The 114,609-nt window shown below is 47.1% G+C and overlaps 26 protein-coding genes across 45 annotated transcripts; 12 read left to right on the top strand and 14 right to left on the bottom strand.

The window, feature by feature from the left end:
- Positions 1 to 1,201: 1,201 nt before the first annotated feature.
- Positions 1,202 to 3,955, bottom strand: LOC117582063 (serine/threonine-protein kinase RIO3). 2 transcript variants are annotated; one of them, XM_034269618.1, is made up of 4 exons: positions 3,916 to 3,955; positions 3,259 to 3,425; positions 2,451 to 3,201; positions 1,202 to 2,391 (listed from the first exon to the last, which is right to left on the bottom strand). In XM_034269618.1, exons 3-4 carry the CDS (start codon positions 3,198 to 3,200, stop codon positions 1,279 to 1,281), a joined length of 1,863 nt encoding a protein of 620 aa, XP_034125509.1. In that variant the 5' UTR covers position 3,201; positions 3,259 to 3,425; positions 3,916 to 3,955; the 3' UTR covers positions 1,202 to 1,278. The 2 variants fall into 2 exon arrangements, with proteins under 2 accessions (XP_034125509.1, XP_034125510.1); XM_034269619.1 differs by lacking the exon at positions 3,916 to 3,955 and having other exon boundaries at positions 3,259 to 3,497.
- Positions 3,956 to 4,081: 126 nt separating this feature from the next.
- On the top strand, positions 4,082 to 9,554 carry LOC117581922 (chorion transcription factor Cf2). Of its 4 annotated transcripts, none has more exons than XM_034269392.1 (4): positions 4,084 to 4,274; positions 4,713 to 6,037; positions 6,619 to 6,713; positions 7,678 to 9,554. In XM_034269392.1, exons 2-4 carry the CDS (start codon positions 4,890 to 4,892, stop codon positions 7,851 to 7,853), a joined length of 1,419 nt encoding a protein of 472 aa, XP_034125283.1. In that variant the 5' UTR covers positions 4,084 to 4,274; positions 4,713 to 4,889; the 3' UTR covers positions 7,854 to 9,554. The 4 variants fall into 4 exon arrangements, with proteins under 4 accessions (XP_034125285.1, XP_034125283.1, XP_034125282.1 ...); XM_034269391.1 differs by having other exon boundaries at positions 6,619 to 6,797; XM_034269393.1 differs by having other exon boundaries at positions 4,085 to 4,274; positions 4,917 to 6,037; positions 6,619 to 6,797.
- Positions 9,555 to 11,510: 1,956 nt separating this feature from the next.
- On the bottom strand, positions 11,511 to 33,644 carry LOC117582443 (probable G-protein coupled receptor 179). Of its 5 annotated transcripts, none has more exons than XM_034270153.1 (13): positions 21,822 to 22,815; positions 16,488 to 16,727; positions 16,372 to 16,430; positions 15,922 to 16,041; positions 15,772 to 15,852; positions 15,356 to 15,704; positions 15,231 to 15,299; positions 14,770 to 15,171; positions 14,499 to 14,693; positions 13,085 to 13,266; positions 12,915 to 13,026; positions 12,494 to 12,514; positions 11,511 to 12,186 (listed from the first exon to the last, which is right to left on the bottom strand). In XM_034270153.1, exons 1-13 carry the CDS (start codon positions 22,707 to 22,709, stop codon positions 11,989 to 11,991), a joined length of 2,916 nt encoding a protein of 971 aa, XP_034126044.1. In that variant the 5' UTR covers positions 22,710 to 22,815; the 3' UTR covers positions 11,511 to 11,988. The 5 variants fall into 5 exon arrangements, with proteins under 5 accessions (XP_034126044.1, XP_034126046.1, XP_034126045.1 ...); XM_034270155.1 differs by having other exon boundaries at positions 13,085 to 13,212; positions 21,822 to 22,814; XM_034270154.1 differs by lacking the exon at positions 12,494 to 12,514.
- LOC117582462 lies at positions 30,329 to 30,984 on the bottom strand. Its single transcript, XM_034270188.1, has 2 exons — positions 30,923 to 30,984; positions 30,329 to 30,863 (listed from the first exon to the last, which is right to left on the bottom strand). Exon 2 carries the CDS (start codon positions 30,859 to 30,861, stop codon positions 30,400 to 30,402), a length of 462 nt encoding a protein of 153 aa, XP_034126079.1. The 5' UTR covers positions 30,862 to 30,863; positions 30,923 to 30,984; the 3' UTR covers positions 30,329 to 30,399.
- Positions 33,645 to 36,079: 2,435 nt separating the features above from the next.
- On the bottom strand, positions 36,080 to 38,172 carry LOC117582448 (vacuolar fusion protein MON1 homolog A). The gene is made up of 3 exons (XM_034270171.1): positions 37,417 to 38,172; positions 37,207 to 37,358; positions 36,080 to 37,137 (listed from the first exon to the last, which is right to left on the bottom strand). The coding sequence occupies exons 1-3, from the start codon at positions 38,043 to 38,045 to the stop codon at positions 36,296 to 36,298; spliced, it is 1,623 nt and encodes a 540-aa protein (XP_034126062.1). The 5' UTR covers positions 38,046 to 38,172; the 3' UTR covers positions 36,080 to 36,295.
- Positions 38,173 to 38,304: 132 nt separating this feature from the next.
- On the top strand, positions 38,305 to 39,356 carry LOC117582459 (28S ribosomal protein S2, mitochondrial). Its single transcript, XM_034270185.1, has 2 exons — positions 38,305 to 38,415; positions 38,473 to 39,356. The coding sequence occupies exons 1-2, from the start codon at positions 38,391 to 38,393 to the stop codon at positions 39,276 to 39,278; spliced, it is 831 nt and encodes a 276-aa protein (XP_034126076.1). The 5' UTR covers positions 38,305 to 38,390; the 3' UTR covers positions 39,279 to 39,356.
- On the bottom strand, positions 39,275 to 41,143 carry LOC117582450 (transcription activator BRG1). Of its 2 annotated transcripts, XM_034270174.1 has the most exons (2): positions 40,652 to 41,143; positions 39,275 to 40,615 (listed from the first exon to the last, which is right to left on the bottom strand). In XM_034270174.1, exons 1-2 carry the CDS (start codon positions 41,051 to 41,053, stop codon positions 39,518 to 39,520), a joined length of 1,500 nt encoding a protein of 499 aa, XP_034126065.1. In that variant the 5' UTR covers positions 41,054 to 41,143; the 3' UTR covers positions 39,275 to 39,517. The 2 variants fall into 2 exon arrangements, with proteins under 2 accessions (XP_034126065.1, XP_034126064.1); XM_034270173.1 differs by having other exon boundaries at positions 39,275 to 41,143.
- Positions 41,144 to 41,378: 235 nt separating this feature from the next.
- Positions 41,379 to 43,108, top strand: LOC117582449 (probable ATP-dependent RNA helicase DDX28). Its single transcript, XM_034270172.1, has 2 exons — positions 41,379 to 42,297; positions 42,356 to 43,108. The coding sequence occupies exons 1-2, from the start codon at positions 41,452 to 41,454 to the stop codon at positions 43,091 to 43,093; spliced, it is 1,584 nt and encodes a 527-aa protein (XP_034126063.1). The 5' UTR covers positions 41,379 to 41,451; the 3' UTR covers positions 43,094 to 43,108.
- Positions 43,109 to 43,477: 369 nt separating this feature from the next.
- On the bottom strand, positions 43,478 to 46,108 carry LOC117582445. The gene is made up of 6 exons (XM_034270160.1): positions 45,670 to 46,108; positions 45,460 to 45,606; positions 45,112 to 45,406; positions 44,384 to 45,052; positions 44,093 to 44,329; positions 43,478 to 44,036 (listed from the first exon to the last, which is right to left on the bottom strand). Exons 1-6 carry the CDS (start codon positions 46,003 to 46,005, stop codon positions 43,603 to 43,605), a joined length of 2,118 nt encoding a protein of 705 aa, XP_034126051.1. The 5' UTR covers positions 46,006 to 46,108; the 3' UTR covers positions 43,478 to 43,602.
- Positions 46,109 to 46,160: 52 nt separating this feature from the next.
- LOC117582458 (peroxisome assembly protein 12) lies at positions 46,161 to 47,201 on the top strand. The gene has a single exon (XM_034270184.1). It carries the CDS (start codon positions 46,228 to 46,230, stop codon positions 47,119 to 47,121), a length of 894 nt encoding a protein of 297 aa, XP_034126075.1. The 5' UTR covers positions 46,161 to 46,227; the 3' UTR covers positions 47,122 to 47,201.
- On the bottom strand, positions 47,124 to 48,158 carry LOC117582460 (post-GPI attachment to proteins factor 2). Its single transcript, XM_034270186.1, has 2 exons — positions 47,363 to 48,158; positions 47,124 to 47,311 (listed from the first exon to the last, which is right to left on the bottom strand). The coding sequence occupies exons 1-2, from the start codon at positions 47,997 to 47,999 to the stop codon at positions 47,175 to 47,177; spliced, it is 774 nt and encodes a 257-aa protein (XP_034126077.1). The 5' UTR covers positions 48,000 to 48,158; the 3' UTR covers positions 47,124 to 47,174.
- A 152-nt stretch (positions 48,159 to 48,310) lies between these two features.
- Positions 48,311 to 49,435, bottom strand: LOC117582461 (post-GPI attachment to proteins factor 2). Its single transcript, XM_034270187.1, has 2 exons — positions 48,657 to 49,435; positions 48,311 to 48,600 (listed from the first exon to the last, which is right to left on the bottom strand). Exons 1-2 carry the CDS (start codon positions 49,285 to 49,287, stop codon positions 48,464 to 48,466), a joined length of 768 nt encoding a protein of 255 aa, XP_034126078.1. The 5' UTR covers positions 49,288 to 49,435; the 3' UTR covers positions 48,311 to 48,463.
- A 230-nt stretch (positions 49,436 to 49,665) lies between these two features.
- On the top strand, positions 49,666 to 50,702 carry LOC117582454 (cleavage and polyadenylation specificity factor subunit 4). The gene has a single exon (XM_034270179.1). It carries the CDS (start codon positions 49,774 to 49,776, stop codon positions 50,617 to 50,619), a length of 846 nt encoding a protein of 281 aa, XP_034126070.1. The 5' UTR covers positions 49,666 to 49,773; the 3' UTR covers positions 50,620 to 50,702.
- Positions 50,703 to 51,282: 580 nt separating this feature from the next.
- On the top strand, positions 51,283 to 53,882 carry LOC117582456 (integral membrane protein 2B). The gene is made up of 3 exons (XM_034270181.1): positions 51,283 to 51,466; positions 52,242 to 52,974; positions 53,029 to 53,882. The coding sequence occupies exons 1-3, from the start codon at positions 51,359 to 51,361 to the stop codon at positions 53,172 to 53,174; spliced, it is 987 nt and encodes a 328-aa protein (XP_034126072.1). The 5' UTR covers positions 51,283 to 51,358; the 3' UTR covers positions 53,175 to 53,882.
- Positions 53,883 to 55,356, bottom strand: LOC117582451 (RCC1-like G exchanging factor-like protein). Its single transcript, XM_034270176.1, has one exon. The coding sequence runs from the start codon at positions 55,292 to 55,294 to the stop codon at positions 53,918 to 53,920; it is 1,377 nt and encodes a 458-aa protein (XP_034126067.1). The 5' UTR covers positions 55,295 to 55,356; the 3' UTR covers positions 53,883 to 53,917.
- An 82-nt stretch (positions 55,357 to 55,438) lies between these two features.
- LOC117582447 (cytoplasmic protein NCK1) lies at positions 55,439 to 62,314 on the top strand. Of its 5 annotated transcripts, none has more exons than XM_034270169.1 (7): positions 55,439 to 55,965; positions 58,836 to 59,198; positions 59,358 to 59,577; positions 59,649 to 59,853; positions 60,266 to 60,611; positions 60,670 to 61,128; positions 61,187 to 62,314. In XM_034270169.1, the coding sequence occupies exons 2-7, from the start codon at positions 59,127 to 59,129 to the stop codon at positions 61,394 to 61,396; spliced, it is 1,512 nt and encodes a 503-aa protein (XP_034126060.1). In that variant the 5' UTR covers positions 55,439 to 55,965; positions 58,836 to 59,126; the 3' UTR covers positions 61,397 to 62,314. The 5 variants fall into 5 exon arrangements, with proteins under 5 accessions (XP_034126060.1, XP_034126059.1, XP_034126056.1 ...); XM_034270168.1 differs by having other exon boundaries at positions 58,836 to 59,344; positions 59,381 to 59,577; XM_034270165.1 differs by having other exon boundaries at positions 58,836 to 59,577; positions 61,187 to 61,396.
- Positions 62,315 to 63,696: 1,382 nt separating this feature from the next.
- On the bottom strand, positions 63,697 to 78,450 carry LOC117582446 (arf-GAP domain and FG repeat-containing protein 1). Of its 3 annotated transcripts, XM_034270163.1 has the most exons (7): positions 77,883 to 78,184; positions 66,932 to 67,770; positions 65,511 to 66,035; positions 65,113 to 65,331; positions 64,969 to 65,048; positions 64,744 to 64,938; positions 63,697 to 64,677 (listed from the first exon to the last, which is right to left on the bottom strand). In XM_034270163.1, exons 1-7 carry the CDS (start codon positions 78,047 to 78,049, stop codon positions 64,639 to 64,641), a joined length of 2,064 nt encoding a protein of 687 aa, XP_034126054.1. In that variant the 5' UTR covers positions 78,050 to 78,184; the 3' UTR covers positions 63,697 to 64,638. The 3 variants fall into 3 exon arrangements, with proteins under 3 accessions (XP_034126054.1, XP_034126053.1, XP_034126055.1); XM_034270162.1 differs by having other exon boundaries at positions 64,744 to 65,048; XM_034270164.1 differs by lacking the exon at positions 65,511 to 66,035 and having other exon boundaries at positions 64,744 to 65,048; positions 77,883 to 78,450.
- On the top strand, positions 73,990 to 101,332 carry LOC117582457. Its single transcript, XM_034270182.1, has 5 exons — positions 73,990 to 73,999; positions 86,026 to 86,956; positions 87,014 to 87,607; positions 87,667 to 87,934; positions 101,317 to 101,332. The coding sequence occupies exons 2-4, from the start codon at positions 86,868 to 86,870 to the stop codon at positions 87,932 to 87,934; spliced, it is 951 nt and encodes a 316-aa protein (XP_034126073.1). The 5' UTR covers positions 73,990 to 73,999; positions 86,026 to 86,867; the 3' UTR covers positions 101,317 to 101,332.
- Positions 79,493 to 80,832, bottom strand: LOC117582453 (WW domain-binding protein 4). The gene is made up of 4 exons (XM_034270178.1): positions 80,755 to 80,832; positions 80,624 to 80,696; positions 79,838 to 80,568; positions 79,493 to 79,778 (listed from the first exon to the last, which is right to left on the bottom strand). Coding segments are annotated over exons 1-4 (1,026 nt in total). The 5' UTR covers positions 80,757 to 80,832; the 3' UTR covers positions 79,493 to 79,558.
- Positions 80,925 to 82,513, top strand: LOC117582455 (probable serine hydrolase). The gene is made up of 3 exons (XM_034270180.1): positions 80,925 to 81,105; positions 81,297 to 81,374; positions 81,522 to 82,513. Exons 1-3 carry the CDS (start codon positions 81,030 to 81,032, stop codon positions 82,358 to 82,360), a joined length of 993 nt encoding a protein of 330 aa, XP_034126071.1. The 5' UTR covers positions 80,925 to 81,029; the 3' UTR covers positions 82,361 to 82,513.
- LOC117582463 lies at positions 82,747 to 83,418 on the top strand. The gene is made up of 3 exons (XM_034270189.1): positions 82,747 to 82,891; positions 82,948 to 83,071; positions 83,125 to 83,418. The coding sequence occupies exons 1-3, from the start codon at positions 82,818 to 82,820 to the stop codon at positions 83,362 to 83,364; spliced, it is 438 nt and encodes a 145-aa protein (XP_034126080.1). The 5' UTR covers positions 82,747 to 82,817; the 3' UTR covers positions 83,365 to 83,418.
- LOC117582444 (epidermal growth factor receptor kinase substrate 8-like protein 1) lies at positions 88,238 to 93,925 on the bottom strand. Of its 2 annotated transcripts, none has more exons than XM_034270158.1 (6): positions 93,625 to 93,925; positions 90,830 to 91,219; positions 90,627 to 90,770; positions 88,929 to 90,566; positions 88,679 to 88,870; positions 88,238 to 88,606 (listed from the first exon to the last, which is right to left on the bottom strand). In XM_034270158.1, exons 2-6 carry the CDS (start codon positions 91,172 to 91,174, stop codon positions 88,514 to 88,516), a joined length of 2,412 nt encoding a protein of 803 aa, XP_034126049.1. In that variant the 5' UTR covers positions 91,175 to 91,219; positions 93,625 to 93,925; the 3' UTR covers positions 88,238 to 88,513. The 2 variants fall into 2 exon arrangements, with proteins under 2 accessions (XP_034126049.1, XP_034126050.1); XM_034270159.1 differs by lacking the exon at positions 93,625 to 93,925 and adding an exon at positions 92,446 to 92,470.
- On the bottom strand, positions 94,100 to 95,284 carry LOC117582452 (KRR1 small subunit processome component homolog). Its single transcript, XM_034270177.1, has one exon. The coding sequence runs from the start codon at positions 95,209 to 95,211 to the stop codon at positions 94,183 to 94,185; it is 1,029 nt and encodes a 342-aa protein (XP_034126068.1). The 5' UTR covers positions 95,212 to 95,284; the 3' UTR covers positions 94,100 to 94,182.
- On the top strand, positions 95,896 to 102,253 carry LOC117582442 (serine/threonine-protein phosphatase 1 regulatory subunit 10). 4 transcript variants are annotated; one of them, XM_034270150.1, is made up of 7 exons: positions 96,545 to 96,767; positions 96,828 to 97,053; positions 97,133 to 97,230; positions 97,298 to 97,572; positions 97,669 to 98,003; positions 98,034 to 98,985; positions 100,126 to 101,801. In XM_034270150.1, exons 2-7 carry the CDS (start codon positions 97,051 to 97,053, stop codon positions 101,799 to 101,801), a joined length of 3,339 nt encoding a protein of 1,112 aa, XP_034126041.1. In that variant the 5' UTR covers positions 96,545 to 96,767; positions 96,828 to 97,050. The 4 variants fall into 4 exon arrangements, with proteins under 4 accessions (XP_034126040.1, XP_034126041.1, XP_034126039.1 ...); XM_034270149.1 differs by lacking the exon at positions 96,545 to 96,767 and adding an exon at positions 95,896 to 95,984 and having other exon boundaries at positions 97,669 to 98,985; XM_034270148.1 differs by having other exon boundaries at positions 96,546 to 96,767; positions 97,669 to 98,985; positions 100,126 to 102,253.
- A 127-nt stretch (positions 102,254 to 102,380) lies between these two features.
- LOC117582440 (peptidyl-prolyl cis-trans isomerase, rhodopsin-specific isozyme) lies at positions 102,381 to 103,234 on the top strand. Its single transcript, XM_034270147.1, has 2 exons — positions 102,381 to 102,927; positions 102,991 to 103,234. The coding sequence occupies exons 1-2, from the start codon at positions 102,421 to 102,423 to the stop codon at positions 103,192 to 103,194; spliced, it is 711 nt and encodes a 236-aa protein (XP_034126038.1). The 5' UTR covers positions 102,381 to 102,420; the 3' UTR covers positions 103,195 to 103,234.
- On the bottom strand, positions 103,186 to 109,890 carry LOC117582439. Its single transcript, XM_034270146.1, has 14 exons — positions 109,713 to 109,890; positions 109,528 to 109,652; positions 109,259 to 109,469; positions 109,073 to 109,205; positions 108,878 to 109,014; positions 108,190 to 108,819; positions 107,927 to 108,128; positions 107,501 to 107,877; positions 106,894 to 107,447; positions 106,535 to 106,834; positions 104,797 to 106,473; positions 103,795 to 104,738; positions 103,358 to 103,736; positions 103,186 to 103,301 (listed from the first exon to the last, which is right to left on the bottom strand). The coding sequence occupies exons 1-14, from the start codon at positions 109,867 to 109,869 to the stop codon at positions 103,248 to 103,250; spliced, it is 5,880 nt and encodes a 1,959-aa protein (XP_034126037.1). The 5' UTR covers positions 109,870 to 109,890; the 3' UTR covers positions 103,186 to 103,247.
- Between the last annotated feature and the right edge of the window lie 4,719 nt (positions 109,891 to 114,609).

Below are 114,609 nucleotides of genomic sequence, written 5' to 3'. Positions count from 1 at the left end.
TATACAATGTATATGTATAGCTATGCTGCTGACGAGTGTTTTTCTCGCTTTGCGGCTGTTGCCAACGTCAAAAGTGCGCAGCGTTCAATAAAAATCAAAAATAAATAATATTTGCTACATTCAAGCACCGCAAGTAAACAATTTGAAGTCATCCATAAATACCAATGCAGTGCTGATACAGCAGAGAGTTCAATTTTGATTGACAGAACTGTGTACACAAATCCGTTGAACTGAAATTGAATGGAAGTTGTACCGGCAATGGCATGATCTGGTCGATACTTTGAAGCCAATTGGTGCAGTAATACAAAAAGTTTATTATTTTTGAGTAAATTATAATATTTTCGGCAATTGAGCTCTGTCGAAAAATCCTATGTGCCAGAGTAAGCTTAAAACGAGAGAGTGTAGAAAATATAAAAATGAAATAATCACTTTGGTAGTGTGTTTTATGTATAGTATTCTCATTGATAAGCAAGGGTACAGCGAAGCAGACTTTAATTGGCCAGCCTCAATGAGCTACAACAAATCGACACACACTCCACCATACGTAGGTAAATATATGCACATAAAACTGCTCTTAACTGGATGCTGACGTCACACTTGGACTATTTTTCTAAAGTCCAACTTACGAACGCATCCATCACGTTCGTTATTTGTTGCTGATGCTATAACTGATTGATGAGCCACTTCCTGGAGCTCTCCTATAGCTGGGGATCCGGCAGCGGCTCTGCAGCGCGCATGGAAATTTTACTCCGCTTCGTAATCAATTGATCAAAGATTTGTCCAAGCTGGGAATCTACCAATTAAATGGGGAAAAAACTGGGCACACACAAAATGAGTTCAATTGCCGGGTTAGCTTCTGTGGGCGTGGCACGTGTAGTCATTGTGGATGACATTTGCATTAATCTTAATTGATTAATAACAATTCAAGATCAAAGCCATTAAAAATGCTGAATGCATGGAAGTTAAATGTAAATTTCAAAAATTATAATGTTAAATATGGAACAAAGGCAAGAACTAAACATTGCAAAAAGACTATTTTTGACAGCCTTCTTAAGCATAATTTAAAACAGCAAATGCAATTTACAATAGTTTGTTTTGAGTTTGTGTTATAGTCAAGCCACTCGACTACAATAATCATTATATTTTATATGGTTTTGGAATTCAATTCAAATTTCAATTACCGCTTTCCAATTAACAAATATCGTTTAAATATCATCTAGAAAACACAAACTAGAGTTGTTTATTTGTCAAGGAAACACTGGCTGTTTTGTTGTAGTTTTAATGTTTGGCAGTCTTATTGTCCTTATCCTTGTTTTCCTCTTCATCGGCATCGCTATCGTGCTCATCATCCTGTTCGTTAGTATCTTGCTGCTGCTGCTGCTGCTGCTGCTTTGCTTTGCTTGCCTCGCGATCCCGCTGTGACTTCTCCCAGGCCAGCTCGAAGGGATACTCGAGAGGCTTCAGTTCGTCTGGACACTCCTGCTGATTGGGTGCAGTGGCCTCGTTGATGGACGCGCCACGTGTGTGAATCCGCTCCAGCATGGCAGCATTGTGAGTCTCCGCATTGAGATTAGTTATATATTCGAACAGCTGCTCCTTGCTGTAGATGTTAGGCAGTCCGCGTCTCTCGAAGAAGTTGACAATGTTGCCGCAGTCCCGCATGAGGAACTCCAGGGCACTGGGATGCTTGGGCTCCACACTCTGGGCCACGTCGATGAACCAGCACTTGCCCTCGAACCAGAGAATGTTGTACTCGCTGAGATCGGCATGGACCAACTTGGCCTCGTTGTACAGCTTGTGCATGGCCGCAACAATCTCCTCGTAGGCGCAGCTGAGCTCGGCAGCACTCAGGCGGGCGTCCTTCAGCTTGGGAGCCGCATTGTGATTGTCGCCGATAAAGCGCATGACCAGAACATGTTTCTTCAGGACGACCACATCGGGCACATTGAGGCCAATGTTCTGCATTCTCATCAGATTGTGCATCTCCTTCTCCGCCCACATGTTGATGATGACGCGATGATTTTGCTTGCTGAAACGATCCTTGAAGCGATAGTCGTCCTTGATGTAGCGATCCCGCTGCTTGAACTCATTCAGTGTCGTCTTGAAGATCTTGATGGCACACTCCTTGGGTAGGAGGTTAGGCGCCATCAGCACACCGCTTTGATGGCCATGCTCATTGCTGCCGGTGTAGCTGGAATCGGAGTTGGCGTGCAGTATCACCGCCTCCTTGCCCGTGGAGATGATGCCATTGATCTGTTCGAGTACTTGATTGTTGATCAGCTTGTACAGCAGCAGACGAGTGCTGGCATCCAAGCCCATTTCGGCAGTGGCCACTTTCTCGTGACGATCGGAACGTCCTCGTCGGGAGTAGGCCTTCAACTGGTTGAACACCTGCAAATGGAATTATGTTAGCAAGTGCAGCTTTAACATCTTATCCGTTGCTACCACACCTTGTTGGACAGCTTCATGTCGAAGCCAGCTCCATCACCAGTGGGAAACTCTGGGGGAAACGACATCACGCGCTGGGCATTACGAACGGCGCACAGCTGCGGATCGTGCTTGGTGATCATTTCGCCCTCCTTGCTCATTTTGAAGCCACACCTCGGTATGGACTCCAGCCTCTTTTCGTTGGTCTCGAAACGATCCCAGTCGTGCCTTAGACGCTCCACCTCGTCCTCCTCGTAGTCATCCTCCTCGGTGTCGTGCAGGAACTCTGCCTCGCCGCTTCGTCGAAACTTCTCCAGCGTTACAGTCACTTTGGACTGCTTGTTCTGCTTCTGTTCGATGCGACGCAGCTCCTCGTTGTACTCGTGATCGAATTGGGACTGCAGCATTTGGGCAATGACTGCATCAGAGTCGCCGCCACTGCCGCTGGCCTCTTCCTCAAGCAGGGCCAGCACCTCTGGTGGCAAGTCGGCATCTGCGCACTCTTTCAGCAGAGCCGAGTAATCCTCCCACTCTTCCGTCTCGCTGTTGGTCTTTGCTGATATCGCAGCCACGTCGGAGTAGCTGGCAGTGTCCGTCGGAGAGGCTGCTGCCCCCTCCCAGATGGATGATACTTCTGGCTCAGTGTTCTTTTGGGTCTGCTGATGTCGCTTTACTTCTTTGTTGTGCAGGCGATGGGCATACTGCTCCGACATGATATCAGCTAGACTCGTGGTCAGCACTGGCTCCTGGGTCTTGATCCATGGCGACGACATACTAGCAAATAAATCAATACAGAAATTTGTTGGTGATAGTTTGCATTGCTCAACAAACCTTTTGGCACTTTCGACTTGGTGGATCGGCTCCTGGTCGGTGGTAATTTTGGAATTTTTGACGATTCTTTGAGCTAGTCCGCTGGCTTCCAGCAGCACTATAGGCAGTCGAATCGTTCCCTAATTGAAGACTGTTGATATTTATACCGCAGTAAAGGTGAAATTCACCTGGCGAAGGATTGCAACTTTTGTGCAAAAGCTTTTTTATTGTATTTCGCAATTAAGTTTGTTTTTATTTCACAATAAATTTTTGTTTGGTATTTAATCGCTACAGCGAATTGGATGGTCGCACCAGGTGACCGCAGAATTATCGATGAGAAAACATACCGAAATATACCATCTCATTTTAAAAATATACCGCAAATATAATGATATCTTAAATCATTTTCCTCGACTTTGATGTTCTATTTGATATTGCTAGCTTGCAAAGACTTTTCACACTGAAATAATAATTTATTTCGATTGAACAATGAATTTGGTTCATTATAAAAACTCATTTTTATTGGATTGTATAACATATGACTAATAGTTTAAAAATTTGTATTTGAATTTTTCTGTAATGTTCGGGAAACCTTTCCTGCGCTTAAACAGTCAGAGTGTGACCGCAGAATTATATACCGCATGACCCTCAAAAAAGTTCCGCCATTTATTGTTGTACAAATGTTGTGAAATTGTCAGCAAGTGCTTATTGGGGATGGAAAACCCCATAGAACAAAATATTTATGCGTGCTTTTTCAATTTAGATTCTCAGATTGAGCTATCGATGGCCATCCACTCTGCGTTTTGCAGCACTGAATTCAGTGCAAAACGGAATGTGCAAAAGTATCGATGCCTGGCGATACTTTTTGTTGTACTTGTACATTTTTCGCCAAAAATAATAATAAAAGTGAAAAATTTTTTTGTTAATATATTTTTGTTGTACAAAGGAGAAATGTTATTAAATTAGTCGGGCACCTTTTTCGCCAGCAGTAACGGCCGCATAGAAACCCCGAGTGCAATAAATACGTGCTAACGCTGGTAAGAAAGATGAAACAAAAACGAGACCGAAAAAAAATCAAAATAGAATTCCGAATTTAGAATATGACAGACCAAAAAAAATTTTCAATTCGAACGCATTGCCTCTGCCGCCGCCGCTGCCGCTGCCGTCCGTGTGGGGGGACTTGGGGGTCAAACTTGAGAGGGAAAAGAAACGAGATCGGGGCGACAGAAGTAGAAGCAGAAACAGAAACATAAGCAGTGAACCAGTGGCAGGGCAGAATCGGCGGGCGGCAACTGATTTCCGATTTCGTCTTGGGGGTTTTGCGAGCAATGGTTTCTTGTGAAGATCTGTGCTAATTTGTGCTTAATTATTACTGCTAATCCTCTCCAGCCAGCACCCACACTCCCGAAGCACGCGCACACGAACGTTGAAAAGAATACTGGTGTAATTATTATTTCTCTTCTTTTCGTGGACAGAGGGCGCCTCTCCATCATCATACACTAACCGCCAAACCGCCAATCCGCAATCGCTACTGCTATTCCACCTTACGCCACTAAAAAACGCCACATTCGCCATAAAACATACCAAATAAGGAGCAACGCTTACGCTTGGGGCTTTGGCTTTGGGAACAGTCTTTCGTGTGATAGAGTGAAATGATAAAGTCTACCACAAACATACAGGAACAGCGTCTGCCACGTCCCGAGGACCAGCCACAGCAGGTGCATCCGCCGCAGCCGCCGCCCCCACCGCCGCCGACGCATCGAGTGGCCGCCGTGATAGCCAACATGGACACACTGAAGACCGCCTTTCTGCCAAATCTCAGCATGGACCCCAACGTGCACGTCAGTCCGCACTACTGTCCCATGTGCCACCAGCAGTTCGAGCGGGCCCAGCACGTTACAGAGCACATGCAGCTGTGTCACGGCATAACGCTGAACGCTCAGGGAGCGATCACATCGCTGGAGGCCGCCCAACAACAGCACCAGCATCAACAGCAACAACAGCAGCAGCAGCAGCAGCAGCAACTGAAGCCCAGCTATTCGTGCATTAACTGTGATGAGAAATTCGGGAGCGCCGTGGATCTGGACGAGCACCAGCGAATGACGCACCAGGCGACCGCCTTCCTGGCGCGTTGCCTCGTATGCAGCATTTACGGCGTGCATTCGGCCACGCCGAATCCCAACGAATACAAGTGCACGCAGTGCGGGTCCGTCTGCACGACGTCCATGCTGGCGGCGGGGCAGCAGGCGTTCATGGAGCAGCAGGAGGCGCCCGTGACACCCGACGAGCTGCCGGCCATAGCGCCGCGTGATATGAGACTGACGCCAGAAGAGCAACATCACCAGCAGCAGCAGCAGCTGCAGCAGGAGCACCATCAACAGCAGCAGGAACTGCTAGAGCAACAGCAGCGGGAACTGCAGGAGCATCAGCAGCAACAGCACCACCAGGATGATCTTTCTGGCGACCAGGTGGCCCTCAAAGTGCCGCCGCTCACCGTCAAGCTGAACAAGAATTCAAATGGTGGCTCCGTCGCCCATCCCCAGGTCATCATCAAGGAAGAGCCCCTCAGTCTGAGCGACAGTGGCGATGTGGTTAACGCTGTCCCCGTCTATGCCATTCAAGCGAATCCCGGCGTGCAGGCCCCGGCCTCTGGGGCCGCTACCAGTGTGCTGGTTAGCGCGAGGATCGTGACCGCGGATCAGGCGCACAAGATCCGGCACAAATGTCCGGACTGTCCTAAAACATTCAAGACGCTGGGAACCCTGGCCATGCACCGCAAGATCCACACAGGCGAAGCAGAGTAAATTCCATTTCTATGCGTTCTATGTGAAAAGTGTATTCCCGCCGAACAGCGTGACCAGCTCTAAAGTGTGTAGCCATGTGGTCACACTTTTCTGCGGGACAACCGTTATTCGTTTAGGGAGCAGTCCTGGCTGCAGCACCCAAATGGAACCATTCGATTTGAATCGCTGTGTGATTCGGTTCCGTTTGGGTCTGTCTGGCCTGGAGACTCTCCCCAGCTAACCGTTATATTTTTACCATATTGTACATATATGATTTTTTTGTTTCCTTCGGACCAGCTGGGCGCATGGGCGCGCGCCCCTTAAGCGCCTTGGGGCGTGGGCCATGCGCTCGTGTGTGATGTTTGTTTTGCAATTTATTTTTACATCGACTGTTACTAATAATATAATTCTGATTTTTCTTTCTTTTCTCCCGCGCCATCTCTCTATTTATTTCTCTATCTCTCTCTCTCTCTCTTTCCATTTTTCTGTGCGTTACGTTTCTTCGCGCTATTTTGACAAAAAAAAAAACCAAAACTGTATATCTATGCCAATTCTTAACTCTCCATTCTCCGCTCTCCACGTCCCGCAACTTCGACAGCGCCACGCCCAAAGAACGCCCCTACACGTGCTCCTACTGCGGCAAGTCCTTCACTCAATCGAATACACTAAAACAGCACACTCGCATACATACAGGTGAGAAACCATTTAGATGTGGCTATTGTGGCAGGGCGTTCACTGTTAAGGATTACCTGAACAAACATTTAACGACTCACACGGGTGAGAAGCAATATTTTTCAAATCAAATCAGTCAGTCAATCAGCTATCAACTCAACCAATCAATCGACTCGTCAATCAATCAACCAATCAATCAATCGATCAATCAATCAGTCAATCAATCAAAAATTGAATCACTTCAATAAGCAATACTCAACAAAAAGAGAAACCTCTGTATGCAAGTCCATTCTCATTTGCCATTAATCTCTTACTCTTACTCTTACTCTTACTCTCTCTTAATCTCAGTCTCTGGCTCTCTCTCTTTCTCTCACCGCTGCGCAGGCTGTCAAAGCTCGCTCTGCGCTGGCGCAGCCAGAAGAACATGGCAAAGAGAGAAAAGCACGCAGCACAAAGAACAGTTACGATGATCAGTGCCATATGTTTTTGCCATACTCTTCGTTGAGCAGCCAAAGAAAAAAGAAAAAGAAAAAACTTCACGTTTCGGCAAGCCGAACTTTACATATTCTCACAGAAGAAGCATTAGCAATATTTTTGGTTGCTTTTTCTGCTAGGGTATGCAATTGCAATTGTGATAATCCAAATCCGTATCGCCCGCCGCCTCATCTCATTACGTAATAATATGTCTCGTATGCATTCTAACACCACCAAACCACAGCCAAATATATACACACACATCTTTATATATTATACATATAAAATATATATATATATATATACAATATAATTTATATATAGTTTGATTAAAACGTGCAAAACCCTTTTGATATGCATATTTATACTGTACCCACACACACACACACACACATCAATCAGTCAATCAAACAAAGTTTTTGGTACTGCACGCACCATGACACTTTTTGGCGTTGGAAACGACATGTGCTAACCAAGTGTCCCAATCTTCCTTTCGCCTTCGTTGTTGCAGGTGAGAAACCGTTTCATTGCGGCTACTGTGAGAAGTCCTTCAGCGTGAAGGACTATCTCACCAAGCACATACGGACGCACACCGGCGAGAAGCCGTACACCTGTCCGTATTGCGATAAGCGCTTCACGCAGCGGAGCGCCCTTACGGTGCACACGACCAAGCTGCATCCGCTCTAGGGCAGGCCTGGCGGGGGCCGTCTACCCGCTGTTGCTGCCGACCCCGAGAAGCGGTCGACGACGTAAAGGAGCACCACACCACTCCTTGTGGAGGGTGTGGCGATCAGTGGCAGTGGCAATATACAAGAAGCAGTAGCGATAAGCAGGAGCAACAAACTAGAATGAAAGACCTTTTCAAAGACGACACACACACACACAAACACAAGAAGTTAACTGAAGCGGAGCAACGCAACCAACGACTGGCAAATCTCCTCAGAAGGGATGCTAGATACTAAATTAGATTTTCGTTTTCAAACAAATCAAAGTTGTACTAAACACTAGTGTACTTTTATAGAATCTTTAAGTTAATGCAATCGATTTTTGATTCAATTTGGTTATGTAGATGTTTGCAATTTTATTTTTTTATATACTATATATGAATATCGTATATTATTTTTGTTATTCTATGAGATTTTATATGGTGACTCCTTAGCGCACACTCACGCACCCACGCGGCGCTATATATATATATATACACAAACACACACACACACACATTTATTATATATGTGTATATATAAAGAGAGACAACTATTTTTTATTCATATACTTTGTGGCAATATTAATTTTATCTCAAACTTGTTTGTAAAACGTTTTAAAAAAACAAAGAAGGGAGCACTCAAGTCTACGCGAAAACTTAAATTATTTCTTAAATTATACATTTATGTATTCGAACTCAAACAACACTAAATTATTTATTTTTCATAAAACAAAAACACTATTCGAAATTTTTACTCAAACCATGAACAAGAAAACAAAAAACAAGAACTCAAGAAACCAAATCATTTCTTCACTATTTGCATACGAGCAGGATCTCGTTTGTTTTGGCTTTAAAAACTTTATTTACTTTTAATCTGTTTAGCTTGTTTTACTCAAGAAATGTTAACCATTGTTTATTTTTTTAATTATTTAAGTTAAACGTGTCGCTTTTGTTTTGTTACACTAAACAGTGAGATTGTATAAAACTAAACCTTAAACTTAAAACTAAAAAAAACTATAACTAAATAGAGAACAAAACAAACAACTAAGCAATTAATTTTACAAAATTTTGCATTTTTTAACGCAAGTCAAAAAGTATTTAAGGGCAAATTAAAAATGGAAAAATCTACGCTAAACGCAACACAGCTTTATGCGCCAAACTAGAACATTAAATAAATTTAACATAATCTAAACTAACAATTTATACAATTGATAATTTTGATAAACAGGCTTCAAGTTGTTTTTGTAACATATATACATATGGATGTACTTTATCCAAAAGCGAATCCAAATTCATAATTTTTACCACTACTTAAAAGCGATTTTTAAACAAAACAAAAAACGATTACTTGAACGAGTTGTTCGTACTAAAACAAACTAAAACTGTAGCAAAACCAAAACCATGTACATTTTTATAACATAGTGTTATATAATTATATAAAAAAAATATATATATACTATATGTAATATTAATGCATAATACACTCAAACAAATTGTCTACCTAAAATGGCACATAGCACAGCAACAAACGATGCGCAGCGCATGTAAAACCAAAATAAATTCTAAGTACTAAAAAACTGTAATTTTTTAAGTTTTAAATAAACCGAGATGAGTTGACGATCAAAAGCAACAAACAAAGAAACAAACAGAAACGAAGACGAACAGCTTATCTAACCGCAAAACTAAGCAAATTAATTAACTAAGTTCTAAGTGAATATGAGAATGTATGAGTGTGAATGATAATGGCATAACGAAGTAATCATGTTGATAACGATACGTACTAAATACCAATTAACTATTAGATATTAGCCACGAAAACCGATAACGAAGCCAGACAACACGCACACGAAAGTGAACAAGTGAGTAAATGGAAGGTAAACTGTAATTAAAATGAAGTTTATTATATACATATATAACTAGATATTATTATGATGTATGTATGTACTTGCAATCTAAATTTACGTGAGCGAAACCTAGTAAATATTCGAGCAATATTTCAATTATACATAAATATATATACAAGATGAACTATATATACAAAATAAAGTCCAACAATGTAGAAAGATTATATACGAAAAGAAAACGCTCCCACAAGTTTGATTCACTGAGGCTGGAGGAAGATGTGTTATAAAAGTCATTTATAATATTTTTACTAAAGTATACGAACTATTGCCATTTCTATAATTTTTTTTTTTAATTTTAGGAACACGAGTCATCAGCTTGCTGGAGCACATCCGATATTTATTGCCCACTATAATCTGCAATCAATCCCCAAATAACTCCAAACACAACACTTACAAGATCATTTAGTTTAGTTTATTTAGTTTTTGTTGCTTGTTTTTTTTCTGTTTTAATTACAATGAACGAATATTATGAACACTATCACACTTTTAAAATGTTTTCGGTTTTTCATAATTTTTTCTGTTTTTCTTTTCGATCCTCTTTTGGGTTGTAGTTTCATTTGCGCTGAGCAACTAATTTAGTATGCCTCTCCTTGCATTTTGGTTTTTATTGTAATGCTGATTACATTCATATATGTATATATATTTATATATAATATAAGTTGTTATATATTTATGTATGTATATGTCATATATATTTTTTACACACACACTTTTGATCAAACGCAATCAAAAAGTTGGCTCAAAGTTTTTTCATCAATTTATTTCATGTTTTGGGTTCTCTATAATTTGTTTTAAATGCTCAATTTGTTGCATGCATGTTGTATGTTTACCTAATTTAACCATTTGCCATGTTTTACTCGCTATCTGTATATATTTGTTATATGTATATGTGTATATATACCATATCCCATATAAATGCCCAACGTAACTGTACTATATGTTTTCTATGGACTTGTTTTCCTCCCAAAACATTCTAACGAGCGCATCCAAAAATGTATTGCGTGCATTTGAAATGTATTCACTTTGTGGTTTATTTTTTTCCAAATCTCTCCTACTGCCTTCGAAACAACGGATATTAAACATTCTCTGGGATTCGATCTAAAACTTGGGGAAATCAACTGCAAATAGGAATAATACTTGAGACAGAATTTGTTCGGCTAGTTACGTTACAAAAAAATGTACTTAAGCATCTATTAAGCATTACCCACACATCCTTTCGGATCTTTTCGATTTCTTTCTGTAACTGCCAGACAAAGTCAACAAGTGCCTCGGCTCTCTTGAGTATGGCACGTACTGCACTTAGTATTTACACAAAAGTTTACACCATTTGGTTTTGGATGGGAAAATGTAGGAATTACACGTATACAATATATAATACAAATATATATTATTAGGTAATTAGTAAGATGTAAAGTGTACGATAGTAGTGAGGGAATTTCATAACTAGATTTTAATGCCTATAAGCTCAAATTTACAACTGATTATTCACTGTTCTTTAAAAATGATTTTCGCTGTGCCCCCTCTGCCAAATACAAGTATTCTCAATAATTTATGGAGAGATCTTCGGCTGGGTTAGGATATTCTACGAGTATTCGAGTGTTCGTTCGGTTGGATTCGAAATAATTGGCAAAAGAATCGAGTATTAGTAACTGTTGAGGAACTTAGATGTTAAACTCAAAAGTGTGTAGTAGGAATAGGTATATCAATAGTTTCTTGTCGTTTACTCCTTTTTGTTTTGGTTTTACAAGCAGTTTTATCGTTTACCTACACAGGTGGGCTCTGTTTAATCGCTCTCTTTCGTACAACTTTGCTCGAAATCAATCGAAATCAAATTGAGAGAAATGAACAACGTAAAATCATCTAAAAGTTTATCAAAATTGTACAAAACTCGTCTGTTCTTTCTTCTCTCTTTCCATTTCTCCTCTCTATCCTTTTTTTTTATTAAATAAAGTAATGTTTTTTTATTGTTTGTGTTTTGTGTTTGCCTTTGTTCAGTTTGCTCTTTGTTGGTTTTGTTGTTTTTCTTTCATTGCGAAATTAAAGTAATCCTTTTATTGTTTGTGTTTTTTTGCGCTATATATTTCCTATGCTGCACCCTAATACTCCCATACATATACATACACATAGATATCTACACATACAAACATGTACTATCGTATCCTTTAATACTTATATACAAACCCTTCTTGTCGCTGGAATATCGTTTACTTCCTTACTTCGAGTGAGAGACAATAGAGTGCGAGACCATCGAATGGGAGAGCATTGAATGCGACACGCCCGATATTTCCGCATAGGTATCCGTCGGTCCCTCGGCACTGCATACAGAGTCCTCGGGTGTACGGGAGGGTTCCGCCTCGGTGATCTCAATGTCCTGATGATGCTTGTTGCTGCGGTGTTTGGCACTTAGAGCCTGCGGAGTAACGATCTCTTAGTACGTGACTTAAACTCATTGCAACTAAGTAATTCTAATTCGTTTTCGTGTGCATTCTGGTTAGACATATGAAGTGCTATCTATGGACGGACACATGCACACGCACAGAGAGTGGGGTACGGGAAGGGTAGGACTGGGGGGTCTAGTTGAATAGACAAACGTGCGGCAGAGATTTCTCATAATTTATTTGAGGTTAGTTTTAGGCACAGTCACAACACGCATATTTTGTTAGATTAGCTTGGTTAGATTAGGTTTACTTTAGAGAGAGAGATGCTGACATTCTTACCTTATCTTTGCTGCCCTTTTTCTACATTGAACATTTTTTGGTATTGGTTTTTAGTTGGTGGTTGTGGTGGTGGGATTCGAATATACGAGTATTGTACATAGTCATGACAAGAACAATGATATATATATGTAGTTATATATGTATTAACACAAGTCACATACAATGGGGAATCAGTTGAGAAGTATAGAGACAGAGACAGAGACTGATAGCGAGAGAGAGAGAGTTAGAGGAAGAGAAAGATCTAGGGATAGCTTGGAATAGGCAGCATTAAAGAATATTCAGAAACAATTGGTAGACACAATCTGAGTTCCCTATACCCCGTTCCTTCATTTTGGGTGATGTCATGTACAGTGAGCGCGATGACTACGACTACACTGTGGTGGACTGGTGACAGTTGGCTTGACCCCTGACTCGGACTCACCTGCAATGAGAAGCGACGATGACCCGCCTTGCGTCCACCTCGTCGTTTGCTAATGTGCGGATTGTCCTGTCTCAAGGTCTTGTTCTTCAATATCTCAAGTTGTGTGTACAGTCTGAAAAGGCATAAGTACAGACACATATAACGGAAAAACGGCGATCGATGGGCACTACCTTTTGAGTTCAGCGCGGATATCCTCGGGACTCATTTCGGATATGGTCAGCTCACCGATGTCGGGGTCACCCAGGCAAAGGCCCGCATAGCCACCGCCCAAACGTTGGCCGGCATCGTGTGAAGCACCCTTGAAAGCATCCACAGGTAAACGTATTGATAGATCATACGCTAGCGAACGAACCTGCAAGCTATGAAGATGCAACAAACACCGCAAACCACACTCAGGAAGTAAAACGTAAACCGAACTCAAACCGAGAGCAAGTACACAAGTATATAGAAAGAAGGAGCAAAAATATATAGAGACTCGAAACTGAAGATCAAAACTGTGCATTGGATATGTAGGTGAATGAGTTCTGAGTGAATGAGTGAATGAGTGATTGAGTGTTGTGTTTGAGATGGAGTAGAGTGGGGATTTTCTGCGATCATTGGCTATGGGTTTGTCTGATGTTGTGCTGGAAATGAGATAAACAAAGTTCAAAGGAAATCAAAAACGGTATATAAAACTTAACAGAGTTGGACTTTAGCTATAGAAGACTACACAGAGAGAGAGAGAGAGAGTTTCAGGTTGAGAGACACAGACAGCAAGAGAGAGAGAGAGAGAGAGGCGTGAGGCGAGTGGAAGTAAGTAAATTCTGGGAATGCTAGTAGTATTTTGTAGGTATATGCGTCGTATTGGGGATTTTGAAAGGAAACCGATTTTTGTCATAGATTTTCTAATTGATTTTTCTTGTTAATGTTCGTATTGTTTTTTTTAGCGTACAAAAGACATGCAGAATTCAACAGGACATGCAAAGAAAGTGTGCTGAAAAAAAAAGAATAGCGTGCAAAATCAACTTCAAGTGCAAAGTTCGAAAATGTTAACTAAAGACAAACAAACATACAGTTCAAACATTCGGGGGACAAATAACGACACACTTGCAGCAACTTCATAGCTTGACTAATAATTCATCAAAATGTTAGCTTAATACTAAAATTATGTTAATTTTGTTGTACTCCAAATCAAAAGAAAGACAATAATCAAAACCAAATGAAATAATTAGTTGTTTTTAGCAAAAGCAACAAAGCTTTTGTTACGTTTTAGTTGAACAAAAATCGTTTCCTCAGCAAATTTTCAATAGTACGAGACCAAATACAACTCTATCGATGGCAACGATAAATGGCAACGACGATGACAGCGATGACGAACAACCCTGACGGCGACGGACAAAAGCACAAAGCGCACAAATATGGGGTAGGGGCAGAGAGAGAGTGACTAAAGTGCCGCTAAGTAGAGTCTGTACTCGTATAGCCACAAAACTGCCTACGCTCCTTGTTTAAAACGAAAAATGAAACTCAAACGAAATTAAAAGTAAGACATAAAATTAAAACAAAAGAGCAGCAATCAACTGAAGAGTGTCGAAAACGTTGGGTTACCTGTTTGTGTTGATACCACAGTTTTGGCACAAATATCAGACCCAGGGCAAAGCTGTTTGTCAGCTGGGAGCGGACGAAGAGGGCCAACAGTATGGCGCTGGGACTCATTTCCGGTAGGTAGACAAAGCGCAGAAAGTAAAAGCTGGACGAGACGAGGAACTCCAGCGTGAGGGCGGTGACCAGAAATTGTCGTTCCTGCGATGGGCGAGAGGAAATTACTTGTAAATGCATTTGACCCACTTCGAATCCACTTAGAGTCTTCGCTTCTCACCCGGAACTGAGTGTTGGCATTGCGACTGGCTATGGAGAGGTGCAGGCCGAAGCACAGTATGAGTATCTCGCTGGTCTGCGTCACCAGCTCCCACTTAAGCGGATGGCAGGTGTTGGTGCTCGCCTCGCGCAGACTCTCCAACTGGGCGCTCTCCAGCAGGTCCAGCGATGAGGCCGTGAAGGCGGACATGTAGCACACCACAGCGAACACCATGGCGCCCAGATACTTGAGCAGATCCACGTCGCGCAGCACCCAGCGGTGTGCCTTGCGTGTCCTAAAATCCACCAGGTGTCGATACAGCTTCAGGATGATGGCGCCGTAGCAGGTGATGAATCCCAGCTCCCGCAGCCAGGGCTCCAGCAGGCAGCGCTCGGTGGAGGCGGGAAAGAAATGGACGGCAACCTGTAGGAGAATGAGTTTAGTAGGGAAATACAGGACAATCAGGGTAAAAGTTCACTCACAGATGCATAAAGTAAAACAATTCCCAGCAGTATCGTCTCCAGCACAGTCCACATGCCCGAGGCAATGGCCTGGAAAGTCAAAAACATGAGAAAAGTACGCACAAAGAGTACGCCAGGAAACGCACCTTGCTCTTGCGCTGTCTGAAGACAATCACACCCAGGACGACACAACACAGGATACAGGCGCCCAGGACAATGGCCACCAGTAGACGCAAACAGGCATCCATATTGAGGGCCTCCTCCTCCTGAAAGTTGAGGCACACACCATGCTGGTCGCAGTTTGTGCAACCCCCTGGACACGGAATGCACGAGTAGTTGTCGTAGCCCTCGGACAACTCCACAACATCGCCTCGGAAGCCCTGCAGCGTAGAGTTTGGCAGATAAAAGGACTCCCGGCAGAGGCACGTGTACACATCCCGCGTGGCCGCCGGCTTGTTCTCCGTGAGCAGGCAGAAAGTTGTATTTCGATCGCAACTGCAAAAGACATAACTCATCCATCATACATCCATATGTTCGAAAGGAAACTGTGCTTATAGCTCACCCATGACGACGCCCAAACACCTCCTCCAGGCCATCGTTGCACACATCCTCATCGGCGGCAATAAAGGCAGCTGCCACAATTCTGAAATTTGTAACAAATTGATGATTTCACTCTCCTCATTTGGGGGGTATGCAGTTGCTTGCGACTCACTTGATTCTATGCTCTGTGAATGATATGCGAAATGGCCACAGCCAACGACGCTTCAACAGGTTGCAGTCGCGAAATGGGGCACCCCACTCCTGGGTACCATCGCTGCTGTTCCAGGCCGCGCTACATGAGGAAAGGGAAAATGAATAAATAAATAATTAAATAACTAGTTAAATAACAATAGTTACACAATAAGTGAATTGGTCCATTTTAAGTACAACTTTTTCATAATTTTACATCGATTTAAGTGAACCATTAAAAATGAACATAGAACCAGGAAAAAAAGAGTAAGGCTTGGATTCTGTTATATTTTGACCTTTATATGTTTTCAACCATGCAACAAATATCTTCTTATTAAAAGAATCCAACTCTTCAGTCTGGGTAACTTTTCAAAGGTGATAGCATAACTTTTGACACAGCTTGAATCCATTTAGAAAAATCATAAGAACTTACCCCAATTCCCTCCAGTATGAGCCCAAAAACGCCTTATTATGCACCTGATCTGGTGGTATCTGCAACACACATCATTAATATCGCCGCCCATTTATGGCTGATTAGCGTATGCATACCGTGACATTATCCCTGAATTTTACGACTACTGTGTGTATGCTCGGCGCGGCAATGGCAAAAGCCAGGAGATTCTCATCCTCGTTGAGGGCGTAGCTGGCAATACTGTTGGCCCGACGGCTCACCTCCGCACGTGTTGACTCGTCGATGGCAATCGGTGTGTTGGCATTTGGGAATTTATTCGATAGAAATTCAATAAACTGTCGTGCGGCATCCTCGGCAATGTCGGTAAAGTCGTAAAACTGCAAGACAACAAAATGGAGAAGCTATTAATTGCTTTGGAAATGCTTAAGCAAAACGGAATTTTTATGGAAAATTATATGTAAAAATTATAAAATGTTTCCCAATATATCTTCTGCTGTAAAACATGTACAATTAAAAGTTTAGCTTTAAATTATTTATAATTTTACATTGCTGTTGCTGTCAAATCGATTGATTTTTATGGGTGTTAGCTTTTGTATTGAAATTTGTATTATTTAATTTTAAGTAAGTGCCATCCTAGCTTCAGAAAAGGTTACCTGTTAATGGTACGAATACGAACAAGAATTACTTGTACGCTGAGGAAGGGAGGTAGGGAGGGTCGTGATTTGCCTGGCCAGACCATTTGCCATGGCTTAGGACCCTGACCCCCTTTCGACATTAATTATTCACATGGCGCCCAGAACACGTTCCACACAGACCAACACCTTCCGCATGGAATGCACAAAAAGTTTTCTTTCAGCTGGTAAATAATACGATTTAGGGCCTAAGATGGGGCTAGGACTGGGACGGCACAAATGTTTTTAATCCATGTTTGTTCAGCTCTTAACTGACCAAATGTTTGTACATAATTTACACGCTACAACCGACTCTCGAGATCTACGCACGGAGAAGCAGTGCGAAAAGCAATGGCAGGCAAGGGCATGGCCTACTGGGCTTTGATGACATCATTATGGCTTTTGGAAACAAAAGTAACCACAGCAAAGACATGCACATAAGGGATAGGATGGGAGGGGATGGCTCCCGCTGCCTGTGGGTGAGTCATGTAGCCACAGACATGGCCACCTTTTGGCTTTTAAAACCGACACTCCCCATTAGCAGTGCCCAAATGCGTATACGCTTCAAAAGCCCCAAATAAATTAACAACAAGAAGCGAATAAAGAGATACAAATATGTACATCTCTTTGGGTACTTGTGTAGGAATGTAAATAAGTACATATGTACATTCTGACCATATCAAGGTAAAATATATAAGTAGATATCAGGAAGAACCTCCGAATTTGTGTGTGTACTGTATAAGCAAAATCGTAAACCTTAAGATACCTTAACCAATATGGGATGCGGATCTCTCCTGATGGGATAGCGGCAACAAATCTCACATACATATTTATGTACTTATAGGAAGTATACTACCACCATTTGGGCAGAAGCCATGTACATGGCACATGCATGTGAAGTTCCACTACTTTCCCACTGTTAATACTGAAACCATGAGCAACAAGGCTTTGCTGCGAATGCATATACCCTGGCGATAGAGTCAGAGATATAGGGTACAGCATAAATATGTATGGAAAACACTTGTAAATAGCGGTAACCACAAAGCACAGAGCCGAGAGTGTGTGCAATAAAACATGCATACATATGCAAACAAGAACCCCACAAGGATATGGGTGTGTGTGTGTTGTGTGTGCAACTATGCCAAGAGCTTAGACACATCGCAAACATAAGCAGACGGGTATAGAGAGACAGAGAGAGAGAGAGGCTGGCTGCCAAATGAAATCAGTAAGGCGCGTTTTACTGGCTTTTTAATGTCCATGCGAGAGCTCTCTCCGCATCCACATCTGCATCTTCCGTTGGCTCCCTCTCCCACCACTCTCCCGCTCCAGCCACACTCCCCTACGCACACTCATCTTGCACACGTTTTGGCATGTACAAAATTCTTACTTATGACCATAAAAATATTTACATGGCACATGGTGGCACAGTAACTGTAACTGTAACTGTAGCTGTCGCTGTATACACGGCCTCTGTGCTTTTTCCATTCTCTTCTTCTTTGCTCTGTGCTTTTGATGCTGATGTTGTTGTTGCTTTTGTCATTTGCATGTTTTTCCTCTTATTTTCTATGCTTTGTGCTTAATGAATAAAATATGTCCGACACTGTGTTTTTTGTCTCTCTTCTTATGCGGGGTACTCATTGGAACACAAAGGAATATTGTGTTCCTGCAGTTGTACGCAACAGGCAGAACAGCAATGAATCAGACTAAAGTAATAGTTAAATTATCATCTGTTTGACCAACGCAAAAAGGGTAATTAAATGTCAAATTATATATTTATTTTCATTCTTCACTGGCTGCTCTAATTTTTAAGCAAAGGGTATGTACTGGTCGCAATACTAAACCATCTATGTATAGTTTTTACTCGTTGTTTCTCTTTTCACTTTCCTTTGGTACAACTGCTGTTGACAGTCTGTGCGAATATCACACTGAAGTGCGATTAGCTGTCGGTAGCCAAGGCCACTTGCATTCATTTCATTATTCAAAGTGACGCGGCGAATGACACAAGCTGACTGCTACGGAAGTTTACAGACTGTCGCTTTGGGCTTGATTAACATACACATCAGATTAACATAAATTATTCTATTAAGTGGATATTCATTACTGTTACTTGTTGATTTATAAATATTTATGGACAATGGAAAGTCCTTGAATGGTTAGACGAATTTGCAAAATCTATGAAACAAAACGTAAAAAGATGTTTGTTTTTCCACCAACAAAAGCTTTTAATACTAGATGTCATTCAAAATAATTAAACATCACTCACACAAGGAAATCATCCTCTGACGTACACTTAATTTATCGCCAAAATCTACTGCGTAATCATAAAGAAATCTCAATTAAACCTGCAGCTACATACTATAAATATTAAATTTGAAAGCAATCTTATTTCGCTTGCACTTTTAAAATCAGTTTTATATAAATTTGGCCTTCCGCCTGGGACATAGAAAACAGATTTTTTGTTCAGACAACAGTAAAATGCGTGTCCAGAACATCCGATACAGTAAAGAATATATAAAAATAATTATTAATAACTTTTCTGCTTCAAAGTTGCCACTGGAAACAGCACGCTCAGAAAGACAAAGAGAAGGCTCAACACACACACAACAAAAGAGACCACAAGCCGAGGCAAGTCTGGCAGCTGGCAGCATGGCCAGCAACAGCAAAGTACTGGCTAAACGTGGCAGCATCTCTTTACATGAAATCCATATAGAAAAATCCCAAATAATCATAAACTGCACACCGAAATTCAGTCACTGCCTCGTTTGAAAAGTGCTTGAAAGCAACAGAAACTGGATGGAAAAAGCAAGAACAGTAACAGCGATAGCCACCATAATGCTTGACAGGCATTCGACATGGCGTTCGCCATTGACCGCAAGGCACAGAAAAAAGATGGGGAGTGTGAGAGAGCTGGATGAGAGGCAAACAAAAGCCAGGATGATGCCCGAGCTGGCAACTGTTAGTACGACACGGCACGGCACATCACCGCTCCTGCTGCTGCTCTTGTTTCATGTGCGTCACATGTATTACTTTGTCCCCGCCTAGCCAGTGGCCACACTTGAGATTCAAATCGTTCGCATCAGATAGCAGCTATGAGGATGCTCCATGGCAATTTACACATTTCGCCAGCCATTTGCTCGTTGTTTGTCTTTTAATTATGGCCGTCCGACAGTGGCGTCTCCGATTGCGTCAGCGGGAACTTATTAGGGAATCGATCCGTGCTTGTCATGTATCGAACCTTGTTTACCCGCCTGTGGCACGCTTGAATATTTATAGGATTCGCGTAGTTGGCTAAAAATAGCGAAGTAAGCGAAGTAAATTACCGACTGACGGACTTGCGGCTCTGACTGACTACTTGATGAGATGTCAGCTCAGCTGTTAGAGCTTTAAAGTCGACCCATTGTCGTCCTTGGCTGCAATTGTAATGCAAATTCAATTAAAATAATGTTCTAGATGGGTGCCTGGAATTCTGGCCCCGTCACATCATTAGCATCTTCTAATTAACTTGTTCAAGAATCACCAGAAAGAGGCACACGACAAGGAGGTGGCACAGACTGTAGCACATATGACGTGCTGTCAGGACATGCCGCAACTCTTTCCAAAATCCCGCGGTTTTTGTGTAAGCTCTGCAACCACTCGTCTTCCACTTCTCACCTCCCTATTCAAGCTCCCGAACCAAACTTTCCACAGAAATCTATTTGCGTCAGACATGGGCGTATGCGTAATATTTTTTACGACACTCAACAAGGTAGGCGGGGACGTACACACTCAGCGGAAAGTGGGATTGGGTGCGGGTGGAAATGGGGAGGAGGATTTGAATTTCGAGGGTGCTGATTTGCGTAAAGATTTGAGTCAGCATGAAAAGGAGACTGAGACTGAGGGGCCACAGAGATTGGAGGGAACAGGTTACAGCCAGCACACTATCTATGTGGGTTTGCCTTCTCAGCAATTTTATTGATTATTGCCGCACTTCCCCCCAAGCGAAAATACTTTCTCAACTGTCGCGATGGCAATTCGGAAAATTGTCGCTAATTGTCTTTGCCTTGGTGCAAGCTGCACTCGTTCCCACAATGTCCGTCGAAAGTTATGAAAGGAAAAGCGCTGGCCAAGTCAAGGTCAATCGTTTCTTACTTTTGCTTAAGCTGGCTCTAAGTTATTCAGTTGCAAAAATGCAGCGTTTTTAGTTTAGAAATGCACTTAACGGACCTTGAAGCTGTTTTTTGTCTTTCTCTTTGGCATGAGTCGGGATAATAAATTGGAAAGAAAGTAGTTTAGACTATTTTCGCACCTTTTTACCTATTTTACCTATTTTCGATTTCATCAGCTCTTTATTCTTTCACCCTTTCCAAAGATTCTAGTAAAGGCTTTGACTGCATTTTTAGAGAGCTCATCCGTCCATGCAAGACTAATGTGACTTTACGCACTCTGTCATCGCGTATTTTTGTTGCCATTACCTTGTGAAAGTGAAGAGCACCTTCGAAAAGCAGACAAAAACAACGGTAAACGGCGCCGTTATGGTGAGTGCAGTGACAAAAGCGGACGGCGGACGAAAGTAGAAACTGAGACTGAAGCATTGGCTGACTCAGACGCGGTGGGTGAGCACATTTACAGTTAGACGCTATCGAAGTGCATTTATTCAAGGTGAGGCATTTCCGCACTCCTTCTCCCAGCCCCAGCAAACAACTGTGACTAACCTTTCCATAAACCTAAAACCTAAAAGTCCACATATCTACACAGACAGCTTTTTAGAGGTTTTAATATTTCATCATTTGAAAATTCCCTTTTTTTTGTGCAAACACTTACCGGCTCATCTGGCACCATTTCCAATACTTTTGGATCGCATTTCTCTTCTGGCTTTTTGCTGCTGCTGCTGGCTGCCTCCGCTGCGGCCCTTGCTGTTGTTATTGCTGCTCCTTCCGCTGCAGTTGCAGTTACAGTTGTGCTGGCAGTTGATGGCGTTGTTGGGATGGGGCTACGCTTACGCAAACGTTCTGCCCGGCTTAGGGCAGAGACAACGCTGACTGTGGGCGTTAGCTCATCAAAATCCACAGCAGAGGCATCGTGTAAATGGTACTCCTCCAGGGACTGCGACGGTCCCCCCGCATAGGTGAAGGATGCAGCGACAGCGACAGCACCGCGGGCGGCACTCTGCTGCTGAAGGTGTGCGCGTTTATAGTAGGCCAAAAGAGCATCACGCCTGCTCTCGTAAGGGGAGGCAGTGGCTGAGTGGTGGGCGAGGCCAACTATTAAGAGCACCAGCAACAAATAGAGCGTGTTTAATTGTGTGCAGCAATTATTGTTGTTGTTTATGGTGTGGCTGCTGACGTTGCTGCTGGCTTTGCTGCTTTTGATGATGCTGCTGCTGACGACGACGCAGCTTCTGTTGGCGTCGCTGCAGCCGTTTGATGATGTCGCTTTTGTTTTAGGTTTTGTTCGTTGGTTTTCGTGTTGCTTTTTCAGGTGGTCTCGATCTCTTTGGTTGTTGTTGTAGTTGTTGCTACAGTAGCTGCTGATTTTGCTTTTATGTGTTTGCTTCCCTTGAGTTTTCGTTTGATTTTGGTGGCATATCTTTTGATAATTGTTATCTTTGTTGCTCTGCTGCTGCTGTGGCTGCTGTTGCATTGAACTCTCAGCTGTTTCATTTTTTGACTTTTTAGACTTTTTCGCCTTTTTCTCTATGCACATTTCCATATCACTGATGTTGCTTTTGAGTTAGCCTTTGCTTTTTTTGCTTTTCGCGTTGTTTCCTGTGCTGAGGGTGAGGCTCGTCGTGTGCGTGGCAGCTTCTGCAGGTGTACAACGTAATTGTGGCACAGTAGCTCGCTCATCTGCATAATTGAGGAAAAAAGTTTCGTTTAGTACATACAAATATTCGTGGTATAAATAAATGATAAAACTGTCGTCAAATATTTGCAGTTGCATATTCATGATCAATTAACTGTAACTGCATTCGGTAAACGAATTTATGTTGATTGCCTTTGCATCAAGTCCGTTTCTCCCAACGAGCGTGAGCCTGCTAAATTCGTTTACCGAATGCAGTTACAGTTAATTGATCATGAATATGCAACTGCAAATATTTGACGACAGTTTTAGAAAGAAATAGAATCCAGCCAGAAATAAATCCAAAATTGAACATGAAATTCTATTCCCATCCACCCCAGAGAACAGCCAATTGGACAATTTTCATTGCAGCGCCAATTGGAATTTAATTGGGAACCTTTACAAATATACGTAGTTGTTGCTGCTCTTGCAGTTGCCTGATTGAAGCGAAAACGGTGGATAGAATAAGGGTAAAGTCGACCATACAAATACTCTTTAATATTCAGCTAAAATTGAAGTTATGTTAAGCGGAGTACTTGTCCATATCCTCTGTTATTATCTGCCAAATAATTTCATGTTTCCTCGCTACGCTTTATTTCCTGATATTTTAATCAACTTTTATGTTCGTGTCGTGTTGTGGTGGCTTTTGATGTAATTAAACCACTTTAAATGATTTATTCCGCACAATTGTTGTTGGAGATTTTCCCTCTTCTTCCAACCTTTACCATTTCCATTTGCATTTGCACAGCAAAAGGGAAAAACCAAGAGCGGTCGCTTAGTTCGTTACGTGGCCCCTGGGGACAGGGCGTGGCACTTGCAGCGCTCAAGTGTCGCCTGGCGGTGTGCTACAATTTTTTGTCTGTCTCTGATTCCAGTTTATGAATGAAGGAGGAGGCAAGGCATAACTAGCTGAAAGGCTAGACAACCAACCGAATAACCCGTCAATGCGTTGACAGGCCACAAATTGGCCAAAACATTTCGACGATTGCAACGTGCTGGAAGGCAAACAGGTGTAAAAACAATTTCCGCTAATTGAAATTAATTTTCATTGCAACTGCAAGCAAGAGGGCGGGGGGGCACTGTTTTTTGTAGTTTTATTTTTTTCTGAATCGCTGGACTTGGCCAGGCACAGTCGTAGACAGTTGGCACATGCGCCATAAACAAGTTCTGATTACGTGATTTGGCCAGATGCCAGGAGCAGTCGGAGGAGAGGATTGGAGGGGTACCTGGTAAACTATACTCTCGCAGTGCCAAGAATTTGTTCGGGATATCTTCTGGTACTCGTAGTGAAATCAGGGTAGACGTGGGGTATGTACAGGATGGGAATTGTTCTCCCTGCAGGCGTTTACATACTTTCTTAGTGTGATATTACGAGCAACATTATTATTATTGGACGGTTCTGTTATCAATTAAATCAGTTTACTACTAGTATTATCTCCAAGTAGAGGATGTCCCATAGTCGTTGCTCTTCACGGTTGGTATTCTGTGTGTTTGTGGCTGACTGTTTTCTGCCTGGCTGAGCTCACCTGGCCTCACCTTGACACTCGCTCAACTGCAGCTAATGCGGCAAGGATGCGAGCATGTACGAGTACATATCTGTATCGCAGAGTCTGTATCTAGCAAGAGGGTCTACCCACTCGTATATGCAGTTTTTCAATTAACCAGATTTCGGTCTGCATTCTGTGTCATGTTCTGCTGTCTGGTCGTGTGTCTGTTTGCTGCCTGTCACCTGTTCGGCCCGTTCCACTTGCTGTTTGCAACATAATTGCACAGTTTGTTTGCTGCCAAATCCCAAATCGTTTGCACTTTCCCCAGCTTTGCATTTCAATTCACAGTTTTGATTTGTTGAGGTCTATCGCTGTGACATCTCAAACATGCAAATTTCCATGCGCAAAGTCAGAGAGAAAGATATTTTAATAGATGAATATTTATGCATTTCGGGCAATTATTTTGTGCTTGTGTTTGCAGAGCAAAATGCAACAATCGAGACAAATTGGCTGAGAAATGTCTTGCCATGGAAATAAAAATAAAACACTTGAAAACTGATTTCATTTGCAGAATTTGCTTGAAAAATTCTGACAAATATAAATTAAAATTGTGGCATTATTTCATCATACAAATTAAATAGTTGAATATGCAAGTATTCCAGCAGAACACACACACACACACACACACATATACTGTATATACATGCATGTTTGTAGTGGTATTAGTTGTGTCTCATCAATTTGAGTGAAGATGAAGCTCGAGGCGTGTCCGGACATGAAATGTCTTGTGGCCGGCTCAACATTTGCCCTTAGCGCAAAATAATGAGCTAAAAATAGACAAAAAGCCAGACCGAACAGAGGAAGCATGAAGAATGAAGAGAGAATAGAGAATGAAGAGAGGGCGGCAGAAAACAAGCAAGACAAGACCCGTGGCTTGCAGAGAGCTTTTCATTAGACAAATGTTATTTCGCACACACGCACCACGGAGAGACAATGCGGGGGCGTTAAACAATCAAACAATGCAACAAAGCAAAACACACACACACACACACATTGAGAGAAATGTTTAACAATTAAACAATGGGAGAGCAACAAGCAAAAGCAATTGCAAGAGAAGCAGAAACCGAAACACAAGAGAGAGGGCGAGAGAGAGAGAGAGAGAGAAAAGAGAGCTCGAGTGAGTGCCGCTGACAACGTCGAGGACAAATTGTTCGCCGGTTCGCCATTCGCATTCCTTTGTCCTATTTTGCTTAAATAAGCTCAAGCAGCTGTGCCCCCTGGCAACCCCCCGCCATCGCTGGCTCCTTGGCCTTCCTTTTCCACCGAAAAGCCAACAAATCAGACAACATCGTTTGAAATCGCTTTCCCCCTGAGCCTTTGTCAGGCATTTTCCAGCTAAAAGCTTCGAGTGCCAGTCCCAAAACACTTTTCCAATTAGGCTTTTTCCTAGATACTCGCACACCAAAAATGAAAAAGGAAGACACCAACAGCAGCAGCAGCCCCCTGTTATGGCGCGCTGTTTTTTTTTCGGCAGTGGATGAGGCAGGGTAGGGTGTAAAACCCTTACAAGGACATGCACATTGTTGTACAACAATCATTTTAATCACTTTTCAGGGTCTGGCGCCCCACTTTGCGAGTATTTGGCCCACTTTTTTCCGGGGAGAAGGGCCACTGTTTACATGCGCAATTTACTCAAGTGCTGTCGCCCCTCATACACTTCCCATCTCCCCGGAAAATGTTTATGTCCACATAATCGCGCTTTTCAGTAAGTTTTGCTTGTACAATTTTTTAGATTTTATTCGATTAAAACCAGGAATAAAATGTAACTATATTCCCAAAGTTTCCCATCCATTTGGATGATTTTCCATACTCATCCTCCGTTACCAAATCTAATAATAAATGTAGCCCGAAGTTAGTCACAGAAATAGCCATATGGCGGCCCACACATACATATTTCATGCAAAACTCATATATTACGATTATTCATCATTCATCCGCCCGCCTATGTAAAATATATTTCTTTATGGACAAGCAGCTCTTTGGGTTGTAATCTACTTGGCCTACTTGGGTCTAAGTGAGCTTTTAGATAAAGTCGCTGGCGGGGCGGCTTGGCACGCAAAAGCAGCAGAAGGGATATGCTCTGGGTTCTGGGCTAAGGTTCACTTCAAAATGTCGATGGCTGGGGGTTGTAGGGTGTGTGGGCGCGTGGGCGATTGGGTGCGCCTAATGTTATGCTACGGTATAATTTGTTGCTTGAAGTGAAAAATTGTCAAGCACACTCAACGTTTATATACAGCAACAGCAACAAAATTGAACTTTTCGAGGTCATAGCTTTTTATTGGCTTTGTTGTGGGGCTTCAGCACACGCCACTGAGCCACTGAGACGAAACCATAGCTGGGTTATACAGTGAGAGCTCTCGCGATGGACAGTTCCTGTTCGGACAAACTTTATAGCCCCATTTATCTATGAACTTTCACTGCCATAGTTGTCACAGATCAGCGTGTTTGCTGCTCTTCAGAGAAGTAACGTGAAGGTCCCTTGGGAAGGTTCCTTAAAGCTTTAATTTCTCAGCTTAGCTTCCAACTAAATTCCCATCAAAAGACGTAAACTGGGAACATGGCTTTTCGCTCACTTCCTCATAGCACACACAAGCTCTACTTTATCGAGCTTTTCCCATATATTCTAGGAAGCATTCCAATCCCACATTTACTCAAATTCTCTTGGCTGCTTTCACTGTACGTCATGTGGCATGATGTAAGTATCTAGTGAGCCCGAAAATGTATACGAATATTTTCATGTTTATTTCGCTTGGAGGAGCGTGAAGAAAATGTCTCTCCGATTGCTTTCTCGATTGCTATTTACAAACAAAATTTGTCCATTTGTCCATTTTCCATTTGCCAGTTTCACAGTTTCGCTCTTCACACATAAGTTCGAAATTTCACTTGATTTTATTTTCATTCATTCTACTCGTACGACTATTTGTGCAGCCTCCTGTTCCTGCTCTTGTCCCAGATCCTACTCCTGCTGGGCGTAACTGTGCGCTCGTACAACATGCATCCAATATGCATTTATTGTCTATGTGTGTGTGCAAGCAAAGTGCAGCCATGCGGCAACACAACATGGAAAACGAGTGGCCAGGGAGCAGCGATTGGCAAGGATGTCATTTGAGGCTCAGCCGCAGGAGGGGGACTGTACGGGGGTTGTCTGCACTGTGACCCGACTTTAAGGCCAACACTTAATTGCATAAGAAATTTCAGTGCATAAATATCTTGCAGAATATCCACTCTGCCTCCGTCCCTCCGCCCACCACTTCTGCCTTTATCTCTGGAAAGTGCTTGCACATGAAACCCCATTATTAGGGGGCAGAATGAAAGGATTGATTGCACAGCATCGAGAGGACAAGGCAGGAGATTGTTGTCATCAATGTGGCTTCTGAGGCGAGAGATTCAGTTTACTTAAACTGCCATACAAATATGCTTAAGTTATTTATTGCAAGAGATTAGATTAGTGATTAGAGAATCTCTTTATTTACTTAATAACAATATTCGATTGGGAATAATTAGATCTGTTTTTGGCAGAATAGCTGAATAATTTGTGTCCTTTGTGGTTGGTTGCCCTGCAGTTATTAGTCTTGATTATGATTATTTGTTATTTGGAATTTAAAGTAATTTCACTCTTCTATTCCTTGTGGACTTGGGCCTTCAAATTGCTTTCTTCTTGTGGCTTTGCCGATTGAAGACCCACAAGGAATGTCGCACCATTCCCCTCAATAATTTTCCAGTCAGTTTTCCACATTCAATTCGAACCATATCCAGCCTCATCTTAACGTCTCATTTTAACGTACAATCTCGATTCTGCTGTATCCATTTTACAGCTGGCAACTACTTTAATTCTGTTAATGCTCAGCCATCTCATTATATTCATTACCAAAGCAAACGCATAAATTACGATCCACACTAATTAGAACCACCCTCAGTTCTACTTTGGCACAACTTTTGGTCCGCCTTACTCCCCTGCCTCTGTCCTCATCTATTGTTTTAAGAAACAAACTTACAGACCATCAAGGGGGGAGGGTAAGCAACAGGCTCTGTCAGGCTCTGACCTAACAGTTTTTCCAGGACGAAGGCACTAAAGCTGGAGCCCCTAGCCGTATATCTTAACACAAAGCAACAGCCACATGGCACAGCATAAAAGCGCCATAAAAAGCTGCCCAAAGACAAGCGAAACAACTCCGAATCGGGGGCAATGATGGGGCGAATGGGTGTAACATTAAACCGAACAATTGCTAAAAATCAAATGTGACAACTTTTACCAAAATTAAAATCAGCAAAAGAGAAGCCAAAACAGCCAGAGGCCAAGCTGGAAGCAAGAAGAGAACTGGCATAAAAACGAAATAGGAAAATCGAATGGCAGACACACAGAGGCAGGAAGGAGACAGCTCAATGGGCATGGTGCGAGGGAGTCGAGGAGTGGGAGAGCAGTGGGTGTGATATAGGGGAGAGCCGTATCTACACCAAGTCCGAATCATTGATGCCAAACGGAAATGTGCGCACTTTTAAGAAGTGCACTAAAAATGGCGACGAGCACTTCCGCTGATGGTTGGTCGGGCCATGAATGGGATGCTGGACTCTAGACTTGCCAGAATGTTGACTAGTTTCTGCGATACAGTGGCATGAAAACATAAATTTAAGTGCGCTCAGTAGCTGCAGAGAAGTAAAGAGTTATGAGAAGTAAAAATATAACGAATTTTGTAACAAATAAAAAGGGAGAAGCTGTTTCCTTCCACTTTACAAATAACAAACTGAAGGCTAGAAAACTTTTGCCACAATTGTTGCCACAGTCACGAACCACTGTGAATTAGCTGATTCGTGCAGATTGAGAACTAGACGGGCGACTGTCCGGACTGCCTCTCACAGAGCTTCTTTCAAAGCGGAAAACAGACGAGGAGAAAACAAATGTTCGCATGAAAGTTGAATGATAGCTGAGGGGAGAGTTGCAGGCTCTGGACAGACTGGGAAGTCAGGAACGCGGCACGAACACAACTCGACAGCAGTTAAGGAGCGAATGGGAATCGCAATTGCAGGCCAACTACGGATGGGTGTAGGGGATGTGGCCCATGTTGTCGGGTATGTAAACAAGCGCCGTTCCACAAGTAATTCCAAATTGCATGTAAAGTGCTTTAAATGCTTGGCATTAGCAGGAGAGAAATCGGAACGGACTGCGTGCTGAGGATGTGAACTCGGATGGGTGGATGTGGCGGATGTGGCGGATGTGGTTGTCTCTTCATTAGCGCCACATGGCATATGATTAATATCATTACAAGTCCGTAATGACCTTTGCTTTGCTGTCGACATCATCATCCACATCATCATCAGTGGGATATTCCTTCCTTCCTGCCAGCCAGCCAGGACGATGGCTAATTGCTAATGGCAGAGCAGAGCAGAGCAGAGCAGAACAGAGCAGAACAGAGCAGAGTTTCAATTGCATAACAGCCACTGTCGCTGCTTCTGGTTCTGGAACTGAACTCAACTCAACTGATGCTGTTCACTTGAGCTGAAACGGGCAACGTTTTGGCCTGGAAACAGGCAATAAAATTTGGTCAAAACGCAAAGGCATAGTAGATAAGCGTCAAACTGTTCACACATTTTCATCCATTTTCATCCCCCATGCCTGGAAACGCGCTCAAGCGTGAATATTAAACGTTTGCTTAGAACCGGGAGCTGGGAGGCCAAAAGCAAAGCCTAGTCCAGCCACCCCGCCCAGGCGACAGCACAACTTTGTGTTGGCAAAACTTTTGCCCAAAGGCCAAACTTTCCAATCGAAATGGGAGAGCAGATATGCAAAGACAGAGCACAGTACGGACCGTGTGTAGAGAAACTTCCATGGGGAATGTGTTGGTTTGGTTTAGATAAGCAGCCTGCTGAGATATTTTGCTAGCCACCAATTTGTGTACATACTTTAAATTGTGTATTAAATGTTTGCTCTCTACTTTGCACGAAATATTTATCAATGTATACGCATTGGTATATTTTATTCATTTTTGAAATCTAAGAGCCCCAACTGGTCTTGAACTTCATCGATTCAAGTACTTCATCAGATGTGTCCTGATGTAAAAGAGGGACCTGGACAGCATTACCAAAATGATCAGAGATAATGGCAGTGTAATGCTGCCAATCCAATACTCTTCGTAGCGATTGTAGGTTTCTTCCGACTGAAGCCGATAGCCGCACAGTATTATGCGCATCATGAGCATGATGACGGTCTCCAATGGCTGCCAAAACACACTCATGCTGAGGTACAGCACAAAGATCGATATAATGAGCTCGTAGATGAATATATACAGCCAGCATGCCGTATAGAGAATTGGCGGGGGCAACTCCACTTTGTTGCCAATCAGATCCAGCACGCCTATGAAGACCAGCATCGAGGGCATCATGGGTTTGACAGCATTCAGTTCATGAAATGGATCTTGCCCTACCCATTGATAGAAAAGATACATCAGGGCAGCAATGGCGACAGAATACCACGATGCCATAGCTATGCAGTGGCTAAGTAAATACAGGAGCAATTTTTGGACAATTTTCATTCACACTTACGTAATGGTAAAACTGAATTTACCCTTGAAATTTGTTGATGATTAATTATTTTCTATTATGTATCTTAATTGTTATTTGTATGTATAATTTATTGTCAAAAGGTTACTATGATATGCTTCATTTCTTTCTAGATTTTCTCTTGATTTCCATGTCATAGAAGTTTCCCAAAAATTTGCTGAAAATTCCTCAAGATTGTTTATTCCTTGTCGAATTTTCTGTTTCCTTTTTTTTCTCAAATCACCAGCGACAATTTTGTGCGGTGCACACAGACACAGACACACGCACACCTACACCCATACATTTTCCCAAATTCAGGGGAAGAAGCGCTTCTCTCTTTTCTCTCATTTGGTTTGATTTAAAAAGGTAAACGGACTACCTTGAATGGCAAATGTTTGGCTGGGGTATACACTCTGGTCACTCTGGTTTTGATCTTTGCAGCGTAATAATTTCCCCTACGCAGTCCGTTGCTAATCACAGAGCGCGTCCTTGAAAGCCCAGCCCCTGCCGCCCAGTAAAACCGAAAAAATTGAATTCCATTCAATGCAGTTGGCAGCTCTTTAAATCATAAATCGGTTGGATGGAGGGGGTGGCCAGTGGAATGCAGGGCAATGCGGTACATTAATATGCAAAGCACGCGGCACGTCATTAGTGGAGGGGGCTGGGGCGTGAGGAAGTGAGTCAGCATAATGAATTATGCCACGCCTAACGAGTATACAGCAGCCAGCATGGCGCTGTCCTGACTGCAGGTCCTTGTACCGCTCTCCATCTCACTCTCTCTCTCTCTCTCTCTCTCTTTACCGTTTTGTGGGCGCGCCAGAGAAATCCAATAAAAATTCAATAAATTCCCCACAATTCCCGTTATGCTAGGCAATGCTGTGTGCTCGCGTGAGTGCGAGTGGGTGAGGGAGTTAAGGCATTGCACGTGGGGCTAAGCGAAGAATAGGCCTGGCCACACTACACAAGCGAAGTTCCGTTGCTGCTGCTCCACGTCCGAGGAGAGGGCACATAAATACAGTGGAGCTTCTTTAATATGTAGCCCAGTTCCATTGGGATTTTATACGCCTGACTGGCAATTTTCTGTTCTGTTTTAGTTTCCAAACTCAAACAAAATATATTTACATATTGAAATTGTTCTGTATAACCCATACTAAAACTACTATATAAATGGAGCTTTCACGTATGAGAAGTATGTCTGTAATTTACTTTTCAATTTTCTTAGCATTGTGGGGTCTGCGTGGAGGTCTGCGTGGGCGGAGCCTATAAATAGACAATGGCAAATGCCAAAAGAGACAACCGGAAGTCGTAGGAGACGATGATATATGTATGTGTAGAAAATTATCCTAGAAAGTGTGGGACGGTCTTAGACCAAAGTTGAAAATATGAACAAAAGTAGATGGTGCTAAAGCTTTGCCGCCTTCGCTGGATATATTTTTAAAGCAAGAACAAACACTGAAAACTGGCCTTAAATTCAGTCCTTTAACATGATATTCTGTTCAGCGAGTGGTTTGAAGTAATTCGAGTTCCTCGGCGAGTGCGATTAAAGTTAACGAGAAGAGCCTGAGGGAATTTAATTTATTTCCCCATAGGCAGACATCATCAGAAACTGCTCGACAGATACAACAAATTTGCCTCTTCTAAGAAAAGCTAAAGAAAATGCTTTGGAGATTATTTTACACAATCATAGATCCCCAATCCCTTATAGCCCAGATGGATATTCACCCCCTCTCGTGCACCCCACAGAGCAGGAATATTAAATTTCATAAAAATGGCTTGTGCAGCTTCCCTGTCACAGGCTCGCCAGCTGCTGGGCGTAATTAATTTACGAGAAAATAGGGTTAATATAGCGAAGGGCATAGCACTCAGACGCGTACTTGTGCTCGTACACTTGAAGAGATGATGGCCCGAGATGAACGGGTCTCCGTTTCATATCAGAGTCGAGCTGCCGTGCTCGCTCATGTCAACACAGTCATCAACTGGCTGTCGCTTAAATTGCTGTCACTGCTGCGGACGCGGTCTGGCTGGGCTCGACCTTTTTCCTTCCTTTTTCGAGATGCCTTCAGGCAAATGATGCCTATTTGATCAGGGCCAAAGGATAAACAAAACGAGCGAGCGAGCAAGCAACGCAGCAAAAAAGAAATATGCACCCGACTTGGATGCGACGAATATGGAATACACTTTTCCCAGCACCCATCCCATCAGACTTATCCTCATTGGTAAGGGCATACCAAAATAGCAGGAATAAAATGGATAAAAAATTAAAACGAATGCAAAAAGGAAAACGAAAAGCATGAAAGGAAAGGCAAATGGTTTGCGCTGTTCTGTTCTGCTCTGGGGGAAGTCAGTAAGACAACAACGACATACTAACCTAAAGTAATATGGCCCGGGTCAGCAGTTGGCAGTTACGCCTTTTCCATGGTTAACCAATTCAGTTTCTTGATGTTGTAGATGGGTATTTCCGTCTGGTTTGTTGTTGCTGTTGCTGTTGCTGTTGCTGGTGTCGCTTTCTATGTAAATTTTTATGAGCGCGCGCATCAAATAATATTAATACCAGAAATTCTTGTTGATTTTTGTTGATTTTTCTGCTTTTCTTGTTCGTTGAATTGGATTGGTTTGGATTGGATTGTTGCAGTTGATTTAGCGCTGGTTTAAGCCGGGCTATGGCAGAGCGTTCGGTTTCGTGAGATAGTTTTTTGCTGACAAATTAAATTATGCGCCACATTCTTCAGTTGCTATTTTTGTTTCATATTTCTATTGATTTGTATATTAAATTTAATTTGGTTTTGCGTTAGTGGGTGGGACATTTCATCAGAAAAAGAGAGCCTAATCAAATTGGAGCACAACATGGAAAGCACACGATCAACCATTTATCAGTATTAAATCGAACTGTTTTTAAGCATTTATGTCAAAACAATGTACATAAATTTACATATTGATTATAATCCATAAATCCTATGGCTTAACCAGTAACTCCGATACTGCTCACAAAAATAAACAATTTTTTTTTTATGATCCACGTTCGGGCGGTTAAATCAAGCAATCAATATATGTATTTACGTATCTTTATTGCTGGCCAGCAGCAGCTACCCCAAGTATGCAATCAAAAGTTTTTGGGATTGCAATTTCTATGAATTTTCTGCGGAAACTTTTTCTTGCAGATTTTTTATTTGTTCTATTTTGGACCAATTTTGAGCGGAGTTTTTTGTTCGAGAAAATTAAAAGAAAAATTTGATACTCCTCAAGTCTAGAAATAAAAACTTCTTTGATTGCAGTCAAAAAAGTTTTCGTACGAAATTTCATAAATGAAAATATTAAAGTTTCCTCCATGCACTTCTGCACAAAGTGGAAATATTTTAGCTGAATTATATTTCTTAAGCGGAAATTCGTAGACCGTCAGAATCGGATTTCTCTGAACAAATGTAATACATAAATTTTGTTAAATAATTTAACTAAAAATCCTTAAGATGTACATTTGTGTGTAATTTCTGGATTATGGTACAAAAATAAAAATATTTCAGCACTTGGACAAAGTTTATTAAAGCAAACCAGAAGCTGAGGCAAAAGGAAGAGCCATAAAAACGCAGGCATCGAAACTTTTCTCGGATTAAATAAAATCCTACGGCTCCTTTGCATGCACCGTCGGCTGCTTCCCTTTTAGTCTCCCTCTGACAGCTCCTTCAATTCTTTGCTGCTGCCCTAGCCGCTGCCGGCGACTCGTATTTCTGCTTGTACTTATGCACACATACATACATAAATACACACACTCATGAGAAAAGCCAGGCGTCGCCTGGCCAAAACAAGCGCGTGTTAGCTGCTGCTGCTGCTGCTGCGGCTACTGCTGCTCCTGCTGCTTCTTCTGCTGCTTCTTCTGCTGCTTTCAAAATAACTCTAGGATACACAAAAAGACATCCTGTGGCCTCGAATGTGTGTGTGTTGGTGTGTCTGCGTGTGTGTGTATGCGCGAAGCACACAAAGGTGAAACTTTAGCCAGCAAGAGCTTCTTGTTGTTGTTGTCGCCGTCGCTACCACGGCTGGTCTGCTGTCGCTACTTTGACGCTGCTAGGAATGTTGATAACTCTGGTAGTACAAAGCGTTTGCCTGACAAATTAACGATGGATGGCTGGGCAAACGAATGGAAACGAACGGTAACGAACGTAGGCAAAATGCACGAGAAATGCGTATAAAAATATATTTTGGTCATAAATTAAATGATTTGCACACTGTAGCCGGGTTGAGTCGGGTTTAACGGGAACGGGCAGCCAGCACGCGCGCAAAACTAACGAAGCGGGTCATGGCAGCGTTGAGCGGCGCCAGCAGAGGCAGCAGCATAAAACAGCAGCAGCTTACGTACATACACTCACAAAAACATAGGCAGCATGTTTTTGCGTGTGTGTGCGCGTCGCAATGGACGTGTATTAATGCCGCCGCACTAAGCGCGCAAAAACCGACAGATACACGAGCATTTAACACCCAAAAAATGCGTGGCGCATGCTGAAAAGAGAGCAGCAAAGCGCTGCCCTCCTCCATAAAAAGGAACTGTTGAAACGGCACTTGGATATTACACGCTGCATTTGATTTTTCTTCAATTGAATTACACTTTTATTCGATTATTGCGGTGTGCATTTCACATACTCCTTTGGATTTAAGCAAAAATTATTTCAATTTTATTGTTAGGCACTGGTTCAACTGGAATCTCCTGCTGCTGCCACACAAAAGCGGAGTGTGCGTAAGCTCACGTTTAACTCAACTGAGAAGGACTTTTTCTATGCTCAGCGAACAGGATGTGGACCTGGCATAACTGGGGGTACAACTTACGGTCATCCCCTTCGGTGGCCAGGCTCTCTCTCACTCTCTCTCTCTCTTAACTGTACGCAAGCGCAGCGAGCGCCGCCCTCTCTTAAGAGGACTTATTTTGAGACACATAGCGAGTCCTTACCCAATGTAGAGGCCTTGATATTAGCTTTTGCCACTGGACTCGCGTTCACGCTTTCCAACAGTTCTATAACTGTTTTTCCAACAACGGAATTTAAAACATCAAAACAGTTAAATAAAGGGGGAGCTGTGTGTGAGACGCGTCGTACGCGTCACAACTTTGCCATTGTAACTTTCGAAGTTAATCAAGAAAAATTAAAGAAAAAATCATTAAACTATTCTTTAGGATTTACTTAGATTACAAATGTACATGCGTATTATTGGTATAAATGATTAAGTTAAATAAACGCCGCAAAAACTGCAACGCAACAACATCGTCCGGCGTGGCACGTTAACAATTTAGAGGCAGCCGAAGTTTGTTTAAATATAAAAATAGTTGTATCTGTATCTCACATGTCACTCTAATTTATAGCTATACAAATGCTCGCCACATGCTCGGCAAGCTCAGAATGTGGCATGGCTTCGTATAAAGTACACGTCGTACTCTTTCTCAATCCATTTGATCAGCTTGTCCACGTACTTGATCACCGTGGCCTTGTCAACCACAGGCTCAAAGACGGCGTACAGCTCGTACGTGCCCGTTGCCCAGGCCAGCACTACTTCGCGCTCTTTAATCTCGTAGATGAGCTTTAGCGGCTGAGAGCTGTTGTGGATGCGATGCAGCAGACCGCAGTAAATCGCCTCGAGGCGCTCCAGCTCCTGCAGCGACTTGTATGGATGCCTGAGCATGGGACACAGCAGCTGGGCCGTCGACTTTGGCTTGTACAAGAAGTGTCGCAGCTCGGGTATGCCCAAGACCTGCTGGTATAGTTTTGCATTGAACGGCTGTTGCAGCTCCTCGTTGATAGCCTCCAGGCAATGGCTTCGACGCAGCTTCTCGGTGATCTTCGCCTTGGCCTCGGCCAGCGTGAAGAAGGCATCCCGATCCACAGAGAGCAGCAGCAGGCACGCCTGACAGTCGTCCGCCAGATACGAGACATGAGCATGCAGATACCCGTTCATGTCGAACTTTGGCAGGCAGATGGGTGACCAGTTCTCGGAGCTCTTGAAGGACTCGGAGCACTCGACCAGATTGAAAATCAAGCGGAGATCAGCCGGATGTATGGAGTACTTCTTCATGCGCACCAAAGCAATCAGTTTGTTGTTGGCTATCAGCACGGCAAATACCAGATTTTTTATCTTCGAGCAGTTGCTCTGTATGGCGCTGGTGATCTGCGAGCGAACTGTCGTCGACAGGGGGAAGACGCGTATGGAGTTGGTCAAAAATGTAAAAATGTTGTTGGACACTGCAAAGGAAAGAGGGAGAAATATTAAATCATTGGTTCATGGATCATGGTTCATGGATCAAGCCTCACCTCGAGCACTGCTGCTGTCGTTGGCCAGCAGATTGAAGAACAGCCGTTCGCTACCGGAGAGCAGGCGACGGAGATCAAAGTTCTTGCGCTTCTCGAATATCTTTGTCATGTGTGAGTAGGTCAGTATGGATAGTATCTGATTGTAGACATCCCTAGAATATAAATTATCAGTTGTGGAATTCTCCTAAATTCCCGTGGTGAATGACTTACCCCAGTTGCAGGTGCAGCTGATGCACACTCATGTTGGTGCGCGTTGCGGCCACCAGGATAAGGGAACTACGCTGCATGAATGCAAACTTGATGCCGCCTGCATGTATGGACGTGATGGCATCCTGCCCGAGCTGCACGAAGCTGACCAGAGCCTGAATGACACCAAAGAGGGTGACCAGCTTGTCCTCGTTGCCGTGCAGCGAGAAGATTGGCTTGCCCGCCTCGCTGAGTATAAAAATGTGCTTCTTTTGTCCTCGCCACACGCTGTCGTGTTGATAGTCGTGCTGGTCGTCGTCCAAGGCAGCGCTGTTGCTGCTGCTATCCTCCGTCTTGGCGCTGGTGGAAGTGCTCAGGGCTAGGGATTCCACGGAGGCGGCCAGTCCCTTGGACTTGCCTGGCTCCGGACTAATGGCGCTGGTAGAGCTACTGCTTGGCTCCAGCCCGTCGCGTAGCTCAGAGATAATACTATGTTTCTGTTGCTCAGCCTCTTGATCGTGATCGTGATCCGCCTCCTCGTAAAAGTTGCTGTCTATGTCGCTGGGATCCGGCTCGCCCTCTGCATCCAGGTACTCGCAGGTGCTGTTCGTGTCCGATAAGGCCAGGCTAGGAGACGTTTGCTGTATTTCCATGTTGCTAATAAAGTCCTAGTAGTCGTCCAGGTCCAATCATTGCTATTATTTGGCAAAGAAAAGTTTACAACTCAATCGGCTGACTGATGCGCTTTCCAGCACTGACCCAGAAACAGCTGATCCATGTTGCAGTCCACAATTTTGTTTTTTTTGTATAATACCACTGCATAAATTTGCCTTTATTTCAAATTATCCCACTATTAAATAACTTCCTGTTATTTCTATTTATCTGCGTAATAATGCTGGTTCTCTAAGGACGCTACACAACACTGCACAACATCTGTTCTGTGGGACTCGCTAAAAGGCAAGAAGAAGATTGGTTATGAAAACACGAGCCGCGTCAAAATGTTGAGAAAAACACTTAATAATTGTAAGTAATTAATGAAAACTATGGTGAAAACTATTTTTAAATGATTCTGGTACGTAGTGCCACGCTTTAGCCAGCTATGCGGCCTGCCCCAAAGGCTTCAGAGCACACAAGCAGAGGCTGCACCGTCAGTTACCACCACAGTATCGACAGAGGCCGAACCCGAAGACATAGCCGTGATAGAGCAGCGGATTCTGAAGCATCCGGACTACTTCCAGGTGCACAATCTGTTCACCGTGCGAGACCTGTTCAATGCACGCGTGCACTATGGCCACAAAGAAGGCTCCCTGGACGAGCGCATGCGTCCGTATCTGTATGGCAGTCGCCTGGGGCACTTGATCTTCGACCTGGACAAGACGGCCGTGCATTTGCGGGATGCCCTTAACTTTGTGGCCCACATAGCCTTTCGGGATGGCATCATATTGTTCTTCAATCGCAACGCCCTCAATGCCCATTTGGTGGAGCAGAAGGCCATGGAGGCCGGCGAGTTCTCACACACGCGCTTCTGGCGTGGCGGCATCTTCACCAATGCCAATGTGCAGTTCGATGCAGTTACTCGACTGCCCGATCTCTGCATTTTCCTGAACACCCAAAACAATGTGATGTCCCAGCACACGGCGGTAAGGGATTCTGCCAAGATGGCCATACCCACAGTCGGCATTGTGGACACCAATTGCAATCCCAATTTGATCACCTATCCGGTGCCCGGCAACGATGATTCCCCTGCAGCCGTTGAGCTCTACTGCAATCTCTTCAAGGAGGCCATCCTGAGGGGCAAACGCAAGCGTCGCGACTTGCTGGGCCTTCCAACCTTGGACGAGAGCCAGCCAAGGCGAAGCCGCAATACCAAAACCAATAGCAATTAGTTTTAGGATGAGAATTTGTTACATTTATCTGAATACAAATACCGCTGCTGTCGTGTGCAGTGAACCATGTGTAATCCATCCACCCACCTTGTGTCTTGTGTTCTGCCTTTTGTGGGTTGATCTCGCGACGTATCCACTGTACCTGTGCTCGTATCGAAGTCGCAGCCACAGCTCGGTGTATGTGTGCCAATTGTTAACTAGGTGAAGCCCCCGCTCCAGCTCACTGGCTGGTCTCGGCTCTAGGGTGGCAGCAGCATGTCGACCTTCACGAAGCTGTTGCTGTAGTTGCTGTAATACGAGGAGTTCGGTCTGCTCGTCGTGCTCGTGTTCGTGCTGTTGGATACCATTCCAAAGGTGTTGCTGCTGTAATTGTTTTCCCGCTGCTGATGCTGTGAGTTATATGCCTGCAGCTGTGGCTGGGGCTGTGTTGGCACCTGCGTCTGGGCTTCCGTCGGAAAGCCCCCCTTTATGGCCCTGCCAGTGCCTACGAAAGGCGTCGCGGGCTCACTATCCAGCTGCCCGGTCTGGAATCCATTGTTGACCTGACTTTGCCTCTGCTTTAACTTGTCCCTATAACTGGGATTGACCTGGCGACGCACATAGACCTGCGTCTTGTCCGAATCATCGCTCTTCTGATTGTCCTGCTGCACCCAGCGCTCGGCATGCTTGATGGTCAGCATTGCCTTGTGGGCGCCAATGTACTCCTCCGCCTTCTGCAGTCGCTCCAGCTGCTGTTCGTCGAGTTCTTCGCGCGGCAGCTTGCCCAGCCGCTGTACAGTTCTCTTCCAATTGTGGAATTCGCGATTCTTGAACGGCTTCATCGCCTGTCGATACTCCTTCCACTGCCGCTGGCGATCCTCCTTGGTGCCGGGCGGCGAATCTTCGAGTGGCAGCGGCGCCTCCGGTTTTTGTATCCACTGCCCGTTGATTTGTATGAAGGCACCGCCTCGCTTCTTCTTCGTTGGCTGTCCACAGTTCGCCGTGGACGCGTCCTTGGTGGCATTGGCGTTGCTGCTGGCGTCACCATCGCTTGGCGGATCGGATGGCGGTGGCGGCGGCGGAGGAGGCATCAGGTACATATCCTTGGCCACGTTTTTACTGCCGTTGTTTAGCTTGTACTTCTTGTTGGGCGTCTGGTTGGTGCGATTCTGACGTTGGCCTCTGTCCTTGGGCAGAAGATTCCACAGACTCGGACACTTGGGCATTGGTGGCTGTATGGGAGGCGGTCTCTGATTGGGCGACATCATGTCATCCCAAAATGGAGGCGGTTGCAGTGGGCCTTGATTGTTGCCGCCATTATTATGACCATTATTGCGGCACGCTCCAGGTCCAGGTCCCGGACCAGGGCCACAGCCAGGACCTGGTCCTCCCATGCCCATGCCCATGTTGCCCATATTGCAGTTGGGCATATTGGGTGGGGGACCCGCATTGAAATTACCTCCAAAGCCCAGACCCATTGACATCAGCTGCAAGGGCAGCGGTGGCGGGCGGCTGAGCGGTGGAATATTATTTCTGTCCTGGTTGTTCCATTGATTGTTACCATTACCGTCGCACCCGCCGCTGTTGTAGCTTCTGTGGTCGAGTTGGGACCATTGTTTACGTCGCTGTCCTCCTCCCGCATTCGTATCTGGCTTCAGGGCTTCCATGCATTTTTTCCAGTCCATGAAGGACATTGTCAACGATTTTTGTGCCACCTCATCACCAGCAGCATTGTTCTCGTTGTTTTTCGACCTCTTCTGCCCAGGGTCCCCATCCGTAGCGTCTTTTTCAGACATTTTCGGAGTGAGAATTTATGCTTTTCCCGAAATTTTCAAATAATAATTATTTTTCTCTGAATTTTCGACTAGGGATGGAACAAAATATCCATTAAAATGGCAATATAGAGTTATCACTTATCGATGTAGTCAATGATGTATCGTGCAAAACAGTAGTAAATATAAGTATTGGTACACTAGTTTGTTGCTGTTTTATGAGTCCTTCCTGCAATCAGTTTCCTATGGAATTGGCTAATTTGTATTAACGAAAAAGTATCTTATTTCATAACAAAACATTATAATGACTTTATTTGGTATTTTATAACTTTCACTTTACGGTCACACACACAACAGCTGCTCCACCACCCATCCAGGCACCGGTTTAAATGAAAACAATTGAATAATATACGGAGCGCACCATGCTGAATCTTTCTCTGGTGCTGCGAGTGCAAACCTCCAGGCCTCTGGCGACGGTTGCCACAGCCGCAGCAGTGAAAACAAAGCCAAAGGTGGCGAAACAACGGGACAAACCAAAGCCACTTATCACATGTGGTCGAACGCAGTACAATCTGACGCAACACGAGCGTGCGGACGCCAAATTCGGGACACTTGCTCTGGCGTCCAAGGGATGGCTGCACAACAAGTCGAAGGGCGACCACTTCATACTGAATGCCAGCGTCAGTGGGAACCAGCTGCAACAAGAGATGAAGAGCGTGACCGACTTTCTGGACAGTGGCCAAGTCGGGAAGCTCCATCCGAAGCTACTGGAAAACCTGCAGAATGAACTCGGCATCAATATGCTAACGGGCATTCAGGTGAAGGGCTTGCCCATTGTCCACGGCGACTCCCACACACTGATTGCAGCCGAAACGGGCTGCGGCAAGACCCTGACATACATGCTGCCCATCCTGGACAGACTGCTGCAGCGGGAGATCACGGAACGGAGCTTCAACACACCGCGAGCCTTGATACTGACGCCGGGCCGCGAGCTGGCCACACAGATTGCCCAGGTGGCCGAGAAACTCAGCCAGGGTACGGATCTCAAGGTGAAGACTCTGCTGGGCGGCAGCACAAAGCAGCTGATGATGAACCCAGAGTTCCAAGAGGTCGACGTATTGGTGGCGACACTGGGCGCGCTCAGCAAGCTGGTGACGACGGGCATCTACCGCATGGAGCAGGTGCGACATGTGGTGCTGGACGAGGCGGACACACTGCTGGATGACAGCTTCACCGACAAACTGACGTACTTCCTTAGGAGATTCCCCGTATGTCGCCGCTAATCCTTAACGAGGATGTAGATTCAATTTCTCTTTTCCACTGCAGTTCCACATGGTACAAAAGCAGGATGTCCGCACTGTGGGCACTCAGCTTGTCCTGGCCTCGGCCACAATGCCCACAAACACACGCGAGATTCTGGAGCGCGTCATCGATGTGGACACCATTCAGGAGGTGGTGAGTCCGCATCTGCACCACCTGATGCCGCATGTCACGCAAAAGTTCCTGCGCATGTCCAAGGCAGATCGGCCGGGCAATCTGCTGACCCTGGTCAAGCAGGATCTGGCCAAGCGGCGTCCGATCATTGTGTTTAGCAACAAATCCGCCACCAGCGACTTTGTGGCCATCTTCCTGAACAACAGTGGCGTCAACTGCCTCAACCTAAACGGCGACATGCTCATGAAGATTCGCCTGGGCCGCTTCGATCAGTTCCAAAGCGGACACTGTGACGTGCTCTCCACCACAGACGTGGGCAGTCGTGGGCTGGACACAACGAGGGCGCGTCATGTGGTCAACTTTGACTTCCCCCTGCACATTTCCGACTACATTCATCGCTGTGGACGCATCGGTCGAGTGGGTAACACGGACAAGTCGCTGGTGTCCAACTTCATCTCCTCCCGCCGCGAGATCGATGTTGTTCAGAGAATAGAGCATGCAGCACGCACCGGTGGATTGCTGCCGGATGTCAATGCAAACATTGCGAATATTATCAAGAAACGATTCATGGCCGAAATTAAGGCAGCGGGCATGGAAGTGCCACCGCAGGCCCAAGAAGAGGCTTTCTAGTTTTAGTTTTATCTCTTGTGTTGAGAATAAAATGTGTTTTTAAACGCCAAATACTACTTCTGATGGTGCCTACTTGCCTTTCGAATACAACCAATCTGCGGGAACTGCACTCCGTCATACAATCGGCTAAAAAGCTTTTTCCATTGCATTTTTCTTAAATATTCGCCCTTGCAAATCATCTCCGTCGGTATAGAATTGCACCCAGCGTTCGTAGTCATATAAAATTGGAACACTAAATAATTTGTCTTTTATTACGTTCTTCTTCTTCTGTGTGCTTTTATCGATAAAACAGCTATCGATATGAGCCAAGAGCAATCGATCGGGCAGGAGTTTAACGGGTCGTGTTTTTCACGATCCTTTTCTCAAAATCTGATCCATGATCCATTAACTTGATAATAAATACATATTTATTTTGTGATTTCTTGTAGACCTAATTTAAAAAGGGTGTTCCAAGTAGATCCCCAAAAACAAAGAACACTGAGATACAGCTAGAATCTGAGTCTTCTGATTCAAATCCTAATGTAATGGTACCCACTGGTTGGCACCTCTCGTCGCACATTTGTCAGCGGCTTGAAGAGCTTGCGTCTGGCTATGAGTATGTCCGAGTTGCTGCCACTGCCGCTGCCTCCGTTGATGGTGGATGGTGAATCCATTGCCTGTGGCACTGCCATAGCCTTGGCCTTGAGCAGCATGGGGCGGCAGCCCGCAAACTTGAAGCGAATGCTGCCGGAGCAGTTGTGCCGTAGATTCGGCAGCTGCAGTTCGGGGAATGCCTCCCTCAATGTGGGCTTGGGCTTGAGGGCCCGGCTGGGATCGTCGCCGTGGCACATGGCCGCTGCCAAGGTGCTCCACTCCAGCCGACGTACGCCAGGTGTCGCCTCAATCCGGTAGACTGGTGTCTTGGCCCGCACATAGCGACGTGTCACCATTTCCTCATACGCACCTGCAAATTGATGAGTTTAAGCATGGAATGGGGGAAGGGATAAGTAATTCACTTACGTGCATAGTGAACCATAAATGGCTGCAGCTTGGATGCCCCGCAGCCATGCTCCAGCCACTCGTACAAGTATATATCGTCTCTGCCCTCTAGGAAGACGGCAGCCGGCGTCAAGTCCTGCCACAGGCTGTCCGGTATCTCATCCGCATTCAGCTTGTAAACGTAGGGAATAAACTCTCCAAAAGCGTACGCCCCCAGGGCAATCAGTCCGCGCACCGCTCGGCTGATGTATTGGAAATCTAAACGAAATCCAAAAATTAGCATTTAAAGTTGGATACGCAAGGACAACGCACCCCGCTCGCTGCACACGTCGCGCCCCTCGAAGAATCTTCCCAGGCGTCTTTTGATCAGAAAGAGGCACTCGGCGTGCAGGTAGCCACTCTGGGAGGCCAGCTGGCCAATCGTTTCGCAAAGTTCGTCCACGAAACCGTTGCCCACGGGACTGGCAAAGTAGGTGGACAGATGCTGCGGCTCCGCCTCCATCTCATTAGTCTCGTCGTCCTCCGATTTGATCTTATAGATAGTCTGCTGCTGCGGCGGATCGCTGGCAAACGCAGCCTGTTCTTGCTGCTGCTCCTGAGGCTCCTGCTTGCACACATCCATCGCTGGGTCTGGGAACTGTTCTGGCTTTATTTTGAGCGGCTCGTCAAGCTCCATTTGGACTGTGTTGTCTCTGGCCACGGGTGGCGCCTTTATGGTTTCGTAGGGAGCCATCAGCTGGCTGACGAGAACCTCGGCCAGGTGAAAGTATTCCTGGCGACAGGCGTTTTGGTTTGCCTGCGAATTGTAGTTACAGGCGCGAAGCAGCCGCCAGCAGCGGCGGCTCAGTTGATCCTGCTGCTTGAACGCCAGCAGCTGGAGCATCTTGCTGACTATGACACGATAAATGGAGCCCATGAGAGGCGTCTGAAAGGCAAAGGCAAGCGCCGCAGACTGGGTCTTCTTGTCGGCAAAGAGAGCAGCTGTGGAGAGTTCAGAGTTTATAAATACTTGAACGACATGCGGCTGCATCAGAACCAACCTGTGACCAGACTCTGGACAGACAACTTCAGCTGTTCCGTGTGCTTGTCCTCCACGGGGCACAAGCTGTGAAAATCCGCGTCGTCTGGCAGGCTGAGGCTGATCTCCTTCTGGAACTCGTCCCGCAGCTCGAAAATCTTATCCGAATGATAGTAGTAGCTGCCGTCGTAGTCAATGCGATCCCAGTCACTGTCCATGGCACCTAACATGGGCGGCACGTCGGCATCTTTGAGCACCTCATTGACCAGATCGTAGGTCACCACACCGCCCGAATGGCGCGAATATATCTTCACGTTCTGCAACAGGAACAACAATATTTAACAAGCAACAGTACGGTTTGGGTACATACATTGATTAGCTCCCACACTTTATAGGATGCATCCTCGGCGAGCCGTGCGCACACATCCTGAGACAACTCCACGTCCGTTTGGTCGTGCTGCTCCCAGAAGATTTTTACGCTGCGCGGGTCGAAGCCTGCATAACTTTTGTGATGACTCTGGTAAAGGTAAATATAAGCGTTAGCTGGGTAAAGACTTGCTAGAGCAACACAATTACATACCATACGACTGGTGTTGCCTGAGGCCTCAGCCGCAGAGACTCCTGCCACTCCGTGCCCGCCTCCGGCCACCGCAAAGGAGGCATCGAACATGTTATAGTTGGCATGGCTAGAAGTCGGTGTTGTGGGCGTCGCTACCATATGTACATGGGTGGGCGTGGCCGGTAGACTGCCCACTCCCACACCCACACCTGATCCCAGGGCAGAAGTTGACGTTTTGCTTCCTCCCACCTCCAACTTTGTGGACTTGGAGCGCGACTTTGTGGACTTCTTGCTGACCTTGTTGTGCGATGATTTGTTCTGCTCAGGGTCTGTGTTCGCAGCCCCAGGGGTTTTCATTGTCTCGTTGGAATCAGCTTTCCGTATAAGTTCAGATAATAATCATTTATTTCGGCGGAAAATAAACATAACAATTCGCTGGAGTTGCAGTCAGTGTTGTAAAGGAGCGCGTCACAAAGACTATCGACTTGCAACACTGCTTAGTCACTGTTGATTTGATTTTATTTATTACTCCACTTTTATGTTGCACTAAAAACCACACCTGGTAGACATCCGCTAATCATGGCAGAAGCCGCTAATGTGCGCCAGAATCTGCAGAATGTGCCTTCCTTCTTTGAAATATCAGCAGCGGAGACACTGGACAACCTGATATACCCGGCACTTAGTAAAATCTTTGATTACTTTGGCCTGCGCCTGGACTTTAAACTCTGGGGCAACCTTCGAGTGCGCGAGGAGCTGTCGCCGGTGCTGACCTGGATTCTACAGTACCTGTATCTACGGAATCGCGCCTCCTCCTTCGGCGAGAGCTTCTACGGACTGCAGCGGACAGCCACTGGCACGGGAAAGCTCCTCACCCGACCGCAGCAGTTCACCTCCGCCACTTTGCTGACCTTCCTGCCGTACATAGAGCGTAAGCTGCGGACCCGCGACGCCCAACACGAAGACACCTACGCCTGGGAACCGTACTTAATCAATTTGTTTCATGCCTATAACGCCTCCAAGGCGGTTCACACATTCGCGTATCTCATCAAGCAGGCGTCCAGTCACTCGCCGCTGTTCCGTGCCATGCGCCTCACCCTGCGTTACCCGAGTGAGCCGCCCCAGGAGGACAAGTGGACTTATATATTCCTGAAAATGCTGGAGGTGCTGGCCTTCTTCCTGCAGTTCATCCAGTGGTGGTACTCCAACGATCAGCGCCGCAAGGTTGGCGGCTCACTGCAGAATCCCGAGGCCATGCCAGAGCTAGATCTGCCAGAGGAGGTGAAACAGACGCTGCCACAGAAGGGCAAGTGCCCCGTCTGCTTGCTGCCACTGCAAACGCCAACAGCGTGTTCCGTTTCCGGTTATGTTTTCTGCTGGAAGTGCATCATCAGCCACATGAAGGAGCACGGCACTTGCCCGGTGACGAGCTATCCCATCAGCCTGGACGACCTCGTGCGCATTTACGAAACGTAGCCTAACGTAGTCTAAGTGTTTATTTTGTTGTACAATATTCAATAAGATCTGAATCAGAATTCGCTGAGGAAGAAGCCCAATCGCTGGTCGTGGCAGATGTGAACATTGTAGAAGTCAAAGTAGCAGGTGGCCAGGTAGAGGAAGGTGCTGCAAATGTTGACAAACTCACAGAGGCCAAACACAGAATAGGCTGCAAAGATTCCAATTAGATTTAAAAGATGAAGCCATCGGCCACACTCACCAAAGGGAAAGCAGAAGTGCTCGTGAAGAAAGTAGCAGAACCACATGATGGGCACAGCGGTGAAGTAGGTGACGACCAGCTTACACTTCAGCCTGTAGGCCAGCTGCTGCTGGGACTCCTTGCCCTCACAGATATAGTACTTGTGAAGCACAAAGCATCCGGCCATTAGGATGGCGCAAGAGACAAACAGTGAGATGGCCACCGCTCTATGAAGCGTCGATTCGCCTGCAATGTTGGGATACATGCCCCACAGGAAAAAGCTGCATGAGGTCTGCACAATTAACAAAGCCAACAGGCAGCCAAAGAGGCGCACCTTGCGCGGTAGACTTCGTCGATAGTAGCGAGAGTAGAACCAGCTGGTGAGCAGACTAAAAGGCAAGTTCGTGCAGCAGGTTATCTGCCAGCCGGAGTGCTGCGATCTGGCCACTGCCGACAGAGATGGAAACACGTTCAGCCTGGTGCACGCGGTGTACGTGGTGCCCTCATAGTTTGTGAGGATTGCCATAAAGAGGTAGAAGATGACTGCAATCGGTACAGAAGCGTGGCCAGCAGCGAGCAAAGGAGCCACACGTATGCGGATACGGCTCTTGGGCTGCACATCCTGCACGGAAATGGGCAGCTCTGGAATCGAGTGCATGCCGTTGAAGTAAATAAAACCAAATACCAATAGGAGAAGTGCCAAAACCAACTTCAAAGCAAACTTTGTTAAATAGTTCAACACAAATCGAAGAGAAATTCATAACGTAAACAAGCACACAAATAGACATAGACAAAGGGACATAGAATTGAGCTAAACAAAAACCTCAGAGGATAAGCTTAAATATACAATTATAGAACCAACCGATGTGGACATGCGTTTGCTTATGTGTCTATTAGAACAGTCCGAGGCATCGCCTTAAAGCCATCTAAATTCAATAAGAAGTTAATATAAATAATAATGCAATGCAATGATCCAGCTTATGCTTAGAGTAATCGGATGTCCGAAATTAAATTCCTTAGGTAAAATTAAGTAAACTTTGAGCTTAAGCTAATACCGCGTATGTACAGAATACTCGAGAGTGGCTGTTAGGACGTGAATGTTAATGCTATTGCTATCGGTATTTAGAACTGGGTTAGGTAGAGGCCGTGCTTGGCGTCGCAGACAACGTTGAGCGCATAGAAGTCCCAGTAGGAGGTCATGTGGAATCCCATGTTTGTGAGTACAACAATGTACTCAAAGAGCGCGAAGAAGGTGTAGACTGGAAAGGACACAGGTTTACTTTACATTGAAATTCCTTAGGGGACCCGCACTCACCACCCGCTTCGCAGCGTGCATTGTGCCGGACAAAGCAGTAGCCGGCGAGCCCAAAGGCCAGCACATTGACCAGGAAGAGATTGCGCTTGTAGCGCAGGGACTTCTCCTCGTGCGGCAGCAGCACCACCTTGCGCGCATTCCTGTTGAGGAGGTACGAGATCAGCATGTAGCACTCGCTGCACGCAATGAACACCACAAACGCGTTGCGGTGCGTTTCATAGCTGTCTGCGGATGTCCAGAAGGACAGGCAGAACAGGGCAAGATCCTCCACTACGTTGAGGAAGCAGGCCAGAATGCCGAGCAGCCGTCGGCTCCGCCTGATATTCTCCTTGTAGTACTCCAGATACATTTTGGCCACCGCCAGCCGGAGGGGCAGGTGCAGGAAGATGGCCAACCTCCATATCGTCTTCTGTGGCTCATAGTTTCCTATGGCAGCCGACACCGACGGCAGGTAGTTGACCACGTCACAGTGCGTGTAGGTGGAGCGCACAAAGTCGAAGAGCAACGACCATACCACGCAGAAGAAGAATCCACCAAGGGGCAGGCTCAGGGCAGCGAGAGCCAATTTAGCAAAGGGCAGTCGGAAGAAAACGTTTTTGGGGTCGTTCAGGCGCTCGTACGTGGGCAACATGGCGGGGAGGCGGTGGTCGGTTGATGGCGGGGCGCGGCTCACATACTTTTTCGCACCCAATCAGCTCTACTGTACTATTATTAAGCAAATGCCTTCGTTGTAAACATTGCAAGAATGGTAAACAAATTGATCGATAAGACTAGATAGCTATCGACTGATACTAGAGATGAGGCACAGATTTGCGATATGGATGAGAGAGATGGTGTGATGTAATGAAGTGCTAAATTAATTTAATTTTTTGATAGTATGGATCTTATGTAACGACGACTAAATAGCTCAGCTGATTCATTGCAGTGGATAAAAAACACAGCATACAACAACATGAAAATCGAGGTACATATCGCTTCGTGGCAGGAGAGCTCTATCGATTCATCGTGCCGGCCATGCACATCTCTAGCTGACACTAAACAAAACAACACGCGCAAAAAAACGAAGAAAATACTGCAACTTTTTTGTTTATGCAGTAAGTGTCGCATCAGCATCGTCATGGACATCCTTTTGGCCAACGTGAACAGCCTGCAGTTCAAGGCGGAGCGGGATCTCATCGAACAGGTGGGCGCAATTCCGCTGCCGTTCTATGGCATGGACAAGTCCATTGCGGCCGTCTGCAATTTCATCACAAGAAGCGGCCAGGAGTGCGACAAGGGGAGCGCGTGCCCGTTCCGTCACATACGTGGCGACCGCACCATAGTGTGCAAACACTGGCTGCGCGGCCTTTGCAAGAAGGGGGACCAGTGCGAGTTCCTGCACGAGTACGACATGACCAAGATGCCCGAATGCTACTTCTACTCCCGCTTCAATGCCTGCCACAACAAGGAGTGCCCGTTCCTTCACATCGACCCGCAGAGCAAGGTGAAAGACTGCCCCTGGTACAAGCGTGGTTTCTGTCGCCACGGACCCCACTGTCGCCATCAGCATCTGCGGCGCGTGCTCTGCATGAACTACTTGGCCGGCTTCTGCCCGGAAGGACCCAACTGCAAGCACATGCATCCGCGTTTCGAGCTTCCGCCCCTGGCGGACCTCAGCAAGGACCAGCTACACAAGAAGCTTCCTACATGCCACTACTGCGGCGAGCTCGGCCACAAGGCCAATTCCTGCAAGCAATACGCGGGCAGCCTCGAGAACCGCAACAATATCAATGCCATGGACCACAGTGGCGGCGGCGATGGCAACGACGACGGCCCGCTCAGTCATCCGCCTCCGCCTTTCCTGAAAATACCAACGCCGCTGGAGGAGATCACCTGCTACAAGTGCGGGCACAAGGGCCACTACGCCAACAAGTGTCCCAAGGGCCACCTAGCGTTTCTCTCAAATCAACATAGTCATAAATAGTGCCTAGCGCCGTGGTTATTTGTATATGTAAGTTGTAAGGGCTCTGTATAGAATAAATCTTCCGACATGCAGCCAGAAGAAAATTTAATTTTCGTTCCATTTGGGTTTAAATTCAGCTGATATTCGATTTGTAGGATTTTCTTTCAGTCGAATATTTTCTCGTGTGACCATGTCTACCACCATCACTATTGATACAAATACGTATTTACATGGATATCATATGAAAAGGATAAGAACATGTCAGTCTAAGATAAAGTCATCAAGCCAATCTTGTGGAGAACTGTTTGATAAATCGGATAAAATTCTAGGTATAGCGCGAAGACTCCTAACTAGTTAGTAATATTAAAAAGAACAACAAAATCGAGGAATATGATTTAAGACTACGGTATATTTTAAAAAATGAGTAGGTTAATCATATCGCTGGAAACTAGGCCTGGGAAAACATCGATAGTGGCCACCATCGATAGTGGAATATGTGAAAATTCCTGTAAAACCATATTACTGCGCTCTCGACTGGAGTGAAAAAACAAATCATATTGTTTAAACATTTTCAATGCAACACCATGCATGCCCTCATCAACAATCATCGATAGCAACACTCTTCAACAAATATCGACAGCAACATCGAACATACACTTGCCAGAAAATATCGACAGCCCCAATTGCGCACTAAAAATTTTCCGAATAAACAAACAGATCCGAGCACAGTTCGTTCGTGAAAAAACACAAAACGGTGACAATGACTATTCTGGCGAAATTGAGGGGCGAACCCAAGGACCAGGAGAAGGTGCCACTTCCCATGAACCTTAACGATGAGACTCTGATGCACCATGGCTCGCTAATCGCTGTAAGTTTATCCAATTAAAATGGCCATTTTTGCGCAACGTTTTCATGTCCTTGCGAGGCCCCGAGTCTCCACTGTCCTTCGGCCCCATAAAGCTACAAGTTTCGTTACGCCTCGTGCAATTTAAGTCTCCCATATGTACACACACATTTGTACGACGAGCGTGGAAGCTCTCTTGCTTTACAGGGGTAGGGTAGGGGTGGCCCAAATTCCCGTGTTCGTCTCTGGTGCCCGCCCAGCCTGTGCTCGGCAGCCTGACGTGCATAGCTATTGATTTTTCCATGCTGGAATTGCCGCTGGCCTTGCACTCTTTTTCTTAGCCAGCAAACGCCAAAGCACCACCCCAACTCCCATGGCTGCCATTCACTTTTTTTCCTGGGGAAACCCAAGGGAGCACCCACTACCGCCCACTCCCACTTCCTTGGGGTCACTTCTTCCTGTTGATTGCCAGGCACGCAGATGTTGGACATGAAAATGCCACTAGGAAAAACCCATGCAAAGTTCTTTGTGTTGCTTTTTTATTTGCAATTGCCCTTTGACCAGCGACCAGAAAGCTGCACAGCACAGCACAGCCCGTCGTAAACACAGTGCCCCCGATAACTGCTTGCGCACTACTTTTCTTGCATTGGGAAAGCTTTATCTGACCCAACAGCTGGGCCAATGAACACGAGTACTTATCTGAGTCACCAGCCCCCGTGGTAGTTTCTTTTTGCGGGTTATCACTGCGCTCAGTGGAGCATTTACGTTGATATTTCCTGCTAATCCTGTTAACCCACAGCCCAAAGGTGCCTACAATGACTCAGAGGCCGATGCCGAGTCGATGGTCTTCAATAGGCCGCAGCACCATTGCCTTAAGTCCTTCTTGCTCTTCCTGATCGCCATGGTGGTCATGATGATGGGAGTGCTGGGCGGCTGGACCCTCTACAGGCTGTACGCCCCACCCCATGCCAATATGCGCTATCACGCTCTTTGCGAGATTCCATATCCCGAGGACTCGATCGAGATGCCGCGCTTCTATCCACGCAGCGACGATGGCTTCGCCCAGATCAACTGGCGGGCACTGTTGCCACAGTTCAGTGGCGCAAGCTCCACCGATGGCACTGGCCTGGACAGACGTTTCGGCGACGAGGATAACTTCTTCCGCGAGGAGATCGAGCTGGACAGCAGCGATGAGGAGGGATATGCGAAGATCGATGTGCCCGACTTCAAGGACGGTCGCTGTGGACGCTTCATGCACGACTTCAAGGAGAACCAATCGGCCATCATTGATACCACCACCAATCGGTGTTTCATCATGCCCCTCGACCGGGAGACCACTCTGCCGCCCACCAGCTTCGTTGATCTAATGAAGAAAATGGGCACCGGATACTACAACATTGACACGGAGCGAGTGCGCCGCAATATGCGCGTAATCACACCCCGCATCACCGATCTCTCGCTCATCTCGGAGCGCATTGCCAACGAGTGCTACGACATGAAGGTCTACATGATGGAGAAGTTCGTCTCTGGCGGTAAGTGGCATGCAAAGCAAGCCCGAAGATTTTTCTCATTGCTTCCATTTGCAGTGTCCAAGCGGTCGGCAGATCCACTACCAGATGCCGGCAAGTATGCCGCATTCATGGGCAAGGGCGTCATCGAGTACGATCTGTCCAACATAGCCGAGGTGGAGGCCTACGAGGCGAGCGAGTCCGCACGGGAGCAAGTGGCCTGAGGAGCTGAGCTGCGAACCGTTTTAAGCTTAAACAACATATAAAATAACACAAACCTAAACAAATTATTAATTAGAATTGATTTATATATAACGAAGACCGATCTGTTTGTAGTCGCCAGTTTGAGGACAATGCTTATAAATCAGGTTAGACAACCAAAAACAGAACCGAACGGAACGGAACAGAACAGAAGAGTGTACAATATCCATTGGCCAATCGATGACTCTGCGAGCGCGTATGAGAGCTCGCAAGAGTTTTTAAGCGAATCATAGAGAAGCGAAAGAAAAATGTACCTAGAACGCAATCAAAATGCGATTGAAGAAATTGTGACAAATACGAAAGCAATGAATCAGCCAGGCAGTAGGAGAGTGTAAGGCAGGGTGGGGAAAAACACTCCCTAATCTGTCCTACTCTGGGAGTATTTAGTCGAAGCGCGACTAGGCATAATGCATACCATTCCAAGTACATATTTTATATAGTATATGCTCTTTAACTATCTAACAATTAATGTATAGAACACGAGAGATCGATAGCTATTTACACATGCACACACAGTACTCGACACGACTCGACAGATGCAAAAAGAACAGGATCGAGTTCCGAACAGACAAAAAACTATCAAAAGAAACAGACAGAAACAAACAGAAAACACTACTCTAAATGTTCTTTAAAGTATTTAAATGTATTAAACGCGAATTTGTGATCTTTAAGCCAATCTCTTTATCTGAATATTATTTATTTTGCACTAAAAGTAGGGCTTGCACAGTGCTATGGTGTGATCCACGCCGTAGGCTACCTTTGTCACCTTCCCATTGATGGCCGCCTTGAAGGGAAAGAACTGATCTTTCTTGTGGCCCAGGCCCAGATGGCCAAAGCGGTTCTTGCCCCACATGAACAGATCACCGTCCGAGTTGACGGCGCCCATGTGGAAGACACCGCAGCCAATGGAGACCACGGTGGTGGCATTGCTAAAGTCATTGCGTCCAAACAGGGGTGGCAGCAGGTGCTGCGGCTTTGATGTTTGCTCCACAAAGGGTCCAAAGCCCAGGATGCCGTAGCCCCAGGTGTAGACCAGACCCTGGTCATTCAGGGCCATGCAGAACGAGCCGCCAGTAGCCACATCCTTGATGACACCAATCCCCTTGGTGAGCTGCAGCGCGCGCGGTGTGTTTATCTGCGTATGGGCGTGCTCCGAGTCGTCCAGCTGCCCGTACTCCGAGTTGCCCCATCCGAATACGTCGCCCCGCTCGTTGAGCGCCAGAACACAGTCCGAGGAGCTGGTCAGCCGCACAATGCGCTCCTTCTCGATGTCGCCGCCGATGAGCGTGATCTGTCCCGCTGTGTGGTAGTTTCCCTGACCCGTCTGTCCATCTGCGCCCCAGCCGCAGGTGTAGACGCGGCCCAGCTTGGTGAGGAACATTGTGTGGTCCTGGCCGCACTCCACGCTGACGATCTCGTCATCCGCCCCACAGATATCGGTCTGGGCAATCCTGTGGATGAGGGCGCTTCGGCTGTATCTCTCGTCTTCGATGATGGATCGACCACACTGTCCGTACGAATTGTTGCCCAGGGTGAAGATGGTCCCGTTCCGGGTGACCACCACGAGATGGGCCCTGCCAGCGGCCATGCTGCGCACCTGCATGTCCTCGTCCGTCTCACCATGCTCCCGCGGAAGTCGAATGGCTGTGGGATATATGATCACGTCCAGGTTGGCCGGGTCCTTGGGGTTGCCCTTCACCTGGAAGCCCAGCTGGGAGTCCGTGTTGAGGCCGCTGCCAAAGAGCGTCTCGCCGTCGGAGCGCTGCACAGCGTAGGCAGTGAAGCCGTAGCCGGCTGCCACATCTGTGATCTCGTTGTTGTTCGAGAACTGGAGTCGTGTTGGGTGGTGGACCATTTCGGTGTATCGCTCCTGGGCCTTCTTCACGCTCGTCTGCAGCCCGAGGGCGCCGGTCTCCTGGAATCCCCAGACATAAACCCGGTTCGCGTGTGGATCCGAAACCTTTGGCGTGTAGTCCTTTATTTTGCTCTTGTCCTGGGAGAGCACGCTGCGCTTAGCCTTCGTCGTGTAGCTGCGAGTCAGGCGGGGAGCTGTCCATGCTCCGACTCTCACTGTGCCCAACATTTCCCAGCAAATTCGTTTTTTTTTTAAACAAATTGCAGGTGCAAAACAATAACAATAACAATCGATTGGAAACAGTGCTGGAAAGTGGGCGTTGCGCGAGCCTTGCACAACTCTGGGCACATCGCCTATCGTTATCGCCATCGACATATCGAAACTGGACGTATAAAAAACGGCTCCGGTAAAATCATTAAAAATTAAATGAATTAATAATTTGCGAGTGCTTAAAAGGGTTCATTCGCCTCAATAATTGCACTAATTATCGTGTGCATTGTCGGTATAACGCGAAAAGTGTTGAATTCGTTTGCTTTCGTGTGTTTTTCGACCGCCCTAGCAGCATATGTACATACAATACACACACACATCATTCATAAAGAGGAATGCATACATCCATACATCGGGGAGTATTATAATTATAATCGTGTGTAAAGTGCAATACCCTGGATTATTAGTGCTGCAAGTGCAAGTGCAGCTGCCTGAGCCGCAAAAGAAAGAAAGTGAAGTCTCCTCCGCCGATGCCGACGAAAGGGGCTGGGGCCGCTGGCTGCTGCTAGGCGCACCGCACACACGGAATACACGGATCAGGAACAAGGAATAGGAGTTGCCGTTGGTTGCCGCTTCCCCGCAGCCGTGCCCTGTTGTCATCGTCTCCATCGAATCTCTCGTCGTCTCCGGTAGGTACACACAAAATATTCGGCTGCTCCTTTTAGCTCCTGTTTTGTGTCTCTGCTCGCTCTCATTTAGTGGTGTCTCTATCTCTCTGTCTGTCTTTGCATCGCACTCTCTCGCTCGCTCACTCGCCTGCTGACTGAGTCCGCTCTCTCTTTGGCTGTGTGTGTGTGTGTGTTGGGTTTGCTTGCTCTCTCCTTCGTCAGCACCTGGTGGTGCGTACGCATTTACCGCTGCTCTCCCTCGGTGGGTGGGTACCCTGGCAGGCCAGCAACCCTTAGAAGTTGGTCCTCAAAAGTGCGTTTTCCTAATGACACTTTTTCTATATTTTTTGGGTAACCCATGGTCTCGTGCCCTTTTCTGCAATCCTGCAACTGTGCCACATTCCCCACCATCCCCGCAGCACCATCACCACCACCACCAGCCCACCGTTCATCGCCATATCACGCCCCGTCCATCCTTGGTAACTGGCAAACCAACCACCGCTCACAGAATGCGCAGCAGCTCTACGCCTTTCGTGCTCTCAAATATTCGCTGCATCCATCCCTACAGTCCACTCGGCAACAGCCAAAGTGGACTCCCAAATCGAATCCCGAATCCCAATTCACCGCACAAACAAATGCTTAATCAACTCTCGAATGCCCACATAATAAATGATCTTATATAAACATTGCGGATGGGCTTCCTCTGGCATGGGTTTTTGTGGCTTGGCTGCTGCCCTTTGCCTCGCGCGACACCAGATAACACTCCTCCACGAATCCCCCTCTCACAGCCTTCATTGGGTTTGCCCCACTTTCTGTTCTCTGTTCTCCCCCATTCAAATCGATCCGGAGTCGGTCTGCGACTTATTACAGAGCATAATTCTCCTCCGTTTTGTGCTTCCCAATTTGTTTGTGATTGTTTTTAGGGCCACTTTGGTGGGGGCATGGGGCATGCATATTCATATGAATCTCCCCTTCGCTGCTTCCTCGAATGGAACCGAAATGAGTGCTTCCGTACTGCCTACCGTTTCTGGCCCATCCAATTCCACTCCACCCAATCTCCGCCTTCGTTCCCATCCCAGCCAAGCAGAAGAAAACTTTCCGCCTCATAAAATCGTGGGCTTGTCTATCCCAGCGCCCCCCGTCCCACCGCTCAGGCACGTGCAACTCTTTCTTTCTTTTTGTCTTTCTTCTCTGACGAAATGAAATGTTGTCAAGGCAATGGGCATAGATATGGATATGGATGGATGGTTGGGTAGTTGGCTGGCTGTTTGGTGGATGTGCCCGTAGATGGCAATGTGGCTATGTCAATGTCTTGGCTGTGGCACTGGCTCTGTCTCTCTGTGGGGCCCCTACATACTTATGCAAGGCAAGCCAAACACAACCAGTGAAAACAAAACAAAAGCCGAAAGAAAATCCGAATCCATCGCTGCTGCAAGCGCCGTGCAGTTCATTGGCAGCGGGCCAGCCAAGCGTTTCATGTTTTTTCTGGGTCCACCCCCCCTATATGCCGTCTTATCAGGTGGCAGGCAAACATTTGCACAAAGCATAATCTTTTTGGTTCTTTCTTTTCGTCGTGTTTTGGGTTCGATTTCAGCAGTTTCAGACGGAAACCCCACTTTCTTCAACGGAAGAGTGACTCAGAAATATTGCACTTAATCTGGGAACATTTGCCATATCTTTATTCAATATCAGACACAAGCACAGGCACAAAACCTTGAGTAATCGATGAGATACAAACAAGCGAAGCAAGCAAGCTCTTATCTAATGATGACAACATTTTATGATGTGCCAAAGACCCAGTTCTTAGTAGAAAATCTTAGACTCTGCCATTGAGCCAATTATCTGTGAGGTGAAAAAGTGAAAACCGCAAAGCCAAGGCCCTAGAAGAGCTCTGTTTGTGTCTGTGTCTTGTCGTGTCTGTGGTGTCTGCTGCCCACTTATTGATTTTTAATTATTGAACAGGGGGCCCTGGGCTATGACATTGACTTTGATTTTGCTGTCTGCAGATCTTTGGACAACGAACTCTGCCAACCTTTGTAGAGGCAGCCTCATTGAGCCGCCTTATGTCATGCTGCTGAAGCTGTTTGGGACAGCTGTTTGGTTAGTTTGGTTTGATAAATCTCAGCAACCAATTTCCAATTCCACTTCGAATCCCGTTCGTGACTCATTGCGGTCGCAGTGCGCGCTCTCTTGTTCGATGGGCACCTCGTTTCCCCGTTCACAGATGTGTGAGGGAATGTATTATGGTTCTCGGTAACCTCCATAGCCACACGATTGTAGCCAAATCAATACCCAACACTCACTCCAGCATTCGATTCATTCAAATTGAAGAGTCAACACAGCAATTGAATTCAATTGGGAAGCCAGAGGCGGCTGCTTGCTGGCTGGCTCCCTGGCTGCTGTGCAACTTTCACTTGCCTCACCGTTGAGATTGTTTTTAATTGCAACACACAACTGGTAACGGTCCCCGGCCCCTGTCCCAGTCCCTGCTTCATTCCAACCATCCATCATTCATCACATCCATCCAGACATTCATAGATCGCTCGCTCGCTCGCCCGCTGACCCGAATTCAAAACCAAACCAAACAAAACACTTTTGTTCGGATGCTAATTTTGAGTTATGTTTTTATTAAACGTTGTATATTAAGTGCCTTTACGTATTTGGAACGTTAATCATTTTCACGCTTCTTTATGCAGAGATTTAATTTCGAATTTCCTTTTTTTCTTTTCTTTTTCTCTTTTTTTTCTCGGTTTTGCGTTGCGTTCTCGTTGCGCGTTTTGCATTCCATCTTATCGTTTGCGCTGCATTTGTTTGTTTTTTGGCTTGCTGCTACTGCCACCTGCCACGCCCACGCATATGCACATGCATCTCACGCCCATGACCATGTCCAGATGCTGAGGCACAGCAGAAATGCATTGGCTGGAAGGCCGCCAAGAGGCAGCAACTTGCAGCAAGCATAGATTGCTAACCAAACACACAGACCAGCAGCAGCAGAAGCAGCAGCACACGAAAACGAAAACTGAATGAATACTGAGCCCGAAACTCTCGTTTGCATCCATCCCGCATCTTGCATCCATTACGTGCAGCAGCAGCTGGAGTACCTGGAGCCGGCCAACGCTAGCTAGGCAGCGCCCGAAGCGAGCGACGGAGGAGGCCCTTGTGGAGGGAGGAGCTGGTCTGGAATGTTGGAACACCCACAGCGGTTCGCTCGTAACATCCCCGACTCCTCAAACAGCAGCACCAGCAGCAGTGCTCAACAGTATCCGCCGCCACCGCCGCAGCATCAGAATCTGAATCTCAATCAGAATCAGAACCAAAACCAGATCTACCAATACCGTCCGCAGACGCAGGCACAGGCACCTGGATCGCCGGCGCACCATCAGCGCCACTCGTCGCTCTCCCAACAGCAGCAGCAGCAACAGCAGCAGCAGCAGCAACAGCAGCAGCAGCAGCTACAGCTGCACCATCGCACCCTGTCGACCGCCTCCAGCTGCAGTGCACAGCACAAAAGTGTGACATTCGGCCAGCCAGCGATCGACTACAGCAACGGCGGCAGCAGCAGCGGTAACTCATCCAGTTGCAGCGCCGCTGGCAACGCTGGAATCCAATCAATGGCGGGAAACATGAAGCACGGTAAGCGCTCAGCCATTGACAATCCATTGGAACACTCTATAAACTTCCATTCTCTACCATTTAATGCGCAGGCAAATCACAGGAAGACGTCTGCTACGTGGTAGCCAAGTACGATTATGCGGCGCAGGGTGCCCAAGAGTTGGACCTGCGCAAGAACGAGCGCTATCTGCTGCTGGATGACTCAAAGCATTGGTGGCGTGTCCAGAACAGCCGCAATCAGTCCGGCTATGTTCCCAGCAACTATGTGAAGAAGGAGAAGCCATCGCTCTTCGACAGGTGCGTCCAGCCCCCCGAGTTCAGAACTAAACTTAAGCCTTCTTCTTGCTCTGATTTCAGCAGTATTAAGATCTCTCTCTCTATATATCCACATATATCTGTATCTTTAACTGTAGAAGTATCTCTTTCCCAACTCCTTGTTTTTGCTTTGATTATTGTAATTTCTGTTTCAACTGCTTTTCGGCTTTTGTATTTTTGTAAACAAATTCCTTTTACTTTTGTTGTCACTCAAATGTCGAGCCCTGCCCCTGGACCATAACTAACACCCCAAAACGAATGAAACCTAGGGCTAGTCTAACACCCAACTAAAACCCTTTATAAAGAACCCAAAAACCCCCGAGAAGTACCTCCCAAAGAGTGTTCCAGCCTTGAATTGATCTGATTTGTGTTTTCTTTGCATCTGTCTTTGCAGCATTAAGAAGAAGGTGAAAAAGGGTTCCGGTTCGAAGACGCTGCCCAACTGTTCGCCGTCCCGGCAGGTCGAGAGTCCAACCATGTCGCGACGCTTGCCCCCCGATCCGGCCGAGGCCATTGGCACGGCCATTGTCAAGTACAACTACCAGGCCCAGCAGCCCGATGAACTCTCACTGACCAAGGGCACGCGCATCCTCATCTTAGAGAAGTCCAATGATGGCTGGTGGCGCGGCCAGAGCGGCAATTCTGTCGGCTGGTTCCCCAGCAACTACACAACCGAGGATTGTGATAACGATGGCGAGATTCACACCTATGCCATGGCCGAGAACGTCCTCGATATTGTGGTATGCAATTTTTACAATAGATTCTTGTGTGGCATCTAATGTTCGTATTCTCTTGCAGGTGGCCCTCTACAGCTTCACGTCGAACAATGATCAGGAGCTGTCGTTTGAGAAGGGCGACCGGCTGGAGATTGTCGATCGGCCCGCCTCCGATCCGGACTGGTACAAAGCTCGAAACAACCAGGGCCAAGTCGGTTTAGTTCCACGCAATTATCTACAAGAGTTGAATGATTACCTGGCCACGCCCTATCGCAACACTAGCGCCGCCGGCAATGGCAACGGCAGTGGCAGCAATGGTGGTGGGGCTGGTGGTGGCGGAGGAGGCGGCGGAGACTCCATGGAACGCCGCAACGAGGGCAACAACAAACCCTCCTCGCAATCCTCCACTCAGCCCATGGAGCGACCAAATTTGGCGGGCAAGACCTGGTACTACGGCGCCATCACTCGCAGCCAGTGCGACACGGTGCTCAATGGCCACGGCCATGACGGCGACTTCCTCATCAGAGACAGTGAGACTAACGTAAGTGGGAAGAGCAGTTGTTGAGAGCTGGACCTAAAACCTTATTCTACTATTGCAGATGGGCGACTATTCGGTTTCGCTAAAGGCACCCGGCAGGAACAAGCACTTCCGCGTGCATGTGGAGCAGAATATGTACTGCATTGGGCAGCGGAAATTCCACTCACTGGACCAGCTGGTCGATCACTACCAAAGAGCGCCCATCTACACGAACAAGCAGGGCGAGAAGCTGTATCTGGTGCGATCGCTGCCCAAGGCCAATGGAACGTAAATTGATGAATCGCGGAGGAATCTCATCGAAAGTGGGGCATCGGGGGCATCATTATTACCCGTATTAAGCATTATACAACACAAAGATATACCAAGGCTAAATTTATAGGCAGCTCAGCAGCTCAGCTCGACGTGTAGTTCAATGTAGTTTCCAGATACAAATTCAGATTCAAACTCAGTTTCAAATTCAGTCTTAGATTCGGATTAAGATTCAGATTCAGTTAAATGCCAAAACCAATTCGAAGGTTCAAGCGCAGTTCAGTTCAGTTGATATCAGATCAGAGACCGAATGGAATCTGTGTATGAGTGTGTGTGTATATATAGATCTTATATAACCACGGAAGAAGGACCTTTTTGTACTTTTATATAATTAAATTAAATTAAATTAACGCTTAATTAACGCATTGGCTATGTTAACGTGGAGAAAGCACACACCACACATCACATTACCTTTTGTGAGCCGCCTTCGGAGGTGGCAAGTGAGGGATGTGACAGATGAGAGGGATGAGATGGATGATTCAAAGAACAATTCTAGATGTCAACATGCAACATTACACTTACATAAGTATATAAAAAACATACCATATACATACATGTGCACATATTACTATATTCTAAAACGAAAGTTGTAGCCGACTAAAATGTACACAAGAAGAGACTAGACAGGAGAGCAGAAAAGATCGAGATATGAGAACGCTTTTAACCCAAACACACACTTGAGAAATGTAATATGAAATATGAACCATACATATATACATACGTATAGTATATATATAAATATATATAGTATATATGTACGGGTCGGTATGTGCCCAAAATCAGTATGATGATGTCTATTATACGTGCATAACGATTACCTATGTATAACCCAAGTCCGCAATATAGTTGTTTGTGTATGTACATACATGCCACCATGCCACACACATCGCACAACAAACTCAACCCCCCCACACACACACACACACAGCCAGAGTGAGGATCGCTCCTACAGTCATTTTTGTTATTTAACCATTTAATTATCGACTACGATATAACCATAACGAAATACAATTGATATCTCTGAGCAGCTCTGGCTCCAGATGCTGTTCGCATAATTATAAAAAAAAAATCACATAATCGAATCGTTTGTGCGGCAACCGGGGAGGGGGAGGCTTAACTACGCCATACTGTACAGTTGATGCAAAGCTAACACACACAAACACACACCTAGGACACCTCTTTCACAATATACATAAAACTATACATATTTACCTTTTATTTACGATTAAGAGTAGAGTGCAGCGATTCCAGCTTTAACTTTTGTTTAATTATTGCAATTACATTTTTGTTTGCCTTTTTTGATAATTATTATTTTGTTTTTATTTAGCTCTAGGAAAGTGATTAGGTAAACGATGATTAGATACGGGACGGGGACGGGGGCGGGGACTGGCTGCCAGGCGAGGAGTTAGCTGACTTTTCGACTTTCTTTCATATGCGAATTTTTAAGATATAAATTTATATATATACGAGTACGTAACAAAATAAACCTTAAATAATTTATGGTAATTTAAACAATTGCTAAAAACCAACTAGAACTAAAGAAGACGAGAACAAACTAGAAATTATACCGAAACGGAAATGAATAAAAATAAACATTCAAATAAATTAAATAAAATGAACGTCTCGTTCGGGTTCATTTATTAACAATCGGAGCCAAAGGAATAGCGATAAAAAGGCTAAAAAAGGATAAAAAAAAGATTTTCGCTTTCCTGTGACGAAAAAACATTCCACTCGTAGATTTAAAAAAAGTATTTAAATATTTGTTAATCATTATTTTCGATGATCGAGAGTATCGGATATCAGAGCGGCCAGCTTCAATATTTTCATAGCAGTCAGCTTTGAGAACCAGATGTAAACGTTTCATAGCCCCAGCATTGATGGTTTCACATTTGTGGCCATTCGCAAATCTCGCAGAATCTCGCAAATTTGAACCAATTTTTTCCTGGGTTGATTCTAATTTCTGGACATTTTTTTTTTACTTTTTGCATTTTTAACTTTAATTATCATCAACTGACATAAATTTTAAAAAGCCTATCTAGCCTTTTTACACCACGAATAAATCGGGAGCTCCCAATTTTAGTTTTACTTCAGCCAAAAATGTTACAGTTGTATACAAAATCCGCCACCAGTGTATTAAAATGATCGACTCTAATTTCTGAACAATTCTAATTTGTGAGAATCTGCTGTTTCCGTATATCTGGGTTACAATTCCCCTACAAATAACATAGAAGAAAAACCAAAAATTGATTGATTCAAAGATAATTATGCACATAGCGTTCTTATTTGTTTTTATTGAAATTTCGTAGTTTAAATAACTTTAAGGCTTCGATAATGTTTCTGTTTGTAAGGCTAAAAATGGAAAAAATTCTTTGCTTCTTATCTGGACATGGGCATGGGCATGTGCAGAGTGAGCATGTGAACGTGATTCATGGATGAGGGGTCGGTTGGGGGTTCCGTATGGGGCGGTATTACATTTGGGGCTTACAATTATAAATACTCCACTCACACGACACAGACAGACCGTTTGTACGCACGTACTAACGTCTGTTGGTGGTGTAACAAAGTTAAACTTTTTATTGAGCAATCTGCACGTACGTGCAGCTGCGGCTGACTTACGGAAAAGGTAAGCGAGCAGAGAGTCAGGGTACAGAAATAAGAAGCAAATTCATTAGGTACAAAAGCATATATGTATATATATCTGGGGTAGTATCTGTTTATGGTATCTCTATCCGTATAATTTATAGTTTTATAATCTTATTAAGGCCACACAATCAATAACTGACAGAGTTTCTTATCCGCAACGAAAGTGCTAGAGGGGACAGGTGACAGGTGACATTGAAATCGCCAGAGACAGAGAGACAGAGAAGAGAGGCTGAGAGAGAGTACTTTGCCTCTCACTAGTATTAGTACATGTTCTAGATTTTTATCATATAAAAGAATATATATATATGTATATATCATCCCGCTCTGGAGGCGCGTACACATTTTCACCTATGTACACCAGCCGTTAGAGTGTGTTTTTTATGCATCGTACTCGTACTCGTATATAGTAGATTAATGCTATTGTTCGTAAAATGGACTAATTTCGGTTCGGTTCACTCGCAGCGCAGTTGTTCCTTCTGGAGTCCCCCGCTTTGTTCTGGCTGGCTGTCAGCGTCTCAGCCAAGTGGCGTCGAGTGGCGAGTGTTGCTTCTGGCTTGAGTCTCATAAAAATGGATTATTGGTGTTCATGGCGCCGCTTGCCTGTGAAGAGAGAGAACGTTTAATATTGATTCGGACTGCCATTTGCCTTGTGTTTTCCCCACTTACTGCAAAAGGATTGTTGGCCATAACTGGTGCTGGCTGCATGCTGCCAAAGCCGCAGCCATTGGGCAGACCCTGGCCCATGGCATAGCCATTGTTATTAAAGTTAAAGAAGTTTGTCTGCTGCTGCTGCTGTTGGGGACTGCTGCCGTATGCATTTGGTATGAGCGTCAACTGGCCATAGAGATTCTGCTGCTGCTGCTGCTGCTGCTGCTGCTGTTGCTGCTGCTGGAATGGATTCACCACGTGATTGCTTAGCATCTGCTGCTGCTGCTGGCTCTTGAAAGGATTCGGATTGTTGTTGATAAGAGCTGCACAAGGAGAACCCAATTAGTGACTGCTTTAAGGACGGCTTCAAGTGTTTTGAGCACTTACCGCTGCCAAAGGCGTCCGTCGCCTGGTGGCCATTGTTGTTGTTGTTGTTGTTGTTGCCATTGGTGGGCGTTGGTGCCTCCGAGGCGGACGACTCACTGGCCTTCAATTCGCGCAGCTGCTCATCGAGGTCCTTGAGTGCCGCATAGCGGTCCTCGCTGGGCGCCACAGCCGATGCACTATGGCCTGCGGGTGGCGTGTGGCCATTCTGCAGCGGAGCGCCTAAAAGAACATGGAAAATGGATTAGTAGCTGAACCAAGCAAGTGGGGTTACAAGGGGGCTTCAACTACTGGCAAACGAATACACAAATCAAAACTAAACACAGAACCAAAAGGAGTACAAACAAATCAATCAAAGAACGAAGAACGAAACGCAACTGAAAACGCAACTCAAAACTTACTCCACGTAAAGAAATCACTGAAATTGGCATTCAATATGTCGGAATCTTGACTTGAACTTGAAGTTGGATTTGGTTCTTGGTTTTGCTGTTCCGCTTGTGGCTGTGCTGCTGCCTCTTCCGCTTGATACTCGTACTCCTCCTCCTCGGGAAAACTGCTCGACAGGGAGCTGAACAACAAGTAGGAGGCACGGCTTGGCGGAGGCAGCGGAGGCTCTGCAGACAGAAAGGGATTTGTCGGCGACAGTGGTGGCTCTTCGCCGCTCGAGTACCAGGAGTTGGTAGAGTTTGTGCGTTGGATCATGGAGTATTCCATCTCTGGCTCTGGCTCCATGTGCATCTGCTCCTGCCAGAAGCTCCAGTTCAGCGCGGGCTCTTCGTTCACCCTGGATGCTGCTGCTGCAGGAGTAGTTTGTGGCTTTGGCGGCAGCCAATTTCTATCGTCGAAGGGATCGTGGAAGTTGTGCCTGCTCCAGTCACTCACCCAACCGTTGAACACTGGCGGCAGCGCCTTCACCGCCCTGGGAGCTGCCCGCAAAGGGAGAGAAAGATTGTCAGACACTGAATCCATAGCTGAAGGATAGCATATGGGGCGGAGGCAAGCGTTCTACATGTGGTGCAAGCATGGTGGCAGGAGGAAGCAGGCTCCTCGAAGAGTGATCGAAAGACGAATCCGCGCAACTCAAAACTTAAATAAAACCAAAGGAAACGAGATGGGACGTGTGAGACGCTTCTTACGCGTCACAACTTGTATACCCGGTACTCGTCAAAGTACCTGTCGCATATTGTTTTTGTTTTGAATTTTACATTTGACATTTTATATTTTTTCTACACCTGTCTCTCTCAGACCCACACACTGCAAATCCACGGCAGTGGGAGAGACAAGTCAGAGGCAGAGGCATTGCAGAAGCAGAGTGTAAATGAGAGAATGTGAAAAAAAAACAAATATAAGCTGCGGGACAGGGTAGGTTTAGCCACTGGAAATTAATTTATTCATTGTGGCCATAATAATGATCCAATCGGATCGCAATTTGGTGATCTGATAGATATGGTCATCCCCTACAGAATGGCGTTTTAGTTTTCTTTTATCTTCAAAATTCCAAATTGATTTGGGAGGTTTTTGGCCTTTTACGGGGGCGGAAGGGGCGTGGCTCATTTTTGAAATACACTTGTAACAGTGTGAGCCACATTTAGCTAGCTCTTATAGTCTCTGAGATCCAGGCGCTCAACAAGACGGACATGGCTCTATCGACTCGGCTATTGATTCTGATCAAGAATATATATACTTTATGGGGTCGGAAACGCTTCCTTCTGGGCGTTACATACAACCGTTATTCGCACAAATACAATTATACCCTATTTACTCTTCGAGTACCGGGTATAAAAAGGAAGCAAGTCCCCTGTGGTTCATCCCCCTCACTTACCCACGCCATTGAAGATGGGCGCATGATCAAAGTCCGCAAAGTTCTCCGCTCCCTGGCTGCCATTCAGTAGCTGCTGTTGCTGCTGCTGCTGCTGCTGCTGGTGTAGGTGGGCCGCTCGAATGGGCTGTACCTTGGCATATCCATTCGTGGAGCTCACCGATGAGGCCGAGGAGACGGCCGGTGAGCCTGTGGATCTTGCCGAAGTCGCATCAAAGATATTGGCCGTGCCAAAGTCCGCCACAAAGTCAGTTTCACCGGCAAACCCGTTGCTGGCGCAGCTGCTAGTGTCCGAGAGGGCGCCCGTGGACGTGGATCCGGCGCTGTTGAGGCTGGTAAGTCCTACTCCGTTCAGCCCAAAAGCGTCATGGTTGTTGTTGCTGTGATGGTGATGCTGCGGCCTGCTGATGCTCGTGGACGTGGCTGAGGAGCTGGAGACGGGTGTGCCCTTGTGCAGGCCATTGGCTGTGGTGCGCTGGGCGGCAGGCGGCGTCAGGTGAATGCTGGCATATCCATTGCTCGACAGCGTCGAGACACTCACTCCATTGTGATGGTGGCCATTGTGGCTGTGACTCTGCAGGTTCACGGGAGCAGCAGCCTTCAGATTGAGCGACTTCAACGGACTGGCTGGCTCTAGGTAGTAACGCTTCCGCTCATACTTGTCGGTCATTAGCTCCCGCTGGTCCTGCTGCTGCTGGTGGGCGGCCCGCTTGGGGTCCCACAAGCCCAGCCAGGTCTTGGCGCACAGCTCGTTGCCGTGCGAGCGCAGGAAGTCGATCTCCTCTTGTGTGAAGGTGGCCATCGATATGGATTTCACACGATGTGGCGGCGTCAGTCCCCGTCTGCAAAGGGAGAGAGGAAGAGAGAGAGAGACATTAGGCAAGGCAGAAATTAAGTTTCAAGTAATTATTATTGTGTTATGGAAATTGCCTCAAGTTTTCCGCGCGCTTGATGCCAGAGACGCAGACCAGGTGGCGGCATGGGTCAGTGGGTCACAGAATGCCAGAACGACCCGCCAAACGGGCGTTCAATTTCAGTTAATTGCGCAAATTAATTCGCCCTGGCCTTGGGTCTGGGGTGGGGCTTGTGCTCCAAGCAGCAATTGGAGCACTTGGAGTGCGGCCAGCAGTGTGGCATGAAAACCGAAACCCAAAAACAAACTAAAATGATGGATGGGCTGGTCGCGCAGGGGCAGGGGCCGGGGCTCCCGTTAGAGAGTTTTCCAGCAAAATTTGCCTCGCACCGAAAGCTAATTTCGGTTTTTTCACGAATTTCCCAAACGAAACGAGCACACCAAACGGCCAGCAAAACAGCAACAAGAAAAGCAACAACCACTTGAACGGACAAGCAACAACATGGCAACAGAGAAACAGCAACAGCACCAGCAAATAGCAAATAGCAACAGCAACAGCAGAACGGGCTAACAGGAAAATCTGCAATGCGAATATTGAAACACTCTTTGATTTTGGTTTTTGGTAGATTTTTAGAGCCCAAAGAGTAATGGTTTTGATGGGGCATTGTCGTTAGAATAAAGTTAAATGTTTTATTTCGGTAATCTGCTATGCAGAAAAGATATTTGTGAGTGGTTTCCAGATCAAATTGTTGATCTATCTGTGTTATCTGTCTATCAATTACACTGTGCAACAAATGGCAACTTTTAGAATGTGCTTCGCTGGAGGCAAAAATAAGATTTTAGTTCTTGCTGGGCCAACATTAGAAAACTGCTTTAAGTTAATAAATAATTCGTATCTTTGGAATTCTTTAAACAATTTAAATAATTAGTAGCTTATTTTGTTAAGAATATATGCCACTGAAGAGTTCACGCCCTAAAATATGACAAAACAAAAATATTTAAAAAGTTGTCAAAGTTGAAGAAATTTGTTATAATTGGTAAAAAAGACTTTGAGTCCGCCATATCTTCAAGAATCAAATTTCCTGTGAAAGTTAGAGCAATTTTCTTTCAAACTCAATTTGGTTTGTGTGCGCTGCAGTTTCTGTGTCACTGAATCCCGTTTTTATGAGATTTTGGGATTTAATTGCAAGCTCCAATTATGAGGAGTCATCGAGTCCTACAGCCAAATATTTGTCGCGCTCATAGTACATTCAAACAGTTCCCATTTGTCGCACAGTGTTATTATCAAAGTATCAATTATTACTTTGATTATCTACAAAAACAGGAAACTATTTTACCCAAATAACAAATATAATATGACCCACAGATAAGACAAACGACTGGCATTTACATTTGTACAATTTTTGATTGGATTATTACCAACATAAAAGCCCAATTCCAAGTAGATACTACAGTACAGCCCTCGCATTCATTCATGAGTAGGAAATGACTCAAAGGCAATAGCTATTTCTAGTTTTTAGGGAATTTGAAACATGTGCGAGCAATCCAGATTATGACTAAACCAAAGGGGCTTTCGCTGAAGAATTTTTAGACAGATATTCTACGAGCAACAGCAGTAAAGATGGATCTGATAAGGAGAGTTCCGCGTTGATAAAATGTATACAACCCTGCCAAAAGGAAAGCCATAGCAGTAGTAGCAGCAGGCAGCATAGAGCCAAATATGCATATGGCCATAGACGAAGTCGAGGCTTGAAGCTAAAAAAAAAACTGGACGTTTCACATGAACGCTTCGCTGCGTTTCAGTTGGTTAACTAGTTGCAGAGGGGCACAAACAAACCGGGGTGGAGAAGGTGGAAACGGTGCACGTTCTAGAAGCAACTACTGGTTAATGCCAATCATCAGAGACCGCCTGTGGCACAGCCCACAGCCACCAGCTGTACATCTTTTGTCATCCTTTCTGCCCGGCGTAATGCAATTGTGAATCAATTTGCAGCAGCAGGCTGCAGGCAGGAAGTCCCTAAGTGCCGTCTTTGAAAGCAAACAACTCTCGCTCCACTTCCACTTCCAGTTCCACCTTCTCCTTCGCTTGTTTGCTCGCTCACTGACCCAAGACGGACTTCCGCCGGCAGCCAAAAGATCTGCGGAGCTGACAATCCGCAACGGTGACAGCAAAGGCAACGGCAACGGCAACAGGCGGAGGCGGTTGGATGACCTTAGCCAGCTAGCAGCCGCCTTTGGACCAATCAAATGGTCCAAGTCCCAGGCCCAGTTGCAGTTCCAGTAAGTCCAAGTGAGAGCCGTGGCGACTAGAGCACGCACAGGCAGTTCGTTAGTTGGGTGTTAGGAGGCGGGTAAGTGGCATGCGGCAGCGGCAGTTGGCAGTAGCTATTTTTGAAATCCAGCGAATGAGCGGAGAAAGTGAAAGTTGCCCAGCGGCAACAGATGCAGCGGCTGTTAGAGGAGTGGAAGCCACACTACCAGAGAGAGGCAAAGCCAGCCACGCCCACCGTTTACAGCATTTGAGTCGCGCTTAGTGGGTGAGGAGAAGGCCTGGTGACGGGGGAAGACAATTTTAGCTGTAATGACAGCAAATTTTCCATCAATCGGAGGCCCCTCTGTGAAGTGCAGTGGCAGTGTGACCAACCGATTGTTTGGCAATTTAATTTGTGGGGAAATTTGTAGAGGGAAAAACTGGCATACCATTAAAAAACTATTAATTCAAACAATTTGAAAAACTTTTAATGGTTTTTTTATGCGTTTTGTTAACGTTAAATTCGAATTAAAGAGAATACCAGTCTTGGGGCAGCTTTTATGACCTTTTCCCTGTATTCTGCAATCGAAAATTGCTTGAAAACTCTATCTGGGGAACTGTTCCATATGAAAGTAACAATATTTAAAAGGTTTGTATGCCAACCCATGGATAAAGGTTACAGGTACAACACTCATACTCCGTAGATCTTCTAAAGTGCTGTTCAATATTAGCATTGGAATGCTAATTGAGAGACGAACTACACATCTGTACATCTCTGTGTATCTCAAAGAGAATGCAATGCTAATTGGAAGTCAACAGAGCAGCGGCAGCATCAGCATCATCAGCGTCGCTGCAAATTGGAAACTGTGTCACCCACCTTACAGGCCAAGACAGGGGGTAGGGTCCAAGGGAACATCCACTGCGAACTGCATTTGGAGAGCATCGATTCACTAGCACTGCTTCCCCATCACTCCCGCTACAGCAATTCTCGGGAGCTTTTGAGCTTTGACACCCCCACCCAGATTCTGCGCTCGCAATTGCACTCTCCCTCTGACACAGGCAGCTGGCTGGGTGTTGGGGTTTCCACAGTTTACGCCGGATGGATCTCAATCTCCGATCTCTGATCTCGGATCTCGACGGTTTTCGTTTCGTTTCGTGCTTGGCACAAGTGGATACAACATACACACACATGCCACAGAGACTGTAATGCAGATAAAGCTTAGCTTACTTACACACACAAACACACACACACACATAAACGGAAACACACACTTATTTATACTAATACATTCCTATTTGTCTTTGCTGAAAAAGTGCAAAACTTGTTTTTTGCGCATTTTGCGCACTCAGCGTGAAAAAAATCAACTCAAACAAAAACAAAAGTAAAACTCGTTGCTGGTCTGCGGCAAAATACACCGAAAAGCAAAAAGCAACAACAGCAACATCACAATAATACAGAAAAGCCATCACAACATACACACACATACACACATACACAAACAAGAATGAAAATCTAGCTTCAAGAACGATGCTTTAATTACCCTTTCCAGTGGCATTATTACTACGACTGAGAAAATAATGGTTATAAAAAATATCCACAGAAACTTGTAGCTTTATTATTTTGGAAGTTATGCATTTAATTCTTTTCGCTGCGCAAACATTCACACGAAAAATAATAACGTCTAGGAAGTGTATAACAATAAGTACAATCCGCGAATTGTACGTCGAGCAAAAACAGAGGGGAAAGGAATATAAGAAACACCAACAAAAGAAGGCAACATCGACAACTTGGGACCTACCACATGACGTTTAGCATCGAGACTTTAAGTGACGGCATGACGGAGTGACAGACGACAAAGAAAAATATCAAAAGGCACGAGAGGCAGCCAAAGCATTGAAGCAATGAAGCAACGAAGAAAAGTAAAGAGCAGACTAAATTATGATAATAAATAACAGCTTAAATATGGAAAGAGACTTCTCACATATGAACTTTTGATTTTGGTTTCGCCTTAGCACTTGGACAAACAACACAAAGCTAAAAGAACAACGAATCGTGCTGAGAATACCCAGCAATTGATGAGGGATATGGGAGCTACAAACACACATGACACAAAGTGAACCGAAGTGGGCAATACAAAAACTTAATTTAACATGTTAATTAATTCTTGGAATGCAGCGATTGTTCTTGCAGCGAAAACACCGCTGGGGCTATGTCAGAACTTATGGTAAATATACCCTTCTGCTCTTCGAGTAAAGGGTATCATAATACCATCCACGCAAATTTCTTGCATATTTATATTCATTTCTTCTCCCCATGAGTCACAACTGGAGAGAGGAAGATGTGTAAAGCGAAAGGGCGGGGTGAAGGGGTTAATATTGTTGCCAACAATTTCAACAGAGAAGAGTGATTGTATGTGTGTGTGTTTGTTGTCTGTGAGCAGCACATTCACTTTACTCTTTCGCTGAGAAAAAGCAATTAGTCAATTTCAGAAGAGCACAGAATAAGAGACCTTGCCCCAAGACATTGTCTGCCGAGAGAAGGGTGGGCACTGTAGAAACAGTTATTACAGTTATTAGTTTTGACTTCTGAGAGGAGCACTCGAGAAACTTGAGCTAATTTCATTTCAACACTTTCAAAGGTCACAGCGTTGGCCCTAGAATGGGAACTTACAGCGTTTGCTCCCGTTTAAACCGCGGCTGGCTACAATTGAATTCCGTGGCTAGGATGGCTTAGTTGCAGCTCGCGACGCGATCAGAACACGACTGTCGCCAACAGATCCAATAAACATAAAAATAGCACACGTCTCCAGTCTGGGACAAAATGCGTTTCAGACTAAGCGCGAAATAAAACGCATGCAAATAGCGCCTCAAAGTGCGGGGGGCGGCAAGTGGAATGAGATAAGGAGGGGTGTCTGGGGGTGACGGGTACCAGGAATTGATATTTACTCGGAAATCGAGTGCGCAATGGAACGCCCTTTCCAGCGATCGCCCTTTCCAGTGATTCCACTAATTGATCATCGCTAAATGGGCAATTAAACAACAGTTGTCAGACAGGCTTTGTCTGGGAAGCTGGAGGCTGAAGCGCTCTTTATTTGTCATGGAACAAGGGGAGCAGAAAAACACCACAAAGAACGCTTCGAATCAGATGGAGCTGATTGCCATGGGCCTCTGCGACCTCCAGCAGAGGTTCTTCCGCGTGGTATCGATGAATCAGCAGGAACAAGGCTGCCTGGTGGTGGTGGGTGGTTGATGGTGTCCCCTGGAACACAATGAAAGTCAATCTTTGTCTCCGGAACGAATCTGATTACAATTTACACACACACACACACACAGACACAGAGCGAAAGAGCCATCCAGAGCTATAAATACATACAGGTTTCAATTTCAAACCGCAGCCAAGTGACACACAAGGCAATGCCGTCCAGCCCAGTCCATCTCCCTTTCTCCAATGTCACCGGGAACCCAGAGCGAGACAACAAAAGCCAGCCTGAACATGAGAATTGAGCTCCTCCAAAGTCATGACATATGTGAGATGTGAGCGTGTGTGTAAAATATATGAAAATTGCTTCCAGCTTTGATTTTGATTCTCCTTCACGCGCACAAAATGGCCTCGACTAGACAAATACTCTCTAAGTGATCCAAGGCTCAGCTCACAAAGGTCCCATCCGGCACGTACTTGTGTACTCAGCGGTCGGAGGAGAGTCGAGTTGAGTGTGAGTCTGAGTACGAGTCCGAGTCGAGTCCCACGGTCAAGAACTTGCAGGGAAATTACATTCCAAGGTCGCGAGATAAGCAAACACCAGCAAGAGAAGCGAGAGGGAACTAACTAATCTCCCATAAAGACAGAGAGAGAACGAAGCAATCTTTTGCACTAGTACTTCCCCTTCTTCTTTATATTAGCTATCGTCAGCTTCAAAAACAGCAAAAACAAACTAGCAAAAACAACAAACACAAACACTCTCCCATCGTCCGAGAGCATTCAAAAGAGAGAGAGGAAGGAGAACTCTTTGTCGGCTGGCAGACAAAAACGCTGACCTACTCTGAATGTTGTCCAGCTGTGGAACTGTGGAGTATTTTAATTGCAAAGTTTCGTTGAAAAGCAGCTTTTCCCGCAGACGTTGCACTTTTTGACGCCCATTTGCACTGCTGCCTGGTCCGTGGACCCATCTGGTGTTACTCAATTAGAACTGGGACCAAATCCCACGCATTCCGATTCCAGTTCTCATTCCCCCCAACCCGTGGTTATAAATGGAACTTATGTCTATGTGTGAGTGACGCCTTTTGGCGCAGAGACGCCATCGTCTGGCATTCGCGGACTCGTCGTGTTTGTCGCACAAAATAAATTAAACTTGGCAGTGCGCCCCCCTTTGGGAGGGATAAGGAGGGTACCGGCTAGGACTCTATGGCTATGGCTCTTGCTCTATGAATATTTTAATAATGCCATCCATCGTCTGAGAACCAGAGCTGCAAATTGCCTAAAGAGCCTTGAGCCCCTTTGGCCGACCAAATGGCCATGGATGAAAAATGAAATATGCAAAGAGGCCTCGGACCAGAGACCATTCAGCAAGCAGCCAGCCTATGAGTATTCAAAGAGAATTCTTGGACAAAGCCGAGTGGGCTAGGCAGGATTCGGCTTAAGACTGCGTCGCTGCAGGGTGGATACCCTGTTTACGATGATGCTTGACTGAATCGATCGATGAACGCAGCATGCCCTGCCGCCCAATGGGTAGCTGCTGTGGCAAAAGAAAAAGCCATTAATCTCTGTGTGGGCGGAGCGCCTCCTTCTGCTTGCTGGTCGTTCTACATTCCCATTCCCATATCACTTCTCACCACTGAATCGCACACTCTTCCTCTTCGGTTCTCTTGGGGATAGCCGCACTCCTAATTGGCCCCAGCATCTGCCTCAGTGGCCCGGCCAACTCGAGCTCCTCTCTCCAGCTGAGAGGAACGACTGGCGCCTGCTGGCTAAAGTGGAGCACAGCACCCCGGACCCCTCTTCGCACATGTTTCCGCATTTGAATTGCATTCACAGCTGCTGTCGCTGCTGCTACTTTGGCTGGGGCGGCGAGAGTCATATCGAATCGTTTGTCGCTTTGGGGTTTGCGCCTTTGAATTATTAATAGATTTGAAAAATCTCTATTTCAAGGCGAGAGCACAAAATAAACACAAGGGGGCGAGTGGGGGAATAGACAAAACAAAGGAAAGGCAAACACAGAGAAACGGCATTTACAAAGCAACAACAACGACACCTTCCAAGAGTGTGTGCAGGCAGCATACATAAGTGTGTGTGTGAGTGAAACGAACTGCGCAATAATTGTCGTCGGGTCAGCCCACCTCTCTCACTCCCACTACCCCTCCCTGCTTGGAGCCTATGACTTTGTTTGCATTAAATGCGATTCACAATTTCCCTTAAAAGTTCTAGGAGAGGGCTTGAGGATAGGGGAACGAAGTGAAACTTCTAGGAACGGTATGGTAAACAATTTGCATTTGAAATCTTGTATGTGTAAAAACACAAAATGTACACAAGTATGACGAGCAATGGGAGTGCTTGCTGAGTGCCTCCCACTCACACTTATTTGTGGCTGCTCTTACACATGTATTTGATTTGTTTTATTTAATTGCTTTGCCTTTTCGTTTCTTTTTGCTTTGCTCTTTCTTTAACTTGGTTGTTTTTTGGTCGAAAAAGAAATAAACGGGCCACACAGCTGACACACCGCATGGTGAAAGTGTGCCCCCGCCACTAACCCTTACCCTTACCCTGCCCCAACCCCTATTCATATTGTTGTCTACTGCTGTCAAATGCAGACACTTTTTATGCTGTTTCATAATCGAAAATTTACATACGAAACCGCAGCATGGAGAGTACAAAAGAAAGAAAAAGAGAGAGAGAAGGAGAAGGAGAGAGCAATGTAGTTGAGCTGAGAGTACGGTTTGGCCCAGTTGCAACTGCACTTGGGACTACCTAGTGAGCGAGATAGAAAGAGCGAGCGAGCGCCCGCTGACGCATCGCCAGCCTTCCACTAGAAGCATGCACTTACACATATGTATGTATGTACATGTGTGCTGCTGGTACAGTGGGATTGATGACGAAGACCCCGCCTGAGAAAGTGGCTCAACATTGGTGCTCCCAATGTGGCCATTGCATGAGTGTGTGTGAGTCTGTTTGCTTTCGCCTTATCTAATCAACAAGTTTCTTGACTTTTATGAGCCAACAGTCAGGCCAACAAGCTTTGAACTCTGTTGCTGGTGGTGGAGGTGCTGCTGCTGCTGTTGTTCCGCTGCCGAGTGGGCCAAAGCCAAAGTTAGAGCAGATGTCGGGTTCCCAGACCAGACGACTGACTGCTGCTTGATTGAGGTGCAACAATTTGTCCGCAATCGGAGGCAGACCCCAACAGCAACAGCCAAAGCAATAGCAGCTAGCAGCCCAAAAATACAAAAAGTATGCGCAAAAGCTGCTTGACAGGTTTCGTGCCGATCCCCTTCCTGTACCCCCACTACCAGTGCCACTACCACTACCATTGCAACTTCATTCCCACTTCCATTCCTGAAGCCGCTTCCTCCATTAACCCATTCCAAGGGGCCGGCCGGTCTGCAGCGGATTCTTCCAGCAATCGAGTGAGAGGGGGGGAGGTGTGAGAGGAGAGGACTCAACATGAACAGCAATTTTGTCTTGGACTTGGACTCGGGAGTGGGTTTCGTTGCCTCCCTCTCCCTGAAGTCCCTTCTGCCATTCCTGTCCGAGGCATTTGTGCGGCTTTCCATTTACATGCCAACATTTGTCTCCCCTTTCAGGCGGCGGCGGATAAGGGGAAATGAGTCATCAGGCATGAAGGGTTTCCAGTGCAGTACATTGCGCATTGGGCACTGGGCACCTGGCTTGCTTGGGGCAGATGCAACGATCAGTCAGTCCAAGTCCCGCCCGCATGCTGCTCAATTGAGTAGATTCCCATCTAGGGCGGTCGTCCAGTCGTGGGAATGGGAACGGGACGGAAGCAATCATGCAATGTTAGGCCCCATCCGGAAATGCGTAAATCAAATCAATTGTAACAAGAGTCCAACAAGGAGATGACCCCAATCTGGAAATAACTGGTTCGAATCAGAGCCAATTTGCCAAATTACTTGACATTCTGCCGCTGATTGTAAGGACACCCCACCACCACCAACCAACGGAGGGTAGCGGGTGGCTGTTTGGTGGTTATAGAAATCGAAACGAAGACGACATCGAAAGTGCCGCAAAACAATTGCGTTTCGGCCAAAAGTGGAAGCACAGCCAGCGACAATTGAAAGTTTGTCTTCGATTTGCATTTCCAAATTGCTCGTTCGTTCGCTTGCCGGGAAAGGAAAGGAAACGGATTTGAATTGAGTGGAATTGAATGGAATGGCTTTCGCTTTCGCGAAACAAGCGAGCGGGGCGAAATGGCTGATAGAGGGGGTCGTCTTGGAGGCGACAGGTCGGACATTGCATCCCCTGCAAATTATCGGTCACTCCACTCTCTGGGGGAATGATCGAAAATTGACGTCAGTCAACGATAAGAGAGATGTGTGGTGCGGTCACAACGGTCTGTCCAGGGTTAAAAGAAATGCACTGCAATGAATGCTCACTGGAACTGGTGAGAGAGAGGATGTTATTGGTATGCTAGGAATCCCGTTTGAAAGAAAGCCGACACAGGGGCAAAATTGTTTTCCCACTCTCGAATCTAGAAAATAAGGATGAGCTGGATGCCGTTAGAATTCGCAGCGGCAAACAGATAGATCGAAAATGGATGAATGGAAAATTCCACTGTTCCGAGAATACCTCCCATGGCCGGGAGAGAAAGAGAAAAGAGAGAGCGAGGGAATTAAGTACTTACAGCACACCCGAGCATCGGGTACAGACAAAGGAACCGATCGTCATGTTCACGTAGGTAGGACCCTTCTGGCCACAGTCGAAGCACTGCCGGTTTCCCGCCCCGCTCGTCACCAGCTCCCGAAGGGCGAGCAGGTACTTGTCGTCCTGTTTCTTGCGCACCACCGCCATGCTGCTGCTGATGCTTCTGCTGGTACTGTTGTTGTTCAGGTTCTCGCTGGTGGCCCTGTTGTTTCCTGCTTCCGGCGAAGTTGATCCGATCAGCGGCTTGGTGGCGGCGGGGGGTCCGGTGCTACCTGGAACACTGCTCTGACTGCTGTCGCTGTCCGCTAGCTGCTCGGTATCCGAGGGGAGCGGCTCCTGGGGAGGCAGGGGATGGTGGCTCCGTTCGGCAGCGTAAGGCGCGTAGGGGGCGACGGCCGTGCGGTAGGAGTCCGCAGCTTGGGGGACGGAGCTGTTGTAGACGTAAACGAACTGAATTTTGCCTGATTTGCAGCCAAGGCTCGGCACAGATCCAGAGATTGAAACTGACGTAAGTGTATGGACACGGAAATGGAGACGATGTGGGTCTCTTTACGCAACACCAGCCAGCGCTGACCTCTTCCCTCTCACATGCCCCGCAGCAAACGCAACACTCAAATCGCACAACAAACAACGACGGACGCCGCCGTAGCTTACGAGGGGGTCACGGGCAACGGGCACTCTGTACGGAAACGGTTACGGATTTGCTTTAGTGTGTTTGCCGTAATATTCGAAACAGCAAACAACTTTAAGTCGAATATTAACGTTGTTAACGTTGTTTCCTGGAGCGGGGGGTCGGGTGTTCCCTTTTAAATTGCTTGAATTTATTTTTATTTACACTTTTTCACTTTGGCCTTTTGTTGTTAACAGAATTAAGCACGAACACAACACAACACACAAAGATTATATTTAAACAAATCGGGGAGACGCGGATTTTGCCCACCGCAGGCACGGAAATTGAAAGATTGACTGAATGATGGAATAATGGAATGGTGGAATGAAGAAACGAAAAAATGGGCACATGATAGAATTATATAGGGTGGTCCCGTCAGCTGCATAATCATTTCGTTTTCGCACCCCTAACGCTTGTTGACAGCAGTAAATTATTTAAAATCTAAATACAAAATAATATAACTTCAACTCTTTTCTTGTAAAGGTCAACTTTGAACCATTAAAGAGTTAATCACCACACTCTATTGTCATTTACTACACAGAAACCTTTCAATCGCAATGATTGACAGCATTGTAAGGGGCGCCGTGTTGAAAACGAGAACACCTTATATAATTGCATCATGAATTGGCTATGCATAAAATACCGTAAATTGTGGTATTTGAAGTATTTATTTTCGGTAGAATACAGTATTAGTTCAAAGTATCTGGAGGTTTAATATCAAATAAAAAATCAACAAATCAATTAAAGGCTCGGCTCGGGTGGTTTTATCCATAAAAAAAGAAAACCCTTATCAGATCAGGATTCAGGTGAAATGGTCAGGGAAATATTCTTCGTTTGGTCAAATGCTCGAATAAAGGACGCAATTATGAGTAAAATACCACATGATAACTTGAGTTGGTAAGAAAATCACTAAAATGACATTTAAAATCTGAATTTGGAACAAATTTTTATAAACAACTTTATCAACTACATATTGTCAAATGTTTTTAGTCATCTAAACGCTTTCGCGCGTTGCCCTTGTTGGCGAATTTACGTTTTTTGAATGTTGAAGGTACACTGGCAGCGGCCTCACCGTCCAGGCCGGAAATGGTCTTCTCCTTGAAGCGCTTAACCGGTGGCTCGGGCTCGCTGTTTGTGGACACCACAGGAGGAGGTATATAGTAGTCGGTCTGGGGCAGCTCCCAGTCTATGGGCTCTTCAGGGGCTCTGCAAAAAACAAATCTATAAAGTCAAATTTGCAAACGAAAGTACACCGATTGACGTACTTGACTTCCACTGTTTGCCATTGGCCAATCTCCTTGGTGGCCGCCTCCTCTTCAGTCTTGAACTCCAGCCTCTTCTCCTCCTTTTGCTTCTTCTCCTTGGCGGTCTCTGGTTTTCGGAAGGCCTTCAGGCGCTCTCGGTTAACGCGGGCCACTTCTTCATCGGCATTGGCTCGAAACCGTAGCGATTCCTTCTCCTGGGATATCTCCTGCTGGTCAATGGCCAGCTGATTGATGCGTTCGTACTCCTCGTATGATAGATATCCTTCCTTGGGTGGCTTCCACACGGACTCGTTCGTCTTCACGTTCCAGTAGTAGGTGTGGCCCTCATCCGACTTTCCCTCCACCCAGAGCGAGGCATCAGGCACAACGGGATCGGCTCCTACCTTGCTCACTGTCACGCGTCGATTGTCCTCCTCCTCATCAGAGTAGCCCTCCAAACGCATGGGATCCACCTGCCTGCCCCTGCCAGGGGCGTTTGCTCCACCGCGAGATCCACTGCTGCCCGAGGCAGCCACCGCGCTCATCACAGTGTTGATGGAACGGGCCGTCATGTCCGCACGTCCGTGTATATCCTGAGCATACGACTTCATGGCCGCCTCCTCCATCTTGCGTATGTCCGCATCCATTTTCAGGCGTTCCCGCTCTGACTTTTCGCTGCTGCGGCTAATGTCCGTGATCCGCTTGGCCACATTCAGCTTGTGTCGCTTGCCATCCTCATGGAAGGCGATGCTCTGTAAGAGTTCTGATTACAAGGACATCCATTGGGGTACGAATCGCATTACTTACCGCTTTGTTGTCGCTCAGCCAGCACTTGCAGAAGTCGCAGTACTTGCGCTCGTTTGATTTCCAGAATTCTGTCCTGCGGATGGGATTGGGTGAGTGTTTGCACAGAACATGGTACATATTATAGCACTTACATGATGATTTAAAGGTCGTATCCTGCTGAAATTAATTTAAATCGAGTTTTTTTGAGCAACGCAAAAGCAAAACAAACTGAGCGCAGTGCTGCCACCCTGTTGAAATCAATCGATAACGACAATCGAATATCTACTCGACGATGCGCGGCTAAAACATTGATTATATTTGGTCGCTATTCGTTAGTCGCTCTGCAGCTAGTCACCGTGCACCAGCGTCAGCCACTGCCTGCACAACAAGTACGTAAACGGGAAACGGCCCCATCTGAATCTTGACCATGGCACAAGCACGACTGGCAACAACAACGTCACTGACATCGTCGGCTCTGGGGCTGGCGGCGACGTCAAAGACAAGTGAGTGTGGTACCTTTCAAGTCTGACCTGTGGTCCAAAGTCTAGCTAGCGCTCTCTCACCTGGCGCAACAGACACAACACGATTTCACCGAAACAGTTTCGCCATCTCAGCCCCTGCTTTGCGCAGCTGTTTGTTTTGCAAGTGCTAAAAATTGTTTTTCTGTTGCGTGCAATGTCTGCTCGCGTTTCAGATGGCGTCGTGGAGGAACTCCTGGGCGCGGACAGCTGGGAGGAGTTCGAAATCGATGTACCGTGGGGCACTGTGGCAGGTAAGTGCGCGTGGAGTGTGACTCACACACATCGTCCAACCGTCTGGCTCGGCTTATCTACGGTCCGGAAGTATCGGCCCATAGCATCTGCCATTGACGTGATTTCACAATGACGCAGCGAGTAATCAAACGTAATTTCTCCCCCAGGCAAGTGGTGGGGCTCGCGCAATAGGCAGCCCATAATCGCTCTGCATGGCTGGCAGGACAATTGTGGAAGCTTCGACAGGCTGTGCCCCCTGCTGCCGGCTGACAGCGCTGTGCTGGCCATCGATTTGCCCGGCCACGGCAAGTCGACGCACTATCCCCAGGGCATGCAGTACTTCATTTTCTGGGATGGCATCTGCCTCATCCGGCGCATCGTGCGCAAGTACAACTGGAAGAATGTCACCCTGCTGGGCCACTCACTGGGCGGAGCGCTGACGTTCATGTACGCCGCCAGCTTCCCGGAGGAGGTGGCCAAGCTGATCAACATTGACATTGCCGGGCCGACGGTGCGCGGCATTCAGCGGATTGCCGAGGGCACGGGCAAGGCGCTGGACAAATTCCTCGACTATGAGTCGCTGCCGGAGAGCAAGCAGCCCTGCTACTCGTACAACGAGATGATCAAACTGGTGCTGGACGCCTACGATGGCTCCGTCGACGAGGCCTCAGTGAAGATCTTGATGCAGCGAGGCATGCGCCACAATCCCACCAAGGATGGTTATCTTTTTGCGCGGGATCTTCGGCTCAAGGTGAGCCTGCTGGGCATGTTCACCGCGGAGCAGACCCTGGCCTATGCCCGCCAGATACGCTGCAAGGTGCTCAACATACGCGGCACGCCCGGCATGAAGTTCGAGACGCCCCAGGTCTATGCGGATGTGATAGCCACCCTCAAGGAGCATGCTGCCCATGTGGTCTACGTGGAAGTACCTGGCACCCATCACCTGCATCTGGTCACGCCGGAGCGTGTCGCATCGCACATAAACCATTTCCTGCGCGACCAGTAGGACACGCTACGGAGGGGGGAGCGGTGCTTAATTAAGTAGGAGGCTAATTGTAGATTAATTTCACTGGATTGTGATGACGTAACAGATCAAAGGTATTGTGTGGACTTGGACGTAGAGTACCACATTTAATAAAACCGAAAACTAATAGGCAAATTACACATTTACATTTAATTATTGGGATAAATTGTGGGTTTAAAAAGTTGCTTCCTTTTCGGAGTCTCGGAATATTCGATTATTTGTACGCTTTACAGCACTCAACACCACTATCACCACTAATAACAACAGAAGAAGCAACTCAAAACTTGGCGCGTAACCGTAATGGTTCACAGGTTTCCGATAAAGATAGGTAGGGCGTCCACCTGTTTCCATACATCTGGCAGCTCCGAATGAGCATCACATTTACCGTTGCTTGGTTACTCATTTGTTTACACTTTTTATTTTGCCTTTGAAAGAAACTATGGACCTTATAAAGGAAATTAATGAGAAATATATGGCACTGGAGTCGGAAATCGATCAGAAACTGGATAAAGTGTAAGCAGGAGTAGGCTTCCATGGGGGAACACTATTTTATTGATGTTTTCCTGCAGCCACGCTGAGGAGCTGAAGCTGGAGCGTGAGAACGAGAAGCTGGCCAAGATATCGATACATCCGCCGCCACCCAAGGTGCTGTCCTACGAAGAGGCACTACTAAGGAACACAAACACACTCAAGGTGAGTTGGAGGAGGCTTTTTCGTTTAACTACTAATGAAATCTCATTCTAAAGTCGCTGGAACTGGCAAAGGCTCGTCTGAGGTCACGCATTACCTACTCGCCGGTGGAGAAACTGCTGCAGCAGGCGCTAGACAACTACAGAAAGGAGCTAGTATCGCTGCAGGCAAAGAATGAAGTGGCCAACGAGGCAGCGGAGGAGCAAAACCTTTACGAGCTGGTCATGCAGAATGTATTCGAGGCCAGCGGCAAAGGAAGCGACAAGAAACAGAGTCTGGCTCATATGAAACTCTAGCTGTAGATGACTGATATATAAGTAGATATATATAAAATATATATACTCGCACAATAGCTATAGTTATGTATGTGCACACCAAAGGGTGTTTGTGCTGTACTGTCTCTGCGTGCGTCTCAGTTTTCCAAGCTGAATAAATACGCTCGAAATGTGAGCACACATGACCGGGAACCGGGAATTGGAGTACAAAATGTGGGTGGTGCTTACTTAAAACAAGAATTGGAAATGGAATTTACACTGCAGGGAATGTGAAATTGGATCGCAGACAAAGTGTTGCTTGGGGGTCACATTGTAGAGGACACAGCCGACCAAGTGTCAAAGCAAACACTTTACATAATTAGTAGACCATATATATGAAATTAGTTGGACATCCTCCAAATCGGGCAGAGAACGGACAAGAGACAGAGATAGAGATAGAGACAGTAACATGACAATCAACTTTAGTAATAAATCAATTAATGGCATTCCGGCTCGTGCAAACATCAAAGAAAATTATGACTTTTCTCAACATGTTCGCCTGTCTGTTGATAAGGCAAAAGTCTGGTCTGACTCTCGCTCTCTCTCTCTGACAATGGAAAACGTGGCAGGGAGGAGTAACCGATCGCTGGAGCAAACAATCGTTGAAGTTGTCAGGTGTCACACACTTTGATGGGTGATGTATGCGCCTGACCTGGTCTTCAGCAGAGAACACTCAGCCTATCCACTACCTGCTGCTGCTGATAAGAGCAAATGGGAATGGGAATGAAAATGGAATCTATTGAGACAAATTGTAGGCCATTTCATTTTCTTTTTGCGTCTACGTTGACAGCAGTGGAAAAACGAGCAAAAGAGCGAGTGGAACTGTTTAATGGCCAATACAAAGACAACACGCACTCACACAGCACCCCGTGTACCCACACCCTTACCTGTACCCGTATCTACAAAAATATTAACCACATTTGTGCCGTTCAATATTTCATATATTTATTTGTTTGCCATTCGGTTTCTGTTTCTGTTTCTGTGTGGGGCCTTCTCCCTCTACCACTTCGGAGCCTTTGGTGGGTGAGAGATATCGGAGGTTCGGCCGATCGACGAGCACTTCGTGGGCCAGGCACCAGGCAGAGCTGACGTTTTAAACTTCATCGTTAAAACCAACCATTCAGTAACGTTTCGATACGCGACAAGTGCATAGGGCTCCCAGCTGTACTCCTCATAAAAAAAGAGAAGATCGATCACGATCAGTGCGCGTATCAGTGCTCGCTTAGCCAGTGCCTGGTGCCAACGTGTAACGCAGATACGGAGACGCAGTGCATCCAAGAGGCAACAGTCGTGCCAGTGCATGTCTCACCCATCCGTATTGGGCAGCGAATTACTTGGGCCAGGGGAATGCAAACTGTGAACGCAATTGCAAAAAGTTTGTTCGTTTGGCTTAAGTTATTTTCACGCCTCAAGTAAACGCCACGTGGGTGGACAGAGCCAGGGACTCGACAGGAGTTCGGAGTTCACATCCGACTTGTCAACGTCATGCATCGTCATCGATCTGAATGGAAAGTTGAGGGATCGTTATGGGTATGCCTTGGGGTTCCGCCTTAATCAATGTGAAATTGCACAATTGTTGGCGAGTGGTTGAGTTGTCATCGAGTGGATTGATGTTGATAATGACACTGATACTGCACGCCCTGCTACCCCCACTCCCCCTACACCGACTCTGAGAATTCGCGCTAACCCGAACGCCTGAAGCCACCTGCAGAACAGTAGCTAAATGGTGGTGGGTTTGCCGGTCTGCCGACTCCCGATCTTCGGCTACTGTTTAGCTTTCGGCTTGTGGCTTTCGGCTACGTCTTCGTCTGCTGCTGGCGTGGGTCGTCGGGTTGGAACCATAAACCCATTATCGTTATATTGCTTGTACGATTTGTGGGTCCCACGACTGTAAAATCTGATTTGTGTAGACGTGTCGTCGCTCGACTCGAACCAATTCGATATGGTGGAATGGGAGCTCTCCAACCAGAAGTAGAAACTGAGATAAGAACTCGGAGAAGCCGCCGCACACTCGCTCGCTCTTTTGGTGGGGTTGCCCAGGTAGCAGGCAACGTGGCGCAGGGGGAGGGTAAGGAAAAGTAAAAACTGAAAAAACTTAAAACTGAAAACTGATAATTGTGCAACGTACACACACAAACCTTGCTCGAGTTATCAGTTGGAGTGACAACCGGAAATTAAAGTTGAAATCGACACGATTACTTCATTAGCTCTCATTCGGGTCGTGTGTGGGTGGCAAGGTCACATCGGGAGCTCCTCCCGGTGGAGCCATAACTAACCAATTAGCAATTTGCCAGCGGTAGCAGCCGTAGCCAGGCACCTTCTCTCGTGGCTGGAGCGGAGTGTGCCAAGGTGAAACGCAATCAGCAAACAGAAACTAAAACTGAAACAGAGAGACTGAGAGCCAAAGACTTGGGCCAAATTCGATCAGGTGCAAGCGACACGGAGACGTAGGGCCACGTAGTCAGGCTGAGGGATGAGCAGCTCCGCTTCGTGGAGATGTCGATGTCATTGGTCTAAAAGTGAAGGCGTACAAGTACGAGATGTAGACAGAGTCAGAACTTTAGCGAATATGCCAAGGAATGTCAAAAGAAATGAATTTAACTTTTTGACTGGATGAGTGCCCTGCTCCAGCTCCAGCTCCAGCTCCGAGTCGCACTTTACTGCAAATGCAAAACTTTAGACAGGGAATCAATTGCTTTTGCCTTGTTTTATTTCACCCAAGACACGCAACAACACAACAATGGCAAGAAGTGAACAATTTCCAGCCAAACGAAACCGCTGGACAGATTTCCTGGAAAAGGTTTCCCAATAATCCAAACAAAGTTCTCAAATTCAAGTCTCATGTTGCCACAAAGCCACGCAAAATAAAGCGATTTGTGTTAGGATTTTATGTGTAAATGGAGAGACTTGATAGCTTTTTGATAAACACAAATATACCCGCAATATTTACGACTCCGAGGGTATGACAAGCGCCAGGAGGAGGCGGACTGTAACTAGCAACAAATGAACAGGTCGGGGGCGTGACAACAACCGTGAAAAGAACTTGAGGATGACAGTTATGGGTTACAAAGGCAAGGATTGAATCAAATAAATAAGCGCGCAAGGTTCTCGTCTCGTCTCGTCTCATGTCAGGCAGTTGGGGTCGCTTCGGATTGAATCCAAGGGTTGAATGGGATTCGATTGGAACGAACGAACGAGCGGGTTATACGGGTGTGGGCGTGGGGGTAACCTTACCACGTCCACATCCACGTCAAGTTTGCATGCGGCTGCAGGTAATTCCTCATTTCATGCCGTTGTTTTGCTGCCTGGCTGCCTGGCTGCCCTCCAGTACTCCTGCCCTTTACATAATCACAATAAATAAATGAAGGAATGAAGCGGCGAGCGATTCTATTAGCATAACATCGCATAAGACGTGTCCTGCTCTGGCTCAAGCTCTATGTGCCTCTCCGAATCCAAATCAGTTGCATTGGAGTCGCTGAGCTGTGATGAACGTGTGGAAGGCAAAGGTGCTAACGGAGGTGCCCTTTGGGCATGTGCTCGTTGTCAGTGGACGCGTCAAGCCGCATCCCAATAAGTAGGCAACAGATTCTGTACACTTTCCCAGCCAGATCACAGATCAAAATCTTTATAGAATCTCGCTGGACCTCACGGACAATGTAAACGAGAAGAACGAAAGCGAAACGGTTTACCTGAAGATCGAGGCCAACTTCCGTGAGGGCCAGATCATTCGCAGCATGTTCCAGCCCGGCGAGGGTTGGCAGCAGGAGGAGATCTCCAAGAACTGGAAGAGCGACGGGCCCAAGAATCCCCTGATACCCGGCCAGAGCTTCACCTTCCGCGTGGCCGTGCTCCAGCGCTGCTTTGAGATCTACGTGAACGATCAGCTGTATGGATCCTTTGAGTTTGTCAAGTTCCCCAAGCAAATCAATTATGTGCGGGCCTACGGGGACTTCGAGAAGATCACCCAGTTCCATCACCGCATGCTCTTCCCACTGGTCTTCCCTCGCACCCTCATGTGCCCCGATCGCATTGCCTTTCAGAGCGATGTGCCCCGACGCTACGAGACGGGCACCGTTGTGGCCATGGAGTGCATTGCCAAGGGTCCACCCAGCACGGAGTTTTCCATTTGCTTCCAGTGCAACGACAGCGGACGCACCGTGCTACGCTTTCAGGTGAACTTTGACAGGACGACCGTCTCCAGGAGCTACCAACGAGAGGACAACAGGTGGGCATCCCTTTATTTCTATTACTTTTAGGGATTCCTTTCAGTCTTTTTTCTTGCAGCTTTGCCAGCGACGACGAGGAGACCGAGGGCGAGTTCCCCTTTGTGCGTGGCAAACTCTTCAAGATTGCCTTTGGCCTCGGCGATCGCGCTTTTCTCATTGCCGTCAACGGACAGTACTTTACGTACTACAACTTCCCTGTTCGCCCATTCTCCATCTCTACGCTGAAGTGTTTCACCAATGATGTGGGCGACTTTGCCGTGAGGAGCCTGGAGTACCACTCGGACTCGCCGTTGCTGTCCCGCGTGGAGAAGTTGTCCATTATCTAGCTGGAGTTCTAGCTGTATGTTCGTTGGCTTTGACATTTCTGTAGAGCACCAGTTAAACTTCTTCTTATGAGCATTCAAATAAATCAAAGTCAGCAAACGATTAAAGTTATTTGACAGGGGAATTAACGTAACTTTTGAATGTGTTTTTGATCGTTGAAAATGTCTACTTCCTCCGCTCATTAACACTTAATAAATAAAGCAAATTCTGACACGATATTTCTGCGGAATTGATTCAGGATCATTGAAGATTCCGAGCTTAGAATATTTACTGCCACAATTCAATCTTCTCCACTTCAAAACACATTTCTAGGGGATCCTTTGGATATGGTTTTATTAAAACAATTTATTGCCTGCGCCTCTCCAGCAGCTCTTCAGCCGCAACTCCAATCTGTGGGGCTGAACTTAGGTTAGTCTTACGGTTTAATATTCTTTAAGATGCGGTCGGGGTTGGGCTTGGAAGTGGACGATTGGGATGCCTGTTCTCCGCTCTCTCTAATTCTCACTAACGAATATATATCCATGTGCTGTCTGTATGTGTGTGTGTGTATATATGCGTGTGTGTGGTGTCTATTTATATCGTTAAAAGTAACGGAATTCGCCCTTCTTCCCCAGATGCTTGCTGCGCATCATGTCCGTGGGGTCTGGCGAGCGCTGTTCCATTCCAGTGTTGTCCTACGCACAAAAATCGATTATCGATATTAGTTTTTATCGATCGAGTGAGGAATTGCTTATCGATTGGCTTACCCCCGGCCTGGACTTGCTCGCAGGACCGCCCTGCGGCAGTGGCTGCTGTTGCTGCTGCTGCACCGGCTGGCCATAGTACTGGGATCCATCGCCATCGCCATAGTTGAAGGGCGTGACAATCGTGTGCGGGACATGGGCCACCTGGCCGCGCATGTTGCGCGCCTTCCACCACTTTCGGGTGTCATCGAGGATCTGCAGAGAGTTATTCTTAGTTAAGATTTCCATTTGAGGAAGAGTTTCTGTGCCTTACCTCCAGGTATTCGCCTCGCATTACACTGAGCTCCTTGTCGTTGTTGGCGGTGCGCGGATACGTGACCAGCACAATTTTGGAGCCGCCCGTCTGCAGATCCTCCAGCCAGGATTCGAGCATTTGGTCATCGCTGACATTGGTAGCCCTGCCACCAGCCACCGACAATTCGGAGGCAGTTCCAGCACCTGCGCCATATGCGCCACCACCGCCACCACCGCCACCACCGCCACCCCCTCCTCCACCGTTTCCGCCGCGGGAGTCTCGCGTGTGAAGATTCTGCAGGCCTGCGGTAATGGCGCTCAGTGTGGGTCCTGCCCCGGGTCCTGGGCCATGGCCAGCCGCTGCTCCGCCCCGCTCAATGGAGTCGAAGGACAGCTCGCTGCGGGTATTAAAGTCTGACGCACTGATGGCACCCGCACGATCCCTGTCACGATCGCGCTCTCGCTCCCTGTCCCTGTCCCGCTCCCGATCGTTGCCATGGTGGATGGTGTACTTCTCGATGCCCATGCCCATGGCCATGGCCATGCCGTTGCCAGTATCATAGTCATCGTAGACGCCGCCGCCTGGCGGCCCACGACCATTCAGTCCGGAGCCATGGCCGGGGCCGGCTTGTACCTCAAGACGCCGCTTGCTGACGTGCGCTGGCGGGGATGTGGGCTCCAGCTCGTCGTTGATAAGGTAGTCCGGCGACCAGCCGTCGAGGAAGACGGGATGATAGGACCCAACGTCATCCTTCCACTGGTCACGCGGTATGACCCAGGCATCGCCCAGGGAACGCCACAGCTCCGTCTCCTTGCTGGTGACGCAGTTGATGAGCAGATTGATGGCCTCACGCGTTAGCAGCGGATTGACAACTCTCGCCGGCAGCTGCGACTCGTAGTAGGTGTCGCTTGATGCCTCCACAATGAGGGCCAGCGGTGTGAAGAGGAAGTGCACCAACTCGGGGGCATTCGGGTCGTGGATGTGCGCCTTCAGCTTGGCCAGCAGGTTGAACGACAGCTTGAATTTGGCGAATATATCCACGAACTCCTTCTCGTGTGGCGGCCGCGTCCGCAGCGTGAGCAGACCCTCTCCCGGGTCCCGCTTCTTTGACTTCCGATTCCTCCTACGCCGCTCCAGCTCTCTCGAAGCGGCAGCCGCGTGCTGCAGTCGCGCTATGAACTTTTCAATGTCATCGAAGCAATGGTTGAGCACGGCCACATCTCGCTCGTACTTCTCGCTGGAGGTGGAGCTAGTCTCGTCGCGCTCATTGACGCCGCCATGCTCCGAGTCCGTCTCTCCGTTGTGTCCGAGGTCCACTTCGGTCACGGCACCGCCGCCTCGCATTCCGTACTGCTCCACGCTGCTCCTTTGGTGCATGTTGTGATGGTGACTCTCCCGCTCCCGCTCGCGTTCTCGATCCCTGTCCCTGTCCCGTTCGCGTTCCCTGTCTCTCTCCCGCTCGCCACGCTGCTCCCGCTGCTGGTGGAGCTCTGCCCGACTGTGGGAGGACGAGGAGGATGTCTTGCTCATCATCATGGCCATGCCGGAGGCACCTGCCGACTGCGTGGGCGTCGCTCCGCGCTGCTGTGTGATCATCTTGCCGCTGCGCAGCTGCTTCAGATCCTCCACCAAATGGACAGCGGACACGCTTTGTGACTGGAGAGATTATGGAGAGGATTAGAAGGAACTCAAGCGACAGCTAAAGCCACACTCTACCTGGAATATGTGCATCTCGGAGCGGGAACCACCGCCACCGGATACAATGAAAACGAGAATATTGTTGTACAGCTCCATGGCATCGTTGGAGGTGAATGCCGTGGGCTCCTGAACGAGTGACGCCGGGAAACGCTCAATAATGTTCTGTAGGAAATTAATTCAATAAGGATTATACTCAAGGGATATTGATGGACTGTGCCTACCCCCGTTTCGTAGTCCATGATGAGCACCCACTGGTAGTCGAGGCAGAGCTGCATCTTCTGCGACCAAATGCCCGTGGTCTTCTCCAGCTGTAGCAGTCGGCGCATGCCATCCGCTGGGTACACAATGCCCGACTCCTTGTTTACGGTGAAGGTGGCCAAATGCTCCAGCAGGTAGGTGGGCTTGTCATGCAGATCCCCGTCCAAACGTTCACGCTCTTCGCCGCCGCCACTGCGATCATCGCCCGAGTAGTCGCCACCGCCGTGGGCTCCTCCGCCGCCGCCGCCACGCAGGCTGCCGCTGCTGTTCCCAGCACTGCCGCCGCCATTCGAATGATGATTAACCATTCTGTCTTGTGGTTATTGCTAGCCAAAAAGCGCGTTCAGGATCGTCTGCAAGGAAACAAACGATCGGTTCGGTTAGCAAGATCTGACTGAGGAGAGACTCCCCTCTGGTACGCCCCTCTGCGTGCTATTGCGCAGCCAACAAACGCTGACTCAGACCGCATTCCACACTTCCACACACACTTCCAAACACTCCCCGCACGCTCCACACATGGCAAGTCCACACCACAATCGGCCACAATTATTCTCAAACTTTAACATTTTGCCTCGCAGCCTCAGCGTCGCGGCCTCCAGCCGCAGCCGCAGCCTCAGCCTCAGCTTTGGAATTCAAAAATCGCGCGCTACTCCCCTCCCTCATCATAGCTAGCTGATTGCCTATCCCCTTCGAACCGCTCTCCCTCTCACTATCAACAGCTTTGCAAATGAACACACCTGCAAAAACACACACACACAAACGCGGATGTGCAAACGCTCTCTCTCTCTCTCTCTCTCTCGATGTCGCTCTCGGTCTCGCTCACAAGCACTCTCAGCCGCTCCCTCAGCGCGACTCAAGTGACAGCAGAAACAACTACTTTTCCGCTGACGGCTTAGGCTGGGCTCTGGCGCCGACTAAGGCAGCGACGCTAGCGTCGCATACCAATCTAACAGGGGCGGAATGGGCGGGCCAAGGTGGAATACAAATTTTTGGTGTTCTGCTGCAGGTGGAATGGAAAGTTTTTAAAAGGTAACAAAGAATCTATTTGCGGAAGCAAAATAACAGAAAGAGTCCTAAACAAGCTAGAACATTCCCTCAGATTGCTGTAGCAGCTGGGGGGAGCAGCTGGTCTACTCTTGATATGTGTGTATGTATGTATTTATGTATTTACAGTTTGTTTTGTCAACTGAAGGAATGAAATGATATGCGACGGGATCAACTCTGCTGACACTGGCCTGCTATATTTACTCAATTTTTGTGTGGAGATATCACAGCACTTGGCATATTGCATCATCTGCGAGGTATTTGACAAACTGATGTTGACTTACAGCAGCCAACGAGGAGGCAGGGGGAATGGAATGACGAAACCAGGCGATAAAAATGATCGCACATAACAGCGAAAGTGCCCGCTGTGGATCGCACTTGCATAAATCAACTTTGATCGCGATGCGGGGCCGTACGTCTTAATCAAATACTTAGTAATAGTCGGCCGGCATTCAGGTGGAGATAATTAATTAAGACGTGATAAGCCCCCGCTCACAAATATACCGAGATAGAGAAACGTAACAAAAACAATTACACTCATAGCGGGGGAGCAGCTGGTCGACTTTTTGGCTTGTTTATCACTTGGCTGCCTGGGATGGGAAGTAATTTTTCAAATAATTCAGGCGGCAGGGCAGCAGTATGTAGAGGACAGGACAAATTTAGATAAGCCCCTGTCCATGACATGGGCCGCTAGTGGTTGGTTTTTATCTCAAATGTTTGGTGGGGGCCTCTACTTGGGGCTTGGGCGAAGGTAAATGGCGCTGTGTGAAAAACAAGCTTGAGAGCCACGGCTCGGTTACAAATGGGGATACACCGACATCGACACCGACACCCCGGAGCAACAGGCAAGCACAGCGCTCAACAAGCACTATTGCCATCTCTGTCCAGCGCATGCGTGACTGGCGGACAAACAGAGTGTACCTGTGTAACTGTGAGTCGCTCTTGTGTGCATGTGTGTGCGAGACGTACGACTTGAAAAGGTAACTCTGCTGCTGATATTTGTCTCCGTCATTTTCCACCTCCCATCACCCTCGCCGTCGCAGCGTCTGCTGCAACTTTACTTTTTGACCGACCGCATTTTTAAGCTTTCTTTTCCACCTGTTTTTCTCCAGCTCTGTTGATATTTTTTCGAGTCTTTTCCACACACACACACTCGCTTCCACACAGGTAAATGGCATGGCCTCTCAATGTTGTGTGTGTGCGTGGATATACAAACTGGGAGCGGCGGCAGGTTTCGTATTGATTTTCAATGCTTTTTGTTCACAATTCATTCACTAATTCATCGAATCATGCACACATATGTGCATATGTACATGTATGCACACCCGTGTAGGTATATTTATTCTAATTGACCGCATTTACCCCACTGATATACAGTAGGTATTCCCTTAAAACACACACACAAGCACATGTATACACATTCATATCTCTCTTTTAGCATTTAGATATCACCTCTCCACTTCATCCTCTCACTTTGCGCATTCTTTTTCTAATTAGCACGAATTCGAATTTCGTTGTCACGTTCCCCTAGTATTTTTAACTGGTTTCTTTTTTCAAGCGATGATCACAGATGGGAGAAGGGACACGGACACGGCGAGGGCTCACTCGGTCGTTTTTCACTGCCTTTTATTATTATTTTAATTCAATCATAAAAAAATAACTGTAACTGGGCTTGCGTATCCATCGCACTCTACTTCTTCTTCTTTTTTGTTACCTGTCTTCCTCCTCGTTCCGTCCTGCTCTGGCTTGTGGTTGGTGCTGTGTTTTCTCGACGTTCTTCGATTTTTATATTCGAGTCGGCTTTCTTTCGTTCTTTTTAATTTTTCCACCGCCGCTTCCCTACAAACTGTCGCCGTCTACCGCGATGCGCCGCGTCTCACCTCGTCTCTGATTTCCTCTTCAAAGCAAATGTACAAATAACAATAACCCCGCAACGTCGTTGTTGTTTGTGGACGTCTGAAACACACGCGAGCGTTGTCCGTTGTGGCCGACGTGCTTCTTGTTTCTGACTGAAAAAAAAAACTAACTTGGCCAGCACAGCACAGCCAGTTGTTGGCTGAGGCGAGAGCTAAGCCTCGAAATGCTTGCTTGCTGCGGCTAAAAGAGAGAGAGAGAGAAACTTGCTCTCAGGAGAGAATTGAGCATGCGACTACGGTCGCTGAGAGATCTCCTATAAAGTTGCACTGGAATTACAGGGTTCTTTTCTTTATTTAAGGATTTTCTAGCAATAACTACAACTAAAAGAAGGCTCTTACACACACAAACACACACATTAGCTCTTGGACTTCTTGTTTGCCTTGACCAGCTTCGCCTTAAGTGCCTTGACATCCACCTTGCTGCTGGAGCTGTCCTCTGCTTGCCGCTTGCGACTAGGAGCATCTTCTGTGGGTGGCACAAAGTCCTTGTTGCGACGCTCGTCCTGCTTCTTGGCCGCATCGGCCTGTTTGGCACTGCGCTCCTGGTGCCGCTTGGCCTGCTTCTGCTCCTGGTTGAGGAAGTATTCACCAGAGGCCAGCTGTTTGTCGATTTTGCTCTCCGGCTGGGACGGCGGGAAGGGTGTGTACTCCTTCTTGGGCTTCTTGGCCTTCGGCTGCTTGCGTTTGCTTATGTTCTTGTTCTTAAACTTCGGCAGGAAGCGGGACCAGTCCTCGTTGGCCAGTTTGGGGTCCTTCATCAGCTCGCGCTTAATCATCAGCGCTTTGATGTTGTAGATGGGATGCACGTTGTTCATCGTCTCTAGCACAATATCGCGCACCTGTTGCAGACCCTTGTAAGGCCCCAACGCAGACACAGTGTTGCCTTGGACGAGAACGTAGCAGTCGGTGAGCAGCTCGATCGACTTGAGTGTGGCGCCATTTGGTCCGATCAGTCTCTGACGCCTCTTCACAAACTTCTCCTTTTTGTGGACCAGATTGCCAATCTTGATTATGTCACAGCCGATGTCGTCCTGCAGCACGCGTTTGGCCTGCTCGAAGGGCACACTGCGAGCCATCAGCTTGATCATGTCGCGAGCTTTGATGATGATATACGGGTCCCAAGTCTTTCGGGTCGTCTTCACCACCATGCTGCCCTCGACCAGATCCAGCTCCGCCTTCAGCTGGTGCTCGGAAACACATTGCTCCACCAGCGGCCACACTTCCCTCAGGTACTTCTCTCGGTATTTGGGAAAGAGCGTGGCAAAGGAGCTCTCCTCCACCATACCGTGGGGATTGTCCTCCTGCCTGAAGGCGGGAATCTTTAACGACCAGGCATTGTCCACTGGATCCGTATTCTGCTTTGTGTCTTCTTCGCTGTCACTCATTATTAGCTTTTTTTTTATTTGTTATTCACAGGTTGAAATTTGCCCAACGCACGCTTGTTTTGTTCCAGGAAAGTGACCCTCAGAAATATACCGAAATATACTATCTTAATATACCGAGGAAAAAACGGTACTTAACCCACATAGCCACCCTCTATTTAAACATCCTAACGTCTGGAGTGAAACGTAGAATAACAAACTGTTTGGTAATTCTACTAGTAGATCCATCTTTACCAAAATATATTTCACTTCAACTACTGAGAGCTGTGAAATTTGTGTGGGATTATTTACATGGTGTAAGTCTTAAAAGATATATATATGTGATGTAATCTTAGTTCAATGGTTTATATCTTGGTCTATTAACACATAGAAAACAAAAAAAAAAGGTTAAAAGCATGTCAAAATAAAGGAAAATTGACAAGCAACATATTGTCAAATACGTCATTTTAATTGGATTTTTTGTTTTGTTGGCTGACCTTTTTAGTTTTAAATTTAAATTGGAAACATTACAAGGAAAGGAAGTCGTGAAAAGTAGCCAATCTAATGGAAGATTGGTTGATAAATAGGATAAAATTATAGTCTTAGCGCTGAGACTCCCAACTAGCTAATAATATCAAGTAGTATCAAGTTGCGGTATATTTATAAAATGATATGTAGGGTTTTGCGGTATCTCTGATTGATGACTCCGCGGTCACACTAACCAAATTCTGTATACCATAGCGCACGCAAGGAGTTTTTTCCGCTAATTCGTCGAAAAACCAAGAAACAAAAAAACTGTAAGGACGATATAAAATCTTGTAATTTATTTTCTGGTAGGCTTAAATAAAACTACTGAAGTGTCTTCCGAGAAAGTCGCCAAGTCATAACTATTTGGGGCGTGGACGTGTTGTTCATACGAAATTTGCATAAAACTGATATCTGATATACGCTCGGCAAAGGCTAATTGCTGCAAAAAAACATTACGGAGTGGCTAAAATTGTAATCATATTGCTATAAAAACGCATTTTTGTTGGATTTCATTTGGTTGCGTTTTATTGCGCAGTGTGAAAAGAAAAACGTGAAAATCAATATGGCGTCATTGAACGTCTTTGTGTCGTGGCACGGTGCTGCCAACTTGTCTATGAAAAAATAGTCGGGCGAGAAAAATTAGCTTTCCCCCTCACTTTTTGATCGTACGAACGCAGGAAACTCCAATCAAAAACATTTGTGCCTAAAAAATTAAAACATTTTACATGTTCATAATCTTTAGCTCTCTGAGATAGATAAAACCGAGTTGGTAGTCTTGGCGTGCAGGGTTGCACTGGCCAATTATCGATTGGTGGCAGTCGATAGGCGCCACTCAGTGTATCTTCAAGCGCGAAGCACGTTTTTCTTTTTCGTCGTAGAACACATGGAAAACGATTTCTAAATGCAAAGCAATTTAGCTTAGCAATAAAACTAAATAATAAAAAGCCATAGGATATATTGATTTTATGCAATATTGATTTCTCGCATTCACATTTGGTGGCCTCTGAAGGAGGAACATATTGTAGCATCTTTGCAGTTTAGAAAGTGGAATTGTACGATACTCAATTCAAGTATTCGAATTTGTACTCAGTATGGTGTTTTTACTATTCTAGATATACCCCACAAGGCTTTAAGAGCTGTTATTAAATGGAATTACGTAATCTGTGGACAAATTGTATGCATTAGTCAAGCACACACCCACACCAACATAATCGTTGAAAGGCGCACGCATGAACAAATCTGCGCGCGTGTGAGAGAGAGAGACGGCAATAGAGCAGTTGCTGTGGTACAGTGTTGCCACCCGTTTCGTGTTTTTTGTTACTATAGAGAGGAAAAATGGTGAGTTTACGGCTGTGGTAGAGGAAATCCGCCCAACTTTTACTAACTTTTTTGGTTTAATTTCTATTTGCGTTTAAAGCCGCGAATAGTGCCGTTGCAGTTATTGAAGTGTCTACGGGTGCTCCTAGACAACAATGGTGGCATCTTAAGTGCCATGGAGGTGAAGCGCATAGCAGGGTAAGTTGCGAGCGTTACGAAGCGCCCTCTAGCGTCAAACTAATCAATTATTTTTACATTTTCCCAGACTCATGCAGAAATATTCAAAGAAGTTGGTTTCCAAGTGCGTTTACGTTCAAATTTTAAAATCAACTAAGACGGAGTTGCTGGGGGACTTCATGGCCTCGGGCGGGTGGTCTTTGGTCTACAGTTGGCTGAATGACTCCATTCGTGCTATGAACTGGCCCCTGGTTCAGGAAATTCTGGAATTACTGCTGCTTTCCCCAGTAGATGTGCACAGATTGAAGATCAACTCGGCACCCGTTCTGGTCAAGGGTCTGTGCAAAGATGGCGGCAATGAAGGTAAGTTACAGTCTATTGATCCCAATGTCTCGATATATCTGTGCTCTGCTCGTACCTGGAAGGGATTACTTATTACTGTTTCGGTCAACTTTCCAGGTGTTCGCATTCTAGCCAAGCGGCTGGTCGAACAATGGCTGAAGATTGTGACTGAGAACTCGAGTGGTGCGCCAGCGGCGATGCCTGCCATTCCGCCCCAGATCGGGGTAACAGCTCCCACGGCGACGGATCCGGCCACTGGTACGGGGGACTCTGCCTCTTCGTCGGACAGCACGGATAGTGCAGGAACGCCGGTGACCATGAACTACTCCATTGCTTCGGCCCAGAATAGCAACAACCACAACAGCATAACCATAAAATGGAAGTCAGTGGAGCACTTGGACACAGATGATATGAATAATGTTGACAATGATGGTTCCACGCAGCCATCTGAGGCTGGTGTTAAGAGCAGCAAAAGTCCTGAGACAAGTGCCAGTCTCCAGAGTTCGAAAAAATCAAGTTTAGATGATAGTTATTCAACAGAGGTTAAATCCGGGGAGGAGGTTGATAATAAGAAGCATAAGAGCGCCCGAGACAAGAGTAAACGGTCTGAGAAAGATCGTGAGAAGGATAGAAAGTCTTCGTCCAGTCACAGGTCGTCCTCATCTAGCCATAAGTCGTCGTCGTCCTCGTCCTCCTCCTCAACATCGAAGAGCTCGTCAAAGAGCTCCTCGTCCTCTTCGTCTCATCGGAGTTCGAGTTCTAGCGACAAGCACCGTGACAAAGACAAGTCTCGCTCAAGCTCTGGATCTAGCTCCAGTAAAGATAAGGAGCGCAGTAGCTCATCCTCTTCGTCATCCTCTTCGAATAAGCACAAGTCGTCAAAGTCCTCTTCATCGTCGTCGTCGTCGAGTTCCTCCTCGAGCTCGAGCTCGTCCAAAGATCGCAGTCGCGACAAGGAGAAGGACAAGTCCTCGTCGACGGCAACGAAGCAAGATAAAGACAATAAGCTTATGCCCCCGCCAGCCTCAACTCTATCCCCGGCCCATTCACCGGCCACGAGTGCTGTAGAGAAGAAGGAAAAGGCCGAGAGTGAGCCTCAAAAGCCCCGATCGATACCCATCATGTCCCGAAAGGCATCGATATCGATAGAAATCAGACGGGACACTGACAAGGCGGCCACCGTGAAGACGTATCAGTCGAAATTCCGATCGCACGGACTAAACGAAGAGGCGCCGCCTCCACCCTCACGCAAGGGCCTGAAGAAGCCCACATCCACCGTCCCGACGCCATCAGCTCTGGTAACTCCCGTCGTGAAGAGACCCTCACCACCACCCCGAGACTCGCCGACGGAGAAGAAGCCAAAGATCGACATGAGCAATGTTACAGGCCACGTTGAGCGCCCTGGAGCAGCCAAGCTGATTGCTCCAAAAAAGAGTAAGCATCTACCATTCCGTACTACCTTACTAATGCCTTTTTTCTCTCAGCGTTTATTCACAGGTCGTGTCGTACATTGGTGGTTTTTGTTACAAATATCCTTTTTTTTTTGCCAATCAGAAAATCGTATTTTCTGTAGTATCTACTCCCCATTGGAGGTGTTTAATTTTAGATGGGGGGCACATAATTGGACTAAGTTCAAGCTTCTCTCGAACCGCAGATAAAAGCAGAAACAAATTTTGGGTGCATTGCACAATTAATTGGCTATCTACTCGTGGCTTGTGGCTCAGCGACGACTGATCCAGTGCTGGAATAATTTAAATGTTAAATCAAAGTGTGTGTTGGATATGTCGTTTGATGGATGCGAATGCCCCCGACTGGACGCTGGTTGCTGCTGCTGCGGCCTCACTGCGCATGCGCATCAGCAAAACACGAAAGACTGGGTCAGGTGTTAAGTATATGAACAAGAAAATCTCTTTAAACGTACTCGTTACTGCTTTAGGTTTAAGCTTTTAAGAAAGGTATGTAGATTCACTTTGCCAGCCACAATACAAATAAAAACGAATTTTCCATTAGAAAAAATATATTTTTTCTATATGAATAAAAAATGCATTGAACGAAAACAATAAAACCCAAAGACAATGTTAACTTGAGCTGGCGGTTCTTGATAGCCAGACGACAGGCAGGCGCACCACTCGTCAGATCGATGGGCTCTGATTTGCAATTGGTTCGAGTGCGTGTGTGTGTGTGTGTGTGTGTGTGTGCCGCCCGTCTTCCTGGTGCTAACAATTTTTGAGAACTGAGCAGGCGCTTGCCACTGTCCCAGCTCTACCCTCCGATCACTGTAGACACTACAGTGTCAACTGTGTGTACGGGGCTGGCCTTGTTTCAGCTGTCAATTCGATAGATAAGGCAACAAAAGTCACAACCAAAAAAAAAGCATTATACACTATGCGTAGTTTCAGCAAAAACTTCCGTGAGGACAGCTCACTGCAAGGAATTCGTTATTGTGTGGGGTATGCCGTAGGTAGGATTTGCAGCGAAAAAACCACCAAATGTACAGAACGACAGAATTAAACCACAACCCATAACCCATTGAACCCTTTTCTATATTTTACTTATCATAATTTTCCTTTGCAGTTTCAACGCTTGTGGAGACAAATCTATTCTCGGATGCACTGGCAGCGAGCATCGAACCAAAGAAAGTGGTAAAGCGCAAGCGCACACAGTCGGCCAACTCGCCCACGGACAAGGATGCGCCATTGGCACCGCTGAAGTTCTACCAGGACACGCTGGACGAGTCGAAGGGAGACGAAAAGTCGGACGACAGCACCAAGGAGAACGACGAGGGTCGCTCCAGTTCGCCCAATGGCTCCGCCGATGCGGATGACGATGACATACCCTTGAAGCGGGTCAAGGAGGACATTGAGCAAAAGGTGCAAAAGGAGAAGGCGGCCGGCGAGAGTGCCGATGGCTCTGACGATGCGCCCGAGGAGCCCAGGAAGCCGGGCCCGGGTTGCGGACCTGATGGCCCACCCGGAGTGCTGATGCTGCACCGCCGCAAGGGCCCCAAGAAGAAGCTTACCTGGCAGCCGGAGGATAAGCTCACACAGATACGCTTCTTCGAGGTGGATCTCTCCGAGCGGGTGAATGTGACAAAGCAAACCTTCACCGAGATGAAGAACATGGAACGATACAGCGAGCGCGACGCGTTGAACATTTCCCGGCGGGGCTTCGATGACTCCATGCAGCCGCAGATGGAGTGGCGACCGCTCATCGAGGTGGACAATGTGTCCAACGTTCCACATGGCAATCTCTCCAAGCAGCGGCACGTGCAGGCCGAACGCGAGGCAACAACGCTGCGAGCGCTCTACTTCTCCACGGACATGATACCGGACAGCCCTGCCGAGGCGGAGTTGGAGCCACACTTTGCCCACGACATTCCCGTCATCCCGGTGGATGATCTTACCGGCAATCCCGATGCTGTCAACGACTACAGCGACCTCAAATGGCCCGAGCCCAAAGGCTATGGGCCCAGTGGCATCGGCGGCCCTGACATACCCTACAATGACAGCGTGATGATGGGCCCGGGACATGGCGGGCCACCCAATATGTTGACCAACAATCCCTTCCAGCCGTTTGCCAACAACTTTATGCCAAACGGCGGAAATATGCCGCCCAATCAGCAGATGCCAATGCAAGGACCCGTGCCCGGGCCAATTGGTCCGCCCATCTGGCAGAACCAAATGGGACCCTCTGTGGGTCCTGTCGGGCCCATGGGACCGGTCGGCATGGACATGAACATGGGCGGCATACCGCCACAGAACTATATGGGAAATCAGTTTGGCAGCCCCGGCGGTCCGCCCTATGCGTCGGGACCACCGCAGCCCTTCAACCAGGGGTTCAGTCCGATGATGATGAACGGACCTGGCCCTGGACCCATGATGCACAACAGTCCCAATGGCCCCATGGGACCCATGATGAACAACAGTCCGAATGGACCCATGGGACCGATGATGAACAGCAGTCCGAATGGTCCCATGGGTCCCGGGCCCGGCCTGGGTCCCATGCCCAATGGTAGCGGACCACGGAACAACAACAACAATCGAAATAAGAACAATGGAGGCGGCGGCGGTGGCGGCAACTGGCGGAGTGGTGGCAATAACTTCCAAGAGAACTCTGGCGGCAATTGGCGCACAGCGGGCTCTGGCTCCAATCGAGGCGGCAACACGGGCGTCTGCAAGCAGTTTATGCGGGGACACTGCAAAATGGGCAAATCCTGCAAGTACGTTCATCCGCAGAACAAGCGTATGTAGGAGCAGCAGCTCGAATCTTCCCAGGAAGATTCATTTGCGTAGATCTCAAGGAGCTAACACAAACACAACTGCGATATTTGTAATATAAGAGAAGAGGCTGCCCCTGAAGCCGAAGCCACTGAAGACTGCAGCCAGCTCTGGCCTGCTGGCCTGTTGCCACGCCCCATATACATAGTTATTGTTAACTCTGTATATATTTATAACTTATATTAAGTGTATGTATCTGGTATATGTAGGTAGCTTATGTAGGTTTTCTGTATCCTTAAGTTGTTTTGTCTTAGAGCTGCACCGGGACAAGATATTGTTACGTTGTACTTATCGTGAGAGTTCGTTCGATTCGCATTGAATTTTGTTAAGCCCCCAAAACATATTACGAGAACCATAACTATCCTTAGCTGTAAGAGCTCATTTGTATAGCTACAATTAAAGACCAAGTCATATGATGAATTCAACACAAATCGATTTCTGGCCCAACCACCTGGGCGCTTGCACTTAACCTGAAACTTGTGCGGCTTCCGCGCGGCACATATTTCTGTAATTCATTCTGTAATTTTCAGTGTTAGTTTCAGTTGTAAATATTTCATCAGCGTGTCCAGTCGTCCTACACTCTCTCTTGGCTATGAAGCTCATACATTTGGCACTCTACGGCTGTGGCCTACTGGCCGCTGCGAATGCTCTCAGCTTCACGGTCACCTCTCGAATCTTTATGGACGTCAAACACAATAAGCAGCCCATTGGGAGAATTACTTTCGGGCTGTTTGGCAAGCTGGCGCCCAAAACGGTGGCCAATTTCCGGCACATCTGCCTGCGCGGCATCAACGGCACCAGCTACGTGGGCTCACGCTTTCACAGGATAGTCGATCGTTTCCTGGTCCAAGGCGGTGATATTCTGCACGGCGATGGCACCGGCTCGATTAGCATCTACGGCGACTATTTCCCGGATGAGGACAAGGCGCTATCTGTGGAGCACAATCGCCCGGGGTACTTGGGCATGGCAAATCGCGGACCAGACACGAACGGCTGCCAGTTCTACGTGACGACAGTGGGCGCCAAGTGGCTGGACGGCAAACATACGGTCTTTGGCAAGGTGCTCGAGGGCATGGACACCATCTATGCCATTGAAGATGTGAGTGGAACTTTGAATATTTTTGCAATTTCTTTTCTTAATTAATTCTGCATTTGTTAACAGGTCAAAACGGACACGGACGACTTTCCCGTGCAGCCGGTGGTCATCTCCAACTGCGGCGAGCTGCCCACAGAGCAATTCGAGTTCTATCCGGATGATTATAATGTGCTTGGGTGGATCAAAGCGGCGGGTCTGCCCGTGACCAGCTCCTTCCTCGTGCTGCTCATTTTTCATTATTTTTTTCGACAGCTAAATATGTACTGTTGAGCGCTTTATTTACTGCACATAAAATCAATATATAAATTGTTATAACCCACAAGTCAAGCCTCGATGGAGCCCAGCAGCAGTATGGGCAGAGTGGGTCCCATGTGAAGCTGCAGGGCAGAAAAAGGAGGTAGAAAAGTAGCTTAAAAGTGGAACCTTAACTCACATCGATGTATATGTAATCCTCCACAAACTGATCCTTTTCGTAGTAACGCGTCTCGGGCTTAAAGTAACCAACAATGCGCACATCCACCCCGGAGTAGTTCGACTGACTGCCCGAGTACACTTTGGCCAGCGTGAAGTGATGCTTGTGATCGGCATAGACCGACGGATTGAGACTGTTGTAGTACTCCTCCATCAAGTGGCGATCCTTGCCCGTCAGCGTGCGCTGATGTTTCAGCAGACGATCCAGATCGAAGGAGTGCGAATGCTTCAGTGTGGGGTCCTGGGCATCCGCCAGTCGCTCCAGCATATTACGATATTTCTTCTTGAAGTACTCCAGCGTGGTGCACTGCTCAGACCAGAAAGATAATTTCTTATCAGCGCTGTAGGGGGAGGGAGAGATAAGTGCGAATATATTTATATATGTCGCCCGCCACTCACTGCTGGTCCGGGCTGATGCTAAAGTCAACAAACAGTCCGGGAATGCGTACAGCCGTACGTGCGGCTGCTATTAGCTTGCCGGGGCCGCTGAAGTGCAGCTGCAGCTCGAAGCGGCGCAGCGTGTTCCGTTTCAGCTGTCCAAGGTCGAGGATGTGGCCCTGCTGCTGGCAAGGTATGGGCTGCACCGTAAAGTACTTGGCATTCGGCGGCAGCTTGTAGCTGCCTGCCTTGTGCAATTGCTGATGGCGCTGATAGACCTGCTGGTGCTTGGCATACAGCTCCCCGTTGTCCCTTAGGCGTTTGCGGTAGCGTACGCCCAGCAGCAGCTGCTTGAGGATGGTGGCATGTGGCAGCTCCTGATTGTTGTTTACCAGCACGTAGGTTTGCACCATTTTAAACAGCTGCGTGTCGTGCTGCCGCTGTCGCACACTGGACATTTCCTCCTCGCTCTCCGACAGCTGACTGAAATCTTCGGTTATGGCATCCTCCTGAAAGCCCTCCTCCTCGCCAGCGGCAGCAGAAAACTCCGCATCTGTCTCGGTGATGCTTTTGAACATTTCGTAGTAGTAAATGCGCTGCAGCAGGCGATATTCCTCCACGATATCCAGCTCATCCTGATGGTCCGCTGGCAGCTTCGAGTCTGCGTTCAGCATGGGCATCACGCCCTGGCCACGCAGCCAGAAGTGACTCGAGGCACTGCCATTGATTAGCACCCCAAAGGTGTGGCAGAAACTCTCACTGAAGCCGAGTACGCCCTTGAGCCGTAGCTGGTCGCTGGCTAGCGGCTCCAAGTGAATCAAATCGCTGCTGACGAGCGTGCTGTAGCCCTCAATGAGTCGCTTCTCCGCGGAATGCACTGGTGTTAGCTCCACGACCAACAGTTGCAGCTGATATTTGGTCACATTTTCGACTCGCAGCACAGCATTGAATTGCTCGTACCAAGGCTGGAAGGAGGGGAGACTCAGGTTGAGTTAAAGCAGAGGCTGTGTGTGTGGTGTCTACCTTAATCCCCAGGTAAACGCTCTCCTTGTGAAACTTAATCTTCTGTGTCAGATTTACCAACGTCACGGACAGACACTGACTGCGTCCGCCCACCACTGTGAGCTGAAAGGTTGCGCGCAACTCATGGGAGCGGCGTATGTGGGGTACATGCAACACACACTGATGCTCCGGCTGCACATCGGGCAGCTCCACCACGCCCTGCTTCTCATGGAAGTAAATGAAACGCTCCGCAAAACAGTACTCCGAGGAGGCCGGCGACAGCTGCTCGCTGGACTCGACATTGAGTCGCTCGAGCAAATCGTGGATTGTGGCACGCACAAAGCTCGAAGTGCTGTGCAGCTCCAGGGCGGAGTCTTCGCTGGATTGCACCTCCCGGGGGTACACCAAAGGGCGGTGGCTGAGGTCCAAGTCGTTGACCAACTCATCTAGTAGCTCCAGTACAAGTTCTGCCGTGTCCGACTGCTGACTAAACTGACAGCGACACTGCTGATAGCGCAGCGTCATATTGGGCTCATCCTCGCAGCTAAAATTATACTCAAGCATGCGCAGCAACTCCGACAGGAAGTCAGCCACCAGATCTTGCGGATCATCGTTGTCGCCCACAAACTGCTCGGCGGTCTCCAGGCGCTTCCACTTGAACTCGGCACGCAGGCAGCCCTGATTGACGAGACTCACGCTGCAGTCAAAGGGCGCGCCGCGATCAAAGACCACCAGCTCGGGCTGGAGTATAAGCACATCGGGCACCTGGACAGTGACCTTCAGCGCGAGCGGATTCAGCTGACGCCCCAAAGCCCAGACGCTGATGCGACCCTCCAGCTGCTTGCAGTAAAACTGCTTCATGGCCCCGCGGTTGAGTATGACAAAGATATCCTTGTGCTGCAGCGCCTCAATGGGCACCAGGATCTCCTTCTCGAACGTGTCCTCGTAGAGCCCCTTGATGCGGAAGGGACCGCAGACCTGCAGCCGCACCTCAGCAATGGGCAGCGCGTGCTTGTTGATTAGCTCGGGGGTGTGTATGTTGGAGCGTTGCTTCAGCGGCTCGCAGCTTTGGTACTCGAAGAGGAGCTGCTTGCGGCTCCAGACCAGCTGGCACTCGACGAACTCTGCCTTGGCCGTCACCTTGATGGTGTACTTGCGCTGCGGATACTTCTGGTCGGTGACCTGCAGCAGAAAGTCGCTCAGCACCACGCCCTCCTGCCACGAGCTGATGAGTATCTCGAGTCGCTCCTCGCAGCCAGACGGCAGGTACAAATGCTTGGGCGTGATGTCAAAGCGCGCGGTCAGTGCCTGTGAGGCGCAGGGCGAGTAACGGCCCTTGGCCTGGGCGTAGGTCTTCAGGCGCGTGACGGTGATCCGATATGTGCGGAAGCCTTTGTTAATAACCTTCACGGGAAAGCGATGATTGTAGACGTTCTGCTGGAACTGCTCCTTGGTGTCCGTGTAGAGCTGACCCGCATCGAAGCCCTGCCTGATGTTTGGCTCAAAGTACAGCGGCACACCCTCAACGAGGAATGTGATGGGTATCTCCATGACATGATCGAACTGCAGGTCCACATAGAGTATGTTCTGATAGAGATCTGGATCGGGGAATATCGCAACCAGGGTGGTGTACATGCTCTGCCCAGTGGAGGCCAACACACCGCCTCTCGTTGTCAAATATTGGAACGTGGTGTCCTGCTGCAAGGGGTAGAGAATTAATTAAAGTAAAGCTGGGCATTCTGTGCTGCTTTTTGCTTACCAGCTTCATTGTCAGCTTGGTATTCGTCGGCGAGCAATTGTCTATGTAAAAGTGCACCTTGTGCAGCTCGTACGTCTGCAGTCGTCGCTGCACATAGTTGGGCGTTATCCTTATCTCCGTGGGCAGCACATTGGCAAACAAATGAAAGGCATAAGGCCGCGAGGCGCCCACAATTTTGATCAGACCCGTGAGCCGTGTGTTGCCCAGCGAGCGAAAGCTGACCGCACACTTGGCAATGATGCGTGAGCCCGAGCCAATGTAGAATTTCCAGGTGCCATCGCGAAAACTCATTTCATTTGGCTGTGGGATGAGGGAGAGATTAGAAATTGAAGAACTCTCCAACTGGGAGGACTACGCACAATAACATCAAAGTGCAGAAAACCACCCGTGTTGGATCTGTTGTAGAAGGACATGTCGAATTCGTACTCCTCGCCCGCGTAGACAATCCAAGACGAGAGATCCACCAGATGGCTCCACTCAATCTCGGGCGTCACACAATTATACTCAAACCACAGCTTGGAGCACAGAAAATCCGACTTGATGAGCGTCTTAACGCTCTGCAGATTCTCGCTGGAACCCGAATTGGACAGCACCGAGGGACAGATGCGCACGGTGAGCGAGCGATGGAAGTAACCCACTTGATTCGGTATGAGCAGAATGGTTATGGTGCGCCCCGTGTTGGGTCGCAGATAAATGATCTCATTGTCGCAGTAAACCTCCCGTGGATCGCTGGGCAACGCATTCCAGTCCATGAATATGAAATTGTTGTGCTTGGTGAAGATGGAAAAGTATTTGGTGCTGAGCAGTCCATGCAGCGCCTCTTGGATCACCCGCTTGTCCGTCTCCGTTTTGTCGAAAATCTTTTGCCGCTTGAGGTTGGTCAGCATATGAGTGGCCAGCAGCGGCACGGGTTCTAAGGGGTAGCAGAAATTATAGTTACGAGTTCCCCCTGAGCCGTTTACCCACCCATCACATCCTCCTCGAACTCCATGCTGTACGCAGACTCATTAATGTGCAGCGACTTCAGTGACAGCATATCCGGCACGAGGCTCGTCAGCTTGATGTCCGTCAACTCCAGCGAATCGTTGCGCATGTCCTCGTGTGCGCGCTGCAAGTGCTTAATGGGGTCCCGGACCGTGATGGGCAGCATTTCCGTGGAGTCGCGTATGTTCAGCACCAGCGGCTGCTCCGCCCCATCATCGCTGGGCGTCACCTGCAGCGTTATGGGCACTGCCAGGGGGTTCATGAGCAGCATATAACGCTTTTGCGGCACAGCCATGGGTATGCTGCCGAATTCCACGAGCTGTGGGAACGTGCGCAGCTGCACATGCTGGCCAGTGCCTCTGGGGAGAAGAGGATACAAAAGGATCGTGAGCTGTGACAATCACTCACTTAATGTGCACCTTGTGATGCGCTCCATTGACCACCTTAAAGCGCAGCGTGATGGTAAAACGTGAGGGATGCACCGTGTAGAAGGAAAGACTAAAGGCGCCACGGCAGCAGGGCTCCAGCAGGAGACCCTCAATGGGCGACACTCGCACGCCGCCCAGGTCCTTCTCCAGGGTGTCCTTGTACGCCACTTTGGCGGGCACAGCTGGGGACACAGACAACAAACTTTAGCAGCAGCTTCAGCAGCAGCTCCTCCTGCCACTCACCATCCACATTGAGTATCTTTATCTGCGCGCAATGCTCCTCCCCGAGGTAAATCTTGCGAAAATCAATCACTTTCGGATACAGCTCCACCTCAATGCCGCTTATCTCGCCCGAGACAACCACAAAATGCGACTCCATGCACTCTTCGGCATCCGTAAAGCAAAAGATAAGGCGCGTGCGCTGAAAGTACGGCGGCTCCGCATCGTCCGAGAAGGGTTCATTGCTGTCATACAGCGGCCTAAAGTTGATGACAATCTCGGCTGCGGACAAAGCCGGTATCGAGTGTGGCACAACGAAGCCAAAGTGCTTGGGGGCCGTCGCATTGTAGTTGACATTTTGAATGTTGGAATCCTCCTCAAAGTCGTAGATCAGCACGCTGTGCATGCTGACGGCCTCGTCGATCAGTTTGTTCGAGAAATGTGATGCAACGCTGTGCGTGGCGGACTCCACGTCACGCTGATCGCTGTCGAAGGTGCCTGACATCATGACCTCATGCGACGACTCATTGCACACGGTCACGGTGCGTCGCTCCTCGCGCGAGAACTTGGTCAGGCCAAAGGGCACGGTGCCGCCGCTTAGATGCACGCCCATGGACTTGGCGAGGAAATCGAAAATGATCATTTTGGGTGCCACTAGAAGAGGGGAAATTAAACTGAAGGAACGTGGCAAAGGTTCAACTCCGATACCCACTCACACCGAACTTGATGTTGAAGAAGCCTTTCAGCGACTGCAGCTTCTCCGCATGGAATACCAGCAGCACTTTGATGTAGTCCTTGGGCGGCAGCAGATCCTTGTTCAAAGTGTTCAAAGTGAGTCCGCGATTGGTGCTGGCAGGGGGAGAAAGCAATCCATTTGGGTTTTTAGCTGTGAACTCTGGATAAATACTTTCTGAAGCGCATGCGAATGCGTTCCTCTGTGGGATTGTAGATGATCATCTCATAGTAGGACTTATTGTTTGGCACGCAGCGTGGCAGGCTTATAAATTCACACAACGAAGGCTCCTCCAGCTTGTGCAGCACTGCGGGAGAGAGGATCTTGGATGAGTCTGTTGGATGAACGTCAAAGACCTACCTATAATCGGCACTTGAAAGATGATATTTGGGTGGTAAGACTCGATGTAAATGTGCCGCCTGCGATTGATATCACGCCAGCTTTTGGCACGTATCCAGATTTTCACCTCCAGCAGCTGATCGGTTGCCAGATAGCGATGCAAATCCGCTTCGACTATGGAAATGGAAGTGTCCACGCGGCTGTCAGTGCTCACACGGATCAAGCGGGGGTACTGCAAGGGAAAACAACACAGAGCTGTAGGTTAGGTAATCAAATGTTTAATGGGTTACCAATCCACTGTTCCTTATATTCAGCGTCAGTCCGTAGGTGTTGTTAATCTTGAAGCCCCGCTGGTGTATCATCAGTCGCGGCATTATGTGCAGCGAATCAACCAGGTTTGTGTAGTCGCTGTAGTCTATGGGTAAAGTGGTTAAAGATAAGTGTAAACACTAGCAAAGAATGTCCTCCAACTCACACTCTTTGGCTATGCAGCAGAAATTCGTTTTTGATTTGAGTTTTGCGCTCGGTTTGGGCACTTCTGAACCTTTTCTGCTTTCTCCTTGCTCCACATCTTCGTCTTCCTGTGGCGCTGACGCCTCATTGGCCACATGGTGTATTTCAATATCCGACATTTGTTCGTATGTCTTTTGCTATTTAAAAAAAAAGAAAAATATAATTTAAATTTGAGTTTAAATTCAAACGGCACGTTGCTGACGTTTTTTCAACTGTCTGGCAGCGCGCGGCGTACTCAGTGCAGTGGCGCCATCAGGCTGTCAGCGGTTGTTTATCGAACTAAGTATGCTTTGTCTTTTTTAAAGGCGCGAAATTCAAATGTGCTGCAGGCAAACCAAAGAAAACATTTTAAATTTCTGCTCACCCATTTTGTTTATTAGAGTTTCATACAAGGCATACATAGTGTATACATCTCATTTTCTCTGCAGCACATTTTATTTGGACCGAAATGTCCTGCCATCACTGCAAATGGTGGGGGCGAAAAAACAATTTCAATTTGGCAATGCCCAACGCAGCGTGAGACCCACAAAATGTCGAACGTGTTGCAGCCACAGCTGACCTCAGAGCCGCAGCCCCTCCCCCACACAAACCTCAGTTCTAGTTTCAGTTGCCCCTGCCCATGCCCCTCCCTCGCCATCTCCCGCTTCCATCTAGACTCTGGACGTAGAGCGAGAGCAATCCCAACCGCAGAGCTGCCAATGCACAACAAAGTCCGGCTGCTTGCCTTATTTATTTGTTGGTCCGTTTCGCTCCGTTGCCTGGCTTGCTCTTCCTCCCTTCGCCCTACTGCATTTGGCAAAGGACATTTCGTCCTTTTGTGCAAAATTAATGATATGGGCTTGGGTCTGTCCCAGGATGCCTATGCCTGAATGTTGTGCCTGTGGTTTGCCTTTGCCCCTCCTCTCTCTCACTATCTCTATCTCTCTCTCTCTCTCTCTCTCTCTCTCTGTCTCCTATTTGCCCATTTTTATTGTCAACGAGAGTCCGAAACTTGAGATAAAAATTTGCCCGGCAAAGCCAGGCGGCAACCACAGCAACCCGTACAAAGAAAATTGAAAGAAATCGTTTGGCCACAGAAGGGGTTTCCTCCAGCGAAGGATTTGCATGTGCTCCCAGCTCCGATGCTGTGAGTTCCATTGTTTGCCCAGGGGCGTGTCCTCGAAGCTGTTATCGCTGGCAAAACGCTTATAAATCACGGCACTTCACATGCAAACTGGGAAGTCCACCTCCTCCAAGCGGTCAGGGCACACAGATAACACATGTCCGCTGGAGAGCGGTCCAAAAATTGCAGCAGCCTTCAATGAAGCTTCGTGTAGCTGCTCCTACATGTTACTTTGATGGAAAACAATTGCCAGTCAGTGCCCTTCCCCAGCACTCATCACAGTTGAGTTGCCATTTTTATTGAGTACAAATTGGATGCCATAATGATGACAAAGAACAGCGACCCCAGTCAGAGTCCCATGCCATTCGCTAGATGACATTTTTATGACATCCAATCCGGTAGTCTGCGACTGATTGCTCTACGAGTGCGCTGCCATGGCTGGGTTGCAGCCTGGCCTGACCCTTGGCCAAAAGTGAACCTCGAGGGTTCAACGCAGCAGCAGCAGCAGCAGCAGCAGCGTAGGGTTTTTATTTGTCCGGCTTATGTGCTCCTTACGACTGTAAAGTGGCAATTCTTTAACAATTTATGTTGCCAAAAACCAAAGTCGAGTGTGTGCTGCCCGGTCTGGGGTTCTGCTTGCAACAGCTGGAACCCCACTCCCACTCCCACGCCGTTCGCTTTTGCTTTTTTTTTGTATTTTGTTGGTCCGTCGGCGGCTGTGAAATTTTCGTGAATTTATGAGCACTTGAGAGCAGGCGCCAACGCCAAGGGCAGCCCGTGCAGGCTTCCCCTTCCCTTTCGCATCTTCTTGGGGCGACTTTGTTGGCCTAGTATAAATTTCAGCTCGAACAACAAGCGAGAGAGAGGGTGCGGCGGCGGCAACATTTTAATGCGGCACGCGGTATATTTTTCTGTTTTTTTGTTGGTTTTTTTCTCTCGCTCGCTTCAACCCTAAGTGGCAGCAAACGGGGCAATAAAACGGTGGCTACGAATGTTATGAAAGGATTGTGTCGTAAATCGTAGGCAGACAGCAGGGGGGGTGGGGAGGGCAGGGAGAGACAGCAGTGGAGGCTGGAACGCTGAAGTGTTTGGCGGAAGTGGACGTCGCATAAAAATTAGTTTACGTGGCACATAATTCTGCATTAATTTCATTCGGAATGGCCCTCAAGAATGGACATGGCAGATCCAAGCAGCATGTGACCCAAAAACCACTTCGAGAACTGAATGTGAATGCGAATGCGAATGGGAATGGGAATGGCTTGCCAAAAACCACTCTGCCACATTTTAAAGTATCTGTCACATAAAGTGCACACAGGGGGGTGAGGAGAGCAGCGAGGGCAGGGCGCAGCAGGGCTGAGCAAGCAAAGAAAATGCAACAAAATATTTTGTTATGCTGTGCGCACAGGAAAAACATTCAAGCCAAAGAAACAAAGAAAACAAGAAAAGGAGAAAGCTAAAACTCTTTAGTCGAAGTCTTGGATGCTCTCGCTTGACCAGGGAGTATGTGCAGCAAGGAAAGGGTTTGACACTCTGCAAGGGCATAGCTCCAAGGAGGACACAAAAACAGCAACCAAAAGAAAAACAAATGCTTATAAAATGATAAGTTGCAGCTGCCTGAGAACGGGGAAGTCAAGTGAAATGTAGAGGCAACAGCAGCAGCAAGGACAGGAAAGGGAGCTGCCATCGACGATGTGTAGCGGAAATATTTTGTGTAAAATTATTGCGCCAAGAAAAAGAACAAGTACTCGTACTAGACATAGTTAATACCCCCCACTGTCATGATGGACATTGGTTGAGCTCATTTACGCCACCATTTGCATCACTTAGCATGGAGGCTGTGCGGTGGCGTATACGTGATATTTGTGTGGCAGTTGCAGGCTAGCGGGCAAACCGCACCAGCAGCTAATTAGTGTGACAAATTGCTAAGTTCAGAGCGCACAGGGACAGGCACCACAGTCAGGGGAGAGCAGCGTGGCTGTCAGGCCAATGCCGAATGAAAACTCATTAAAAATTTACAATTGATTGACTGCCCAATGTCCGGAGTCATCCGTTCGTTGCGAACGTGAATTTTGACAGTCTACAAGAGGGGACTGGACATGGGACACTGGACAGTGGACAGTGGACAGCTGCCACACAGAGACAGCAACAGCAACAGAAACGAAACGAGTGTCCATATGGCAATGACGATGGCCCCCACCCCACGTTGGCTCTGACTGATGCAATTTATGCTAATGCTCGTTAGTGAAATCAAACAGCAACAGCAACGGCAATGGAGCAACAATTGTGTAAACAACAGAGGCAGGCCCGTAAAGCAAACGCAAAAGCAATGTTCGTGTGTGCACAGGATGGCACGATGGCAGGATGGCACGATGGATGGGCTGGGCTGGACTGCAACTGCAACTGCAACTGCAACTGCATCTGTCGGTTGCACAAAATATTGACGCATATATTGGCAGTGACAATTAATCTGCTAATTGCCAATTTAAGCACGTAAACCAAACACAGGCGGTGGCAACGACATGGCCAGGGCGTGGCCAATGCCACAAAGTGGGAGACACATCGACAGGGCTCTCCATTTGCTTCACATATATATGTGAGTCCTGTGTCCTGTGTCCAGTGCCTTCACTTGAACTTGCATCCTGCAAGTGAATTTGATTCTGGCCATTTGATTTATGCGTGCCATGCACCCACTTGAGTACTTTTGGGGTAATTTGAGCTAATGAAAGTCAACACAGGCACATTCTGAGGGTGTACTGCCTCGATTGGCATATGAATAATCAGAGTTTAAAGCGAAACTCATAAATAAATTAGTTACGCTCTTGACACGACAACAAATTGATTTACATTCAGAGCTGGAGACAGGGCAGGAGGGCAGGAGGCAGTGAAGTGCCAGTGACTCCGGAATAAAACCGGAAACCCGACAGCATCCAGGCAAGCGGATGCAGCACAATGGTGAGCTAATGAGCACGCACTGCCTTCCGTTTTCCGCCCTTCGAGTGTAGCACAAAATGGATTTCATCTTTCTTGCGAAACTTTCTTTTCGCTTAGTTTGTCAGTGAAAGGAATTGTCAGCCAAATGCGCTCCATTGTTGGCAGTCCTGAAGGCTAAGGCACTGACGATTGTCGCAGCTCATTAAATCCACACAGCAAAAGGCAAGCCGCAAAAATCTCATCTCTTTTTTGCTCACACACAAAAGAGCTTTCCCCCTTTTCTATTTCCCATCCATGTTCAACTGTCCATCTCTGCCACATTCAAAATGCCATTAAAAGCATACTAAAATTAATTTGTGGCAATTAGTTGCAAATTGCAAGAAAGCAGAGCTTGGTCAGAGTCAAAGCAAACACAAAGCACAAGCGAGGCAAGCCGAAAAGGACAAGAAGGAGTAGCCAGCAGCAAGGACTTGTGTCTGTCTCTGTCTCTGGCCTGGCCACAGAGGAGAAATTGCTCAACATTTTTATGTGTTTTTTGCTCATTTAGAGAGCTGTCTATGGCCATGCCGAGCAAAATCATAAAAACCCACTGCCAATTGCCCACAGAGACCGAGCAGAGTGGAGCTGCGGCAGAGTGAACTGAAGAGGGAGCATAAATAAATTCTGTGTTATTTTTGGCAATTATTTTCACATTCGACTCACAGTCCTACTGTCTGTCTACCATCTCCAAGTGGGTCTGGAGTGTGGAGCCTCATGTGTAATTTGCAGCTAGTTTCAGCTACCGAGAGGCTGGCGAAACTTGAAGCATATTAGACTGAAGAGCAGG

This window comes from Drosophila guanche, unplaced genomic scaffold, assembly GCF_900245975.1.
Source record: "Drosophila guanche unplaced genomic scaffold, DGUA_6, whole genome shotgun sequence".
Classification (NCBI taxonomy): domain Eukaryota; kingdom Metazoa; phylum Arthropoda; class Insecta; order Diptera; family Drosophilidae; genus Drosophila; species Drosophila guanche.
Note: the sequence above shows the minus strand (reverse complement) of the source record. Positions and strands in the feature narration are given on the sequence as shown.

Bases quoted from the DNA above. Each gene is read 5' to 3' on its own strand.
- LOC117582455 (XM_034270180.1), top strand. From the start codon at position 81,030: ATGGCACAAGCACGACTGGCAACAACAACGTCACTGACATCGTCGGCT. The intron at 81,106-81,296 runs GTGAGTGTGGTA...CTCGCGTTTCAG, and splicing joins GGCGGCGACGTCAAAGACAA to ATGGCGTCGTGGAGGAACTC. The intron at 81,375-81,521 runs GTAAGTGCGCGT...TTTCTCCCCCAG, and splicing joins ACCGTGGGGCACTGTGGCAG to GCAAGTGGTGGGGCTCGCGC.
- LOC117582459 (XM_034270185.1), top strand. From the start codon at position 38,391: ATGTTGAGAAAAACACTTAATAATT. The intron at 38,416-38,472 runs GTAAGTAATTAA...TCTGGTACGTAG, and splicing joins GAGAAAAACACTTAATAATT to TGCCACGCTTTAGCCAGCTA.
- LOC117582444 (XM_034270158.1), bottom strand. From the start codon at position 91,174: ATGGTTAATCATCATTCGAATGGCGGCGGCAGTGCTGGGAACAGCAGC. The intron at 90,567-90,626 runs GTAGAGTGTGGC...TAATCTCTCCAG, and splicing joins CCGAGATGCACATATTCCAG to TCACAAAGCGTGTCCGCTGT. The intron at 88,607-88,678 runs GTAAGCCAATCG...TTTTGTGCGTAG, and splicing joins CGAGCAAGTCCAGGCCGGGG to GACAACACTGGAATGGAACA.
- LOC117582063 (XM_034269618.1), bottom strand. From the start codon at position 3,200: ATGTCGTCGCCATGGATCAAGACCCAGGAGCCAGTGCTGACCACGAGT. The intron at 2,392-2,450 runs GTGTGGTAGCAA...TTCCATTTGCAG, and splicing joins ACATGAAGCTGTCCAACAAG to GTGTTCAACCAGTTGAAGGC.
- LOC117582445 (XM_034270160.1), bottom strand. From the start codon at position 46,005: ATGAAAACCCCTGGGGCTGCGAACACAGACCCTGAGCAGAACAAATCA. The intron at 44,330-44,383 runs GTGCGTTGTCCT...GATTTCGTTTAG, and splicing joins CGACGTGTGCAGCGAGCGGG to ATTTCCAATACATCAGCCGA. The intron at 44,037-44,092 runs GTAAGTGAATTA...ATCAATTTGCAG, and splicing joins ATTTATGGTTCACTATGCAC to GTGCGTATGAGGAAATGGTG.
- LOC117582462 (XM_034270188.1), bottom strand. From the start codon at position 30,861: ATGGCATCGTGGTATTCTGTCGCCATTGCTGCCCTGATGTATCTTTTC.
- LOC117582461 (XM_034270187.1), bottom strand. From the start codon at position 49,287: ATGTTGCCCACGTACGAGCGCCTGAACGACCCCAAAAACGTTTTCTTC. The intron at 48,601-48,656 runs GTGAGTGCGGGT...TGTCCTTTCCAG, and splicing joins TGCACGCTGCGAAGCGGGTG to TCTACACCTTCTTCGCGCTC.
- LOC117582454 (XM_034270179.1), top strand. From the start codon at position 49,774: ATGGACATCCTTTTGGCCAACGTGAACAGCCTGCAGTTCAAGGCGGAG.
- LOC117582440 (XM_034270147.1), top strand. From the start codon at position 102,421: ATGAAGCTCATACATTTGGCACTCTACGGCTGTGGCCTACTGGCCGCT. The intron at 102,928-102,990 runs GTGAGTGGAACT...ATTTGTTAACAG, and splicing joins CCATCTATGCCATTGAAGAT to GTCAAAACGGACACGGACGA.
- LOC117582450 (XM_034270173.1), bottom strand. From the start codon at position 41,053: ATGTCTGAAAAAGACGCTACGGATGGGGACCCTGGGCAGAAGAGGTCG.
- LOC117582448 (XM_034270171.1), bottom strand. From the start codon at position 38,045: ATGGAAATACAGCAAACGTCTCCTAGCCTGGCCTTATCGGACACGAAC. The intron at 37,359-37,416 runs GTAAGTCATTCA...TTTATATTCTAG, and splicing joins CAGCTGCACCTGCAACTGGG to GGATGTCTACAATCAGATAC. The intron at 37,138-37,206 runs GTGAGGCTTGAT...TTTCCTTTGCAG, and splicing joins CGACAGCAGCAGTGCTCGAG to TGTCCAACAACATTTTTACA.
- LOC117582463 (XM_034270189.1), top strand. From the start codon at position 82,818: ATGGACCTTATAAAGGAAATTAATGAGAAATATATGGCACTGGAGTCG. The intron at 82,892-82,947 runs GTAAGCAGGAGT...GTTTTCCTGCAG, and splicing joins GATCAGAAACTGGATAAAGT to CCACGCTGAGGAGCTGAAGC. The intron at 83,072-83,124 runs GTGAGTTGGAGG...CTCATTCTAAAG, and splicing joins GGAACACAAACACACTCAAG to TCGCTGGAACTGGCAAAGGC.
- LOC117582439 (XM_034270146.1), bottom strand. From the start codon at position 109,869: ATGTCGGATATTGAAATACACCATGTGGCCAATGAGGCGTCAGCGCCA. The intron at 109,653-109,712 runs GTGAGTTGGAGG...CTTTACCCATAG, and splicing joins CTGCTGCATAGCCAAAGAGT to ACTACAGCGACTACACAAAC. The intron at 108,129-108,189 runs GTGAGTGGCAGG...CTGTGTCCCCAG, and splicing joins AAAGATACTCAATGTGGATG to CTGTGCCCGCCAAAGTGGCG.
- LOC117582453 (XM_034270178.1), bottom strand. The intron at 80,569-80,623 runs GTAAGTAATGCG...GAACTCTTACAG, and splicing joins GGCTGAGCGACAACAAAGCG to AGCATCGCCTTCCATGAGGA. The intron at 79,779-79,837 runs GTACGTCAATCG...TGTTTTTTGCAG, and splicing joins TGGCAAACAGTGGAAGTCAA to AGCCCCTGAAGAGCCCATAG.
- LOC117582449 (XM_034270172.1), top strand. From the start codon at position 41,452: ATGCTGAATCTTTCTCTGGTGCTGCGAGTGCAAACCTCCAGGCCTCTG. The intron at 42,298-42,355 runs GTATGTCGCCGC...TTTCCACTGCAG, and splicing joins ACTTCCTTAGGAGATTCCCC to TTCCACATGGTACAAAAGCA.
- LOC117582442 (XM_034270148.1), top strand. The intron at 97,231-97,297 runs GTAAGTTGCGAG...ACATTTTCCCAG, and splicing joins GAGGTGAAGCGCATAGCAGG to ACTCATGCAGAAATATTCAA. The intron at 98,986-100,125 runs GTAAGCATCTAC...TTTCCTTTGCAG, and splicing joins GCTGATTGCTCCAAAAAAGA to TTTCAACGCTTGTGGAGACA.
- LOC117582457 (XM_034270182.1), top strand. From the start codon at position 86,868: ATGAACGTGTGGAAGGCAAAGGTGCTAACGGAGGTGCCCTTTGGGCAT. The intron at 86,957-87,013 runs GTAGGCAACAGA...AAATCTTTATAG, and splicing joins GTCAAGCCGCATCCCAATAA to AATCTCGCTGGACCTCACGG. The intron at 87,608-87,666 runs GTGGGCATCCCT...TTTTTCTTGCAG, and splicing joins TACCAACGAGAGGACAACAG to CTTTGCCAGCGACGACGAGG.
- LOC117582452 (XM_034270177.1), bottom strand. From the start codon at position 95,211: ATGAGTGACAGCGAAGAAGACACAAAGCAGAATACGGATCCAGTGGAC.
- LOC117582447 (XM_034270167.1), top strand. From the start codon at position 59,127: ATGTTGGAACACCCACAGCGGTTCGCTCGTAACATCCCCGACTCCTCA. The intron at 59,854-60,265 runs GTGCGTCCAGCC...CTGTCTTTGCAG, and splicing joins AAGCCATCGCTCTTCGACAG to CATTAAGAAGAAGGTGAAAA. The intron at 60,612-60,669 runs GTATGCAATTTT...ATTCTCTTGCAG, and splicing joins AGAACGTCCTCGATATTGTG to GTGGCCCTCTACAGCTTCAC.
- LOC117582456 (XM_034270181.1), top strand. From the start codon at position 51,359: ATGACTATTCTGGCGAAATTGAGGGGCGAACCCAAGGACCAGGAGAAG. The intron at 51,467-52,241 runs GTAAGTTTATCC...GTTAACCCACAG, and splicing joins ACCATGGCTCGCTAATCGCT to CCCAAAGGTGCCTACAATGA. The intron at 52,975-53,028 runs GTAAGTGGCATG...TTCCATTTGCAG, and splicing joins GGAGAAGTTCGTCTCTGGCG to TGTCCAAGCGGTCGGCAGAT.
- LOC117582458 (XM_034270184.1), top strand. From the start codon at position 46,228: ATGGCAGAAGCCGCTAATGTGCGCCAGAATCTGCAGAATGTGCCTTCC.
- LOC117582451 (XM_034270176.1), bottom strand. From the start codon at position 55,294: ATGTTGGGCACAGTGAGAGTCGGAGCATGGACAGCTCCCCGCCTGACT.
- LOC117581922 (XM_034269391.1), top strand. From the start codon at position 4,890: ATGATAAAGTCTACCACAAACATACAGGAACAGCGTCTGCCACGTCCC. The intron at 6,038-6,618 runs GTAAATTCCATT...CAACTTCGACAG, and splicing joins ATCCACACAGGCGAAGCAGA to CGCCACGCCCAAAGAACGCC. The intron at 6,798-7,677 runs GTGAGAAGCAAT...TCGTTGTTGCAG, and splicing joins ACATTTAACGACTCACACGG to GTGAGAAACCGTTTCATTGC.
- LOC117582460 (XM_034270186.1), bottom strand. From the start codon at position 47,999: ATGCACTCGATTCCAGAGCTGCCCATTTCCGTGCAGGATGTGCAGCCC. The intron at 47,312-47,362 runs GTGAGTGTGGCC...GAATCTTTGCAG, and splicing joins GCACTTCTGCTTTCCCTTTG to CCTATTCTGTGTTTGGCCTC.
- LOC117582443 (XM_034270153.1), bottom strand. From the start codon at position 22,709: ATGGAAATGTGCATAGAGAAAAAGGCGAAAAAGTCTAAAAAGTCAAAA. The intron at 15,853-15,921 runs GTGAGTCGCAAG...TACAAATTTCAG, and splicing joins TTCACAGAGCATAGAATCAA to AATTGTGGCAGCTGCCTTTA. The intron at 15,705-15,771 runs GTGAGCTATAAG...TGTCTTTTGCAG, and splicing joins GTGTTTGGGCGTCGTCATGG to TTGCGATCGAAATACAACTT.
- LOC117582446 (XM_034270162.1), bottom strand. From the start codon at position 78,049: ATGGCGGTGGTGCGCAAGAAACAGGACGACAAGTACCTGCTCGCCCTT. The intron at 65,332-65,510 runs GTAAGTTTTGAG...ATGTTCTTTTAG, and splicing joins CAGTGATTTCTTTACGTGGA to GCGCTCCGCTGCAGAATGGC. The intron at 65,049-65,112 runs GTAAGTGCTCAA...CTCCTTGTGCAG, and splicing joins GACGGACGCCTTTGGCAGCG to CTCTTATCAACAACAATCCG.